General features: G+C 41.6%; 4 protein-coding genes and 1 non-coding gene across 11 annotated transcripts; 2 read left to right on the top strand and 3 right to left on the bottom strand.

Moving 5' to 3' along the window:
• Window positions 1–4816: 4816 nt before the first annotated feature.
• RNF168 (ring finger protein 168) lies at window positions 4817–39975 on the bottom strand. Its single transcript, XM_041769375.1, has 7 exons — window positions 39835–39975; window positions 39216–39552; window positions 24039–24115; window positions 20475–20654; window positions 17513–17634; window positions 11125–11206; window positions 4817–7699 (listed from the first exon to the last, which is right to left on the bottom strand). The coding sequence occupies exons 2-7, from the start codon at window positions 39514–39516 to the stop codon at window positions 6749–6751; spliced, it is 1713 nt and encodes a 570-aa protein (XP_041625309.1). The 5' UTR covers window positions 39517–39552; window positions 39835–39975; the 3' UTR covers window positions 4817–6748.
• Window positions 9372–9478, top strand: LOC121474954. The gene has a single exon (XR_005983589.1). It is a non-coding gene; the product is annotated as a U6 spliceosomal RNA (small nuclear RNA).
• Window positions 39976–43616: 3641 nt separating the features above from the next.
• SMCO1 (single-pass membrane protein with coiled-coil domains 1) lies at window positions 43617–50168 on the bottom strand. Its single transcript, XM_041760901.1, has 3 exons — window positions 50044–50168; window positions 45153–45302; window positions 43617–44726 (listed from the first exon to the last, which is right to left on the bottom strand). Exons 1-3 carry the CDS (start codon window positions 50091–50093, stop codon window positions 44282–44284), a joined length of 645 nt encoding a protein of 214 aa, XP_041616835.1. The 5' UTR covers window positions 50094–50168; the 3' UTR covers window positions 43617–44281.
• A 25464-nt stretch (window positions 50169–75632) lies between these two features.
• On the bottom strand, window positions 75633–86591 carry WDR53 (WD repeat domain 53). 7 transcript variants are annotated; one of them, XM_041760839.1, is made up of 3 exons: window positions 85925–86026; window positions 79014–79509; window positions 75633–76256 (listed from the first exon to the last, which is right to left on the bottom strand). In XM_041760839.1, exons 2-3 carry the CDS (start codon window positions 79491–79493, stop codon window positions 75660–75662), a joined length of 1077 nt encoding a protein of 358 aa, XP_041616773.1. In that variant the 5' UTR covers window positions 79494–79509; window positions 85925–86026; the 3' UTR covers window positions 75633–75659. The 7 variants fall into 7 exon arrangements, with proteins under 7 accessions (XP_041616773.1, XP_041616763.1, XP_041616791.1 ...); XM_041760829.1 differs by lacking the exon at window positions 85925–86026 and adding an exon at window positions 85663–85791; XM_041760857.1 differs by lacking the exon at window positions 85925–86026 and adding an exon at window positions 85566–85673.
• Window positions 85784–100968, top strand: FBXO45 (F-box protein 45). The gene is made up of 3 exons (XM_041760886.1): window positions 85784–86629; window positions 94412–94768; window positions 97791–100968. The coding sequence occupies exons 1-3, from the start codon at window positions 86333–86335 to the stop codon at window positions 97974–97976; spliced, it is 840 nt and encodes a 279-aa protein (XP_041616820.1). The 5' UTR covers window positions 85784–86332; the 3' UTR covers window positions 97977–100968.
• Window positions 100969–121896: the final 20928 nt, after the last annotated feature.

Here is a 121896-nt window from a genome sequence, read left to right as displayed (position 1 = left end):
ATTCCTCTGTCATCGGACTTTTTTGTAATCTGGGTTTACTCTGGAGAGTTACTTCATGATGATCTACTTCAATTACTGAAATGCCCTCCTTTAAATTTTGTCCACGTGTCCTAACGCTATTATTTCTGAGAGGTACCCAGAAATACATTCCAAGGAGTTCAGGGGATTTAGTGATGATGCCCGAGGTCTTAATTTTCCAGACAGGAAACCTTAGAGCGGGGTTCTCAGCATCCCATAGGCAAGGACCTGGGAGGCCTGCAGGGAGTCAGGACACTGGAGCCTTTAGGTGTGGAACTTTCTGAACTATCAACTCTGATCGAGATGGGGACGAGGTTAGGGGGGCAACAGAGACTCAACAGGTGGGAAGGTCACTTCCGTAGATCCTTGACACAGTTCTGCTTCTGCTTATCTGTATTTCAGCATTTCCCACACTTTATCTTGTCAGGGTAAGAGCTTCCCATGGTTTGGCCTTAGAAACTTCAAGGCATCTTAGTCCCAGAACCCAATGAGGGGCACCGGGTCTGGTGTGGTTCTCCCCGCTTCTCTCAGCCCCAAGCCCACTGTCCCAAACTCTGCAGGTCCGTACAAGACGCCTCCCGGGGCTCTACTCGGCTCCTCCGTCAGCGAGCTTGCCCCTGGGCTCTATCCTAAATACTGGGAAGAAAGGGGATCCCTGTGGTATTACCCCAGCAATGGCACTTGGCTCCAGCTTCCAAATTCCTTCAACTCTTCTAGGACTAGACCCACTGGACCCCTCAGAGCACCAGCAGCATCTAAGAGGTCTCTTCCTCAGAGGTCCGAACACCAACTCCGCATGGCTCACCCTCCTCCACCTCCTAAGTGCCCTATTTTGTGACCCAAACTCTCCTCCTGTTTGCCTCTTTGAGGGCAGTAGCCACTTCCCGCAGTTGCCCTCTTTGGGTTATCTCCGGGGCTCCTTCTCTTTGGCTCCAACACCTGCCTAGCCCATTCCCTACCCTGGATGCCCGCTGTTGAAATGCCGATTGCGGGGTTTTTTATAACTGGGCCTTGATCACTACACATCGGTCCAGTAGAAACTGAGCAGTGGGTGCGGTTCTCCTCCTCGGCCCGGGACTCAGGAAAGTGTGCGGCCAGTCAGCCTAACCTGCAGCAAGAGCAGACACGCAAACTTAGAGGGACTGAAGAGATGGAGAGGAGTGACACAACAAGTGGAGACCCAGTGTATGGTCCCCAGCTGACAGTCTCCTGAATTGAACTAGCTCCAGGGACAGAGCCTAACCGTGGCAGTCTGGGACGACAAAAGCAAAGTTGAAGAGAAAGGTTAAAGTAAGTAAAATGAGGAGTCCCCTCAGCTGGAACTCAAGGTTCATGTTGCTCCAAGTCCTGCCAAGACAAGGCGAGATATTCTGGGGGAAAATGAGTCAGACTCAAAATTTAGTCCTAATTTTTTATTAAGACTTTTATGCAGGAATAATGGGTAAACATACAGTAGTTGCTCAACTCTCAGCTTTTCCGTCTCAAAGTTTTTAGTGTTTCTCACACCCTTATCCACTCCAACTGTGAGCAGGGATTTGCAGAAGCCACTAGGGATTTCTGAGGATTAGTTTCCTCTGGGGCGAAGGGCTCTTGTGACCTGGGGCCCTTACAGGCAGAGGTCTCTTGCGATAGGGCTACAGACACATTGGGCAGAGGTGAGTGGAGTCTTCAGCAGTAGACAGATAATTGCAGCTTATTGGACGGCACATCTGGAGACTCGTGGGAGCGCAAAAATCACCGGATGAAGGGAGACTCTTCCAGAAGTGAGACTGGTAGAGCAGTGGGGCAGACAATAGCCAGGGGGAGGAGCCATCACTTTGGTTCTTTTTAATGAAGGCCTGTGCCAGGTGCTTACCTCTTGATAGCAACAGGGTTGGTGATATTGATTCCCATTTGCAAAGTAAGAAAGGGAGGTGATGGGGCACCCGGGTGGCTCGGCCGTTGAGCGTCTGCCTTCAGCCCAGGGCGTGATCCTGGAGTCCCGGGATTGAGTCCCATGTCTGGCTCCCTGCATGGAGCCTGCTTCTCCCTCTGCCTTTCTCTCTGTCTCTCATGAATAAATAAACAATAAAATCTTAAAAAGGGGGGGAGGGGAGTAATGAAAGGTTAAGTAGTTCACCTAAGATCATGCAAGCAGAGACCAAATTAAGTAGGCAATCTAGAAGTGCATGCGTGGTTCAGTCTGGTAAGTGTCCAGCTCTTGATCTCAGGTCTTGATCTCGGGGTCCTGAGTTCAAGCCCTGTGCTGGGCTCCACACTGGTGTGGAGACTACTTAAAAGACAAAAGACAAAAAACAAAAACAAAACAAAAACAACCCTAACATTCTTAGCCCACAAGCCTTATGAAAACAGGCAGTATGCAGATTTGGCACCTGGGAGGTACTTTACGGAACCCTGTGCTGGAGCTCAGCAGGCTCCCTTCCCCTGGTAGGTCATGAATGCTTTGGTCTCCTCAGCAGTGGGAGCCTGATGACAACTCTCCCTGCTCTTGCAGAGTTTTTCAGCCTTTTAGCCTCTGCCCTGAGCGGTTTCAATACTCTGCCATTATCTTGATGGGAAAATTGGCCTTGTGTGTGATGAACCCGCAAGCGTCCAATATCGTCATTCCAATTCATCAGAAGGCCAAAGCGCACCACTTGCTGCTCACTGGCAGCAACCCTGACTCTTGGCCTGCATTCAGAACAGGCAAAACTACCAGCAAAACCACATTTTGGCCACAAATATCAGTTCATTTTTCATAGACTCCCTTCTCTAGAATCTTAGCCCCGATTTCAGTCTTCATTGTTTCAGGAGCTCTCTGGCGCTGTTCAGTCGGCAATCTTATATTTTTATTAGGCTTTTCTCATTGCTTTTAGCCAGAAATGTAGCTGCGATACTACCTAGAAAGCATAAATCTTGCTTTTTAAATAATTTAAAAATAGTACCTTAGGGATCCCTGGGTGGCGCAGCGGTTTGGCGCCTGCCTTTGGCCCAGGGCGCGATCCTGGAGACCCGGGATCGAATCCCACATCGGGCTCCCGGTGCATGGAGCCTGCTTCTCCCTCTGCCTGTGTCTCTGCCTCTCTCTTTCTCTGTGACTATCATAAATAAATAAAAATTTAAAAAATAATAATAAAAATAGTACCTTAAAGCTAAATACATTCAAATCAACTCACAATGCTGTGTTTTTTCCACACTGAAAAAAACCTTCCTTCCTGAATTATGATTAAAATTTAAAGGCAAAAGATGCCCTTTAGAGTGGTGCAGATTGAGAATAATAAGCTCCTTTTATTTTGCAATATATTTTTTTAGGTTTTTTTTTTTTTTTTTTTTTAAGTAATCTCTAATAATCTAGTGTGGAGCTCAAACTCAATGCCGAGATCAAGTCTCACATTCTTCCACTGAACCAGCTAGGTGTCCCTATCCTGCAACATTAAAAAAAAAAAAAAAAAAGGATTTATTGATTTGAGAGTGTGAGGGTGGAGATAGGGGCAGAGGGAGGGAAAATCCCAAGCCCACTCCCTGTTGAGTGCAGGGCCCGTTGCAGAGCTTGATCCCAAGAACCCAAGATCATAACCAGAGATAAAATCAAAAGTTGGTCGTTCAACCAACTGAGCCATCCAGGCACTCTTATCTTGCAACATTTTAAAAACATTTAAATTTTGGGATGCCCAGGTGGCTCAGTGGTTGGGTGCCTTCCTTTCGGTCCAGGGTGGGATCCTGAAGTCCTGGGATCGAGTCCCACATTGGGCTCCCTGCATGGAGCCTGCTTCTCCCTCTGCCTAGGTCTCTAACGAATAAACAAATTTAAAAAGGATAAGTTTCAGAAACAATGTGTTCTGATAAATTATGTGCTGATTTAAAGACTTAAAAAAATATATATAGGGATGCCTGGGTGGCTCAATGGTTGGGTGCCTGCCCTCGGCTCAGGTCGTGATCCTGGGATCCAGGATCGAGTCCCACATGAGCTCCCTACATGGAGCCTGCTTCTCCCTCTGCCTGTGTCTCTTGTGAATAAATAAACAAAATCTTTAAAAAATTAAATTTTGACTAGATAATATATTCAATATGATTGAAAATTCAAAAAGGATAAAAGAAAATTGAGTAAAAAGTCATTACTCCACCCCTATCTTCTAGCTGTGCAGTTTGTCTCCCTGCTGGCAACATTTACTCCTTCTCTTTCTAGACATTTTATTGCAAATACATGTGTTTATCTTTGCATATCAGTAAAGTGGTTTTGTTTTAACTGTTAAGTGCTATACAGTACCATTCACTGTACCATTTATCTAGTGATGTGACAATAACATTGTTTCTAAGCTTATGATTATAAACAATGCCATACAAAAAATGTCTTGTACCTGTCATTCTACACACATGTAAAGACAGTTTTAGGAAATTCCTAGAGATAGAACTGCCAAATTGGGAATTGGGATTTTAAATTTTCTATTGATACCAAGCAACAGTCCATGTTTCCCCACACTCTTGCCAGGATTAAAACATACCTACATAGACAAAAACAAAACAAAAAAGGGGCTTACTTTAATTTGAAGGAGAGAAAAATTTATAAACATTAGTAAAAGTGACGCATAATTATGCATCTTTTCACATATTTTTCCTTTCCTGGGAACTATGTTTCTTGAGAACATTTCTAATTTTCCTTTTGAATTATTAGTCATTTTCATAATGTATCAGCAGATACTTTAAAGGAAACAAGCTCTTTGTGATTAATTGCATCTACATCTCCACGCCCCACTCTTCATTTGCCATGTGTCATGTCTCCCAATTTTCCATTATGGTAGTAGTTCTTGTTATACAGAACTTTTTATTTTCATGTAGTTAATTTTTATTTTTTAATTGTGGTAAAATACATGTAGTAGGCCATTTTAATTTTTATTATTTTAATTTTCAGATTCTCAACCTCTGCTCAGTTCCAGTGCTCCCTGAGAAGTTAAACATTCTCATCTCTCTCCACAAAAATGAGAGGAAAAAGTAGCAATACACTAACGATTAACACAAAGCATTTATTAGTTTCTAACAATAAAGCATATAAGCTAAGACTATCAGAAAAACTAATAGGGAAATTAAAATTTATCTTGAGGTCAGGAAAATTTCTTCACAGACAAGTTAAGTGGTTAAATGTGTAAATTCTGTAAGTCACACTATCTTTTTCCTCCTTTTTGGTCAAGGACTATTCCAGGAAATTGTAATTATACAATTGTTGAGGAGTTCCAACAGCGTCTACTCTAAAATGTAAAGTGAAATCGCTCTGAGAATAATACTGGTTTGATGAGACGACAGATTTTATTGTATTTTGGACAAATTTGGTTAGTTTCTGACTAGATTTCAATCATTATTCAAAGGGCAATCACCTTTTTTTTGAGAAAGGGCAAATTAAACTTTAAATTAGCATTAGAATTCTACCCATAATTACCAAATCAATATTAAAATAGATGCCATTAAGTACGCAAACACTAACAGAATTTCAGTTACAAAATTTGGAGGGAAAAAAATCTTAATAATGTACAGAAATATTGACAAATTTAAGCTAGAATTAGCTCTAGGACATTTTATTTTTACCTTAAAAGGATGGATAACTAGAGATCAGCAGAAATGCTGTTAAAACCGCTATTTGCCTAAAGTTGTTCATATTAATGAAAAAAAGATTAATAGTCTCTAAGTTACATTTCACTAAATGAAATCACTGCCTTCTGATTTAACTTTCAGGGGTAAGACGGCAAAACCCAAGCATCAGACTTTGTTTTTCTGTACATAAACACATATAAAAGTATCTATACAAATGATAATATAAGGAAATAAACACATGGTTATATTTCAGGTCCTACAACAAAAGATGTATTTAACTCTCCTACAGTAAAGTCACAATTTTTTTTTTCCTGGAATAGCAGATTAACAGAAATGTCAAATCCCCAAATTTCATGCAATTTAGCAATTGATTTTGATTTTGACACCAGTTACTATGGTGTGAAAAGCTATAAAACCCAAACGTTTTCCATGTCATTTAGCAAAGAAAGGAGGATGGAGAACCCTCTACCAAACTTTACCTGCTCCCCTGTCCTGGACCCAGTTTCTTATCATGCAGTCAGTTCCAATGCTTCCAAATTGTCAATTTGGTGCACCTCAACTCCTAACTCCTTTCGCATTAAGAGCCTAGTTTCCTGTCAACTAATTCCTAATTTTCCAGGAAACTCTGAATTTTCTGATTTCACACTGATCATAAACCATTTTATATAAAAGAAAATGCTATAACAACTATAATAATTAAAGTGGAGATGAAAACTAGATTATTTTAGTGTCATGCAGGATGCATTTCAAGTGCTCTGCAAATATATGAGAAAGTAGCAAGAAAAATTACCCTGCCTGGATTCTTAACTACTCGGTACACTATGATCTTGCTTTGATTACTACTAGTTAGGACAAAAGGGAAGCAAAGGTCATAAAACATGCATTTTTTGGAAACAGAATGGCACTTGAAGATTTCTTGGGAGTTCACCAAGGCATTTTTATATCCGTAAGGATTGTCAAACTTAGTACATCACAGTTATTAAAAAAGGAAAGGATTGGGACTCCTGCTTACTACTGAGTTTGGCAGAAATATATTTATATTCCTCCCTTGTAATCACACAGTCCTTTATAGACAATGAGTTTAACAATTATAAAGATTCTATGATAAAGAAGAGAGCTTCATAATCCAGCTTTACTAGATTATAAAATACTCCCTCTTCCCCATGAATTACTTTGTATACCTCTGGAACATCTGAAAAATACTTTTCTGTGACTTACTAGGCTGTAGGGAATGAGCACTTTTAGATACATTACAATTATCTCTAGAAGAATTTGGCATCTTTCTTCCATTAACTGAATGTTTCAACTGGATCTTGAAAGATGCCTGCCAATTTTTATTTTTGGAGCCTCTCTGAGATTTTGAATGCTCTATATCAGTCTGTCTTTTGAAGTTCCTAGTTTTGGAATTCTTCCTCTGTCCATTTAGCAATTTGGCTGGAGGTGAAGATGTAGGACGTAACTGATACTCATCTGGGGATCCTTTTTGCCGGTTTGGCTTCATTTGTTCTTTATCTACTTCTTTCTGAAGCTGTAACGCTAATAACCTGTCCTGTTCTTCTTGTTTATGTCTCTCAAAAAGTAAGCATTCCAAATCGATCAGTTTTTGGGTGAAGTTGATTTCTGTTTCCTCTTGGTCTGAAGAAGCTTTGGGGAACTTTTTTCTTCTTTTTGCAGAAACGCATGGATCCCTTGCTGCTTCAGATAAAGATTCCTGTTTTTTTCTTTTGGAAATATCTTTACTGATAGGTAGGCAAGACTCTTCATTTTCTGTCTCAACTGTATTACTTCCAATTATTTGTGTCATACCTGATATAGTGCACCCACTCTCTGTTTTGCCATAAGGCTTAACTGCAGCTTCTCCAGAGCAAGGAACTCTGGCTTCAGGTCCCTCATGATTTAGGACATGTAACTCTTTATCATGATTGGTTGTACTCATTTGGACTTTTCCTTCAAGGCACCATTCTCTACCATTGGCACGTAACTGAGGCATAGGTGACTCTAAAGACTTTTCACCCTGTTCTTGCATTTCAACGCGTATTTGTGGAGAAAGTGTTGGCATATCTTCCTCAATTTCTGTATCTTGCTGTGTAGGGCTCTTTACAACACTACTATCAGTTTCCTATAGAAAACAAAGAAACTGCATGAACCATGGGAAAAACAGCAAGTCATAATACAGAGGTCAAATTACAGTGATACTCTAGCTGACTTTTCACTATAGTCAGCATCACTACTAATAACTAATACTAATTCTTAATAGTATTTTTATTCTGTGTGCCAACTTAGATTAAGGAATTCCTTCCTTTTCACTCCCACGGAAACCTATAGGTTAAAGCCCACAAACTGGATTCTATGTATGGCAACGAAGCTGGCACCAGGACCTGACCTCTCTCTTTCACCTTATAAACTTCCCCTAGCCCAGAGTTTTTTTTTTTTTTAAAGATTTTATTATTTATTCATGAGACACACACACACACACACACACAGAGAGAGAGAGAGAGAGAGAGAGAGAGAGAGGCACAGAGACACGGGCAGAGGGAGAAGCAGGCTCCACACAGGGAGCCCCATGTGGGACTCGATCCCGGGATGCGGGGCATTACACCCTGGGCTAAAGGCAGGCACTACACCTCTGAGCCACCCAGGGATTTCCCAGCCCAGAGGTTTTTAAACTCCTTTTTGTGCCATGCACCCTCCACTTTTCAGCATTTTGGTGAAACTTACAGACCTCTTCTGAATATTTTAAGATATAAAAATAAATATGTAGGATTACAAAGGGAATAATTTTTTATTTTTTTTAAAGATTTTATTCATGAGACAGATACATACACGCAAGCGCGTGCGCGTACACGCACACAAGCAGGCTCCATGCAGGGAGCCTGATGTGGGATTCCATCCTGGGACTCCAGGTCATGCCCTGGCCCTGAAGGCAGGTGCTAAACCACTGAGCCACTCAGGGATCCCCGGGAATAATTTATTAATATGTTATTTCTGGGGATGCCTGGGTGGCTCAGTGGTTTAGCGCCTGCCTTTGGCCCAGGGTGTGATCCTGGAGTCCCAGGATCGGGTCGCACACTGGGCTTCCTGCATGGAGCCTGCTTCTCCCTCTACCTGAGTCTCTCATGAATAAATAAATAAATAAAATCTTTAAAAAATAAAATGTTGGGATCCCTGGGTGGCGCAGCGGTTTGGCGCCTGCCTTTGGCCCAGAGCGCGATCTTGGAGACCCGGGATCGAATCCCACATCGGGCTCCCGGTGCATGGAGCCTGCTTCTCCCTCCGCCTGTGTCTCTGCCTCTCTCTCTCTCTCTCTCTGTGACTATCATAAATAAATAAAAATTAAAAAAAAAAAAAAAAAAAAAAAACCCAAATAAGATCTAAAAAAAAAAAAAATGTTATTTATGTTGTAATATGCATCTATTAATACATTGAATAATAAGATATAGTGGGACAAGTCTAATAACTTGTAATACTGAAGTAGGGAGGAGTACCAACGATATTTGAAGAGACCTGCCACAAACTAATGTGATAAAAATCTGTGATTCCCAATGCCTGGGTGGCTCAGCGGTTAAGTGTCTGCCTTTGGCTCAGGTTGTGATCCCGGAGTCCTAGGATCAAGTCCTGTACCAGGCTTCCCACAGGGAGTCTGCTTCTCCCTCTCCCTGTGTCTCGGCCTCTCTCTGTGTGCCTCTCATTAATAAATAAAAATTTTTAAAAACAAAACAAAACAACTGCTTTCCACTGATGATCAAAGGCACAGCTTTATTTAACAGTATTATGATTTGATACCTACATTCGTGCTTGCTTTGGCAGCACATACACTAAAACTAGAGCGATACAGAGAAGATAAGCATGGCCCCTGTACAAGAATGATACATACATTCATAATTAAAGGAGAGGTTAGGTGAAAGTAAAAATAAACCTCTTCCTCCATTTAAGTTCATATGTACTCTCTGGATTCTAACCACAGATCTAGACCTTAGGTTAAGAATCCTTGCTTTAAAAAAATTAAAAAAAAAAAAAAAAAAAAGCTAAGAAAAAAAAAAAACCCTGGCTCTGGCCTGTGTATTTTTCTTTTCACTTAATAGGTCTTAGGTTAAGTAAAGACCTATTATTAGTTTTCATCCTAGAAAAGCCTTAAGAAAGTTAAGAAAGGCTTTGGTGAAAATTTGCCTCAGAACAAAAATTACTCCTTGTTGTTAGAGACCTTAAATATGTTATTTTACCTATTTCCTTGCATTTATCATTCCTTCCTTATAGCATTTCTTTTTTTTTTTTTTTCTTTCCTTATAGCATTTCTTGTGAGTCAGTCCAGTTTGGACTGGATAAATTCCAGTTTGCCCACCTAGCTTTGCTGTGAATATGAACACCACAGTAGGACAAATACCCCACCCTACAATGCCTTGTTCATTCTCAGTTCTAGTATGAGCCAGACCATCTGGATTTGAATCTTCCATCATCTCTTTTTAAGGGACTGTGTGCAAGTCTCTTATCTGCATGTGCCTTAGTTAATTCTTAACTGTAAAATGGGCATAAGAATGAATACCTACCTTATAGAATTGGTGCTTGTGAGATTGAAGGAAATAATACATACATTATCTGGCATATGGTAAATGTCAATTAAATGATAGGTTTTAAACTACCTAGCAGAGTTTTTAAAAATCTAGGAACCTCTTAGTAAAGGGTTAATAAAACTTCTCTGTAAGAAATCAACCTTGGTGTCAGCTCACATTTCCTAGTTCTATTTTCCTGGAAACTTGATAAAGATGAAATGTCACCTGTGTTACTAGGCCACATAGCTTATGGTAAAAATGACCTTAAAAAATGAATTACATTTATACTAGCAGAACCATAAATGAGTGATCTATAAGCACCCAATGGGAAACCAAATCTAGGGACTTCTGTGACTTATAACTCTTTTGACTTGATGTGTTCCTTACCAGGACCCCTGGAAGGTACACCCATGGCTTGTTACAATAACTCTTATGCGGCATAGGGCCTCTAAGCCAGAATGGTTACCACACTCCACATTGTTTCATTTCTAGGCGGTGACTGACTCAGGAGCTCTACTGTGAAGACTCTTGCTGCACTGATATGCCTGATGCTACCCTACTAGCATGCTTTGTTTCTCATCCTGTAATTTTCACATAAAGTGAAGCTGGTACCAGGGGTAGCCTATTTGATTTTGCGAGTTTGAACGCCTAGGGCAGGGATCCACAAAACCATGACCCATGAACCAAATTCAGCCTGCTTCCTTTCATAGTTTTACTTGATCAAAGAGAAGCCAATTTGTCTACGAATCCTTTCACAGGAAAACAGCGTAACAGTTGTGACAGAGACCATATGGCCACAAAGAGAAGAAGTTTGTTGATTCCTAGTCTAGGTGAGCCAAATATGACTCAGAAAGGGTATTCCATATATTACTAAAAAAAACAAAAACAAAAACAAAAAAAACCCCAAAAGTTACGAAATGACAAGTATTCAATCTCTAGCATTAGTAAATCTAGTAAAAATTAGTAAAAACTAAGAACATATTTAGCACCCACATACCTTAGACACGGAGTTTTCCCTGCTTTCTTGTACAACTTCAGACTGTGATGCTGACCCAAACTGAGGTTTAGGTGACAAATACCTTACAAAAAAAAAAAAAAGTTTACCAAAGTTTGAATGCTTTGACAGACAAGTAGCATGTAACCAATATATTAAACCAGATTAGCTATTTACATGAAGGTTGCCTGGTCTGCTGCTTGGATGATTGATCAGAAAGAGTGTATTTCAACTCTCGGTCTCAGGAAATTTGGCCTAATTCCAGAGCAAAACTTAAAAGGTTGAATTTTGAAATTTTATGGAAAACAAAAGAAAAGGAAAAGTCAAATCTAAACATTTAATTCTAAAAAAAAAAAAAAAAGTTTAATTCTAAAAAAAAAAATTCAAAAGGTAGATAAGCATCAAAACAAGATTATAAAGTCTTTCCAAAAGTCATGGAAATGACATTTTAAATCAAGAGAAGATGTTAGTTTCTTTTTAATTTGTTGTTGTTGTTAGTTTCTTTTTAATGTCAGATCTGGCTGTTTACTATATTTTTAATATCTACCATTGGGAAAGAGTTCACGATTAGATTCTTTACCACTATGGTATAGAGATTTTGTTAGATACACATTTTGTACCAACTGTCTGCCTGGAGAAATAGAGATATATCAAGACATCAGCATAAGAGCCTATCTCTAAACTTCTAAGCACCATTAATAAGCTATATGCCACTGAAAACATGAAACTTGTAATATGGTGAAAAATGCTATAAGAAAATGGGAGGGATGCCTGGGTAGCTCAGTAGTTGAGCAGCTGCTTTAGGCTCAGGTCGTGACTCCGGGGTCCTGGGATCGAGTCCCACATCAGGCTCCCTGTGGAGAGCCTGCTTCCCCCTCTGCCTGTGTGTCTCTGCTTCTCTGTGTGAAATATAAATAAATAAATAAATAAATAAATAAATAAATAAATAAATAAATAAATAAATGAATGGAATGGAATGGAATGGAATGGAATGGAATGAAAGGACTGGTAATGAGAGAATATATTTAACAAACTGTAAAAAATCCAAATACACATAGAGAGAACATATGCACACATCCGTGTAGGTGAGAAGGGCAGAGGGAGAGACAGAACGCAAGCAAGTTCCATGCCCAGCACAGAGCCCAAAGTGTTGGACATGTGGCTTGATCCCACAACCCTGAGATCATGATCTGAGTCAAATTAAGACTTGGATGCTCAGGGATGCCTGGGTGGCTCAGCGGCTGGGCACCTGCCTTCGGCCCAGGGCGTGATCCTGGAGACCTAGGATCGAGTCCCACATCGGGCCCCGTGCATGGAGTCTGCTCTCCCTCTGCCTCTCTCTCTGTGTCTCTCAAGTATAAATAAAAAAAATCTTTAAAAATATAAAAATAAAAAACAACCACCCACGTATACTTACCACCTGGTTTAAAGGTGGGGGAAGGATCATTGATTTTAAAATCCCTTATGGGGCTTCCTCTTTTTTTGCGGGGGGGGGGGGGCTTCCTCTTTGTCACCCAGCTCAGACAATCACTATCCTGAGTTTTCTATTTCTTACTTTAAAAAGTTTTACCATACATTTGTATACCTAAACATGTGTTGCTTCAACTGCATGATTTTGACTTTTACATATACAGAATCATACTACATGTATTCTACAACACTTTTTCTTCACCCATTTTCATGATTCATGCATGCTGTCCTCAGCTAGATTCATTTGGACGGCTGGGATAGTATTTGGTTCTACTTTTGGACAGCTGGTCGCTTCCACTCTTTACTATTATGAATAGCACTGTTGGGAACATGCCTGTACATATCTTCTGGGGTTTCTCTGCCATCTACAGCTAAAGTAGGTGTAGAGTCCTAGAATATCAACCTTTTACATTCCCGCCGAACACGTAAATGCTCCTTTATCATCTACAACATTGAATACTTCTAGATAGCTTAATTTTTCCAACAGGGTGAGTATGGAAGTCTACCTCACTGTGATTTGGTGTTTCCTTAACCACTAATAAGGTTCAATATCCTTTCAAAAATATATTAACTTTCAGGTTTCATTTTATATAGAGTCAAAATTTTTTACCTATTTTTCTACTAGTCATTTTCTTACTCAGCAGTGGGTATTTCTTTAATATTACATTACCTTTCTTCAGTTAAACAAGTTATACTATCAGCTTCTTTTTTTAAGTAGGGTCCACACCCAGCATAGAACCCAGCTTGGGCCTGAACTCAGTCATGAGATCAAAACCTGAGCTGAGGTGAGGGGCAGCAGGGGTGGCTCAGTGGTTTAATGCTGCCGTCAGCCCAGGGCCTGATTCTGGAGACCCGGGATCGAGTCCCGGCACTGGGCTCCCTGCATGGAGCCTGTTTCTCCCTCTGCCTGTTTCTCTGCCTTTGTCTCTATGTCTATCATGAATGAATAAATAAGTAAAATCTTAAAAAAAAAAAAAAAAAAATTTTTTTAAAGTTAATAGGTTTAACATTAAATCATCTTCTAATAGTAAGCTAGCAATCTATTCCGGGAATTGTCATTTTAAATAATATTCGTAGGGCACCTACGTGGCTCAATCGGTTAAGTGCCAGACTCTTGCTTTTGGCTCAAGTCATGATCTCAGTGCCCTGAGATAGGGCCAGGCATGGGGCTTTGTGCTGAGTGAGGAATCTGCTTGGGATTCTTTACTGTCCCTCTCCCTCTCTCTAAAATAAGTAATAAAACCTTTTTTAAAAAAGACATGTAAACCATTAATTAATTCATTAATTTTCAGACTTTCTCCCTTTTTTCTGATTTGGCATTTTCTTTCTTTTTTTTTAAGATTTTATTTATTTATTCATGAGAGGCCCCGGGGTGGGGATGGGGGTGGGGAGACATAGCAGGGGGAGAAGCAGGCTCCATGCAGGAAGCCCGACGTGGGACTCAATCCCAGGTCTCCAGGATCACTCCCTGGGCTGAAGGTGGCGCTAAACCACTGAGCCACCAGGGTTGCCCAGATTTGGCATTTTCTGATATGGCACTTTAGCCACCTCCCAAAGTTTTAATGTGTAATACTTTTAGTTCTATTATTTCCATCAAGATTTATTCCTTAACCAATACGTTACTTAAGAGTTTTTCTTAATTTTCAAGCACTTGAGTAGTCTTTTTGTTAATCATTTTAAATTTGAGATGAAAACCATATACATAAAATTAATCATTCTAAAATGGACAATTCAGGGGGCACTTTAGTATGTTCTTAAAGTTGTACAATCATCACCTCTATTTAGTTCCAAAACATTTTCATCATCCTTGAAGGAAACCAGGCATATGTTAAGGAGTAACTCCCCCATTCCCACCTTTCCACAGCCAGGAGCAACTACTAATCTGCTTCCTGTCTTTATAGATTTAACTACTTTAGCTATTTCATAATAAATTTAATTCACAAATAAATCGTATACTTGACAACTCTTTTTGTCTGGCTTCTTTCAGTTGGCATGTTTCTGAGGTTCATTTACGTTACAGCATTTATCAGTATGTCACTCCTTTTTAGGGCTAATATTCTGTTGTATGGATCACACCACATTTTGTTTATCCATTCATCCTTCAACGAACATTTGTGCTTATCCATCCTTTGGCTGTCTGAAGTGCTGACACAAACATCTGTGTACAAGTATTTTTTTCTGAATTCCTGTTCTCAAATTTTCTGAGTAGATGGGTAGGAGTGGAATTGCTGGGTCATATGGAATTCTGTTTAACATTCTGAGGAACTACCAAATTGCACTATTTTATATTCCCACTAGTAATCAATGCAAGATTCTAGTTTCTCCAATATTTGCCAACACTCGTTATTTTCCTTTTTTTGGATTAAAGATATCCTAGATGTAGGGATCCCTGGGTGGCGCAGCGGTTTGGCGCCTGCCTTTGGCCCGGGGCGCGATCCTGGAGACCCAGGATCGAATCCCACGTCAGGCTCCCGGTGCATGGAGCCTGCTTCTCCCTCTGCCTATGTCTCTGCTTCTCTCTCTCTCACTGTGTGCCTATCATAAATAAATAAAATTAAAAAAAAAAAAAAAAAAAAAAAAAAAAAAAAAAAAAGATATCCTAGATGTAAAATGGTATCTCCTTGTGGTTTTGATTTGCATTTCCTTAATGACTAATGAAATTGGGCATCTTTTCATATGTACATCAGTGGAGAAATGTCTGTTCATGTCCTTTGCTCATTTTGAAATTGGATTGTTCACCTTTTAAGTTATATAAGAATTCTTCATATATTCCAGAGATTAGACGTTCACTGTTTTTAACTTTCCTTTCACTTTAATCTACTAGTTTCTCAATTTCTATTTTTAAATTCATCTGTCCATTTTTATATATATATTTTTAAGTTTTATTTATTTATGATAGTCACACAGAGAGAAAGAGAGAGAGAGGCAGAGACACAGGCAGAGGGAGAAGCAGGCTCCATGCACCGGGAGCCCGACGTGGGATTCGATCCTGGGTCTCCAGGATTGCGCCCTGGGCCAAAGGCAGGCGCCAAACCACTGCGCCACCCAGGGATCCCCATTTTTATATTTCTAATAAATTTTTATCTTCATACATTTCAAAATATATATTTAGATACATGAAGATTCATGACAGTTACATCTTTTATGTGGAAGAGTAATAGATCAATGTGAAATATCTCTGCTTGTCTTTTAATGGTTTTTCTCTTGATTTCTACTTGGCATAATATCAGCATTAACAATATTGATACTGAGCCATCTATTTCTGTTAATAACAATCTCATTTAACTGTCCCCCAAATTTCCATTCCCCTGCCCCCAAACAAAAATTTCTATGAGTTTTGAAAGGTGGTAAATTACCTGCATGTATTTACTCAATTGAAACCAAAAGCCCTGGGATCCCTGGGTGGCGCAGCGGTTTAGCGCCTGCCTTTGGCCCAGGGCGCGATCCTGGAGACCCGGGATCGAATCCCACATCGGGCTCCCGGTGCATGGAGCCTGCTTCTCCCTCTGCCTGTGTCTCTGCCTCTCTCTCTCTCTGTGTGTGACTATCATAAATAAATAAAAATTAAAAAAAAAAAGAAAAGAAACCAAAAGCCCTTACATATTTTCATTAATTTATTTTTGAAATAGGCTACATGCCCAACATGGGACTTGAACTCATGATCCTGAGATTAAGAGTTGCATGCTCTACCAACTAAGCCAGCCAGGTGCCCCTATTTTTAAACTCTAGGTGGTTCTTAAACTTTCCCATCTGTTAATGCTATGAGAAAGCTTATATCCTCATAAAATCATCAACTCTATCTGCTGTTGGAGGGACATTGCAAGGAATCTAAATCACTCCACTACTGACTACCTGACATGTGCTTTTTGTATAGCAGAGAAGAAATATAAACTGAGAAAAAAAAGGTGAGGGAATGACCTAGATGCCAAGTTATAAGCTCCTTTATAGGATGACTCTCAACGGGACTAGTTTTTCTCATTTGAATCTAAACCAAGAAAAAAGGAATCCAATTGGCTAATTCTGAGAAAACGGGAACATGAAAATCCTGAGGCATCAAGATAAAAAGACTTCAGGGACACCTAGGTGACTCAATTGGTTAAGCATCTGACTCTTGATTTTGGCTTAGGTTACAACCTCAAGGTTGTGAGATTGAGCCCTGTACCCTACTTAGCATGGAGCCTGCTTGGGATTCTCTTCTCCCCTTTCCCTTTGCCCACCCCTTCCCCACTTTCTCTCTCCATCTCTCTTTTTTTTTTTTTTTTTATTTTATTTATTTATGATAGTCACAGAGAGAGAGAGGGAGAGGGAGAGGCAGAGACACAGGCAGAGGGAGAAGCAGGCTCCATGCACCGGAAGCCCGATGTGGGATTCGATCCTGGTCTCCAGGATCGCGCCCTGGGCCAAAGGCAGGCGCCAAACCGCTGCGCCACCCAGGGATCCATCTCTCCATCTCTCTTAAAACTAAACAAGACTTTGGAATCTCTCTTCATGATAACCAGACAACTAAGCCATGTGAGTAGCATCCTTATTTTCACTTTACACCCAGCTCAGACCATCTCAGACCATCTGGAGACTTTTCATGCAAAGTCCTTGGACCAAATTTTGACAATCAGTGGACCATATGAGCAAAAACACCAGCATCCAGTAAGTAATCAATAAATAATTGATAGAGGCGCCTGGGTGGTTCAGTTGGTTAAGCATCTGACTCTTGATTTTGGATCAGGTCATGATCTCAGGGTTGTGAGACTGAGCCTTCCATCAGGCTCTGTTCTGGGCATGGAGCCTGCTTAAGATTCTCTCTCTTTCTCTTCCTCTCTGGCCCTCCCCAAAGCCACCGCTATCCCAACCTGGTCTGTGTACACACATTCTGTCTCTTCCTCTCAATCAATCAACCAATCAATCAATAAACATGTCCACTTACTTATGAATATCTCCAGTGTTTGTTTGTTTGTTCTTACTTTTCTTTTGTGACTTGGTTGTGACTGTATCAGATTTTCTGGAATTCAAGGGAGAAGCCAAGACATTTCCATCACAGGAATTGTTCTTCAATAACAGAAAAAGCATAACAGACATTATTAAAAACAATTATAATAAAATAAGCTATTATTTTGACTAATTCAGAATCCACAACAGAATTTTTCAGGTCTTATACTCACATATAAATTCTATACATCCTTTGAATAATACTGACTCTGCAAAAATTATTATAAGTAGGATTAAGTCCATCCAAGTTGGTCTACGTTATTATTTTTTTTTAATTTTTATTTATTTATAATAGTCACATAGAGAGAGAGAGAGGCAGAGACACAGGCAGAGGGAGAAGCAGGCTCCATGCACCGGGAGCCCGATGTGGGATTCGATCCCGGGTCTCCAGGATCGCGCCCTGGGCCAAAGGCAGGCGCCAAACTGCTGCGCCACCCAGGGATCCCCAAGTTGGTCTACATTAATGACATTTTTAGTCTATGTTATAAATCAAAGGGCACAATGATACTAACAATCATTTTGTTAATGAATGGCTTCATGTAATTTTAACTACCTTAATCTACAAGGAAAAATTCAAAAGAGTTGTGGATATATCTGGAATAAAAGGTAATTTTGGAAAAAAAAAAAAGGGTATTTTGGGTAGAAATAATTTAACCTACAGATTAAAGAGAATACCAGTATCATAAATATTTACTTGCTGTACCAGTCTCATAAGTTTCTCACTATACTACCAGAAGAATTAATATACTTGGTGGTGGCAGACATTTGGCCTTGGACTGCCTAACTTTCTCAAGTAAACCAAGTATTCTAAAATATCAACAGATCTACTCTTTTAATCCCTATTAAAAACAAGAAGGATTAGAACAAGACTCTTTACACGTAGAGATGACCCCAGATTCTCCTCTCAGGTGTATTTTTTTACCTATGTCATTTGTTATTCTATTGATCAATGTCTTAAATTTCCTGATTGTGTACCTTTTCAAAACTATTCCCCTAAAATTTTAAAAAGAAGAAATATATTAAAAAGGGCAGGGGTGGGGCACAACTGGTTAAACATCTGCCCTCGGCTGAGGGGTCCTAGGATTGAGGCCCATGTTGGGCTCCCTGCTCAGAGGGGAGTCTGCTTCTCCTTCTGCCTCTCCCTCTGACTTGTGCTCTCTCAAATAAATAAACAAAAAAAATATTTTTTTTAAAAAAGGGCAGGGGTGCCTGGATGGATCACTTGGTTAAGTTTCTGACTCTTTACTTCACAAAGGTCATGATCTCTGAGTTGTGTGCTGGGTGTGAAGCTTAAGATTCTCTCTCCCCTCTCTGACCCACTTTCCCTTCTTGAAAAAAAAAAAGGGAGGGAAATATAATCTAAAATTTGGGTACATTATGAATAGTAGGACTCTCCAAAAAAAAAAAAAAATCCCAATTCTGGATATATTTTGTTTTGTTAAGTATATTTTAAGATATTTATTGTTTATAAACAGGAATTGTTTTTAGATGCTCTCAAACTTGAATGCACACCAGGCTTCCCTAGATGCCTCTGGGAAAGGTATTCCGAGAATCCCACCCCCAGAGAATCTGATACAATAGACTTAGAACAGGTATGGGGGGCACCTAGGTGGTCAGGTGCTCAGGGTGTGACCCCGGGATCCAGTCCACATCAGCTCCCTGCAGGGAGCCTGCTTCTCCCTCTGCCTGCGTCTCAGCCTCTGTCTCTTGGGATTACATAAATAAAATTAAATTTAAAAAAAAAATAGAAAAAGTATGGGAATTTGTATTTTAAAAGAACCTTTGGGGAAAAAAAAAAAAAAAAAGAACCTTTGGTGATTCTGTCAGGATCCCACTGTACTCTCAGGACTCAAAAGTATGGTTTTATCATCCTTCTATTCATCTTTCCCAAGGCAGTAATTTAACCACACAGCAAAATAATAAAATCCAGGTCTAGCATATTACTTAAAAATTTACTGTGCTTTACTTCCATTTCTTTTTAAGATTTTATTTAATGTGCTTCACTTTCAAAAAGTGATTTGCATCCATATAATTTAATGTTTTTGCCACGCTTAAGAAGATTTAGATAAGACTGTGTAGCTACAGGAACAATCTCTAAGATATACCAAGTGAAAACAAGCAAGAAAAAAACAGAGTGTGACTGATACATTCTTTTTAGGTGAATAAGAAAAATTAAGGAACTGTTTAGTGCTAAACTGTGGGGAGACTGAGGTAATAGAAAAGGAATAAGAATATGGAGGTGGGAGGGGACAGAGGAAGCTTTCACTGTGAATAACTTTCCTACAGACTCTGAATTTACTAAAATATTTAGAAGGATTTTTTCACATGTACATAACATGTGAATATGTACATAACAAATACATAACATGCAAAAAATGTAATACGCAAAAAAAATTGTTTTAATTAGAACATATATGTCAAAAATCACTTCTAGTAGGGGATTCCTGGGTGGCTCAGTGGTTTGGCCGCCTGCCTTTGGCCCAGGGCGTAATCCTGGGGTCCCAGGATCGAGTCCCATGTCGGGCTCCCGGCGTGAATCCTGCTTCTCCCTCCTCCTGTGTCTCTGCCTCTTCTCTCTCTCTCTCCGTCTATCATAAATAAATAAATCTTTAAAAATCACTTCTACTCATGGTGAACTTCCTCAGATCTTTGAAACCCACGTAGTTTCACAGTTGTGAGATCGAGCCCCAGGTTGGGCTCCACCCTCAGTGTGGAGTCTGCTGGAGTCTCTCTCCCTCTGCCCCTCCTGCTTGTGCTCTCTTTCTATCTAAAATAAATAAGTAAATCCTTAAAAAAAAAGAAAGAAAGAAAGAAAGAAAGAAAGAAAGAAAGAAAGCAAAAAACCATGCAGTCAAAGCAATAGGAACATCAATACTTCACGGTTCTCTCCTAAAACTTACGATATTAACGCTTAGCTTTCTTGCTAGTTCCTCATCACTTTTCAGTTGCTCTTCCATCTCTCTTCGCCTTTTTTCTGCCTGTCGTTTTTCCTCCTCTTCCTCCTCTGCTAATAATCTCTGTATGTATTCTTCACTGGCTTTGTTTTCTTCTTCTTCACTTGCTCGTCGCTCTGCCTCCACCTTAAAAATGATCAATAAAGAACAATTCTCTGAACTTTTAAATATTTAATATATTTAACTTTTTTTTAAGTAGGCTCCACATCTAGTATAGGAGCCCAACACAGGGCTTGAACTCATGACCCTGAGATCAAGACCTGAGCAGAGATCAAGAGTCGGATGCTTAACCAAATAAGCCACTCAGGCGCTCCTATACTTGCAACATTTCTTGAGAAGAACAGCAAAAGTAATAAAAAAGGAAAAAATTGGCAGGAATTACAATGTTTCAAATGATGTACAAATATGAAAGCAAATTCCTACAAAACAGGAAGCCTTCCCCAGTCAGCCCAAAGAAATCTTCATCAAACCCCCACTCCTCTTCACCTACCACACCTTCAACTACACTGTTATCCTGAAGTTAGGAGGAAGCCCCCAGGCACAGTGGGTGGGACTGGAGAGGTTGCTGAAGAAGCAACCACAAGGGTGATTATGTGATTTACAGATGAGCAGACAGAAAAGCAAGTAACTTTTTTTTTTAAAGGTTCTTTTAAAAAAGATTTTTATTTATTCATGACAGACACAGAGAGAGGCAGAGACACAGGCAGAAGAAGCAGGCTCCATGCAGGGAGCCCAATGTGGGACTCGATCCCTGATCTCCAGGATTACACCCTGGGCTGAAGGCTAAACCGCTGGGCCACCAGGGCTGCCTGCAAATAACTTTCTGAGCTCATGGCAGAGTAGAGACTCCACCCCAAATTCTAAGACTCGAGGCCATGTTTGTGGTAATTTTTTTTTTTTTATGTTTGTGGTAATTTAAACTGTACTTCCTGGGGCACCTGGGTGGCTCTGTGGTTGAGCATCTGCCTTCGGCTCAGGGTGTTCAGGATGTGATCCCGGAGTCCTGGGATCCAGTCCTGCCTCCGGCTCCCTGCAGGGAGCCTGCTTCTCCCTCTGCCTGTGTCTCTGGCTCTGTTTCTCATGAATAACTAAAATCTTTTTTTAAAAAAAGAAGAAATAAAAAAATAAATAAATAAAAATTAAAAAAATAAAAATAAAAAAATAAAAAAAGAAGAAATATGAGGGAAATAATCTCTTCCTCTGCCATGCGAGGACACAAGGAATAGGCAGTTGTCAAGCCAGGATACCAAGTCCTCATCCAACAGATCTGCCTGTGTCTCAGTCTTTGACTTCCCAGACCCAGAATTATGAGAAATAAATGCTTTTTGTTTACCCACCCAGTTTACAGTATTTTTGTTATGGCAGCCCCAATGGAAGAAGACATCCATAATCTACGACCCTTTGTCCATGCTTTAAACTCAAAGCTTCAGGGAAATGAAAAAAGAAACCTTTCACAATAAAATGCTTAATAATTGCTATCACAAAAACTAATTCAACGAACAATTCACAAGCTCGCAAGATATAAAATTAATATGCAAAACTCAATTGCATCCATATACAGAAATAATAACCAGTTAGAAGTTTTAACAGATGAGAAGACAAAAATGATAGAAAAATGGGCAGAAGACACAGAAAGTTCATCGCCCCCCAAATTATAAAAATGTCCCTTAGTTATATGAAATACAATCTTTCTCATAATAAGAGAAATGCCAAGTAAAACTACACAGAGATAGGACTTCCAGCCACTAATAATGATAGAGTAAAACACTGGTGGAAGACATCTTCCAACAGAAAACAAGTTTAAAACCTGGACATTATACAATAAGCAACTACCAAAGGAGTTAGAGTGAACATTATCAGACCAACTGCTCCTCCTGGCTTTAAGCCTGGAGCTAACATAACCTAACACCTGTGGAAGCTAACACACACTTCCGGTCCCTTGATATTCTAAGGTTCGCAGGCAGGGATGCCTGGGTGGCTCAGCGGTTGATCCTCTGCCTTCAGCTCAGGAAGTGATCCTGGGGCCCTGGGATCCAATACCATATCGGGCTCCCTGTGAAGAGCTTGAGTCTCCCTCTGCCTCTCTCATGAATAAATTAAATCCTTAATAAATGAATGAATGATGAATGAATGAATGAATAAAAGGTTTACAGACAATTTACTGGGGAAAAGGCTCTCATTACAATACATGGGGATAAAATAAGGGAATATTTGTATGAAATTAAAAAAAAAAAAATCAACCTCAACCCCTACCTCATGTCATAGTCAAAAACTAACTGAATGGATTATCAATCTAAACATAACTAAAACAAATTCTAGACTTTTTGTGACTTTTGGGTTAAGCAAAGTTATCAAAATTTATAGCTAAGATCAGTGAATTTTCCTATATTGAACCTTACCATAGATAAATTCCACCTCAACAAAGCTTTCTCTTTTTTTAAAGAAAAACTATGCCAATACCATTTTTCAACCATCAGATTAGCAATAATGCAAAAGTCTGCGAGTACTCTGTTGGCAAGGGTGTTTTGAAATAGGCATTCTCAACAGAAATGCAAAATGGTATCCCTAGGAAGGAGAATTTGGCAGTTCTAACAAATCTACAATATCATTTACACTTCAACCTGGCAATATCACGTCTAGCAATTTACTCAGAAGGTATACTTCTAATAATATTAAAATATATATGCACAGTATTATTTGTAGTTAGAAAACAGTGGAAACTATTTTTCTTTCTCTTGAGAGATATGGAGTGATTTCCAGGAAATACTACCAAGGAAAAAAAGGAAGGTTCAAAAGAGTATACAATATGTAATATTTAATATACAAGAATAGTTATGTATCTGTTTATCTTTACAAAAAAAAAACAAAAGGAAGGATAAACTACACAGAGATAAAACTGGTTATCTACAATGTGGTGGGCACAGGGTAGATAAGATACCGGAGGGAGTATCCTCTCTGATAATAACTTTTTATATAATTTTTACTTTTGGATGCATATTAAAATCCTACACATTCAAAAATATACAAAGAAATCCATAAAGATGGGATGGGAAAATGAAAAAAAAAAATCACTATTACATAAGGGCACCAATCATATATAAATAAATTAAAGCTAGTTTGTAACTATTGTGAACACATAAAAAAAATAGAGCCTTTGTAAAGTACACTTTTAATTTATATTTCAATATATATTATTTATACAAGCATAAATATGGCATCTTGGTGGCTCAGGCAGATAAACCTGCGACCTCTTAATCTTGGCTCAGATCCCACAACCCCTTAATTTTGGGGTTGTGGGATCAAGCCCCTCGTGAAGCACCATGCTGAATGCTGAGTATGGAGCCTGCTTAAGAGTCTCTCTCCCTCTGCATCTCACCCCACCCCCCTGGCACATGCATACTATCTCTAAAAATAAATAAATATTTTTAAAAACCCCACAAAACTGTAAGCAAAATCTGAAATTGAAAACAGAAGAATGTTCCCAAAAAAGAATAACTATTTAATACCTACCTTGCTTATCTCCTCTTCATATTCTCTTCTCAATTCCCCAGGTTTACTTAATAAGCGAACTGGCTGATAGTCATCAACTGTTTCAGATCAAGAAAGAAAATATTACAGATAATACAGAATTTTATGGCTGGCTTTGGTCTTTCATTAAACCTATATATTGGGGCAGCCCCAGTGGCGCAGCGGTTTAGTGTAGCCTGCAGCCCAGGACGTGATCCTGGAGACCCTGGATCAAGTCCCTGGATCAAGTCCCAGGTGAGGCTCTCTGCATGGTGCCTGCTTCTCCCTCTGCCTGTGTCTCTGCCTCCCTCTCTCTGTATCTCTATGAATAAATAAATAAAGTCTTTTAAAAAAATAAGGTATAAAAAAATAAATAAATAAGCCTACATTGGCCTGACCCAGATTGACAGGATCGAGTCCCACATTGGGCTTCCTGCATGGAGTCTGCTTCGCCCTCTGCCCCTGTCTCTGCCTTTCTCTCTTTCTGTGTCTCTCATGAATAAATAAAATCTTAAAAAAAAAATAAGTAATCTCTACATTCAACATAGGGCTTGAACTTTCAACCCAAAAATCAACAGTCACACTTTCTACTATGGCCAGCCATGCGCCTGCCTATGGAATTCCATTTTATTTTTTAAAGATTTATTTTTAACTTGAGAGAGAAAGCATGAGCAGGGGGAGGGGCAGAGGCAGTGGGAGAAGACTAGACTCCACTCAACTCAGGGCTCAATCCCAGAACCCCAGGCCAAGATCATGACCTGAACCCAAGCAATGACTGAGCCACCCAGGTGCCCTGGAATTCCATTCATTTATTTATTTAGATTTTATTTGAGAAAGAGAGAGAGAGAGCACAAACTAGGGGGAAAGGGAGAAGCAGGCCTCCCACTGAGCAGGGAGCCCAATGTGGGGCTTGATCCCAGGCCACGGATCATGACCTGAGCCAAAGGCAGCTGCTTAATCAAATGAGGCCCCAGGTATCCTGGAATTCCATTTTATTTTTTTTAAATTTTTTTTAATTTTTATTTATTTATGATAGTCACACAGAGAGAGAGAGAGAGAGAGAGGCAGACACACAGGCAGAGGGAGAAGCAGGCTCCATGCACCGGGAGCCCGACGTGGGATTCGATCCCGGATCTCCAGGCAGGCGCCAAACTGCTGTGCCACCCAGGGATCCCCTGGAATTCCATTTTAAAAGAAAGTTCAGGGGTGCTTGCCTTGCTCGGTCAGTAAAGCATGTGACTCTTGGATGTTGGGGTCATGAGTTTGAGCCCCATGTTGGGTTAAGTTTAATAAAAAAACTTAAAAAAAGAATGAAAGAAAAATAGAAAGTCCAGAGGTTTTCTGGTTCAAAATGGTACATGAATACATATACTTAACTCATGTTCTACAATCTATTAAAATAACAGTAAAGGAAATTTTAAACAGTCATCTTACAACAGCAAAGAGATTAGGGGAAGGGTCAATCGGTAAACAAGAAACAAATTTGGGGAGACCTGAGTGACTCAGCGGTTGAGTATCTGCCTTTGGCCCAGGGTGTGACCCTGGGGTCTTGGGATCAAGTGCCACATCAGGCTCCCCGCAGGGAGCCTGCTTCTCCCTCAGCCTGTGTCTCTGCCTCTCTTTCTGTGTCTCTCATGAATAAACAAATAAAATCTTAAATAAATACTTGCAAATAATTTATCTGATAAGGCATTAATATCAAGAACATATAAAGAACTCCAACAACTCAAGAACAAAAAACAAACCCAATTTAAAAAAATGGGTAAAGGGGCAGCCTGGGTGGCTCAGCAGTTTAGTGCCCGCTTTCAGCCCAGGGCCTGATCCTGGAGACCCGGGATCAAGTCCCACGTCGGGCTCCATGCATGGAGCCTGCTTCTCTTTCTGTCCCTCATGAGTAAATAAATAAAATCTTAAAAAAATAAAAATAAAAATTGGGGATCCCTGGGTGGCTCAGTGGTTTGGTGCCTGCCTTTGGCCCGGGGTGTGACCCTGGAGTCCAGGGATAGAGTCCCACATCAGGCTCCTGGCATAGAGCCTGCTTCTCCCTCTGCCTGTGTCTCTGCCTCTCTCTCTCTCTTTCTGTGTCTTTCATGAATAAATAAATTTTAAAAATCTTAAAAAAAAAAAGGTAAAAAAAAATAATAATAAAAAATAAAAAATGGGTAAAGGATTCAAACATACTTTTCAAAAAGAGACATAAGTGGCCAACAAGCACATAAAAAGATGCTAATATCACTAGTCATTAGGGAAATGCAAATCAAAACAACAAAGAGATACCACTTCATAACCATTAAGATGGTTATTATAAAACAAAACTTAAGTGTTGACAAGGAGATGGAGAAACTGAAATCCTTATGCACTGTTGATAAAAGTGTAAAATGGTGCAGCAGCTATGGAAAACAATATAGTGGTTGGACAAATAATTAAAATTACCATATGAATCAGCAATTCCCTTCTGGGTACATATTCAAAAGAGTTGAAAGCAGGGACTCAGATACTTATACACCAATGTTTATAGGGAGCATTATTCACAACAGCCAAAAGGTGGAAGTAATCCAAGTGTTTATCAGCAGATAAATGAATAAAATGTGGTAAATACAGCGGAATATTATTCAGTTATAAAACGGGATGAAAATAAATAGATAAATAAAATTGAATGAAATTCTTGCTTTTTTTTCTAAAAGATTTTTAAAAATTAATTTATTTGAGAGAGTGAAAACATGTTGGGAAGGGTAGAGGGCAAAGCACCCCAATGAAGGGCTCAATCTCAGGACCCCAGGATCATGACCTGAGTCAAAGGCAGACGCTTAACCAACTGAGCCAACTAGGTACCCCATGAAATTCTGACATACTATATAACAAGAATGACCCTTGAAGATATTATGCTAAGGGAAAGAAGTCAGACACAAAAGAACTAATACCTATTATGATTCTACTTATATGAAGGTACCTATAGCAGTCAAATTTGACAGAAAGTAGAATGGTGGTTGCCAGGGGTTACGGGAAGGAGGAATTGGGGAGTTATTGTGTAATGGCTATAGTTTTAATTGTGGAGAATGAAAAGTTCTGGAGATGGATGGTGGTGATGGCTGCACATCAATGTGACTGCACTCCATGCCACTGAACTGTATACTTAGAAACAATTAAAATGGGGACAGCTGGGTGGCTCAGTTGGTTAAGCGTCCAACTCCGATTTCAGCTCAGGTCATGATCTCAGTGTTGCAAGATGGAGCCCTGCTTGAAGCTCCACACTCAGAGGACAATCGGCTTGAGATCTCTCTCTTTCTCTCTCCCTCTGGCTCCTATCCCAAGTCATTCTCTCTAAAATAAATAAACAAAATCTTAAAAAATATTAGAATGGCAAATTTTCTGTTAAGTGTATTTTGCCACCATAAAAAACAACAAAAATCAAAACTTCTGTTAAAAAGAAAACTACAGGAGGATGGCTTGTTTCCTTCCCCTTAGAGAGTAGCATACTCTTTGTGGTCTTTTTTTTTTTTTTTTTAAGATTTTACTTATTTAGGGGATCCCTGGGTGGCGCAGTGGTTTGGCGCTTGCCTTTGGCCCGGGGCGCGATCCTGGAGACCCGGGATCGAATCCCACGTCGGGCTCCCGGTGCATGGAGCCTGCTTCTCCCTCTGCCTGTGTCTCTGCCTCTCTCTCTCTCTCTCTCTGTGACTATCATAAATAAATAAAAATTAAAAAAAAAAATTTAAAAAAAAAAAAAAAAAAAGATTTTACTTATTTATTCACAGACACAGAGAGAAAGAGGCAGAGACAGAGGCAAAGAGAGAAGCAGGCTCCATGCAGGGAGCCTGATGTGGGACTCGATCCTGGATCCCCAGGATCACACCCCAGGCTGCAGGCGGCGCCAAACCGCTGCGCCACCGCTGCGTCACCCGGGCTGCCCTCTTTGTGGTCATTTTGTAGAAAAAAAGCCACCGTGGATCATCACCCATGGTTAATGCCTTGGGTGGCAACACTGGATTTTCATTTGACAATTTAAAATGGCTTTGGAGGGATCCCTGGGTGGCTCAGCGGTTTGGCGCCTGCCTTTGGCCCAGGGCGCAATCCTGAAGTCCCGGGATTGAGTCCCACGTCGGGCTCCTGGCACTGAGCCTGCTTCTCCCTCTGCCTGTGTCTATGTCTCTGCCTCTCTCTCTCTCTCTCTCATGAATAAATAAAATCTTTAAATAAAAAAAATAAAATGGCTTTGGAATAAACATTAAAAGAAAAGGAAAAAGAAAACCAAAGGGCTAAAATGGAGACACTTAAGGCTCCCCATTAGTAAACCAAGATTTAATATCTAAACTACCTTTAGGGGCATCTGGGTGGCTCAGTTGGTTAAGTGCCATCTGCCTTTGGCTCAGGTCATGATCTCAGGGTCCCATGATCGAGGTCTACATAGAGGGGTCCCTGCTCATCAAGGAGTCAGCTTCTCCTTTTCCTTCCAAGTTAATCAAAGAATTGAATGTCCAATACTGGACCAAAATAAAAGATCACAATAAACCTAACTTGAGCAATTAAGTCATTCATAAAATTACATTACTTTCATCACTCAATTTGATTCTGCTTGTATCATGCCAGAAATAGTTTTCTTCTTCCCATTAAATTTGCTCATCCAATAATGAAAAAAAAAAAATTTGCTCATCCAATCTTCCTCTGAAGCCTGAAAAAGGTTCCTTGATTCTTCCAGTTTCTGGTGGTTTACCAGCAATCTTTGGTGTTCACTGGTTTGTAGGTGCATTACTCTAACCCTCTTGTCTTCACATAGTGTTCCCACTACGGGTTTTCATATCATTCTCCTTCTGCATGTCTGTCTCTGTTCAAATTTTCCATTTATGAGGACACCAGTCATAATGGATAAGGACCCACAACACTAACGACCTAAACTTGCATACCTCTGTAAAGATCTTATTTCCAAAAAAAAAATCTTATTTCCAAATAAAGTATGAAGTATTAGAGGTTAGGAGTTAAACATTTCTTTTCGAAGGAGACACAATTCAACATATAACAACGTGTAATTGGTCTTCACTGAAAAACTATAAAACATTACTGAGGGAAATTGAAGATTTAAATCAATGGAGAGAAAGACTGTTTTCACAGGTACAAGGGCTCTATGGTGTTAACATATCAATTCTCCCCAAATTGATCCAAAGATCCAACACAACCCAAATCAACTCCTACTACAATTTTGGTAGAAAGTGACAGGTTGATTTAAAAATCTACATGAGGGGGACGCTTGGGTGGCTCAGCGGTTGAGCGTCTGCCTTTGGCTCAGGGCATGATCCCAGGTTCTCGGGATCCAGTCCCACATCAGGTTTCCTGCATGGAGCCTGCTTCTCCCTCTGCCTGTGTCTATCTCTCTCTGTGTGTCTCTCATGAATAAAATAAAATAATAAATAAAATTAAATAAAATTAAATAAAATTAAATAATATAAAAATATAAAAAATAAAATAAATAAATAAAATAAAATAAAATAAAATAAAATAAAATAAATAAAATAATCTACATAAGGGAAGCCTTGGTGGCTCAGTGGTATAGCATTGCCTCCAGCCCAGGGCATGTTCCTGGAGACCAGGATCGAGTCCCACATCGGGCTCCCTGCATGGAGCCTGCTTCTCCCTCTGCCTGTGTCTCTGCCTGTGTGTATGTGTCTCTCATGAATAAATAAAATCTAAAAAAAAAAAAAAAAAAATCTACATGAAAATAGAAAGGACCTAGAATACCCAGAGCAAACATGAATAATAATAAAATCGGAGATCTATTACTATGTGACTTCAAGGTTTTCTGTAAAGCCACAGGAATCAACAGTATGATTTTAACATTAAAATCAACAAATCGGGCAGCCCCGGTGGCTCAGCAGTTTAGCGGTTTAGCGCCGCCTACAGCTCAGGGAGTGATCCTGGAGACCTGGGATCGAGTCCCGCAATTAGGCTCCCTGCATGGAGCCTGCTTCTCCCTCTGCCTGTGTCTCTGCCTCTCTCTCTCTTCCTCTCTGTGTATTCTCACGAATAAATAAATAAAATATTAAAAAATAAAATAAAATAAACAAATCAATGGAATAGACCTCCAACATTTAAGAAAAGTCTTTTCAACAAATGTAGAGGAATGAGTGATATCCATACAGGAAAAAATTAACCTTAACCCTTATCTCACACAATATTCACAAAATTTGAAATGGACCAGACTTAAACATAAAAGCCTAAACCATAAAGCTTTTAGAAAAAACAAAGAAATACTTTTTTCAAAGATTTATTTATTTGAGAAAGTGTGTGCTGGCACACGGAGAGGGATGGAAGGAGAGAAAGAATCCCAAACAGACTCTCCATTGAGCACAGAGCCCAATGTGGGGCCCAATCCCACAACCCATGAGATCATGACCCGAGCCAAAACCAAGAGTTTGGTACTTAACTGACTGAGCAGGTGCCCCATAAATATTTTTATATTACTACAGAGGATAAAGAGTTTTTCAGGACACACAAGGTAATAACCATAAAAGGAAAAGTTTATTAGTTAGACTTTATGAAAATTAAACACTTCAGCTCAACAGATTGCCTGGTTGGCATAGGCAGTGGAGAATGTGACTCTTGATCTTGAGGCTATGAGTTCAAGTCCCAGGCTGGTGCAGAGATTAGTTAAAATAAAATCTTGAAAAACTTTTGCAGCTAGTCAAGATACCATTAAGAAAATGAATATGCAAGCCACGGACTGTAAAAAATAATCATAAAACATATCTTGCAAAGTAAGGGCATCCAAGAACTCCTACAACTCGGGCAGCCCTGTGGGGCAGTGGTTTAGCGCCGCCTGCAGCCCAGGGTGTGATCCTGGAGACCCAGGATCCAGTCCCACGTCAGGCTCCCTGCATGGAGCCTGCTTCTCCCTCTGCCTGTGCCTCTGCCCCCCCCCTCTCTCTGTCTTTATGAATAAATAAATGAAATCTTTAAAAATAAATAAATAACTCCTACAACTCAATAATACAAAGATGGGGTGCCTGAGTGGCTTAGTCAATTAAGTGACCAACTCTTGATTTTAGCTAGGGTCATGATCTTAGGGTGGTGAGACTGAGACTCCATTGGGCTCCATGCTCCATATGGAGTCTGCTTGAGTTCTTTCTCCCTCTCCTCCTACCCTTCTCTCTGCTTGCATGTGCTCTAAATCAATCAATCAATCAAATCTTTTTTTTTTATGATAGTCACACGGGGGGGGCGGGGGGGGGGGGAGGGAGAGAGAGAGAGAGAGAGAGAGAGAGAGAGAGGCAGAGACATAGGCAGAGGGAGAAGCAGGCTCCGTGCACTGGGAGCCCGATGTGGGACTCAATACCGGGTCTCCAGGATCGTGCCCTGGGCCAAAGGCAGGCGCCAAACCGCTGCGCCACCCAGGGATCCCAATCAATCAAATATTTTTAAAAAATAATACAAAGAAAAACAACTCAAGAAGCAAAAGATTCAGACTCACAACGTAAAGTACATAAATGGTCAATAAATGATAAGAGATTCAACACCATAAGTCACCAGGAAAATGTAAATTAAAACTACAATGAGATATGACTACCAATCTATCAGAATAGTTAAAATTAAATAGATAGGTAACACCAAATAACACCCAATATTAGTGAACATGTTTTAAGTGAATTGAACGTGCCTTCCCCACTCTCAATTCTATACTGAAACCCAAACCCAACCCAACAGTATTTGGAGGTGGAGCTTTTGGGAGGTAATTAGGTCAGAAGGGTAGGGCACTCCTGACTCCTGTTTGGGATTAGCTTTCAACCAGGTAAAGACTTTTCCAGGAAGAGGGCTCCCACAAAGAATTAAGTCAGATAGCACCTTGATCTTAGACTTCCCAGCCTCCAGAACTATATAAAAAAATAAATTTTTATGTATAAGTCACCAAGTCTATATATTTTGTTACAGCAGCCCAAACTAAGACAAATGTGCAGAAACCAGAATCTGCAAACATTTGTCGCTGGGATTAGAAAATACAACCATTTTGGAAAATGATAGTACACAGTTTTTTATACAACCAAGCATACCTACTCTGAACAGTTCCACTCCTAAGCATTTATGCAAGAAAAAATGAATACATATGACTACAAAACAAAATAAACGGGGATCCCTGGGTGGCGCAGCGGTTTGGCGCCTGCCTTTGGCCCAGGGCACGATCCTGGAGACCCAGGATCGAATCCCACATCAGGCTCCCGGTGCATGGAGCCTGCTTCTCCCTCTGCCTATGTCTCTCTCTCTCTCTCTCTCTCTCTGTGACTATCATAAATAAATAAAAATTAAAAAAAAAAAAAAAAACAAAGAACCCTATTACAAGAATCTTTACAGTAACTTTATTCCTAATCTCCCAAACCTGGAACAGCTGACACCATGAACTGGAGAACTGCCATCAAAATATAACATAGTCAAACAGTAAGATGATACAGAAAAATAAAAAGAAACTACTAATATCCAAAACATACGTCTCCAACATTATACTAAGAATCTTATGCTAAAGAATATACACTGCACGATTACTATTGTATTTTGAATTGTGTCTCCCAAAAAGGTATGTTGAAGTCCTAATACCTGTACTAAGAATGAGACCTTACTGGGAAATGACTGTTGTGGACATGATTGAGTTCAAACTGGAGTAGGGTGGGCACTTAATACAGTATCACTGCTGTCCTCATAAAACAGGAGACAAAGAGTGGATGGAAACAGTTATGTAAAGATAGACACAGAGGGAGAATGCCATGTGATTATGGAGGCAAACTGGAGCTATGTGGCTGCAAGTCAAGGAATACCATGGGGTATTAGCAACACCCAGAAGCTAAGAAAGGCATGAAAAAAGAAGAAGAAGAAGAAGAAGAAGAAAGAAGAAGAAAGAAGAAGAAAGAAGAAGAAAGAAGAAGAAGAAGAAGAAGAAGAAGAAGAAGAAGAAGAAGAAGAAGAAGAAAAAGAAAAAGAAAGAAAAAGAAAAAGAAAAAGAAAAAGAAAAAGAAAAAGAAAAATTAAAAGAAAAAGAAAAAGAAAAAGAAAAAGAAAAAGAAAAAGAAAAAGAAAAAGAAAAAGAAAAAGAAAAAGAAAAAGAAAAGAAAAAGAAAAAGAGGGATCCCTGGGTGGCGCAGCGGTTTGGCGCCTGCCTTTGGCCCAGGGCGCGATCCTGGAGACCCGGGATCGAATCCCACATCAGGCTCCCGGTGCATGGAGCCTGCTTCTTCCTCTGCCTGTGTCTCTGCCTCTCTCTCTCTCTCTGTGACTATCATAAAAAAAACAACAAAAAAAAAGGCATGGAACAGATTCTCCTCTGGAACTTTTAAGAGAACACATCCCTGCTGACAGCATTATCTGGAGCTTCCAGAATCCAGAATTGTGGGAAAATAAATTTCTGTTAAGCCACCTAGTTTGTGGTACTCTGTTATGCCAACCCTAGTAAACTTGTAGAATTTCATGTATATGGGGCGCCTGGGTGACTCGGTGGATAAGCATCTGCCTTAGGCTCAGGTCGTGATCCCGGGGTCGAGGATCGAGTCCCACATCAGGCTCCCTTCAAGGAGCCTACTTCTCCTGCCTGTGTCTCTGCCTCTCCCTGTGCGTCGCTGGTGAATAAAGAAATAAAATCTTAAAAAGAAAAAAAAAAGAATTTCATGTATATGAAGTTCTGGAAAAGGCAAAATTCATCTATGGTGGGAAAAAATAAAAACACTGGTTGACTCATGGAGGGTATGGGTAGAGATTAACTGGAAAGCAAGGGTGATGGTAATATTCTGTATCTTTATAAGGGTTCATGTTACAAAGGGCTATATGTATGTGAACACTCAATGAAGATATAATTTAGATTTGTGCATTTCACTATATGTAAATTTACATTAAAAGAAGAGTTATAAGCTAACATTGATCCCTCGTAAATATGTACACTTACATATTTAAGGGAAAGTGAAATAAAAAAATAAGACTGACAGACGGATAGATGAAAGATCTATGACACAGCCAGTATAAAATACGTTACATCCGATTATGGGTATATAAGAGTTCTCTATAAAGTTCTTTCAACTTTTCTCTATGTTTAACATTTTTCAAAGACGCCTGGGTGGCTTAGCAGTTGAGCATCTGTCTTCAGCTCAGGTGGTGATCCTGGGGTCCTCGGATCAAGTCCTGCATCAGGCTCCCTGCATGGAGCCTGCTTCTCCCTCTGCCTATGTCTCTGCCTCTCTGTGTCTCTCATGAATAAATAAATAAAATCTTTAAAAGTAAATAAGTATACCAAAAATTCTTTTAAAAAAAAGGAAAAAAAACAAGTGTTGGCAAGAATGTGGTTCAACCTACAACTCTTATACGCTACTGGCATGAGTATAAATTGGTAAAACCACTTTGGAAAACTGGTAATATCTCCTAAGACCTACCCAACCTGTAACACCCACCATGGGGTGGTCTTAGGGTATACTGAATATTTAAACTCAGAAAATGACCACAGGACCACATTTGGCATCAATTTAACAGCATGAGAGCAAGGAAGCCAGATAATCCTTGCTCCACAGAAACCAACATTTCTTACATCAACAACATAGGCACAGCTTCCCACAAGGAATATGCTCAGTTACAATGGTCACTATGCTCAGAGGAGCAGAGAGCACAATATCCCAATCAGTATATATAATTCCTTCCAACAGAGAGGCAATTTGTCCAGTTGAGGATCACTTTTCCCATAAGCAACGTTGCCTCGTTACATCATTAACATTCTTACCCTCAGGTTTTGGGGGAAATAAAACTAGAGATTTAATCAAATGATTAAATGATTCTCATCTAGCACAGGAAAGGATTTAACTTTTTTATCCACACTGTGACTCCCAAATTCCACTCTTAGATATATGAATATATCCAACAGAAATGCAGATATGTTTACCAAAATACAAGTATAAAAATATTACAGCACTATTTATAATAGCCCAAAATGCCCAATATCAATGGACATAAAATTTTTCATTGCTTTCACTATTTAATATTCACATAATACAGTACTATACAGTAATGAAGATAAACTGCAATCGTGCATATCACGGATCGATATCTCAATATAATGGTGAGCTAAATAAGCCAGATACAAGATACAAGATTCCATTTAAATGGGTCAGAACAGGGACACGTGGGTGGCTTAGCGGTTGAGAGCCTGCCTTCATGCCCCAGGGCATGATCCTGGGGTCCCAGGATCGAGTCCCACATTGAGCTCCCTGCATGGAGCCTGCTTTTCCCTCTGCCTGTGTCTCTGCCTGTGTCTCTCATAAGTAAATAAAATCTTAAAAAAAAAAAAAAAAAAAAAAGGTTCAGAACAGGTAATAGCAATCTATGGTGTTACATGTCAGAACTGTAGTAACAGGGATGGCAAGTGACTACAGACTGGGCCGCAAGAAATCAGGAGTTCTGGTGAAGTTCTGGATCTTGACCTGAATCCTGGTTATACAGACATTTTCACTTCAAAAATTCACTGACCTGCAGATTTATGATTTGTACACTTTTTAAGCGCAAGCGAGTGCATGCATGAACACTTGGGCAGGAGAAGGCGGGAGAGAGGAGCGGGAGAGAGGATCCAAAGCAGGCTCTACACCCCACGCTGCATCTCACGACCCTGAGGTTGTGCTGAGTCGAATGAAATCACAAGTCAGATGCTTAACTGACCGAGCCACCCAAGAGCCACTGATTTGTACACTTTTGCATGTATGTTATATTTCAATAGAATTTACATGGAAAACAAAGCAAGGTGAATCAACTTCCAGAACAGAAAGTGAGGAGATCTGTAGACCAGTTCTTCAACAAAACCACCACAACTGAAGAAAGGTATAAATAACTGGTCATATAAAAATCCCTTGGGCAGCCCAGATGGCTCAGCGGTTTAGCGCCTGCCTTCGGCCCAGGGCCTGATCCTGGAGACCTGGGATCGAGTCCCACGTCGTGCTCCCTGCGTGGAGCTTGCTTCTCCCTCTGCCTGTGTGTGTCTCTGCCTCTCTCCCTCTCTCTCTCTGTGTCTCTCATGAATAAATAAAAAAAAATCTTCAATAAATAAATAAATAAATAAACAAATATCCCTGTAAATTGTCCTAGGAACATACAGCAAATGAAGAAATATTTCCCAAAAAATTTACTAAATCTCAGTAAGAAAAATGAGCATCTGTAGCATTTGAACCACAACCTTCTCCCCCCCCCTCCCCCAAGCTAAATAAGAAGTTGGTTCTATTTCAAGTGGGGTGGCCAACTAATGATGTTGGCTATGATAGTTTGTACTTGTTTTTTGATGTTCTATGGAGGGTTGACAGCTTGGAGCTGCCTGCCATTTTTCTGACAGCACTCTATCAGCTTTCTTTTAAGTACTTACCACTAAAATTAGCATTATGGGATCCCTGGGTGGCGCAGTGGTTTGGCGCTTGCCTTTGGCCCAGGGCGCGATCCTGGAAACCCGGGATCGAATCCCACATCAGGCTCCCGGTGCATGGAGCCTGCTTCTCCCTCTGCCTATGTCTCTGCCTCTCTCTCTCTCTGTGACTATCATAAATAAATAAAAATTTAAATAAAAAAATTTAAAATAAATAAAATTAGCATTATTTTCAAGAATGCCCTTATGCTTGGACTTCTCTACGGTCTATTGTAAATAAAGCCATTTTCTTTGCAGGAGATCTTTGGAGCTCTCAGTTCTTATGGTCTGCCTCTTTCCCTGGGCAAAATCTGAGTTACTGCTCTAGAGCTGGAAGGCAAAGACTATGGCTTACTTCTTTCCTTATGAACAGGGCATTAGGCAGGCATAGTAGCCTCCACAGTCTTCTTGGCTTTCCTTCCCTAGAACCTTTGCCCTATGATTGAGCTGTGATGAAGGCAAGGGGACCCTAATATTCTCTACCTGCTTTGCCTGAGGTAACGAATGCTTCCTTTCTCTGAGTATGAAATGGATGGAGGAAGGGAGCCCATAGTCTCTCAGATCCACTCATCTGGAATTCAGCCTCTGCAACAGTGAGCTGGCAGGGATAAGACATGCTGGCAGTTTGTTCTTCCCAGAGGGATGCTACAGTCCTTTACCAGGAGCTGGACAGGGAGTCCTGGCTTGGCCACCTCACTTGAAATGGAGGCTCCTTATTATTTAGCTGGGTAGTGGGACGTTAGAACTCTAGAAATGATCAAAGGTTTACAACAACCAAGAAAATGGTGAATCAGGAAAAAAAGCAACTTAAAAATAGTAGGAAAGTTTTGTGGCACTTTTGCTCTTGCCTCGCGTCCTCCTCCGTGTAGTGGTAGTCTTGAACAAGGATATCCACATTCTCAGAATGGAACACTGGTTCCTGGTTCTGGAGGGGGTAGAACATACCCAGGGCAAGACACATGCTCCAAAAACACACAAGACCCCAACCTTTCACTGATCCCTAGGCTCAGTGCAAGCCAGCCTGACTAAGTGCTGAAGAACTGCCTCCACAGTGAGCCAATGTTTTAAGACAAAAAGGTGCTTTCTTGTTTTGTTTCTTTAGCTCCTGACATTAAAGGACATCTGTCAAAATGCTAACTGAACACAAGCAAAGGCACAGAGACTCAGGTGACCACACACAACAAGGCATACAGTCTTTGCAAAAATAGTTTGGTAAAGTTAGTAAACAAACGGACTATTATTCAACAATCGAAGAAAATGGTAAACTCTGGGGAAAGGAAGAAATCTGACTTCCAGTGTCACCACACTGTAACATTCAAATGTCCAATTTTCCAAAAAAAAAAAAAGTCACAAGGCATACAAAGAAACAAGGAAGCATGGACAATTCAAAGGAATAAAATAAATTAACAAACTATTTTTGAGGAAGTCCAGACATCAGACTTACTACTAAAAACTTTAAAACAGCCATCTTATCATCAACAAAGGGCACTGACAAAACTGAATATTCACATGTAAAAAAAAAAAAAAGAAAGAAAAGAAATTGGACCCTTACCCCACACCATACTAAACAAATTAGGTCAAAATGGATGAAAGACTCAAGAATAAGACCTAAAACTATAGAATTCCTAGAAGAAAACAGGAAAAAGCTTCATGACATTGAAGTTTAGCAATAATTTCTTGGATATGACACCAAAACCACAAGTACAAAAAGCAAAAATAGATAAAACAGGACTATATCAAACTTAATAACTTTTGTGCATCAAAGGACATAATCAGTAGAATGAAATAGCAACCCACGGAATGGGAGAAAATATTTGCAAATCTTATCTGATAAGGAGTTAACATCTAGAATATATAAACACCAACAACTCAACAACAAAAAAATCTGATTTTAAAACGAGCAAAAGGGGATCCCTCCCTGGGTGGCGCAGAGATTTGGTGCCTCCCTTTGGCCCAGGGCGCAATCCTGGAGACCTGGATCAAATCCCACCTCAGGCTCCTGGTGCATGGAGCCTGCTTCTCCCTCTGCCTGTGTTTCTCCACACACACACACACACACACACACACACACACACACACACACACACACCGGTGTCTCTAATGAATAACTAAATAAAATCTGCAAAAAAAAAAAATCACTGAACTAGATGGAACCAGTCACTGAAAGCTTTTTTTAGGTTCACTGCATGCTTAAGAATTAAATGAATGGAGATGTACAGCCAGGTAAGTTTCTGTATTTCCGGTGCTGCTGCTGCTCCGCGGACTACTGCTCATCTGTGAATATTTATGTCACCTTCACATGACGGAAGGCTCTAAGTGGGCCATTCTTGGGGCGTTGGTTGTTTCTTAACTTTTCATTTTTAACCCAACTGAACGTAGCCTGGGCATTATAACAACGGACAAAATCTTAACCGTCGACCTCGACATTTTGGGATCCATAAAACCCAAATCCTCGAGGAAAAAAAAATCTAGACACGTATCAACAGGTTTCTAGTGTATGGAACACAAATGGATTGGCGGTGGTTCAGTTTTTGTTTTGTTTTGAATATTTCTGTAAGTTATTCATTCATGACAGACACACAGAGAGAGAGAGAGAGAGGCCCAGACACAGGCAGAGGGGGAAGCAGGCTCCACGCAGGGAGCCCGACGCGGGACTCGATCCGGAGACCTCCGGGGTCACGCCCCGGGCCGCAGGCGGCGCTAACCGCTGCACCACCCGGGGGGGGGGGTCCCCAGGGATTCACTTTTTAAAGGATTTTTCTTTTTTCCTCTCTTCCCCGCAGACTCACCGACGTCCTCCGCCTCCTGCCCCGAGGCCCTGCGCTTGCACTCCCGGGCGTAGTGTTTCTGGATGACGGCCCACAGCTCGGCGTTGACCAGGGAATTCCTCCGGGTGTGGTACCGGGTCCACGAAGAGAGCCGGCGGCGGCAGAACGGGCAGCACAGACTCGCCTTCTCCACAGTCGCCTGGAAGCACGGACTGCACAGCGTGTGGCCGCACGGCAGCGTGATGGGCTCCACCAGGATGTCCACGCAGATGCGGCACTGGCACTCCGACAGGGAGGGGACGGCGCGGCGCGCGGCCGCCATTTCCGGAAGCTAGCGGGGCACCCCCGCCATCGACCCCTGCAAGACAAAGGTGCTCGTGGCGGGCCCCACCGCGCCGGACGCCGCCCTGCAGCCGGCGCCGCGGGATTCACACCCGCGCCCGAGGCCGACCGCGCGCGCGCAGCCGCACGGAGCCGCCCGGGAGCCAGGCTGCGGGGTCACCACAGCCGCGGCGGCGAGGCGGGCGGGACGCGCCGACGGCCCCGCCTCCCCCTCACCCGCCGGGCGCCCCGTTGGCTCGCGGCGGCCGCGCCCCAGGCCGCGCAGGCGGGAAGCGCGGCGGCAGCACTTCCGTCTTACCGTGGTCGCAGGCGCGCCCCGCGGACCCCCGTTCGGGCTTCCGCGCGCCTCCAGCGGCTCCCAGACCGCGCTCCCCTTTCTCTCGTCAGCCGCAAACGCTCGTCGGCGCGATGCTGCCGCAGCGACGCGGCAGGGGCTGTGACGTCACAGCCGCAGGCCCGCCCCCGGGCAGCGCGGCGGCGGGGCGGGACTTCCGGGTCCTGGGGACTTCCGGAGCTTCGCCCGCCGAGGCTCGGTCCTGCGGCACCGCCGCTGTCGCTCGGCTCGGGCTGCTGCTCGCGGGTCCTGCGGAAGCCCGGGAGGGTCGCGAGCGTGGGCTGCGGCACGGAAAGGGAAACTTCGACACAAGTTAGAGACCCAACAGGGGGCAGCCGGGGTGGCTCGGCCGTTTAGCGCCGCCTGCAGCCCAGGGCGTGACCCCGGGTCGCGGGATCGAGCCCCACCTTGGGCTCCCTGCGTGGAGCCTGCTTCTCCCTCGGCCTCTCTCTCTCTCTCTGTGTCTCTCATGAATAAATAAGTAAAATCTTTTAAAAAATAAAATAAAAATAAAGACCCAACAGGAGGCAGCCCAGGTGGCTCAGCGGTTTAGCGCCGCCTGCAGCCCAGGGCGTGATCCCGGGTCGCAGGATCCACTCCCACCTTGAGCTCCCTGCACGGAGCCTGCTTCTCCCTCTGCCCGTGTCTCTGCCTCTCTCTCTCTCTCTCTCTCTCTCTGTGTGTCTCTCATGAATAAATAAATAAAATCTTAAAAGAAAAAAAAAAAAGACTCAACAGTCATTTTAAAAATGCTTCCCGGGGCCCCTGGGTGGCTCAGCAGTTGAGCATCTGCCTTGGCTCAGGTCGTGATCCCGGGTCCTGGGGTCGAGTTCTGCATCCAGCTCCCTGCAGGGGGGTGGGGGTCTTCATAGGGAATTACAGGATCAGGGCGGTTTCCCCGGGAATCCGGTGTGAGCTGCCCTGCAAGGCCCTGGGTCTCCAGCCTCCAGCCTCAGGACCAGCGCTGCCACCGGCCATCCAGGACTTTTTTTTTTTTTTTTTTCTGCATCCAAGTCTTGTTACTGAGTATCAATGTCCGTACCCAATTTTTGGAAAAGAGATTCTTGGAAAAGGGAAAGGGAGGGAGAGGCCTCAAGAATGAGGAAGAGAAAAATTTGTTCAGTTCAAAGTCAAGATTTGATGAACCATTACTGTGTCCGTCTTCAGTTCCATCCATTTCTATGGCGGTTTCATAGGACTTGGGAAGACAAACTACAGGATTGCCTCGATTCTGGGGCTTAGCTGTCATATGCATGATTTGTAATGTACTCCTGTACTATTCCAATCTAGAGCAACCAAAACTACGAAAGAAGTAAAAAAATATTTTAGTATTTTGCGCACTCTGAAATGAGTTTTCCACTTTGATACTAAATTCTTGCGCTGACAACTGATCCTACTGTTTTGAATTCTATGAAAAAAGTAGGTTTTGGGGATGCCTGGCTGGCTTAGTTGGTAAAGCATGCAACTCTTAATCCCATTTGAGCTTGAGCCCCACATTGGATGTAGAAATTACTTTAAAAAATTTTTTTTTTATTTTAAAAAAAGTAGGTTTGGGCTAGAGAAAATACAGGGATTAAATAGACTCATCCCTAGCACTTAGGAATTAAAGCCCAGAGACAGAGTTACTGTTTAATGGTTACAGAGTTTATTTTCAGACTGACTGTAGTGATGGTTGCACAGTGTTATGAATGTATCTAATATGCTGAACTGTCCACTTAAAATGATTAAGATGGTAAATTTTATGCATATTTTACCGCAATAAGAAAAATTTTTGAAAAACAACAAAAACTAAATGAAAAGCAATAAAAGTCAGGCTTGAGTTCTTGAGGAAATGTTGCATAGATGTGGAGGTAGAGAAAAATATCACTGTGCATGAATACAATCTTTGAGGTGTTTTGGGTTTGCTAAGCCATTCAGGTTGGCTGCATGGTTTCCAGAGGAAGCCAAAGCAAGGAGGCGTGGGCCCTTGATAGAGAGCTTTGGGAACTTTTGTTTTGTTTTAATGTGAATTCAGAAATCTTTGGTTGTCATCCACTTGTCCATGATATCAACACCTCAGCCTAAAATTGCAGGCTCCTTAATATGGTCCCAACCTGCTTTTCCCTGTGGAATCTCCCATTATCCTTTTTTTTTTAAGATTTTTTTTTTAATTTATTTATTTATTCGAGAGAGGCGGGAGAGAGAGAGGTGCATGTGCCTGTGTGCACGGTGGGGGAGGGGCACAGAGAGTGCGATAAACTCCAGCCAACTGTGCTCAGTGTGGAACCCGTTTCAAAGCTGGATCCCATGACCCTGAGATCATGACCTGAGCCAAAACCAAGAGATGGACACCCAACCAACTGAGCCACCCAGGTGCCCCTCTCCCATTATTCTTTTAAAGACTGAACTATGATCTAGTTGCTGGCATCCAAATCTTGTGCTTTCAGACCATTGTCTGAAATCTTAATTCATTTTAATAAATTACTTTGTTGTTTTGCCTACTTGAAGGATCAACTCAATGTACTTCCTCCAGGAAATATTTCTTAACCACACAGTGATAGCCCTCCTCTGAACTCACCCAATCATATATTGCCTAGTGATAGTGGTTTTTATTATAGTCTTATCTTCTAAGACTTGCATTTTGATTTCTGTGTTCAGGTATTTATGTGTTTTTATGTCTGTGTAGTAGATCCACATTATGTGTTTCCTCAGGTTTCCTTGGCGTTGTTTACTTTCTGAACCCACAGTCCCTGTTCTGCCTGGGGCTGACCTGTTGCATTTCTAGAATCTCTGGCTCTTCCTATCACTTCTGGACTCCAATGAAACACTGCGCTGAGCAATGCAGGCACTGGATTTCCACTGACTGGGAAGGCTTAGATGATGCATCTTGGAAGTATGGTGGGAGGGTCACTCCCCATAGAACAAACTTTGGCCCACTGGAAACCATAGATGAAGCAAGCATGACAGAGAAATTCCCTTTCCATCTATCTTTCAAGGCATGTTTTCTCTAAACAGTATGCCTGGAGACGACAAGACAGTGAGTGCATTTTTTTTTTAAGATTTTATTTTATTTTATTTATTTTTTAATTTTTTTTAATTTATGATAGTCACAGAGAGAGAGAGAGAGGCAGAGACATAGGCAGAGGGAGAAGCAGGCTCCATGCACTGGGAGCCCGACGTGGGATTCGATCCCGGGTCTCCAGGATCGTGCCCTGGGCCAAAGGCAGGCGCTAAACCGCTTCGCCACCCAGGGATCCCAGATTTTATTTTTAAGTAATCTCTATACCCAACATGGGGGTCGAACCTACAACCTACAAGTTAAGGGTCAAATACTCTACCAAGTGAGCCAGCCAGGTGCTCCAACACTGGGTACACTTATCTGCCAAACAAGCTGCTGTATCTCATGTTACCTCGTTTTGGTTGATCTGAATTGGTACCTCCCAAATAAAACACTCACGCACTTAACCTTTACCTAGAAGACGGTCCACATTTTTAAATGTTTCTGTTATTCTCAGCACCTAGCACCTGGCATTGGTGTTCAATAAATATATCTTCTTAATTTTTTAAGATTTTATTTTTAAGTAATCTCTGTACCCAACGTGGGGCTCAAACCTACAGCCCTGAGATCAAGAATCACATGCTCTATCAACTGAGCCAGCCAGGGGCCCCAATAAATATTTTCATATATAGTCAGTGTCTAAGAGTTCCCTTTCCAGTGTAAAATAACTGTGGTAGTGTACCAGAGTGAAAATGCACAACATACAATATATATTAGGTGTCTTTATTGGGTTTTTTTTTTTTTGCCTTTTAATTTATAGTACATTTACATTGTTCAAAATTCAAAATGTACGAAAGGGATTGAGAGTGAGAATTTCTCCTACCTTTGACCTCTAGCCTCTTCATTTTTCTCCCTGAGACAACCAATGTTCTTACTTTGTAACATATCTCTCCAGAAGCAGCTTATGAAATTTATGGATATATTAGCTGTGTGTGTGTGTGTGTGTGTGTGTATGTATTTATTTTTGCCCTTTTTTTCCACTTAACAATAAATCGGAAATATTTTAAAATAACGCATCTTGGTGATAGCTCCACATCATCCTCTTCATTCTCTTATATTGCTACACAGCAAGTATCCACTATATCAATTTATCATATTTTGTTTGGGCTCCCCTCACTTTTGCTATAAAAATGAACCTGTAATACATTGTACATACATCGTCTTCCCCTGTTAACAAGATAAACTACTAGAAAAAGAATCTCTAAAGGGCCCTTGTCCACCCGAGGTGGGGGGCAGGGGCCCTCGCTCTCCGGCCCTTGTGTGGGGAAGAGAGTCGTGGGTGGGGATCGGGAGTTGGGAGCGGTGGTCTGAGATTAAAAGAGTTTTACCTCTGGAAAAAAAAAAAAAAAAAGAAGAATCTTTTGGTCATCAAAGTTAATTTTTGACAGATGGTATCAACTCTTTCAGGGAGGACTTCGGCTCTTCGGGAGCACTCACTGCTTTCCCCTTCTCAACGACCTGAACAGCCCTCAGCAAACCGGCCTGCAGAGACTGGTTCTTTACCATGTTAGTGATCAGGACGCTGACATCTCTGATATACATGTGCCTCACCTTAGCAACATAGTATTCCGTCTTGTTACCATGTGCAATAAAGAAGGTGCAAAGCGCCCTGATATCTCCTTCCTGCAGCCCGCACTCCTCCAGGACAGACTCCCACACAGCTCTAATGCGCCCGTTCTTGACTTTTCGTCTTAGGACAGAGGCCAAGGTGGGAAGACCTCTCACCAGGTCTGGCAGCTTCTCAACCACGTGGGTGTGCAAGCAGACGAGTACATCGATAACGTAGCTGTGTAAAATATTCAGTTCCATTGAAGTGAATCTACAAAAAATGTGGAGAGCTGCTCAATCAGTAGGACTCTTTATGTACAAACATACAGTGAATTCCATCAGGATACAAACCCTCTACAAGAACCAGTTGTTGTATTTTAGGAAATACTTACTTTAGAAAGGGCCTACACTACGCTGGATAGCTTAGTTCTCAGGCCACTCACACTACACATTTCTCAGCGGCAGAGGAGTTACGTCAACCATCTCTGTGTTAGTAAGCTATTGGCAAACAGGAGACACTGACGAAATGCATACGGCAGTGCTGGGGTAGCTACAGGTGCTCAAATTAATCTTTTTTGAATGGATTAACATAAGGAAATAGGATTTCTTCACAATCCATTGAAATTCAAGTTTAGCATGACCACTGCAAGCTCTCATGAAGCCACAAAATTCCACTGATTTCTCATTGGATACTCACTTGGGTGCCAGAACTGCTGTCCACAGCTCATCTTGGGCTGCCTGGCTTGCCAAAGCCTTGCTATGATGTTCAAATTTCTGTGTCAAACTATCCTTGATGAAGTCCAGTTCTTTAAACTGTGCTTCTAAAGCTTGGAGTTTGTGGTCTACTCTATAGATAAAAGAATCAAGGGGTACTTTAGGACAAGGGACAAAGCTAAGGTTTTGCCTAAGATAAGACTCTAATACATTGTTTATAACCACTATTAATTTGGGTAGTGAGGGCCCCTGGGTGGCTCAGCGGTTGAGCGACTGCCTTGGGCTCAACTCGTGATCCCGGAGTCCGGGAATCAAGTCCCACGTCGGGCTCCCTGCAGGGAGCCTGCTTCTCCCTCTGCCTGTGTCTCTGCCTCTCTCTGTGTGTCTCTCATGGATAAATAAATAAAATCTTAAAAAAAAAATTGGGTAGCTATTTAAATTTAAGATTATGAGCAGATGTTCCTATTTGCCATTCTCTGCAGGCATCATCCTAGTTCTTATATTCCTTATATCGCCAATTCCCTTATATTGAATTGTCTAATTACTTGAATTATCTGCCACGACTTGATTTTGTGTTGTACTTTATACTTTACATAGTATTTTAGGGGCACCTGGCTGGCTGAGTCAGTGGAACATGCAACTCTCAATCTCAGGGTCTTGAGTTCAAGCCCCACATTGGGCTTGGAGCCTACATTAAAAAAAAAAAAGTACTTTAAATACAAGCATTACTTTGATTCTCACAACAACCAGAAGTGAACCAGTCATTTTTATCATGTTGCAGGTAAAGGAATTGAGGGGCACCTGGTTGGCTCAGTCGGAAGAGCATGGGATTTTTGATCTCGAGGTAATAGTTCAAGCCCTACATTGGGTGTAGAGATTATTTTTTAAAAAATTTTTATTAAATTTATTTATTCATGAGAGACACAGAGAGGGGGGGAGAGAGAAAGAGAGAGAGAGAGAGGCACAGGCAGAGGGAGAAGCAGGCTCCATGCAGGGAGCCCGATGTGGGGCTCGATCCCAGGACTCAGGATCATGCCCTGGGCTGAAGATGGTGCTAAACCACTGAGCCACCTGGGCTGCCCCCGAGATTATTTTTAAAAATAGACTTCATAGATAAAAAAAATTGAGTCTCCAGAAGATTGAGACCTAATGTCATGCTAGCTAGGTGCTGGGACCAGTATTTAATAAGGTGCACTTCTCTGGTCTGACTTCTGGAATCCTCTCCCACCTTCAAGGATAAGCTCATTTTCCACTATTCTCTTGAATCTACTAGACTTTATGCCTGGAGATCACCCTGCCTACTTAAGTTTCAGAGGGACCTCCTCCACTACCTGTCACTCCCTACCTCCTGCTTTATTTTTATTTAATTATTTTAGAGATTTTATTTATTTGCTTGACAGAGAGAAAGCAAAAGCAGAGGGAGTGGCAGGAAACAACAAATGTTGGAGAGGATGCGGAGAAAAGGGAACCCTCTTACACTGTTGGTGGGAATGTGAACTGGTGCAGCCACTCTGGAAAACTGTGTGGAGGTTCCTCAAAGAGTTAAAAATAGAACTGCCCTACGACCCAGCAATTGCACTGTTGGGGATTTACCCCAAAGATTCAGATGCAATGAAACGTCGGGACACCTGCACCCCGATGTTTCTATCAGCAATGGCCACAAGAGCCAAACTGTGGAAGGAGCCTCGGTGTCCATCGAAAGATGAATGGATAAAGAAGATGTGGTTTATGTATACAATGGAATATTACTCAGCAATTAGAAACGACAAATACCCACCATTTGCTTCAACGTGGATGGAACTGGAGGGTATTATGCTGAGTGAAATAAGTCAATCGGAGAAGGACAAACAGTGTATGTTCTCATTCATTTGGGGAATATGAATAATAGTGAAAGGGAATATAAAGGAAGGGAAAAGAAATGTTGGGAAATATCAGGAAGGGAGACAGAACATAAAGACTCCTAACTCGGGGAAACGAACTAGGGGTGGTGGAAGGGGAGGAGGGCGGGTGTTGGAGGGGAATGGGTGACGGGCACTGAGGTGGACACTTGATGGGATGAGCACTGGGTGTTGTTCTGTATGTTGGTAAATTGAACACCAATAAAAATTAATTAAAAATATATATATATATATTTTGAAAGACCAAAAAAAAAAAAAAAAAAGCAGAGGGAGCAGCAAGCAATGGGGAGAGGGAGAAGCAGGCTTTCCTGCTGAGAGAGCCCTACATGGAACTCGATCCCAGGACCCTGGGATTATAACCTGAGCCAAAGGCAGATGCTTAACCAGTGAGCCACTCAGGCCCCCTCTGCTTTATTTTTAGGGTTACCGTTTCATGAATGAATTGTGAACTGTTGGAGGGAATCAGAGACTATTTCTTGGCCATCCTTATACCTGTCTCCCAATACCTAGCAAAGGTCTTAGAAGTAATAAAATATGTCTCATATGATCAACATCTATGATGTGAATGAGATGCCAAGCTGTGTAACCCAACATGGGCATTTGGATAGCTCTGAACAGAGTTAATCATCAGACGGTGCTGTGACGGCAGAATTATGTCAAACTGAATCACAAAGAACTGAAACAACACAACTCACTTGCCTGAATTGTTTTTCGTGAAAGTGGTATACAAATACACATACCACTTCCTTGAGCTTCTATGTCCTCAGGGACCTGAATGCTGTTGTGGCTGCCCAGGTTCTGTCTCTGGCCATCTTCTCTTCTTGCTCCTCACTTTTTCTCAAGGCTAATTTAGCTTCAGATACCAGCTCTCTCCTAAGCACTAGACCTGTATCTTTATGTTTTGCGCATCTCCACCTGGATGAAGGTGTCAAACTCTCCTGTCTTAAACTGAACCTACTATCTCTTCCCCTCTCTCATCTTCAGAAATTACTCTGGTGGTATTTACTCACTGTTTTGGGTATTTTGTTTACTTATAGATAAGGCCCACTACGAAATGTGTGGTGTTTCATAGGAGTGTAAGCCTGCATGACCTAACATGCCAGCAATCTCTGTTTACATGTCAAAACAATGTCATCTGGCATACTGCTTGTGTTAACTTTGACATCTTTAAGACTATATTATAGGTCTTATAGGTCATCTCTAGCTTGAACTCTAGAGAGGAGCTCTAGTTTCTCAGTCAGTATATGAGTTCACAATTGTTAACAGTTCTTTGGAAGGTTCTGACCAAAAGACATTCCCACACCATTCCAAATAAATCCTAAACAACATGTCTGCAAATCCAAGTCTGTTTTCTACTATAATTCCCCAGGTTTGTTAGTGGACATCACCATCAATTGCTTTAAACTAGAGATCTCAGAATAATTTTGACCTTTGTTTTCTTCGTCTCCATTAATGCTTCTAAACTATCCCTTCCTCTCCATCACCACTAAACCAGGTAATAACTATCTTTCATTTTGACCTAGGATTACAAATCCTTGCTTTCAATTTCTCCTACCTCTAATTCATCCTCTAGAAATATGCTTCTAAAACACAATTCTGGGACGCCCGGGTGGCTCAGCGGTTGAGCGTCTGCCTTCAGCTCAAGGCATGATCCCAGGATCTGGGATCGAGTCCCACATCAGGCTCCTTGCAGGGAGCCTTCTTCTCCCTCTGCCTGTGTCTCTGCCTCTCTCTGTGTGTCTCTCATGGATAAATAAAATCTTTTTATTTTTCTATTTTTTATTTTTTTAATAAAATATTTTTAAAAAATAAAATAAAACACAATTCTGATCATGTAACTCAACTGATTATCTATGTTATCCACTGATGGTTAGAGCCAAACTAGATATCCTCAGGAAGATAAACATAAAGCCCTTAGCCCTTTGCTCCCATCTTTTGCCACTCATCTCGTATCCTTTTTTTAAAATTTTATTTATTTATTCATGAAAGAGAGAGAGAGAAGCTGAGACACAGGCAGAGGGAGAAGCAGGCTCCATGCAGGGAGCCCAATGTGGGTCTTGATCCTAGAACTCCAGGATCACATCCTGGGCCAAAGGCAGACGCCAAACCGCTGAGCCACCCAGGGATCCCTCATCTCGTATCTTTTTTTTTTCATCTCGTATCCTAATCACAAATCACAAGAGACATCTAGCAGCGCACTGAACACAGCATACGATTCCAGGCTTCTGTGGCTTCCATATAGTATGTACAGTTCCTCAGCCTAGAATTCCTTCCCATATTTCTCTTTCTCATAACCTGTTATTCACACTTTAAGATCCAGCTTAGGGATCCCTGGGTGGCGCAGCGGGTTTAGCGCCTGCCTTTGGCCCAGGGCGCGATCCTGGAGACCCGGGATCGAATCCCACATCGGGCTCCCGGTGCATGGAGCCTGCTTCTCCCTCTGCCTGTGTCTCTGCCTCTCTCTCTCTCTCTCTCTCACTGTGTGCCTATCATAAATAAATAAATAAAAATTAAAAAAAATTAAAAAAAAAAAAAAGATCCAGCTTAATTGTCTCTCTGGGAAGGGTTCCTTTTCCTAGTGTACAGGCAAATTTAATTGATCCTCTCTTCATGTTCTCATGGCCCTTTAGGAATATCACCATCATGTCAATCACATTAAATTCTAACTATTTTTGAATACTTCTGTTATCCCTAAAGGCTTTGAGCTCCTCGAGGACAGAAACCATATTTTACTTATTTTGTATACCTAGAATATAGCACATGCATTAATTGAATGGAATTCACCTGGGAGTAATTTTTTTAGATTATTACTTTATATATATTTTTAACCTGGAAGACTTAAACCACTTTAAATAGAGACAGAATTCTGATAAGCATGCTGTGGTTCTTTGCCTAGTTTTATTCTTTATTTTTCTCTTACCCATCTTCCCAAAAAAGCAGACCTATGCTTGTTCCCGCCCTGTAGCCCTTAGGAACCTTTTCATTGCCTTCTTCAAGGATATCAGGGTTGTGGTTTCATTGTTCATCTTCTTAAAGCAAAATGAAAGAAAACAAAACAAGGAAAACAAAAACCTAAGGGAGGCTTGAATCCAGGGTTTTCTGCTGTCTTCCACTCAGCAACAGGCAGCAGTAGTATGAGTATTTGATCTAAATTCTGCCTGAAAGGTCACTCAGTGCAAGAAGCTTTTAATAGCTTGTACATCCAAATATAGTTTCAAAGAACTGATCATGCGAACACAGGTGTCCTAGAACGCACTATAATATTTGCTTTTGTAAAGTGAACTGTAAGTACATCAACATAGCAAAACAATCAGATATAATCATGGCTCTATGTGTATTCTGATAAATGTATATATGGATATACAAATATATACATATACTAGGATTAAATTTGATGAAAAAATTACTCAACCTAGTCATCCTTAGAAACTAGTAAATATTTATTGAGAGCTTCTGCTATTAGATTAAGTATTGAAAGTAATAGATGGGGGGCACCTGGGTGGCTCAGGCTATTAGGTATCCTACTCTTGATTTTGGCTCAGGTCATGATCAGTTGTGAGATCGAGCCTAGAGCTGGGTGTGGGGCCTCCTTAAGATTCTGTCTCTCAGGATCCCTGGGTGGCGCAGCGGTTTGGCACCTGCCTTTGGCCCAGGGCGCGATCCTGGAGACCCTGGGATCGAATCCCACGTCGGGCTCCCGGTGCATGGAGCCTGCTTCTCCCTCTGCCTGTGTCTTTGCCTCTCTCTCTCTCTCTCTCTCTCTTTGACTATCATAAATAAAAATTAAAAAAAAAAAAAGATTCTGTATCTCTCTCTAAAAATAAATACATACATAAATAAATAAGAAAATAAAAACAGACATAAAACAAGTCTCCTGGGCCAGCCCAGGTGGCTCAGTGGTTTAGCACCGCCTTCAGCCCAGGGTGTGATCCTGGAGACCCCCAATCAAGTCCCATATGGGGCTCCCTGCAGGGAGCCGGCTTCTCCCTCTGCCTGTGTCTCTGTCTCTCTGTGTGTCTCTCATGAATAAATAAATAAAACCTTTAAAAACAAATAAAAATATGGGAAGAGGATGTGGAAGTGGTATCTGCACTCCTTACAGCATTACTCACCATAGGCAAGATATGGAAATGGCCTGTCCAGAGAGAAGGAAATTCTGCTGTTGTATCAATATGGATGGACTTTGAGGGCGTTATGCTAAATGAAATGAACCCAACAGAGAAAAACAAATACTGCAGCTTATCACTTATTGTATGTGGAATCTAAATAAAAAGTCAAACCCAGAAACAGAAAAGTAGAAAAGTGGTTGCCAGGGGTTGTGAGTGGGGGAAATAGGGAGAGTCTGGCAAAAGGGTAAGGAAAAAAAAATTCAAAACAAAACAAAAACTTGTCACCAAAGTAACCTCCCCTAGAATCATTCCATTGCTGGTGTACTTATTGTAAGGAGTAACTTTGCCTTATTGATTAAGCCTTTTGCAGTTGGACTTCTCTCTCTCTCTCTCTTTTTTTTTTTTTTTTAAGATTTTATTTATTTATTCATGACCGACAAAGAGAGAGAGAAGCAGAGACACAGGCAGAGGGAGAAGCAGGCTCCACGCAGGGAGCCCGACGCAGGACTCGATCCCAGGTCTCCAGGATCACACCTCGGGCCGAAGGCAGTGCTAAACTGCTGGGCCACCGGGCTGCCCAAGTTGGGCTTCTCTTAAGGAGTTAACAGTTCAGTGAAGGATACGTTATATATCAGGTTCCTCGTTGCTGAGATTTCTCCTGAAACCCTTCATTAGTTTTCTTATGGGTAGATCAGTGGCCAGAACCTTGACAAGAAAACAAAACAGAGAAGGAAGGAGAGAATGCTGAACACTCATTTAACCTGGTATCTCAGAATAAGGCATTGGGGACCCTGCCCCCAGAAAAATGTTGCGAGCAGGGAAAAGCGTAAAAAGTTCTGCTTGGGGTAAGAGCCTACCAACTGGGACCCCCGGGTGGCTCAGTGGTTGAACGTCTGTCCACCTTTGGCTCAGGGCGTGATCCCGGGTTCCTGGGTTGGAGTCCCACATGGGGCTCCTTGCATGGACAAGGAGCCCGCTTCTCCTTCTTCCTATGTCTCTGCCTCTGTGTGTGTGTGTGTCTCATGAATAAATAAATAAAAATAAAATCTTAAAAAAAAAAAGAGCCTACCAATTCCACCCGCCAGTGTTGTTTCCTCTAGGTGCTGCCTGCCTGTGGAGATCCAGTTTTGTTCCCTTCTCCCCGCTTGCACTTGTCTACGCAGACCTAAACAATACCTGTTGATCACTCCATCTTTGATTGCCTGATTTCCTTTTCTCTGTCCAAACTCGTAATTTCCTGATCTCATCTGCCAGGCTCATCTTTCAGACCCTCCCCTGTCATACTGCCTTCCAAACTTTTTTTTTTTTAAATAGTGAACTTTATTTATTAGAGCAGTTTTAGGTAAAAGTACAGAAGGTATATCCCTGCCCTCATAGAGGCCCCACCTCCCCAGCTACAGACATTCTGCACCATAGTGGTTACATTAGATATTTCTGATAAACTACACTGTCTTGTCATTATCACCCAAAGTGCACAGTTTACATTAGGGTTCACTCTTGGCTTTGTCCATGCTACGGGCTTTGACAAATGTATAATAACGTGTATCCACCATTGTAGTATCACACAGAAGAGTTTCACTGTCCTAAAAATCCTCTATGCTCTGTGGATTCATCTCCCCTGTCTTCCTCCCCCCACCCCCAACCTCTGGTAACCACTGATCATTTCACGGCCTCCATAGTCTTGCCTTCTCCAGAATGTCATATAGCTGGAACCATACAGTATGTAGGTTTCTCTGATTGCCTTCTTTCACTCATACTATGCATTTCAGCTTCCTCCATGTCTTTTCATGGTTTGATAGCTCAGTTCTTTTTAAGGCTGAATAATATTTCATTGTTTAGATGTACCAGTTTCTTTACTCACTCACCTACTGAAGGAATCTTGAATATTTCCAAGTTTTGGCAGTTATTAATGAACCTGCTATAAACATTCGAGTGCACATTTTTGTGGGGGCATAAATTTTTGGTCTATTTGAGCAAATAACAAGAAGCATGATTGCTGGATTGCATGGTAAGAGTATGTTTGTAAGAAACTGTCCAACTGTCTTCCAAAGTGGCTGGAACACTTCGCATTTCCACCAGCAGGTAATGATAGTTTTTGTTGCTCTGCATCCTTGCCAGCATGTTGGTGTTGTCACTGTTTTGGATTTTGGCCATTCAAATAGGTGTATATTGTATCTTATTGTTTTATTTTTTAAAAAATATTTTATTTATTTATTCATGAAAGAGAGAGACTCAGAGACACAGGCAGAGGGAGAAGCAGGCTCCACGCAGGGAGCCTGATGTGGAACTTGATCCCAGGTCTCCAGGATCGCACCTGGGCCAAAGGCAGGCGCCAAACCACTGCGCCACCCAGGGATCCCGCTATCTTATTGTTTTATTTTATTTTTTTTAAAGGTTTTTATTTATTTATTTATTTATGATAGTCACAGAGAGAGAGAGAGAGGCAGAGACACAAGCAGAGGGAGAAGCAGGCTCCATGCACCGGGAGCCTGATGTGGGATTCGATCCCGGGCCTCCAGGATCGCGCCCTGGGCCAAAGGCAGGCACCAAACCGCTGCGCCACCCAGGGATCCCTATCTTATTGTTTTAATTTGCATTTCCCCAATGACAAATTCATGGCTTACTTGCCATTGTATATCTTCTTTGGTGAAGTATCCGTCCAGCTGTTTTGCCCTTTTTATTTTATTTATTTATTCTTGTTGTTTTGCCCTTTTTAAAATCAGCTTGTTTTTTATTGTTGAGTTTCAAGGGTTCTCTACATATTTATCTATTGTCGCTTTTTCAGGGTTTTTTTTTTTTAAGATTTTATTTATTTATTAATGAGAGACAGAGAGAGAGAGAGAGAGAGAGAGAGAGAGAGGGGCAGAGACACAGGCAGAGGGAGAAGCAGGCTCCCTGCAGGGAGCCTATTGCGGGACTCCACCCGGACTGCAGGATCAGGCCCTGGGCTGAAGGCAGGCGCTAAACTGCTGAGCCACCTGGGCTGCCCGCTTTTTCAGGTTTTTAAAAAAGATTTTATTTATTTATTTGACAGAGAATAAGAGAGAGAGAGAGAGAACACAAGTAGGCCAAAGTGGCAGGCAGAGGGAGAGGAAGATACAGACTCCCCACTGAGCAGAAAGCCCAACATGGGGCTCTATTCCAAGACCCTGGGATCATGACTTGAGCTGAAGGCAGACACTGAACTGACTGAGCCATCCAGGCACCCCTGTTACTGATTTTTCAAATATTTTCTCCCATAAACCTTTCATAACAAAGCTGCAGCCTGGATTCCTGCCTGCTTTCTGTTGCAGGGTATTGATCTTTAAAAGAATGCTGTGCTCAAAAGCGGAACAGCGGTGCCAAGAAATAAATGGTACTCTGCTCTGCTGGAACAAACATCTAAAGCAGCAGATATTTGTATTTATTACAGAGCTGAATCAAGTACTAACAATGGAATACTTTGAGCACCATACTTTGAGTGCTGAATTCAAAATACAGGTACTAATAGAGTCATATTATTTCCAGAGGCTTCTAACTCAGAGAAAAGATCCAGGAGTTTGTGCCAGAGATTACGTTATACACAGAGGGAACTTACTGCTTAATGGTACTCTGGCAGGTTCCTTCCTTTCTCTGTCTCATTTTTCTATTTCTGTACTATATGTACTTCCTGGAATGACTTCAATTCTCATTTGCACAATTTTGGAAATTTGTGCAATTCTCATCTTAGGTCCTGCTCTAGGGTAAGCTAAATTAAGACTACACCCTTACTGTCTGTGTCACATTTCTTGTTCAAGTATTAATCTCAGAGAACCTTAGCAGACCCTACCGGATAGGTCAGCTATTAATCCCAAAATTTGTGTTAGTTTCAATTTTATTTTACACATATAGGTAGAATCATAGGTAGTGGGAGTTCTTTTTTATTTATTTATTTATTTATTTATTTATGATAGTCACAGAGAGAGAGAGAGAGACAGAGGCAGAGACACAGGCAGAGGGAGAAGCAGGCTCCATGCACCGGGAGCCCGACGTGGGATTCGATCCCAGGTCTCCAGGATCGCGCCCTGGGCCAAAGGCAGGCGCTAAACCGCTGCGCCACCCAGGGATCCCAAAACTTTCTTTTTTTTTTTTTTAAATTTAGCATAGTTTAGCTAATAATTTTCTTTCTTTTTAAATTTTTATTTATTTATGATAGTCACAGAGAGAGAGAGAGGCAGAGACACAGGCAGAGGGAGAAGCAGGCTCCATGCACCGGGAGCCCGATGTGGGATTCGATCCCGGGTCTCCAGGATCACGCCCTGGGCCAAAGGCAGGCACCAAACCGCTGCGCCACCCAGGGATCCCGGTAGTGGGAGTTCTTATGGAAGCTTCCATTAAGGAAATGTTAAAAACAAAAACAAAAACATACAAATGGCTTACCTACTTCAAATCCACTGAATTTTTAAAAATTAATAGGACATTTTGTTCTTATTTTTTAAAGATTTATTTATTTATTCTAGAAAGAGAGAAGGGAGGTGCAGACACAGAGAGAAAATCCTGAAGCCGACTCCCCACTGAGTGTGGAGTCTGTGGACTCTATACCATGACCCTGAGATCATGACCAGAGCTGAAATCAAGAGACGGTTGCGGGATCCCTGGGTGGCGCAGCGGTTTGGCGCCTGCCTTTGGCCCAGGGCGCAATCCTGGAGACCCGGGATCGAATCCCACGTCAGGCTTCCGGTGCATGGAGCCTGCTTCTCCCTCTGCCTATGTCTCTGCCTCTCTCTCTCTCTCTCTCTCTCTCTCTCTCTCTGTATGACTACATAAAAAAAAAAAAAAAAAAAGAGACGATTGCTACTGAGCCACCCAAGCACTCAATTAATAAGACACTTTAAAAATTGAAGTATAACATATACACAGAAAGCTGCATATCATAAGCTTAATGACTATGATGTGATATAATAAGAGATTTCTATTTGATCTTTGTCCCAGTTCTGCTCACAGAGCTAATAAAAACTCATGTCACTTCCTAAGTGATAAGAACCATAAGAGCATCTATTACGATTTTATTTTTTGTCCCCAGCTCCTAAAACAGGCGAAAGAAGTAGATTCATTAAAATATTTGGGTTTTATCTCTAGTTACTGAAATAGCTCCAGAGTGATAAAAGTGAAAGGAGTGCCTTATTGATAACAAGCCCCTTTCAACCACGTCTAAGTTTAGTAATGAGGTAATTTTTAGAAAGCCCCTAAAGATAAGGGCTGCTTGCAAGGGGAACCACTACGTGATTAAGAGAGTTGGAACCTTAACTCCTGGAGAGGGAAGAGGGCTGGAGTTTAAGTTAATCACTAATGGCCAACAATTTAATCAGTTAACCTACTATAATGAAACCTCCAAAGAAATCCTGACCAAAAGGATTTGGAGAGCTTCTGGGTTGGTTAATAAGAAGACATTCATAAGTCAAGAAAGTGGTGTACCCCAAACTCCACAGGGACAGAAGCTCCTATGCTCAGGACCCTTCTGGACCTCACCTATGTATTTCTCATCTGGCTATTCATTTATATTCTTTAATATGTCTTTTGTAATAAATCAATGATAATAACTAAACTGTTTCTTGGGTTCTATGAACCATTCTAACAAATTATCAAGTTTGAGGAAGAGGTAATTAATAGTAACCTCAGATTTATAGTCAGTCAGAAGTACATGCGACAACTTGGGAATTTTTATTGGTTTCTGAAATGGGGACAGTCTTATGGGACTAAGTCCTTAGTTTGTAGGGTCTGTGCTAACTCTAGGGAATTAGTTTTAGAATTGTATTAAATTGTAGGACACTTAGCCAGAGTCTTCCAAGAATTGGTGAATTGCTTGGTGTGGAAAATCCCACACACATGGTGTCACAAGTATTGAGTATAGAGAGGAAATGGTGTTTTTCCTTTCAATGATTTATCACAAAGTGAATACCCTCATGTAACTTAAACCTAAATCAAGGTCCCAGAACTGGCATGGACCTCATGGCCCTCCCAATAATTGCGCTCCCTCTCTTCCCAAAAGATAATTATTATGTCTCATTATATATTAGTTTTGTCTATCTTTGACCTTTTTATAAATGGAATCATCAGTATGTTCGTAATAGCTTTATTGAGATATAATTCGTATATCATACAATAGGCTCATTTTAAATGTGCAATTCAAGAGTTTTAGCATACTCATGGAGTTGTGCAACCCTCATATAACTCATGTTGAACATTTACATCACCACAAAAAGAAACCCTATACCCTTCAGTAGTCACTCTTAATTCCTTCCTAATCCCTCCACCCCCTGTGCCAATACTAGCAACCATTTATTTACTTTTTGTCGCTATAGATTTGCTTGTTCTGGACATTTCATATAAATGGAATCATACAACATATAGTTTTTTGTGACTACTTCTCTTACTTAGCATAACGTGTCCAAGATTCATCCATATTATAGCATGTACCTGTATTTCATTCCTTTTTATTGCTGAATAATATCCCATTATGTGGTGCCATGGACTGAATTGTATCCCCCCAAATCCATATGCTAAAACTTTTACCCCCAGTGTGACTGTACTTGGAAATAAGGTAATGAGGTAATTACGGTTATATGAGGTCATAGAGTGGGGGCCTAGTCCAATATGACTAGTATCCTTATAAGAAAAGGAGGCACCAGGGATGTACATGCATAAGAGAAAAGGCCATATGAGGACACAATGAGAAGGCGGCCACTAGCAAGCCAAGGACTGAGATCTTGGGAGAAACGAAACCTACATAAACTTTGATATTGGACTTCCAGCCTCCAGAAACGTGACAAATGTATTTTTGGTTTTTAAGCCATCCACTCTCTGGTATTCTGTTATGGCAGGCCTAACAAACTATTAAGAACAAATGGAAATTCTAGAGCTGAAATTTAAGGAACATCTGAAATTAAAAATGCACTGGATAAATCAGGAGCTAGAGATGAAAAAAATAATGAAGGATCGCTGGAAGAATGGCAGGCAGGGATAAGGAGCCCCCTGCCCTAAGAGGAAACCACCCTTAAAAGGATTTTATACTGCTCTGGAAGGAGCCCTCCACACTTTCCCATGTGATAAGTAGAGGAGAAAAACCTGATTGGATGACAGGCTTATGGAGGGCTAAGCAGATTGAAACAGCCTGCCAATGAGCCCATAAAAGCCCCTATACTTAGAAACGCTGATGGCAACCCTCTTGGGTCTCTTCCCTCTTCCAGATCTTTGTACGATTACTAAACCTTGCTTGGTTGCCCGCCACTCTATCTGGTCTATATCTTCATTCTTCAAAGCAGTGTGGTCAAGAACCAGATGACCACAACCTATAGGCACTAAAGGAAAAGAAATTCTATAACAAAAAGATCAATGAATCTGAACACAGGGCAACAAAAACTCTTTAAACTGAAGCACAGCGAAGTAAGGCTGAAAAATAATTAACAGAACCTCAGCAAACTGTGAGACAATATCAAGAGTTCTTACATACATACATATATATTAGAGTTCTAGAAAGAAAGAGAAGGAGGTAGAAAAAAATATTTGATGAAGAAATGTTTCCAAACTTGATGACACATATAATTCCAAGAAGTTCAAAGAAGCCCAAGCAGCATGCACCTAAGAAAAAGCAATGGCAAAGATGGCGGTAGTTGGTAACGCTGTATTGTGTAGTTGAAATTTGCTAAGAGAGTAGAAATTAAATGTTTTCACTGGAAAAAAAAAAGGATAAATATGATAAATATGTAAGGTGATGGATGTGATAATTAACTTGATGGGTGGAATCCTTTTACAATGCATGTGTATATCAAATCATCACATTGTGCACTTTAAATATCTTATAATTTTATTTGTCAATAAAGCTAAAAGAAAAAGAGAGAAGCATACCAAAACATATTAAAATCAAATGGTTGAAAGATAATGATGAAGAGAACATCATAAAAGCATCAAAGAAAAAAAAGATGTATTAAATACAGGGAAACAAAAATAAACGTTCCTTATCAGAAACAATACAAGCCAGAGGAAATTGTATTGTCATTTGAAAACAAGTAAACAAAACAAAAGCAAAAGGAAAAAATTACCAACCTGCCAATGTCTATTGAGCAAAAATATCCTTCAAAACTGAAGGTGAAATAAAGAGATTTGCAAATAAGAAAGATAAGATTGGAGTAGGGTGGATCCTTAATCCAATATGACTAGTATTATCTTAGTCCTTTGAGGCAGCTATAAAAAAATACCACAGACCTGACAGCTTATAACCACAGGAATTTATTTCTCACAGTTTTTTTTTTTTCTTTTTAAAGATTTTTATTTATTTATTCATGAAAGACACAGAGAGAAAGGCAGAGACACAGGCAGAGGGAGAAGCAGGCTCCACGCAGGGAGCTGGAGCCGGATGCGGGACTTGATCCCAGGGCCCCAGGATCACAACCTGAGCCAAAGGAAGGTGCTCAACCACTGAGCCACCCACGTGTTCCTATCTTTTACAGTTCTTCACAGGGTGGAAGAGGCTAGGGATCTCTCTAGAGTATCTTTAGTAAGGCACTAATCCCGTTCACAAGGTCTCCACCCTCCTGACCTCAGCACATTACAAAGGATCCACCTCTTAATACTTTGTTTGTTTGTTTGTTTTTTTCTAAGATTTATTTACTCATGAGAGACACACAGAAAGAGAGAGGCAGAGAAGAGGCAGAGGGAGAAGCAGGCTCCATGCAGAGAGCCTGATTCGGGACTCCATCGGGATTGGGGATCATGCCCTGAGCCAAAGGCAGATGCTCAACCCCTGAGCCACCCAGGCGTCCCCTTTGGGGTTATATTTCAGCATTTAAATTTAGGAGGATACATTCAGACTAAAAGTGTCTTTATGAGAAGAGATGAGACTCAGACATATACAAGGGCAGACTGTCATATGATGTCAAAGGCAAATTGTAATCCTAAAAGCTGTAAACTATGGAATGCCAAGGATTGCAAACTAGGAAGATATAAGGAAGGATCTTCCTCTACAGGCTTCAGATCTTGATGATACCTTGTTTGCAGACTTGTAGTCTCCAGAAAATCCTTAAGACATATTCTTTTCTGCCTTAAGCCACTCAGTTTATGGGACTTTGTTATGGCAGTCCTAAGAAAGTAATAGGCCATTGGTCCCTCGAGAAATGAAAATGTATATCCACAAGTATATTTGTATATGAATATTTGTAGCAGCTTTATTTATAATTGCTTGATCTGGAAGCAAGCTAGGTTTTCATCAATAAGTGGATCGATTGACAAAATGTGGTATATTCATACAATAGAATATTACTTCAGCATTAAAATTGAATATACCATGGATAAATACAACAAAATTTACAAATTTCAAAAATACTTTGCTAAGGATTCTATTTTCTTGAAGCTTGAGAATAGGCTTAACTAATCTATCATGAGAGAATAGTTCTATGATAGTTACGCAGGTAAATGTTTGCAAACATTTGTTAAACTCATTGAGCTATGTACTTAAATTTTTAATTATGTAAATTATACTCAAGATGGTTGATCAAAAATACATACTATAAAAGTTTGTAATAAATGTTCATAGCAGCATTATACATAATAACCAAAACGTGGGAACAACCCAAATGTTGCCAATCAATTGATGAATAGGTAAATAAAATGTGGTTTAGCCAGATATGTTCGTCTTCTGTGGCTACTGATGTGAATTTTTAGAGTAGTGTTGGGGTCTGGAGGCAAAGCCAAGAAATAATTATTGAGACATCTTGGGTGCAAAAAGGGGGTTTTATTAAATCATGGGGGCTGGACCTGTGGGCAGAAAGAGCTGTGGCCACCCCAGGGATTGTGAGGGGTAACTGAATTATATACTTTGGGGTTGGGAAAAGCAAAGATAAGGAAGTTCCAAAAGGACTTTCATATGCTAACGAAGACTCCCAGGATCCTGGAGGCCTTGCTTTGTCAAGCTAAGGTTATTTTTTCCCTACAGCAAAGAGGGAGTTTCCTGGAGGAAGGTTGCACTTTGCCTATCTCAAGTATTTGTCAATAGGATGCAGATTATATGGACATTTAATTAAATCTACATTTCCTTCTGCCTTTGTTTCCCACATCAGCTACCTGGAGAAAATACACTTAGGCTGGGTGGTATTTCGTTTTCTCATAGTTTTGGTGGCTGGAAGGCCAAGATCAAGGTGTCCCAGATTTGATTTCTTCTGAAATCTTTCTCTCTATGGCTTGCGGATGTCTATCTGCCTTCTCACTCTGTCCTCCCATAGCTTTTTCTCTTGTATAGCACCTCCCTGGTGTCTCTTCTTATAAGAACAGAAGTCATGGGACACCTGGGTGGCAATTGAGCATCTGCCTTCGGCCCAGGGCATGATCCTGGAGTCCCAGGATTGAGTCCCACATTGGGCTCCTGCAGGGAGCCTGCTTCTCCCTTTGCCTGTGTCTCTGCCTCTCTCTCTCTGTCTCTCATGAATAAATAAATAAATCTTAAAAAAAAAAAAAAAAGAACAGTAGTCCTATTGGATTAGGGCCCCGCCCTTATGATTTCACTCAATTTTTATTACGTCTTTAAAGTCTACTTCCACATACAGTCACATTGCAAGTTAAGGCTTCACCATATGAATTTGTGAATGTTGGGAGAACAATTCAATTCATTACAAGTTTTTTTTAAATAGTTTTCATTTCTGTACTTACTTGTTCATGTTTTCCTTAAATCCTTGACAACATTTATTTCTATTTTTTAAAAAGATTTATTTATTTATGAGAGAGACAGAGAGAAGCAGAGACATAGGCAGAAGGAGAAGCAGGTTCCCCATGGGGAGCTGGATGTGAGACTTGACCCAGGGTCCCCAGGATCAAACCCCGGGGGCAGGTGGCGTAAACCACCCGTGCCACCGGGGCTGCCCTAAATTTTTTTTTTAAAGATTTTTATTTGAGAGAGAGAGAAAAGAGAGGGGGGGAGGGGGGAGAAAGGGGGGGGCAGAGACCCAGGGGGGAAAAAAGCAAAAGGGTCCACACCCCCGGGGGAAAAAATTTTTCCCCAAAGTGGGACTTGAATTCCCCCCGGGTTTCCTTTTCCCCGGAAAGGCCGCCCGGGCCCCCAAAAAGGGAAAATTTTTCCAAAAACCCGCTTTTTTTTTTTCCGGGCCAAAAAACCCCGGGAAACCTTTGACTTTTTCCTTTTTTAAAAAAATTTTTTTTAAAAAATTTAATTTTAAAAAAATATGTGATAGGATAGTAGAGCTGAATGACATTTCAGAAATACAAACAAGGATTCTGTAACCCTGGAAAATAATATTTTGTGCGAATAATTTTTTTAAACTTTTGGGATCCCTGGGTGGCTCAGCGGTTTGGCGCCTGCCTTTGGCCCAAGGTGCGATCCTGCAGTCACAGGATTGAGTCCTGTTTAGGGCTCCCAGCATGGAGCCTGCTTCCCTCCCTCCTCCTGTGTCTCTGCCTCTCTCTCTCTCTCAGTGTCTATCATAAATAAATAAATCTTAAAAAAAAAAAAAAACTTTTGAAAACTTAAAAGACTAATTTTATTTATTTTAATTTCTCTCCATCTCCAAAATGGATTAAAGAGGTCTACTTAGCCCAAAAAATAATTTTAAATATTGGAATCTAAATAATAGTTACTTAGAGCCACAAAGAATTCCTTAATAATAAAGAAAAAAAGAAAATTAGTTGATAAGATGTATAAGTGTCCAACTCACTTAGAAAAGAAAAAAAATAGAAAAAAATTTCAGGTAGGGACTAATCGTTATTTGACTAATTTGAGGCCATCAAAATCTGTGAAAGGGATGCCTGGGTGGCTGAGTGGTTGAGTATCTGCCTTGGGCCCAGGGCGTGATCCTGGAGCCCCAGGATCAAGTCCCACGTTGGGCTCCCTGCATGGAGCCCCCTTCTCCCTCTGCCTGTGCCTCTGCCTCTCTGTGTGAGTGTGTCTCATGAAAAAAAAGCATAAAAATCTTAAAAAAAAAAAAAAAATCTGTGAAAACCAGGAAAGCTGTGAATTATGTATGTCTCTAGGGGGCGCTGAACCTCTACAGAGCAATGCAGGAAAACACTGAAAATTCGAAGAACAAAAAAAAGTAATGCCTCATGAATAGCATCAGTTAGCAAATTAGAGTATATTATTAAGAAAGGAGCAAGTCTAAGAGTAAGAGGTTTAAGGGAAATAAAGAGAAAGAGAAATGACTGCCTCGTCCCCAGTCTGGCTTAGTCCAGTAAGACTCCAAATCTCCCCTGTCTCTCCGGTGCAGCCAGACTCCTGACTAATAACAGCTCTGTCCCATTTGGAGAGCTGATGGTAATGACACCAGAACGGTGAGGACCAGTCAGGGCACATACGGTAGGTCTAAGTAGTCAAACCTGCCTGGCCTCTTATGCTTCCTGTCTGGATCTATGGCCCTAGGATCCACCCCATCACTTGAAATAAAAATCTTGGGCTTCATCTTCAAAAAAATTTTATTTATTTATTTATTTATTTATTTATTTATTTATTTATTTATGAGAGAGAGAGAGAGAGAGAGAGAGAGAGAAAGAGGGGGGCAGAGACACAGAGAGGAGAAGCAGGCTCCATGCAAGGACTCCAGGATTATGCCCTGAGCCAAAGGCAGGTGCCAAACCACTGAGCCACCCAGGGATCCCCGGGGCTTCATTCTTGACTCTAATACTTCCTACTGATAAATGTGACTAGTTTTTCTATCTGGCTATTTTAGAATTTATTCTGAACAATCTGTTTCTCCAAAATAGCCTCTTCCACAGCAAACTGTTGGTTCCAGCCTTGCTATTTCCCCGCATTTCCCAGGAGCATCACTTTGTCCTAGTCTCACAGGGAGATACTAATAATAAAATATTTAATAAATAAGTAAATAAACCGGACATGTGTTCAACAGAAACATTTTGATTCACTATTGAGAAACCAGAGCCAATAGAGTCACTATATAAGTGTCAATAAACCTCTTCTCCAATGTTGCATTATCAGCTCTCCACTAACAGCAGTAGCAGAAGTTAACAGGAAGAATTTACCATGTCATAGAGAATCTTTGGCTTGAAAAACTAATAAAATGTAAAAATGTTTTAGGGGTACCTGGCTAGCTCAGTCAGAAGAGCATGCAACTCTTGACCTTAGGGTTGTGAGTTCGAGCCCCATGTGGGGTATAGAGATTGCTTATATATATATATATTTTTTTTGAGATTGCTTATAAATAAACAAATAAATAAAATGTTTTAAATTAAAAGCTGGTATCAATATTTAAGTTTTTTGTTTTTTTGTTTTTTTTTTACAAAATTCTCTAAATCTAAAATTTATAAACAGAATGCATGAACCAAGTGGTGCAAGTAATTCAATTAGAGAAATGTCTTTTTTTTTTTTTTGAAGATTTTATTTATTTACTCATGAGAGACACAGAGAGAGAGAGAGGCAGAGACACGGGCAGAGGGAGAAGCAGGCTCCCTGCAGGGAGCCCGACGTGGGACTCGAACCCGGGTCTCCAGGATCAGGCCCTGGGCCAAACTTGGTGCTAAACCACCAAGCCACCCGGGCTGCCCGAGAAATGTCTTATAATTGAGTCATTGCTCTGCCCAAGGTAGTACCAACTTGCCAAATGCTAAAGAACCTCCACTAAAGCAGTTAGTGCCAAATTCATGTGAGAGGTAATTTAGTTTCAGCAAAACAGCATCAACCATCAGAACAAATTAATGTTGACAATCTAATTTTATTAATTGTAATTTTTAAAAAATGTTATTTATTTATTCATGAGAGACAGAGAGAGAAAGGCAGAGACACAGGCAGAAGGAGAAGCAGGCTCCATGCTCCCTACGTGGGATTTGATTCCGGGACTCCAGGATCACACCCTGGGCAGAAGGCAGGTGCTAAACCACTGAGCCACCCAGGAATTCCCACACATGCCCAGTTTAAACTCTTGTTGGTATTAATTTCTAACATCGTAACTTTCAATTAGAAAAACGATGGAAAAAACATTAAATTGTGAAACCTAAGGAAAAAAATTCTAATTTTTAGTGAAAAATTAGAGGCGATAAAGCAAGACACACATTAACGGTGTGAGAGCTCTAAACTTTCTATACACAAGGGCATTGGGTGGTAATAGATTTGGAAAGAGCCCTAGACACTTGTCTTGAAAATGCACTTTTATAACATGTAGCCTTTTTAAAAAAAAATCCATTTTGAGATTTGATTTACATACAATAAAATTCAGTAATTATAGAAGTATAGCTTGTTGAGTTTTCACAAATATTTAGTCATGTGACCACCCCACAATCATGATAAAGATCTCAGAACATCACCCCTATCACTGCCAAAAGTTCTCTTTTTTGGAATCAATCCTATACCCTACCTCTGACCTCTGGGTAACCTCTGATCTTTCTCCTTTGCCTTTTCTATAAGATCTCATAAATAGTAGCATACAATATTTTATGTCCAGCTTCCCTCATGTATCATGTTTTTGAAATTCATCTATGTTGTTGTATATATATATCAGTTTGTTCCTCTTACTGCTCTGTAGTATTCTATTGTATGCATATACCACAATGTGTTCAGAGTCACCAGTTGATAGATATTTATTTTATTTATTTATTTTTTTTAGATCTTTTTTTTTTTAATTTTTATTTATTTATGATAGTCAAAGAGAGAGAGAGAGGCAGAGACACAGGCAGAGGGAGAAGCAGGCTCCATGCACCGGGAGCCCGATGTGGGATTCGATCCCGGGTCTCCAGGATCGCGCCCTGGGCCAAAGGCAGGCGCCAAACCGCTGCGCCACCCAGGGATCCCTTGATAGATATTTAATTTGTCTTCAACTTGCTATTTGTAGCTATAAACCTGAGTAAAGATCTTTGTGTGGACATAAGTTTTTGTTTCTTTTGGGTAAATATCCAGGAGTGGAATTGCTGGGTCATAGAGTAAGTATATGTTTGACTTTGTAAAAACTGCCAAACTTTTTTTCTAAATGGCTGTTCCATTTTTCACTCTTAACAATATACGAGAGTTCCAATTGCTCTGCATCTTCACCAACATTGTCAGTCTTTTAAATTTTTGCCATTCTAATAGATGTGTCTAGATATAACATTGTGATATATTTTTTAAAGATTTTATTTATTTGAGAGAGCATGAACAGGGAGGGAGGGCAAGAAGGAGAGGGAGAAGTAGTCTTCCTGCTGAGCAGGGAGCCTGATGCAGGGCTGGATCCCAGGACCTGAAGATCATGACCCAAGCCAAAGGCAGATACTTAACTGACTGAGTCACCCAGGTAGCCCTCTTTCTTTCTTTTAAAGAACAGAACTTAACCACTTTACCACTTTGATGAGATCCAACTTGTCAATGTTTTCCTTTTATGATTCATGCTTTTTATGTCTTTTTTTTTTTTTTTCTTTTTATGTCCTAAGCAATCTTTGTCACTCAAGGTCACAAAGATTTTTTTCTATGTTTCCTACATTTTATATTACTTTTTATTTTTAGTTCTATGATGTTATTTATGGTGTGAGATAAACGATGTTATTTATGGTGTGAGATAAACGATGTTATTTATGGTGTGAGATAAATGTTGAGGTTCATTTTTTGGCATATGATAGATATCCAATTGTTCCTGCAACATTTGTTGGAAAAGCCATAATTTCTCCCTTTGAATTACCTTGGCACTTTTGCTGAAATTTTGCCATAAATGTTCAAGCCAATAAGCACACGATAGGATGCTCAAGATCATTAGTCATTAGGGAAATGCAAATCCAAATTATAATGAGATACTCTACACCCACTCAGACGGCTATAATAAAAAGGAAAGAAAATAACACATGTTGGTGAGAATGTGGAAAAATAGTCATCCTCATATTTTGCTGCTGGGAATATAAAACGGTGTACTCACTCTGAAAAACAAACTAGCAGTTCCTCAAAATATTAAATACATAGAGTTACCATGTAATCCAGCAATTCCACTCCTAGGTATACACTTGTTCATAGCAGCATTATATATAATTGTTCCAAAATGTAAACTACCTAAATATCCACTAGCTGATAAGTAAACAAAAGATGATTTATATGTACAATGGAATATTAAAGGAATATGTCATGAAAGGAATGAAGTACTTATACATAGTATAACATGGATAAATCTTTTTTCAAAAAATTTATTATTTATTTATTTATTTATTTATCTATCTGAGAGAAAAAGCACAAACATGGTGGGGGAGGGGCAGAGGGAGAAGCAGACCCCTTGCTGGGCAGGGAGCCCGATGCAGGGCTTGATCCTATAATCCTAGGATCATGACCTGAGCCAATGGCAGATGCTCAACCAACTGACCCACCCAGGCATCCCTAACATGGTTAAATCTTGAAAACATGCTAAGTGAAAGAAGCCCGTCACAAAGACCACTTATTATGTGATTCCATTTAAATGAAATGTTCAGAATTGGGAAATCTACAGAGCTGCAAAGCAGATTAAGGGTTGCCTAAAATGGGTGAGGTGTAGTGGTATAAAGGGAAATGTGGAGTAACTGCCAATGGGTATGGGGTTTCCTTTTGTGGGGAGAGAAATTCTCTAAAATTAGGTTGTGGTGATGGTGATACAACACTATCAATTTCTTAAAACCATTATATACTTTAAGTGAGTGAATTGTATGATACATGAATTATACTTTAATAAAGTTTTTTTAAAAATCTAAAAAAAAGGTAATTATTGATTTAACATTTTTTTCCCTAAAGCTATACTCTTGTTTCTACCAGCACCATAAAACAACTGTTATTTCCAGTTTAAAACACCAGCTCTCTTCTCTGACATTATCAAAGTAAAACCTTTTCTAAAGCCACAAAACACACACAAACACACAAAGATTTTAAAAGTTTAGTAAAGGTTTTTTTTTTGTTTGTTTGGTTTGTTTAGTACATTTTACTGATACTTCAATTGCATAAGAAATAGTAAGCTAAAGTAAAAAAGTATAATGGAGAATTTGCAGACTTACCAGTGAGAATGTGGAGGACTGCTGTTTTGCAAAATCCTTCATGATAAGAACTTCAATGGCATGACCTTACAAATTTTTCTTGCATATCACTCGGTATTTTTATATTAGAAATAAAATTTTTTTCCGGGGTACCTGGGTTAGTTAAGCATCTGATCAAGTCATGATCTCTGGGGTCCTGGGATCAAGCCCTGCTTTGGGCTTCCTGCTCAGCGGGGAGTCTGCCTCTCTCTCTCTCTTTCTCTGCCCACTGCTTGTTCTTTCTCTCAAATAAATGAGTAAAATCTTAAAAAATAAAATTTTTCTATAGGTTTAATTCCTTCTTCCAGATAGGAGCTATATAAAAGAATAAAGATATAATCAAGAAGGGAGGAAATTGCCATCTGTGTCTTTGTAATTCACAATATCAGCATATGCTCATACTTTTTGCAGCAGTGTCTTTAGCTCCTGAATCTGAGATGTATATTTGAGATGCCTGTGAACACCCAGGGCAGCCCCAGTGCTTGGGCTGATAAAGGATTATGAGCTAAAAAGATCCTGGGATGTGGGGGTGTACCTATTACTTTGTTTTCAGATGGAGAGACAGAAGTGCAGAGAGGCCCCACAAAATGGCAAAATGAAGGTCCTAGGATCTTGTGCAATGGCTCTGCTTACATACTACTTCAAATATAATCTCAGTTCAAATATCCACTTATTCAACTTTGCTTCCTTCATGAATACACACTAACCAACAGGAAAATGCTCTACTCATCAGTCCACAGTTATATAAGCCCCTGTGTCTGGCATAATATATTCTACTACATCTTAATTTTTTAATTGAAATATATTTGATATACAACACTGTATAAGTTTAAGGTATATAAAATATGGATACACTTATACGGCAATATGATTGCCATTGCAGCATTAGTGAACATTTCTTTTCTTTTTTTTTTTATTTATTTACGAGAGTCACAGAGAGAGAGAGAGAGAGAGAGAGAGAGGCAGAGACACAGGCAGAGGGAGAAGCAGGCTCCATGCACCGGGAGCCCGATGTGGGATTTGATCCCGGGTCTCCAGGATCGTGCCCGAGCCAAAGGCAGGCGCCAAACCGCTGCGCCACCCAGGGATCCCGAACATTTCTATCATATCACATAATTACCATTTCTTCTAGTGCTGAGAACAGTTAAGATCCAGTCTCTCAACAACTTTGTTTATAATACAGTTTTGTGGTATATAACCACTGTACTGTGTATTAGGTCTCCAGGTCTTATCTACTCATTGCAGGTATGTACCCTTAAACAACATCTGTACCATTCCCCTACTCAACCAACCCCTCATAAACATTTCACTTCTAAAAAAAATTTTTTTTAGATTCCACATAAAAGAGATAGCACACAGTATTTTGTCCTCCTCTGACCAATCTCATCTACTGTGTTTTCAAGGTTCACCCATGTTAGTACAAATGTCGAATTTCTTTCCTCATGGCTGAATAGTATTCCATCATTCATTTACATATATATATAAATTCATATATATGTCACATCTCCTTTACCCATTCATCCTTTGACAGACACCTAGGTTGTTTCCACACCTGGACTATTGTGAATAGTGCTGCAATAAACATAGGAGTGCACATGACTCTTCAATAATATATTTTCATTTCCCTTGGATATATACCCAGAAGTAAGATAACAAGATTGTATGGTAGTTCTACTTTTATTATTTTTTAAGATTTTATTTATTCATCCACAAGAGACAGCGAGAGAGAGAGGGAGAGAGGCAGAGACACAGGCAGAGGGAGAAGCAGGCTCCACGCAGGGAGCCCGACGTGGGACTCGATCCTGAAACCCTGGGATCATGCCTTGAGCTGAAGGTAGACGTTAAACCGCTGAGCCACCCAGGCGCCCAGGTAGTTCTACTTTTAATTTGGGAGGAATCTCCATGCTGTTCTTCATAGTGGCTGAATCAGTTTACTTATTATAATATCCTAAAAATTTTTTTTAAATTTATTCATGAAAGACACACACAGAGAGAGGCAGAGACACAGGCAGAGGGAGAAGTAGGCTCCATGCAGAGAGCCCGACGTGGGACTCGATTCCAGGTCCCCAGGATCACACCTTGGACTGAAGGCAGTGCTAAACCACTGAGCTACCGGGGCTGCCCATATCCTAAAAATTTTTAACAAAAGTATTAACATTTGCAGTTATCTGGCTGCACCTTGGCTTATAACACAATTAACAATGTTGTTCATCCCACTTAATAAATCTAATAACTGACAGTACAACATACATTTATGAGTAAGTTCAGGTTTCAGAAGTAGATGTAGATTTTGTTAGTCTATGAACTCAGAAGGCATACAATCTAACAAACTCACTGTATTTTAAAAATGAATCACATATTTGGTGGGGTATTTGTAGAGATTCTAAGATTAAACAAATCAGCTAAATAAATTTTCAAAGATGCACTCAATTTTCAGGCGCACCTGTGACCTGCTGCAGCAACATTTATAAGTCATTAAGACTTGTTTTCACTTGACCACTCCACACTTTGGATGCTTCTTCATTCATTGCCTAGGATTACAGAAAAATCATGCCCAAGATGGGGGTGGCCACTCCCCCAAATGTATTTTATGGCCATAGAGGAAGACCTGACAGGGGCTCTATTAAACATCAGCCCAGCCCTTTCCCCCACTGAGAGTACCAGGGTATGACAGGGGCTCTCCTGGCGTAGGTTAAATCCTGCTCCTCTGGCTGGAGTATGGTCCAAATGATGGAGGTCATAGCACTTTGTCCACCCTGAGACTCCTATCCTCACTCTCTCAGTGTCCCTCTGGCCTGATAGCTTAGTCTCTAAACTTTAGCCCAATGGAAGGGGCAATCTTCCTTACTGGGGACACATCACAGGAAGAGGGTAGTATACAAAGGAGACCCACTTCTGCTCAGACCCCAGACTGTACCACAAGGCCCCTCTTGTTCTCAGCCTTTCACCTCTGTATTACCCAGGGATGAGGGGCCCATCTTTTGCAGCCCTGACTGCCACCTGCCACCACCAGACTTTAGTACAGTAAAGATGGTATCAGTCACAACTGACTAGCCAAGACCAAGAATGTAATTATTGCTAAATTTCCTAGATGTGATATTAGGATTATGGTTCTTTTGGAAAGTGTCTTTTCTAGGAAATGAGTGCTGCTGTATTTTTAGATGAAGCGTTGTGATATCTCACTTTCAAATAGTTGGGAAAACCAAATGCATACACACACAGCACACGTACAGTGTATTACTCTGTCTTCCACTAATTTTCTAGTTGTAAAACAGAAAAACTGGGGCCCAGGGGGATTTGTTCACAGGTTAAGGCACCGGGATTATACGTAACTCTACCAGAGGGTAATTGATTCATCCTAAAGGTTTTTTTTTTTTTCCTAAAGGTATTTTTGCTCCTGGCAGGGAGAAGCAATGGCATGCCACTGCATCAGTCTCTGCATTGTCCATCCTGGACCACAAACTGATTATAATATGGAGAGGGAACATCAAATATGAAATGAGCATGTCTGGGTGTCTGTAAATAGGGCACTGATTGGAGAGCTATGTGTAGCCCTGATACTGGTCATAAAAAATAACCAGGGGAGCCTGGGTGGCTCAGTTAGTTGGGCATCCAACTCTTGACTTCAACTCAGGTCATGATCTTGGGGTCATAGGATCAAGCCCTGTGTTTGGCTCTGCACCCAGTAAGGAGTCTACTTGAGATTCTCTCTTCTTCTGCCCCTCCCCCGACTTGCAGGTGCTTTCTTTCTCCCAAAAATAAATTTTAAAAATATTTTTATGCCCCTTTGGGGCTGCGTGAAAAAAAATAATAAAAAGTAAATTTAAAAAATCTTTAAAAAAAATTATAACCTGACACACAAAAAAGTTTCAGTCTGGTTACCAAGGAACCCCGCCACACACAGCTCCCTTCAGGTTGATCTTTATCTATCTACACCTTTTAATAGTTCTACCCCCTTTGATTCATTTAATATTTAATGAGTACTATTTGTATGAGTTGGGGGGGATCCAGGATAGACTAGACCATAAGCTCTGAAATTAAAAAGTCAGAATCCTTGCCCTCAAACATCTTACCCTCTAATAGAAGAGCAGGTACACAATTACCATGACTTTAACATAATCCTTTACTACCTGCAACATAATTACATCTGCAAAGATCCTTTTACCAAGGTAACATTTACAGGTTCCAGGGGTTAGAACCTGGTATCTTTGGGGGACATTTTCAGTCTACTACAGATAAGGGACTTCAGAAAGCCCACTTTTACGGGGTGATCACCAAAGTTATTTGCTGTCTAAGCAGCTGGCTGGCTCCTAGAACTAAGCTATATTCAGAATGGTATGATCCTCTGTAAGCCATGGTGAGGTGCCTTCTTTTGCTTATTTTACCATTATGTTTCCTCAAACTCTCATTAACTAGAGTAACCTGGGAACGTCTCCGTTGCTTGCCAATTGAAAGGGTCAAACTGTAACACAATAGCTGACCTAAGAAGAGTTCATTTTACCCAAATATCAGTAGTTGTAGATCTTTTGGGATCATGGGTGTAGGCCCTTTTTGAAATGTTGATAGTAAATGACAATAGCCTCCTAAACCAGAGATGACTGGATCAAAGATAGGCACTATCTATCTATCTAAATTGGACCACTCATATTCTCTTCAGAGGCTTGGGACACTGGTCATTTGGTTTCTGGAGTTGAAATTGGTTACTGATATAGCCCGAAAAGCCCGTCTTTTGCCGAGTAAAAGCCATGATGTAGAGGGAAGCTGAGACAAAGTGACCACAGGAACTCAAGAGACAGAAAGTGCAGCTGCCTTGATTTTTTAAAAAGATTTTATTTATTTGAGAGAGAAAGAGCCAGCATGTACTAGCGCAAGCAAGGAGAGGGGTAGGAGGGGGAGAAGCAGACTCCCCACTGAGCAGGGAGTCCAACAAACCATGGTGGGATCATGACCTGAGCCAAAGGCAGATGCTTACCCAACTGAGCCACCCAGTTATCCCAGCTGCCTCGATTCTTTTTTTTTTTTTTAAGATTTTATTTAGTTATTCATGAGTCACACAGAGAGAGGCAGAGACACGGGCAGAGGGAGAAGCAGGCTCCCCATGGGGAGCCTGATGTGGGACTTGATCCTGGGACTTCAGGATCACACCCTGAGCCAAAGGCAGACACTCAACCGCTGAGCCACCCAGGAGTCCCTGCCTGGATTCTTAATGACTTACCTCATTAGAAACTCAAGTGAAGCCAAGTTACATTTCTGCTCTAGTAATCTAGAGAATTCTGCTTCCCATGCCCTGAGAGTACATTTCCTTTTTGCTTAGCCAGTCTGAGTGGGTTCATCAGCCACAAAAGCAGCTTAGGACTGATGTTTTAACCCTGGTTTAAGTAGTTCTTACCTTATTCCCATAAATTTATTCAGGCTCAATAGTTAAAATGATGCTGTATCTGGTTAATTTTTCAAAAATTTTTCGAATTATTTTCAGATAATTTTTATCTGAAACCTACCGAGACTAGCCATGACAATTAGTCCTTCCTGACATTTTAATATTAGAATCATTCGATAAGAATAATTTTATGATGATGGCATTTTCATTTCATTAAGCAATGGCAGGGCAGGAATTTTCAAGGAAACTAAAGCCCAAATTGGACAAGAGCCTTGCCCAGTGGTGGAATTAGAACCTTGTTTCTGTCAATACTCAAGCCAAGGCTCTTTGTCAATGAATTTTTTTTAAGTAATCACTATGCCCATCGTGGGGATCAAACTTATGACCCCAAGATCAAGAGTTGCATGCTCCATGGATTGAGCCAGCTATGTGCCTCTGCCAATGAATTTTTTAGGGCCAAGACGGTAATTTCCTTTCCTTAAATTTCAAGTGAGATCATTCAACAATAACTATTGACTGCCCATCAGGTCAGGACTCTTAGTTGCAAATTAAAAAAAATAATAAAAGGCTCTAGGAATATATTTGTTTCAGGTATGGTTGTTTCCAGGCTCAAAATCACTGAGTATTCTCTCTCTATCCCTAGGAAAGACTTTCCACAAGGGGAGCACCTGTAGACTCACATAATATCTGCTAAGCTACCTCAGCAGTACATTTTGGATTATCCTTGGATTTTCGTTATGTGAACCAAAAAATCATCTTTTCTATTCCCTTAAGCCAATTTGAATGTAGTTTCTTCACTTGCAACAAGTGTTTGGACTAAAATTGTACTGATCAAATGATTCTCCACAAACAAGGATAATGGTAACAATTAGAGTCTCTTCAAAACTTGGAATTTAAGAGCAGTTAGTATAGGGGCACCTGGGTGGCTCAGTTGGCTAAGTGTTTGACTCTTGATTTCAGCTCAGATCATGATCTCAGGGTTGTGAGACTGAGTGTTCCTGATGAAAAGGAACTTACTCGTGATATATCTATGCTATGTTGGTTTCTATTATCTACCTTTTTTTTTAGATTTTATTTATTTGAGGGATGCCCAGGTGGCTCAGTGGTTGAGCATCTACCTTCAGCTCAGGTCGTGATCCCAACAGTCCTAGGGTCGAGTCCTGCATCAGGCTCACTGCAGGAAGCCTGCTTCTCCCTCTGCCTACATCTCTGCACCTCTCTCTGTGATTCTTATGAATAAATAAAATCTTAAAAAAAAAAAAAAGATTTGAGAGAAAGGGAGAAAGATCGCACACAAGCAGGGGGAAGGACAGAGGGAGAGGGAGAACCTCCCAAGCAGACTGCACTAAGACCAGAGCCCAACACCATGCTTAATCCCATAACCTAAGCCAACACCAAAAATCAGATGCTCAACTCACTAAGCCACCTGAGTGCCCCATATTTTTTACCCCTTCTCTTTTCTACTTCATACTTCTTAGTCAGAATTTCTTATTTGTAACCTCAAACTTATTCTAGGTTCTATTAGCACTACAGATTGGATTATCCTAAATTGATTTGACCCTGAAGCCCTTTTCTTAGAAACAACAAAAAGTAATTGCTTCTGGGTTTTACACAGAAAACCTTCTGGGTTTTACACAGAACAAGCAAGAACAGGTTTCCTCTTTCAACTTGGAAAGGCTCCTTATGACATCCCCGGATCTGAAATAACTAGTTATAACTAATGTGACTACATTTGGACTAGATCACACGTGGGCTTCCCTGAGGCAGAAGGCTTGACAAGACAACCAAGATCCTTTCCAGGTTAAGTAATCATGCCTGCGATTTTCCTGGTTCCTTGTTACTTAATTGCTTGGAGTTTCAATTACTGTTGCAATAAAATGAAGGAAATCACCCGTATCATGGATTTGGAAGAAATGAAACATGTAAAATGGCTGGCATATGGTCATTACTCAGTGAATCTTAGTAACAAATTTTAAGAAGTCATTTACTATATAAAGTATTACCCAATTATCTTTCACTCAAATGCCTTATGATTTATACAGTGGAACAGTACTGTTCTATATATGACAAACATTAAGAATGACAAAAATGAAGCAGCAGGATTTTTTTTCAACCTAAAAAAGTTGTTGCAGTTTCAAATGTTTTTATTGGATTTAAAATTCTTTTAAGGGATACACAGATATACAACTAGTTTGATCAGCTACTAATATATATTGGTACCCCTTTATTTTTGTACTCAAGAGCCAGTTCACCTTTTCTCCATGTTCAATACTTAGCTTTGGTATAATCTTGCCATGTTCTTCTTCACCTGCTACTGGAACATGAGTGTTTCCACTCTGCTTGGTATAAGCTGCTCTTTTAGTTTTCTTCCTGTGGGTAGGTTTTGTAGGACTCTTCTGTTTTTTTTCAACTTCACTGCTTACATCCCATAACATTATCTTCCCATCATTCCCTCCAGTAAGCAGCAAATAGGATTCTGGCAGAAAGCAGACTTGGGATACTCCCAGAGTGTGGCCCTTAAACCCCAGTTCTTGTTCACACTTAACTCCCATTACCCTAAAGATTCGAACCTTACCGTCTTCTGCACCACAGCTAAAAATATTGCCACATGATGCCACAGACACGGAGTGGGCTAAAGCAGGGTTTAAAAGCTGACCAGGTGATTGAGGGCTTTCCATTTCCTCTGCTTCATCTTCCTGCAAATTTGTAATCCAGACTGGCCGCGCTTTCTGAAGGTTCCACAGCATCACCTTTAAATAAGAGTGAGTTATGTAGTCAGAGAGATCTAGCTATTTTGCTCAACTATTATGGTTATTCCACGTCTAACACAGTCATCAAAGTAATCTGACAGGGTCTGACAGGGGCGCCTGGGTGGCTCAGCACTTGAGAGTCTGCCTTCAGCTCAGCTGTGATCCCAGGGTCCAGAATCAAGTCCTGCATCAGGCTCCTCCTGCAGGGTGCCTGCTTCTCCCTCTGCCTGTGTCTCTGCCTCTCTTTCTGTGTGTCTCATAAGTAAACAAATAAAATACTTAAACAAAAACAAAGTAATCTGACAATAATTAGTACACCAGTCCCAGAAATATTAAATTAAAAAAAATATTTTATTTATTTACTCATGATAGAGAGAAAGAGAGGCAGAGACACAGGCAGAGGGAGAAGCAGGCTCCATGCAGGGAGCCCGATGTGGGACTTGATCCCGGAACTCCGGGATCCCGTCCTGAGCCGAAGGTAGACGCTCAACTGCTGAGCCACCCAAGTGTCCCAAGGAAAATAATTTTCTAAAAGCAAAGTTGTACTCTCTTATTGCTGTTGTCATAGCAGTTGCCATAGCACAACCCAATGCAGAAATTAATCTACGGTGAATTTTTAGCACGTCTAATCAAACAAGCAATTACCTAAACCTCCCTTTCACAAAATATTTATATCCTTTTTTTTTTTATATTTATATCCTATACTATTCTCTAGCAGTTGCCTGCCACTGTGACTTCTCTCCTAGAACTGGAGGCAAAATGATAAATTCTGGATGCCCATTTCTTAGCTAATCTGAAAAGTATATAGGTCTTTTTTTGCATCTAATTGCTTACTGCCATGCCTAATAAATTAATGAACCAGTGATTGACAACTGGTATAGCTTAAGGATGAAAGAATGATGAGTCAAAGAGATACTGTACAATCTATCTACTTAAAATATTGAGCCACCTGGAGGTGTAGGTCTTTCTGCACAAGCCAGCAGGCAGATTATCACCCATGAGGGTAGAAAATGCAGGTCTGTAAGGTCTTAGTCAAGACATAGGGAGTGGAAAAGGAGTTTATAAGTCGTAGGGTCACCGTGCACCTCCAGTGTAGAATGATTCTTTTTTTTTTTTTTAATTTTTTTATTTATTTATGATAGTCACAGAGAGAGAGAGAGAGGCAGAGACATAGGCAGAGGGAGAAGCAGGCTCCATGCACCGGGAGCCCGACGTGGGATTCGATCCCGGGTCTCCAGGATTGCACCCTGGGCCAAAGGCAGGCGCCAAACCACTGCGCCACCCAGGGATCCCCAGAATGATTCTCAATAGAGGGACTACAGACATTTTTGGTTAGACAATTCTCTACTGTTTAGGGACTGTCCCAGCACTGTAAGACATCCGCCTGATCTGCCTACTAAATACCAGTCATTATGAAAACAACAACCAGCCGTGTTTATTTCTAACTTATGAGGGGGTGCAGAGGGTAGAGAACGGAGTGGTAAAGACTCCTGGCCAAAAAGGTAGAAAGACAAAATCTTTGATGCTATTAATGGAATCAGAGTCTTGAAAGATACTGTACATGGTTAAGAATGTAAATTAAATGCCTAGAACAGTACAGGGCACATAAGTCATTAATAAACAATGGCTCTTTTTCTAGAAGTCGCCTGTTCCCAGACCAAGAACCTTTTCTACCATATTACTATTGATATATACTGCTCAATATCTCTGGTGTCACAGAAAAAATAGGCTTTGGAACCAGAGACTGAAGTTTGGAATCTTAATTCAGACAGCTATGTGGACACTTAATTTAAACCTCAGTTTCATTTCTAAAAAGAAAATAGTAACTATCGGGTGTGATTAGAGTGGAAACTACTATATAGTGAAGCACTGGCAAGTACTAAGTGCTCACCAAAGAGAAGCCATGATCAGTCTCACTCTAGTGATACAAGATTTACTTTTAAGAAGTACATCTGCTATGGGAAAGTTCAAGCTATCTGAAAGCTTGCTTTCTATTAAACCAAAATCTGCTTCCCTAGGACTTCTATTTAGACTAGCACATTTCACTTTTTCCTCTTACAGAATCCAAGAATTAAACACTTTCATTTCCCCCCAAAAAATGGAGTTTCTAGGTATATCTACTCTCCTGGTGGTTTTCCTCTGAGTTTGGCCTAATTTGTGATGTTACTTTCAAAATTCATTAATGCAATGCTCTGATCTTGGTCACCAGTACACAATACTTCAATTAATTTAACAGAATTTTAAAGTAAAAACAAAAAATTCAGTCCCTCTTTTTAAAACAACAAAACACAATACACAGTTTGTAGAGCGCAGGTGATAAAGTCTGCCTTCAGCATGCTCCTTTGTGTAAAAAGATGTTTCTTTTATTTTTTAAAGATTTTACTTATTCATGAGAGACAGAGAGAGGCAGAGACACAGACAGAGGAAGAAGCAGGCTTCCTGGGGAGATCCTGATGTGGGACTTGATCCCAGAACCCTGGGATAATGACCTAAGCCAAAGGCAGACACTTAACCAATGAGCCACCCAGACACCCCTAAAAAGATGTTTAGAATCAAATATTTGAATTCCCAGATTTTATGACTCTTTAAGCATAAATAAAGGAGAGCTAACAGAGAAATGGTCACTTTGTGAATGAAACCTACCAGGCTTTGTCAAGTTAGCATTAAACATGCAGAAGTAAGGCTTATGATGCAAACGTAGAAAAGACATGTTAGTAGGGAACAGAAATTACCCAAGTACTTTCTGCAAAGCATTACCTGCATATCCAGTCCACATGATACCAGGCTCTGAGGCCTTTGAGGCCGAAAAGCTACAGAGGAACAGATATTGGAATGTCTCTTCAGTGATCTGCTAACTTTCTTATTTTCCAAGTCTAGGATTTTGATTGCCCCAGAGTCATCAGCAGAAGCCAATAGGTTTTCAGTTTCATTCAATGAAAGACAATTGATTTCTTCTTCATTCACATGAAAATGGTCCAAGGAACCTTTGAGGGACCTGACATCCAGTAAGCTAATGGTTTCTCCATGTGAGGCATAGAGCTTGGTGGGACAGGAGGGAGAGAATAAGATACTGGTAACATCATCAGCCCCTTGGAAGCGTGTATGTCCTAAAGGAGTCCCATCTTCACCCCAAGCCATGAGATCACCACCCTCTGCTCCAGAAGCCACTAGCCCTTCTTGACTTGCATTCAGGCAGAGAATAGGAGAAGAATGTCCACCAGTCCACTTGACTGCCATTATGGCCCAGGAGACTCTGTGAAGAGGGGGAAAAAACTATCATCTCTTATTTAAGAACTAGATGGTAGCAAACAAGTGCAATATGCAGTATTTCACTTAAATATTTTTAAAAGATATCTAAAAAAAAGACATGTGAAAATCAAGTCTGCAAAAGCCTAATTGGACACAGGATTGTGGGGCACCTGGCTGGCATATGTATAAACAAGCTTTCTTTATAATCAGAGCCCCAGGCAAACCTGGTCTACCAGCATTTGATGTGAGACCCACATAAGAATAAACATTATTGGGGCACCTGAGTGGCTCAGTTGGTTAAGTGTCTGCCTTTGGCTCAGGTCATGATCCTGGGGTACTGGGATTGAGCCCCATGTTTGGCTCTCTGCTCAGTGGGGAGCCTGCTTTTTCCCCTCTCCTTCTGCCCCTCTCTACCTCCCTTGCTCATTCTCTACCCCTGAAAAAATAAATAAATAAATAAATAAATAAATAAATAAATAAATAAATAAAATCTTAAAAAAAATCATCAGGCTATATCTCTTATTTGAATAATGTTTTAGAAAATGAGCTCTGGAGCTAGATTCTCTGGGTCTGAATAACTCTACTACCTGTTATTAGCTGGGTGACTTGTATAAAATGAGGGTGGTAATAATAGTACCATTTTACAGGATAGAAAATTAAATAATATATGTAAAGCACATATAATTGTGCCTGGTACATAATGAGTGCTCAGCATATATTACCAGTGTTACTTTTCCTATTATTTTAAAAGACTGTATTTTTAAATAATCTCTACATCCAACATGGGGCTCGAACCCACAACCCTGAGATAAAGAGTTGCATGCTCCACCAATTGAGCCAGTCAGGGGCCCCTCACTTTTCCTATTTTTATTAGGGTGGTCAAAGTGGCATCACAGATCTACCCCAATGGTGCTCAAAGTATGGCTTTCAGGCCAGCAGCACCACCTAAGAACTAATAAGAACTATAAATTGCCTAATACCCTCTTAGACCAACTGAATCAGAAATGCTGGGGTTGGGGCCCAGCCACATGTTTTAACAAGCCTTCCAGGTGATGCTGATGTATGCTAAAATGTGAGAATGCTTTACCAATAATCATCCAGGGAAATGGTTAAAAATGTAGACCTTTGGTTTACCCCCCAGAGACTAATTCAGTACATTATTTTATTCTCAAGACAACCATTCTGTTTAGTATTATTCCATTTTAAAGATAATAAAACTTAAGTTTCATCGATGTTAAATAATTTGACCAAAGTCATCTGGCCTTTGTACATGGGATCCAATATAAAGGGATCCCAAACTTTTAAATAATAAAGACTGTTTTCTAACAATTCCACTTGACAATACTTTCTAACTAGTTAGTATTCCCTGAAAGTACAGAAAAAACCCCCAAAACCATGAATAATTCATTATTGCTTTTAAATGTACTCACGCATTTTTATTATTATTATTTTTAAAATAAATTTTATTTATGAGAGACACACACAGAGAGAGGCAGAGACACAGGCAGAGGGAGTAACAGGCTCCATGTGGGGAGCCTGACATGGGACTTGATCCCAGGTCTCCAGGATCATGCCCTGGGTTGAAGGTGGCGCTAAACCGCTGAGCCACCAGGGCTGCCCTATTATTATTATTTTTTTATAGTTTATTTATCTCTACACCCAACATGGGGCTCGAACTCACAACCCTGAGATCGAGAGTATGCTCTAATGACTAAACTGGCCAGGGACTCCATACTCACATCTTTCTAATTACCTTATCACCAACTAACACTTAACAGTAGTACTTAGGTGCACAATTTTGATTCCTGATACGCTAGGCATCCCAGATTTATACAATGAAATTGCCACCTAATACTACCCTGCCTCAACCGTCTGTTGGGTAAAGCATGAAAAAGGAAATAAGGGCAATTTTCATAACTCCAAATGTTCAGACAAAAGGAAGCAAACAAATCTATATCTGAATAAACATAATGTTTCATTTCATAAGCCAGGGGAGAATTTCCCTAGTGAGAAACTGCCATAGTTGCCTTTATAGTTTCAGATATGATACCTGTATTTAGTCCAATATTTCCTAATACTGTTTTGAAAGATAATTTAAAATACTGGCAATCTGCCTAAAGTTTCTATTCCCAACACAAAAGCTTATTTCCTCCCATTTTTAGGCATTCACACACATACAAAATCACTAAGTAGACTGCTAAAAAATCTGTAATCTTTCAGTAATCAAAATAACACAAGGGTTGAGGGGAGGAGGGGAGTAACAGAAACATGGTCACAAAATCATATATAACAATCTTCAGAAAGATGACAAAATGGGAAAGACAAAAGATACTTTATTTCAGTAGAAGCACTGAATTAGTTTATAGAGGAAACTAATTAGAGACCAAAGCAAGTAAGTTTTAAAGGAGAGGTTTGGAGAGGAAATGACTCAGAGAGAGGTAAAGACAGGGAACTCTGGTGGTTTGATTTTTGCTGACAAGTAATGAAATAGTAGTTAAATAATTTTCTACCACAAAAGACTTTTGCCAAATGTTCATAATAAGCCGTGAAAAAAGGACAGCACAATTTAAAATGAAAAGTATTAACGATATTTTGGCTTAGAGACTTCCACCTGTGGTGACTACGGACGTCACATAATATAGATAATACACTACTTTAAAATAAGAAGTTTGTAGTAACCATTCAAAGGCTACTTAAGTTACAAATAATTTTAACTCTTTTGAGATTGATCACTTTTTTCCTACATTAGTTTAGTTTTTCTACAGTGAATCAACTTTAAAGTCCAGAAGTCTGCCCTCTACAGCTTTAGGATTTTGTGTGCAGAGAGGTTTTGGATCCCTACTGGGATTTTAGGTTTTATCTGGGACAAGAATGAGACAGAGTTTCTAGTATTTCCATTTCTCCATCACATATCAACCCACAGGGGACCTACGTAAATGCTGACTGGCAGACCAAGTTTTAGCAGGTTTTCTTCCTAATATAGTATTTTTTAACGGGAAAGATGAACTCAACTTTAAAGACGCATTTGGTTAAGCTTACCCCAAAGTGCGAGAAATTAGGCAATCTTGTACTTAAAGGAATTATTATAGGCAAAAGCACTGTTCCTATAAATTTTTCCATAGTGGAACCAGTAGTATCTATTAATATCACAAGGCCAAGGTCAGCTCTACCTTAACCTCTATGGACCAGTGTAAAATATAAATTAAACTTCTAATCTCTACATCACATGAATAATATATACTGATCACCAACCTAGTCAGAAAAATAAAGAGATCTATAATCTTATCATGTAGACTACTGATCACCAAGCAACCAGAGCCCCTCAAATCACTTGTTTACTTAGTCTACAAAATTATTTATTATTTAAAACATACCCAAAGACCATCATCAAAACATATTAAAAGACTACTGTAGTAGAAGACAGTGGGGGAAAAAAATGTAGTTAAACCTGGGTTAAATCAAAACAATCTTTCAGAAATGAGTTGTCCAGCCACTATTTCTTGTTTTTCTCTTACTGGGAGTGGAAAGCCAGAAAATACGTGTAAGTGACATTATCTCCATATTCAGGTATCAGGTCAACAAGCTTCTCATAGGTAATGTCTAAAAGGTCAAGCACAGCAATTAATCATATCCTATTGTGAATTACTCTAATTAGATAATAGATTCCTTCAACACCTAGTGAGATCATGGAGTGGGCAGGGAAAGGTGGGGTGTCTTGAGAGCATTTTTAGAAAGGGTGGAGGGAAACATGGAAACTCTGGTCAGAGGGCAAGAGGGTATTAAATATGGGGGAAGGGCAAGGTCAGGAGGGTGATTTGTAGAAACAAAAGGATCCAGTAGTAAGGAAAATCTTTTCCAGGGCTTTTAGGTGGCTCAGTCAGTGAAGCATCTGACTCTTGATCTCAGGTCAGGAGTTTGAGTCCCGAGTTGGGCTCCACCCTGGGCATGGATCCTACTTAAAATCTTTTCCTATTTTGAAATTTTGCCTGGGCCACTTGGCGGAGGGGCGGGGGGGTACTCTGCCACAGAGAGAGGCACCTCAAATGACTGGACTAGATTAGTATCTCATCAGATCTCATCAGATCCTTCCAAGGCTCTACCTCACCTATACCGTGACTGGCAGGATAAATGCCAAAGTTGTTAATAACTGATGATCTCCAAATACTGCTTTAGTTATACTTCCATGTGCCCACATGTCCTTTTCAAGTGTTATACCTCTAAGTCTATTGATTTTGCCTGGTTCTTTGTCCCCTTCGCAGATGGACCAATTCTACTTATCCTTTTAGATTTTATTTTTATTTTTTTATTTTTTAAGATTTTATTTATTTATTCATGAGAGACACACACAGAGAGAGAGAGAGAGAGAGAGGCAGAGACACAGGCAGAGGGACAAGCAGGCTCCATGGGGGGGAGCCCGATGTGGGACTCCATCCCAGGACCCCAGGATCTTGCCCTGGACTAAAGGCAGGTGCTAAACTGCTGAGCCACTCAGCAGTGGCTTCTAGAAGAAGGATCCCCTTCTTCTAGATTTTAAAGAGGGGCACCTGGGCGGCTCAGTCAGTTAAGTAAGACTCTTGATCTCAGCTCAGGTTTTCATCTCAAGGTCATCAGTCTGAGTCTTGCACTCAGTGTGGAGCCTACTTAAAAAAAAAAAAAAAAAAAAAAAAAGACAAAAAAATTTAAGTGCCTTCCCAGACAAAATTAGGACATCCTCCTTTGAACGTCCTATAGTTAAAAGTTGAAAAATAAATAATGAGGGGCGCCTGGGTGGCTTAGTTGGGTAATAAGCAGCTTCCTTCAGCTGGGGTCATGATCTCAGGGTCCCAGGATGGAGCCCCCACCTTGTGCTCCATGCTCAGAGGGTAGTGTGCTTCTCCCTCTTCCCTTCTGCTCATGCATGCTCACTGTCTCTCAAATAGCTAAAAAATCTTAAAAAAACAACAACAAAGAGAAAATAATGAATAAAACTCCCAAACCTGAGATTATACTAACATTCAAATAATATAAGGTAGTTACTATCACTATAGCAAGTCTAAGTCAACTTTTCTTGGTTCAGATGTGGAAAAGCTGGATAGCAACCAAAACGATTGAAGGGGAGTCAGCCCGGGTGGCTCAGGGGTTGAGCATCTGCCTTAGGCCCAGGGCATGATCCTGGAGACCTGGAATCGAGTCCCACATCGGGCTCCCTGCATGGAGCCTGCTTCTCCCTCTGCCTGTGTCTCTGTCTCTCATGAATAAAAAAAATAAAATCTTTAAAAAAATAAAAAATAAAATCTTAAAAAAAAAAAGATTGAAGGGCTGTGGTATTAGCACTGGTTAAGTAAAGAATCTGGATTACTAAACTGGGAGAAAAAAAAAAACACCTGGGGGGAAAAAACATCTGGGAAGAAGGGACTGGCAAATAATCATCAAACACCATTTACCAGGGAGTAGAAAAGGTAGTAGCTGTTCTTTTAAGCGAAGGACTATAAATGTATTACACACGGCAGGGGAACTATTGGAAATATTTCTTACTACATACAGGCAACGCAGTGGAGTTCACTACCAAGGGAGTCTGTGGACCCAATACTCATCACTGCAGAGTTGTCTGAGAATTATATAGAGGGGCAGCCCCGGGGGCTCAGCGGTTTAGCGCAGCCTGCGGCCGGGGGTGGGATCCTGGAGACCCGGGGTCGAGTTCCACGTCGGGCTCCCTGCGTGGAGCCTGCTTCTCCCTTTGCCTGAGTCTCTCATGAATAAAGAAATAAAATCTTAAAAAAACATCATACATAAAACCCAGGTGAAGGAGCCTAACGCAGTGCCGGTCCACAGGATGCTCACTGTTTCCCTAAGCATCCCTTACAGGGCGTCAGACAGCTCTCGGCCGCCGGGGAGAACGCAGTGCGACCAAATGATGCTTCAACTCCTCCGCTTCCAGGGCCATCTAGCATCACAGCCCCCACACCATCCTCCCTCTCGGGATGTCTCATTATATCAAGACACGCTTCCTTCCTCGGCCCACGAGTCGGGTTAGCAGAGGAGGCCGGGGAAGGCCACACTTCGTGCAAAAGAATGAAGCACCTGCGGGCTCGCGAGCCCTGGGGGCGGGGGGGAGCAGGGCTCCTAACGACGACCCGACTTGCCGAACACGCGCTGGGACACGTGTCGTGAGAAGTACCGGTGCGAGCCGAGCGCGAAGGGGCCGGACCAGGAGGCGGCTTCAGCGGCTGCGGGTCACGGAGGCGCTCGGACTGCGGCCGACGGCGGCGGTGCCGGGGGCCGGAGGGCGAGGAGAGGGCAGTTCCGCGCGGGAGGGTGATCTGAGGCAGCGGCCCTCACGGGGACACCTCACGGGGACATCTCACGGGGAAAGGGGCCCAGCAAGGCGACTCCAGACCAAAGCGGAGGACAGTCCCGCAGCCACAGCGCGAGCCTCCTACCTGCGCCTCCCACCTCCGTCCTCGGCGCCCAGAGATGACCTCACTCGCCCGCGCGACAGTCACATCCGGGGCCGACAGGCGCCGCGGGAGAGCTGCGCATGCGCGCTCGCTGCGTGCCCTCAACCAGTATGGCGGAGCCCCGGGCGCGCCGCGGGCAGGCCGTGCGAGTCGGGCGGTGGTGCCGCCCGCGCTGAGCCGGGGAGGAGGGGCGGGGGACGCCGGTGCGGCCGGTGCGTCCGCCCTCAGGGAGGCGGGGCGCGCGGCGGACGCCCCCGGGCAGGGGCGGGAGCGGCGGAGGGCCGGCGGCCGGCTGAGAAAGGGGCGGCGAGCGAGGCGCGGCGTCCGCAGCCGCGACGACGGGGGGGAGCGGCGGCGGCGGCGGCGGCCCCCGGGCCGGCTGGTGAGGCGATGGCGGCGCCGGCCCCGGGCCCTGGGGCAGCCTCCGGCGGCGCGGTGGGCGGCGCGGGCGCGGGCGCGGGCGGCGGGGGCCCGGGGGGCCGGCTGCCCAGCCGGGTGCTGGAGCTGGTGTTCTCCTACCTGGAGCTGTCGGAGCTGCGGAGCTGCGCGCTGGTGTGCAAGCACTGGTACCGCTGCCTGCACGGCGACGAGAACAGCGAGGTGTGGCGGAGCCTCTGCGCGCGCAGCCTGGCCGAGGAGGCTCTGCGCACGGACATCCTCTGCAACCTGCCCAGCTACAAGGCCAAGGTGAGGGCCCGGCCGCCGGCCGCCGGCCGCCCGCCGCCCGGGGCGGCGCCTCTCCCGCGAGCCCGGAATCGCTGCGCTCCCCGTCCGCAGAGAGCCTCTTCCCTCCGAACTCGTGCTCTTAGCCCGCCCCACTTCCGCGCTGCACACTTTTTAAAGGGTCGGACAGTTGGCAGTCCCCGGTCCCCATCCATCACTGCTTGCAGCGTCCAGTCTTCTCCCGCGGAGACGGGCAGGCCCTCCCGGCCACCACCGTCCCCCTCAGTGCTCTTACCCCGTTTCTTGTTGGATCATCTCAGCTCCCTGGACACCGGCTTAGTTGCTAAGATCTTTGCTAACACCTCACCTCTTCCAGCCTCTGATTTGTGACTGTTCCCCCTCTCCTCCCTCCCTCCCTCCCTCCCTCCTGTTTTCGCCCAAGTTTTCTTTAATTCCCTCCATTACGTTTCAGGCTTATAGGTGAGTGTGGTCCTAGACGTTCTGCTAACTTTGAAGATACAGGCTTTTTTTTTTTTTTTTTTTTAAGATTTTATTTAGTTATTCTTGAGACGCAGAGGGAGAAGCAGGCCCCATGCGGGGAAGCCCCGACGTGGGACTCGATCCTGGGACCCCGGGGTCATGCCCTGGGCTGAAGCGAAGGCGGCGCTAAACCACTGAGCCACCCAGGGATCCCAAGACACAGGCTTTATTTTTATTTTACTTTTAAAGATTTCATTCATTCATTCATTCATTTATTTATTTATTTATTTATTTATTCATGAGAGACACGAGGGGAGGGGGAGTTCGGGCAGAGATACAGGCAGAGGGAGAAGCAGGCTCCACGCAGGGAGCCCGACGTGGGACTCTATTCCAGGACCCTGGGGTCAAGCCCTGGGCAGAAGGCGGCTCTAAACCGCTGAGCCACCCAGGGATCCCAAGACACAGGCTTTATTTTTATTTATTTTTTTAAAGATTTTATTTATTTATTTATTAATGAGAGACAGAGAGAGAGAGAGAGGCAGAGACACAGGCAGAGGGAGAAGCAGGCCCCATGCAGGGAGCGCTATGCGGGTCTCTATCCCGGGACCTCGGGGTCACGCCCAGGGCTGAAGGCAGCGCTAAACCGCTGAGCCACCGGGGGCTGACCGACACAGGCTTTAATAAAACGTCCCCCACCGCCCCACGCGCACCAGTGAACCGTCCTAATGCTGCCTTGTCCCCATGTTACTGGCTACTTCCCTGCCAACTTTCTCATAGTTTCACCTCTTGCTGCTGTGCCTCTTCTGTTCCATCTGTCTTCTAATGTGCTCATTCTGGTTTTGCTGCCTTTTTTCCTCCTAGATTCTTGGGCATATTCCTGCCTCCTTCATATACAAATAAAAATCTCAAGTAACAGGTTACAGTAGGGCTGAGAAGATTCTTCAGGCAATGTCCTATAAACAAAGGCCTTGAAGTTGAATTCAGTCGGATGGATAACAGCTCTTCAGTGTAGCAGTCACCCAGAGCATATAGGAGAGAGGATGAAGTCTGCCCTAGGATGTATAAACATAAGAAATAACATTAGTAACTAAAAAAGGGTAGATACCCTTTTTGAAACTAGACTGCCAAGCAGGGGGGAGTCCGTGTAAGAAGTAATTTTTTTTTCCATATGAAATGGGTCTAAAATGTATTCTGTAATAAAGCAGGTTTATTTAATACAATAAGGAATGTTGCCATTATATATGTCAACTACCAAATTGTCTAGTAAATGAAATAATCTGTTAATTTCCTAGGACAGTATTTGTACATGGTGGATGCTTAGTGGATACTAGTTTTATGTAGTAGGATTCAGAACATTGCAGTTTTGTCCTATTTTGCCTAAAAACAGGTAGGCTTCATATGATTTACTTACTTACTTACTTACTTATTTATTTATTTATTTATTTTTAAAGGATTTTATTTATTCATAAGAGACCAGAGAGATAGAGAGGCAGAGACACAGACCAAGGGAGAAGCAGGCTCCATGCAGGGAGCCCGATGCGGGACTCGATCCTGAGTCTCCAGGGTCACGCCCTGGGCGCTAAACCGCTCAGCCACCCGGGCTGCCCCATTTTATTTAGTTTTTATTTTTTCATAAAGCTTACTGTTTTTACTTATTTTGAATTAAGACCTTTCTGTAACTGGTCTGTAATAGATATATTTACATGAGTCAAGATTCATTAAACAGTGTGTTAGGTAATGTGTTCATGTGAGTCAACAAGTAAAAGAAGCAAAATATTATCAGCAAAATATCTTCTTTTTGCCCTTTCTGTCAGCTACCCAGTTTAGTTTCCTTTCTTGGAGGCAACCTGTGTTACCTGTTTCTTTTGTATCCTTCCAGAGAGATATTTTGAGTTTCTTAGGTTTTTAACACTGTATATGTCTTTCTACCACACCTGTGATATGTACTAATCATGTGTTTGTTCAGATGTTGGGGAACTTTTCTTGAATGTCTTGAGAATAAAAAGGTTAATTCAAAAGAAGTTAGATAGCCTATTAAGGAAGTGCTCAGTCAAGTAAAGGAGAAGAAAAATGTATAGTAATAATTAACACATGATACAAATTGCTTCTGTTAGAGATGTATATAAGTACAGTATCTACTAGAAGTATATATACACACACACTAGAATTTCAGTGAAAGGAGAGATGTACAAGTTGAATGAATCTTGGAGAAGTTTTGAGGTTAGGATTATATTTGAGCTGAATTTTAGGATAGGGAAGGTTTGAACATTTTACTAAGAACTACTACCCAGAACAAGAGCAAGACAAGAAGAAAGCAAAGGCTCTATACAGCATCTATTTTTATTTAAAAAAAAAAAATAGTCCGAGGCACTGTGCTCAGTTCTGCAGATGCAATGGTGAATGAAAACAGACATAAAACTCATGGATGCCTTGTTTGTGGAGCTTAGTTTAATGGAGGGGGAATGGATAGATATTAATCAAATAATCAGTTATAAAATTGCATCTGTGACAGGTACTATGAAGGAGAGGTGCGCAATACTCTGAATGTTAGTAATGGAGGATTTGACCTAGGTATGCAGGTCAAGAAAGGCTTTCTCTGAGGAAATATGCATGATCAGAGACTTGAACAATAAGGCCAGGGGTGAGAAGAGAGCCTTCCAGGAGGGAGATTGATGAGAATGAGGGACAGAAAATACATCAGTGTGGCTAGATCATAGAGAGCCAAGGTGAGACAAGTTTGAGAGAAGATGGGAGAGGTGGACTGAGGCCAAACTATAAGGAAGCCATTTTAAATTGTAAGCAAGAGTGGGTTTGGTGATGTGATTTTTTTGTTGTTGTTGTTGCATTTTTAAGAGGTTATTTCTGACTTCGATATAGAGAACAGATTGGAGGAGGACCTTAGAAATACAGGTAGAGGGATCCCTGAGTGGCGCAGCGGTTTGGCGCCTGCCTTTGGCCCAGGGCGCGATCCTAGAGACCTGGGATCGAATCCCACGTCAGGCTCCCGGTGCATGGAGCCTGCTTCTCCCTCTGCCTGTGTCTCTGCCTCTCTCTCTCTCTCTCTCTCTGTGACTATCATAAATAAATAAAAATTAAAAAAAAAAAAAAAGAAATACAGGTAGATCATTTAGGAAGTGGGTAGTAGAGGAGATGGGGAGAAATTTAGGAAAGATTTAGGAAGTAAAATCTACAGGATTTGGCAATAGATTAGAAATAGGGGTGAGGGATGGAGAGGTGCTAAGAATGACTTCTAGATATCTAGATTATATAATTACGGGAATCACCTGGGCTAGATTTAGGAGGAATAGCAAAGAGTTCAATTTTGGTAGAGTAGAATTTAGTGTTTTTGAGACATCTGGGGGATTTCAGATAGGCAGCTATTCGGTTTAGAGCTTAGAGGAAGGGCTAAAGATACAAAAGGGTCTAGTGAGATTGAATTGAAGAAGTGGGAAATATGATTATAAAGGTAAGTTGAAACTAGATATATCTTGGTTGTTCTTGGCATATAGCCTTCAGTGTATAGTTTGGGCTTTGTTCTACTGTTGTAAACCATAGAAGTTTGAACAGAGGAGTGATAAATAAGAGCTGTGCTTTAGAAAAACTAGGCCATAAGATGAATTGGACAGAGCAGGGGTTAGTACCTATACCAGAGATACTTAAGACCTGAACAAGCATGTAGAGGAGAGAAGAGGATGGCTAGGAAAGCTATCACAGAGAACAAATCTACATAGGTGGACAGCTGACTGGGGGTGAATGAGACGAGGAAGGAGGAAGAGTCAGATAGGATTTCCAGGGAGCTTATGTAACTAAGAGGAAGATGGAAACATGTGGGATAGCATAAAACTGGAAAGTATTTGGAGTTGCCAGTCTATTTAGGATTTGTCTTCTTTTTAAAAGTTCATATTTTACATGTCACCAAGGAACATCAATTATTCCAGTCATATTTAGTATCTAACTATAGATAATATGGTCTCTAATTTTCAGACCTAGATTCTGAAGTAGGTCTTTTTTTTTCCTAATTTTTTTTTTTATTTTTTAAGATTCTGTTTATTTGTTTGTGAGATACCCAAAGAGAGAGAGAGAGAGAGGCAGAGGGAGAAGCAGGCTCCATGCAGGGAGCCCGATGTGGGACTTGATCCCAGGACTCTAGGATCACGCCTTGGGATGAAGGCAGGTGCTAAACCGCTGAGCCACCCAGGGATCCCCCTGAAGTAGGTCTTAAAGTTGTTTGTTATAAAGTTTAGGTTGTGTATGAGACTATGAGACAGGAGCTATGGATTGTTTTTATTTGCTAATTTGTGTTTTATTTATTTTTCCATTTCATCTGAAATTTTCAGATGAATGTCTGAAAGATAAAGGATATAAGTAAAAAGAAAGATCAGAAAGTTAAGGACACTTAACATAATCACAATGTCAGTATCAATAAAATATAAAAAAATTAACAATTCCTTAATATAGACAATACAGTGTTCAAATTTCCAATTGTTTCATAAATGTCAAATGTTATATTTTTAATTTTCAGTTTATTTAACCAAGATGTGTATAATAAGGTTCTCATGGCAAGCAATTGATACATCTCTTAAGGCTATTTTAGCCAACAAATTCAACCTCCATCTCCCCTAACTCCCATTCCCGCAACATCTCTCTTGAAGAAACCAGGTTGTTTACCCTCTAGAGTTTTCAAACTTTGTAGATTTTATTCCCATAGTGTTTCTTAACATGCCCTTCTGTCCTAGACTGAGAGAGGTTTGATCAGTTTAGGTAAGATTAGTGTTGGTGTTCTTGTTTTTCAGTATATTTTATACTAGAATCAAGTGGTAGGGTTAGATACAGACTTAAATGTTGTGTGGTGGGGATCCCTGGGTGGCTCAGCGGTTTAGTGCCCGCCTTTGGCTCAGGGCGCGATCCTGGAGTCCCGGGATCGAGTCCTGCATCGGGCTCCTGGAATGGAGCCTGCTTCTCCCTCTGCCTGTGTCTCTGCCTCTCTTTCTCTATGTCTATCATGAATAAATAAATAAAATATTTTAAATAAATAAATAAATAAATAAATAAATAACTGTGTGGTGCCAACGATAGTGGATAAGAATTTAGGAAAGAGAAATTGTGGTTTAGGTGGTCCTGTTTAGAATACCTTCAGAGAGTTGGCAAGACTAGATCTGGTCTTAGAGGATATAGGATATGTTAGGGGAGGAAAGCAGGTAAGACGTTAGAAAGGGAAGTACAAGGAACAAGACTTGGAGGAGGGTTTTGAAAGCCAGGAAGAATAATTTACAGTTGATATGGTAGTTGTTAGGGAACCATCAAAGGTTGTTGAACTGGGATGAAGTATTATAAAGGTGCTGTTTTAGAAAGATTGGTCTGGAAATAATTTAGGTAGAGAGTTAAGGACTGAGTTCTGGAGCGTTTCAGGGGCAGAAGTAGGATGGTCACCAATAAAGAGGACAGTGAAGAAAGATGAGTCCAGAGTAATAGGAAGAAGTCCTAGCAGTTTGAAGAAGAGGCTGGCAACAGTGCCTTTGTGACAAAGAGAAGAAGGATAGAGAAAAACAATGGGTTATAATAAGAATTGGGGACTAGGCATAAGTAAGTATTACTTAAATATTTTATAATGAGGATTTTATAAAGTATATTTTAGTTAAACCCTTGAGTTTTTTAATACTTAATATTTTGGGGACATTTTACTCTCCCATTTGATGTGCTTAAAAGTGAGTGACATAATTTCCTATCTGTTGAGGTAGGAAAAAATGTAGAAAAACTTCAGTATTATAGTCTTCTAAATCAAGCATGGGTTTTGTGTGTTTTTTAATGTCTCTGCTGTGCAGGGCAACAGTGAAGCAGTGAGGTACTGGCTAGTAGTAACTGAACACTGATGAAGGAATACCTGACTTCTTGCTCTGACTAGCTGTTGACTTCTAGGTCTGTGTCCTCCTCCCTGTGTTGCACTTTCTTTGAGGCCCTTCCTAATGATGAAATTCTATGATTCTGACGTTGGTGGCTCAGGTTAACTAAAGCAGTAGGCCGCAGCCTTTGACTGCTTTGAGGTAGTTTGAATAAAGTAAATAAGAGGTTTTCAGAAAACATACAAATCAGAAACTTAATTTTTTTCCCCTCCCCCAAATAAAAAACTTTAAATTATTAAAGCATGAGAAGTGTTTAGTATTTGTACAGATAGAAATTTTTATACTGTATTTTGGAAGCTTAACTAACTGACTAGTGAAGGTCAACTAACCTGTCCTATTAATGGTGGCTACACTTAATGACTATCTCCTTATAAATTCTGGTATTTGAAACTACATGATATTTATGGGGTTATTTGATTTGGTGAAATGAGGGTGGTGCTGCAGCAACGTATGAGTAATAACTAGGAAGGAGGCTGAGGATCTAACATAGTTTGTGGTTATTAAAATTTTTCATAAACTTTAGAGTTGCTGTGACTAAGTTCTCTATTAAAAGTATTTTTTTGATGACAGCATTGCCAACATAAACTGTACTTCCCTTAACTTTTTGATATAAAGATACTAAATATAAACAAGACTAGAGAAAATAGTTTAATGAACTTCCCAAACTGTCACCAAGCTTTACCAGTGATTAAATTTCATGGACCGTGTAATTATGTGTTTACCCTACCCACTTTCAAAGCAATTCTGAGATATTGTCATCCATAAACATTTCAGTATTATCTCTAAAACATAAGGATTCTTGTGTATATCTTTTGATATTTTAAGAAGTTGATTTGCAGAAGTTATACTGTAGTTCAGAATTTTGATCAATAATGAAACAATGTAGGGCAGCCCAGGTGGCCCAGTAGTTTAGCACCGCCCTTAGCCCAGGGCCTGATCCTGGAGACCTGGGATCAAGTCCCACATGGAGCTTCCTGCATGGAGCCTGCTTCTCCCTCTGCCTGTGTCTCTGCCTCTCTCTTTCTCTCTCTCTCTGTCTCTTATGAATAAATAAATAAATAAAATCTTTAAAATGAAACAATGTAACTTAAAGAATATATATATCATTTTATTGTTCAAACACATGAAGCCAAAGGTCTGGGTACTTTTTTTGTTAAGAGCGAGAAAGAGCATGCATGAGTGGGAGTGGGGATGGGGAAGGAACAGAGAGGTGGGGAGAGAGAAAATCTTAAGCATGCCCTACCCTGGGCTGGTGGAGCCCAACCCAGGGCTCCATTCACAACCCTGAGATCATGACCTGAGCTGAAGTCAAGAGTTGGATGCTTAACTGATTGAGCCACTTGAGGTGCCCCTATAGTTTGGGTACTTTTTAACGTTTAAGAAAAATCAAATTTCTGTTTCTTTGGTGTGTTTTTCGTCTTTTCAGGTACGTGCTTTCCAGCATGCCTTCAGCACTAATGACTGCTCCAGGAATGTCTACATTAAGAAAAATGGCTTTACTTTACATCGAAACCCCATTGCTCAAAGTACTGATGGTGCAAGGACCAAGATTGGTTTCAGTGAGGGCCGCCATGCATGGGAAGTGTGGTGGGAAGGCCCTCTGGGCACTGTGGCAGTGATTGGAATTGCCACAAAACGGGCCCCCATGCAGTGCCAAGGTTATGTGGCATTATTGGGCAGTGATGACCAGAGCTGGGGCTGGAATCTGGTGGACAATAATCTACTACATAATGGAGAAGTCAATGGCAGTTTTCCACAGTGCAACAATGCACCAAAATATCAGGTGAGAAACTGGGTAGTTTCTCAATTGTGGGCCTTTGTCAAATCATACCTTGATTTGTTTTAAATTTACACAATTTTATATAGCAGCTTTGTATGTATTTCTGGTAATTTAAAAATAGTGTAACTCGCCTTTCTTTTCTACTCTAATAATCTTTTGGTATTTCCCTGTTTCCCGATACATATTTGACCTTGAGCAATCTGTCTTTGCTCTAAGTTGGGAGTTGGCAAACCTTTCTGTACAGGGCAGGTAGTAAACATTTCAGGCCTTGTGGTCACCACTATTCAAGTCTGTTGTTAATAGTACAAAAGCAGCCATAAATGATATGTAAATGAGTGAGCATAACTGTGTTATAGTAAAACCTTATTTATGGGCCACAGGCAAGACTTGGCCCAATGACCATAGTTTCCCATCTCATGCTCTAGATTGTCATCTTTTCTATATCGTGGCACATCCAAATCTACTTTCTCTAGACTTCTTACTCCCATAAATGCACCTATGCACATGCATACAAATACCCTCTGCTATTCATTAATCTGTTTATGGATTCAAGGCCTCAGGAGGTATCAGTGATTTCTATAAGACAGGCAAATTCATGCAAACCACTGCATTTTTTAATTCTTTTCATCTTAATGTTATACCATACTCATTTGATTCTGGGGTCAAAATTATAGTTCCTATTTGTAAAAGCCATATGATTACCATAGGGTCAACTGAGTTTAAAACACAGAAATCTGATAAGAAATTGAAATTTTTAAGGAATTATAGACTTAAAGGAGTCATCTCATAATGATAAGAGAATCAGATAGGGAGATATAACAACTGTAAATATATCTGCACCCAATAATAGAGCCCCAAAACACATGAAGCAAAAACTTAACTGAAAGAAGGAATAGATAAATTACCAAGTATAGTTGGAAATTTCATTACTCATTGTTTTTAAGTCTGTTTTGTCTGATGTTAATATAACTTTAGTTTTCTTAAGCTTACTATTGCAAGATATCTCTTTTTCTCCATTCTTTTACTTTAATCTATCTTTGTCTTTAAAATGGGTCTCCTAGACGGCATATAACTGGGTCTTCTCTAACCCAGTCTTATTATCTCTGCCTGTTGATTTGAGTGTTTAACCCATTTACATTCAATGTAGTTGTTGGACTGCTTGATGTGGTCTGTGTCTTTCTATCACTGAAGCTATTTATGTTCTTGTTTAAGACATATTTTTTCTCCTTGTTTTTTAGACCAGATTATTTCTCTTGCTCCATCTTCAAATTTATTGATTCTTTCTTCTTACCATTTCAGTTCTGCTGTTAAGCCAGGCTAGTGAATTTTGGTTATTGTACTCTTCAGCTCTAAAATTTTCATTTGGTTCTTTATTGTAGTTTTCATTTCTCTATTGAGAATCTGTATCTGTCCATCAATATTAGATTTTTCTTTAATTCTTTGCACATATTTATAATAAGTGCTTTGAAGTCTTTGTTTGCCAAATCCAACATGTAGGCCTACTTGGAGTCCGTTTCTGTTGACTCCTTTTTTCCCTCAGAGTATGAATTGCACTTTTCTGTTTCTTTTCATATCCAATCATTTTTAAATTGAAAATTGGAAATTCTAGATAATATGTATTAAATACTGGAATCTTTTATTTCTAGAAATCATTTTATTTTTCTGAAAATTAGATGTTCTAGTTAACTTGCCTACTAGATTTGATTCTTCATCAAACTGTAAACCCTTGTCTGCCTCATGGTGTACAGCAGCTTATGTCTTTGTTCAGATTTTGGGGTTTTAGGGAAAGAGAGGTTGGCTTCTAGCTGCTGTTTTTCCAGCTTGATTCTGTGGAGATTTTCCCTATGTCAGTGTAAGACTGTGATCACACAATGATTTGGGCAATTTATTCTCAGATTTTGGGGCTCATCCTCTTTGTGGTTCTCTTGCTTCTAGAGTTCTTCCTCTGTTTCCAGTTGCTCTGCCATCTCCCAGGTTTTGACCTCTGACACCTAAAGCTAGTACGATTTCTGCTTTTGCTCTCTGTGGCATGTGCATGCTGTACGCTCAATCAAAGGTGAAGCGAACTTGCAAATTTCACCAGGAGTGGTTCTGTCATTTTAGTTTCCATCTTCTGTTAAATAGGGATAAACCTTAGGATAGATGGGAGGATTAAATGAGATAATATACATAAACCGCAAAATGAATACCCAGCAAAATATTAACTTTTCGTTTCTATTTTTTGTTGTTTGTTTTGTTGGTGGCAATAGTGATGATGGTGACGAGGATGTTCTTAGATCCATAAAATGGGGCGCAAATTAATCAATAAATTAGGCAAAGGGAAGAAAGAAGCAGATGTTTGTAGTTGTCTGTGACAGAAAATACAGTGAAGGAAAGTAACAACAACAGCAGGAATTAACATAATTGGGAAGTACTAAATTTGATATTTTTATTGCAAATGTTAGGACTTTCTCCTCCAAGTATATAGATGTACAGCCTTTTGTAGATTCAATTATAAAAATAAAACATCCTTATTTGTCTGCTTAGTTTTCCATGTGGGAAAATATTTGGATATATTGTGCTTCTGCTTTAGTTTAACAATCAGTGCCGCTGTTTTTATAACAAACGGGTGTTTCAAAGCAGTGGCCCATAAAATGACTAATACGCTTATTCTACATCTGTAGAATCTATAGTCAGGTTTGACTCTTCATGATTATGTAAGTTCCAAAGTGTATGTAGAACTGCTTTATAAACTTTATGTGTTTTTATTATAGTAATTTTTTATTGTGATAAAATATATACGTTATTTATTGTTTTAACTGTAAGTGTACGATGCAGTGACATTAGTATACTCACAATGTGTGTATCCGTCACCACTATCTATACCTAAGACTTTTTCATCTTCCCCAACACAAACTCTGTGCCCATTAAACAGTAACTTCCCATTTCTCTATTCTTAATGTTTTCAGCTTGTTGATTTGTATCTTATTTCTTCTAGCTATGTACTTGGTGAGTTTCCTTCTGACCTTTTGGTGTCTCTTTGCAGATAGGAGAAAGAATTCGAGTCATCTTGGACATGGAAGATAAGACTTTAGCTTTTGAACGTGGATATGAGTTCCTGGGGGTTGCCTTTAGAGGACTTCCAAAGGTCTGCTTATATCCAGCAGTTTCTGCTGTATATGGCAACACAGAAGTGACTTTGGTTTACCTTGGAAAACCTTTGGATGGATGACAGTGGCTTTTCTGGAATGAAAGACAGAATGGAAGAGATATCTGCTTATGGAAAGTAGAATCATGAAGTGACAGTGTCATACATGCATGCCCAAGAAACATCCTGAAAAACACATGAAATTGTTAACTGGAGAAGCAACTCTACAGCAGAGATTATCTTAGTGTATCCTCTTTCTACTGGGCCAGAAAAATCCTCAGGGTTGCAGTTGGTTGAGTGGGCAGTTGACATATGCATGTTGCAACAGATTTGGTCTCTAAGTTAGCAATGTGTTAATTTCCAACTTTTAAGGTGAGATTTTAGAGATGCTATAAAAGGGATAAGATAAGGAAATAGCAAGATTTTTAAGTAGTGTGTTTGTGAAGAAAGACTGATCCTGTTTTACAACTGCCTGTTTTTTCTCCAGACCCTTTTTCCCAGCCAGCTTGACTAATAGAAAAGTATGAAACTGGTTGGGTTTTATTTAATATTTTTAATATATTGAGAAGCATGGTCTGCCTGGACTGCACTTCTCTAACAGTGAGATGTAAAATTGTGCAGCTATTTTAAAAGTTGTATATATAATAAGTGTGTAAAAAAAAACTGTAAAAAAAAATAGGACAAAGGGGTTGCTTTGTTCTAGTTCAATTTCTTAAAAACCACTACATGGTACAAAATTAGAATAACATTTAGGGAAAATTAGGTAACTACAAAGAAGAGGATTTTAAGAGGAGATGTGTTATATTGGCTCATTTTTAAATTAGTTTTGTTTACAGTTTCCATAGCTATTACAGTCTGGTTATTTTTCTTTTAATGATCAAAATTATTGTAAAGATCCCTCAGTCTCCTGGTTTAAGATTGAGGCAAGGCAAATCTATTTCTAATTATACATATGTCAGTAGTAGTAATGATAATGTACGTCCTCTAGTATCTGGTTTTATTTTTTGGCCTTTCGAGAAAGTGTCTCATAACAGTACAGAACATTGCCATTTGCTCTTACAGGCCTCAAATATGAAAGCTGTTAGTCACAGACCTAAGGAAAAGGATTAATGGTTCTTTTATTTTGTAACTTTATAATGCTGTAGATATTATAATTTTTTTTTAAATTTTATATTGTTTACATCATGGCAACAAAATCTAAGCCTCAAACTCTTCATTGGGGTTATCAAGAAAATGTTTACTCACCCACCTGAAACAGTGCCAGCCTGAACCCAGGTTAAGAATGTTCTTAATCTCATTATAGATAATTGCCCCCATGGGACTTGAAATAAAATACCTTGTGCTGTAAACTTCAGGTTGGCAATATTTTGAAGGTTTCCTTATAGAAGAGCTTGACATTAATTCCTATTCTGAGTTTTTGACTAATAAATCTGATTTCACTAATACTCTTGAATTAATAATATATATGAGCTGAGATTTTCTTTTATAAGAGAAACAACCATCATCTTTCTGTATGAAAGTATATAAATACATGGTTTCAGATACATCTTTGTGATAAGAATTGACTAAGGCAGGTGGAATCTTTGCCTTTGAGCTTATCGCTGTGTGTAATTTTGTTTTAAATCTAATCAAATTAGGGACAGCAAGCAGCTGGTTGGGGCTTTTGGGTTGCTCCTTGAGAGTTAAGATTATCAATATTCTTATGAAGCAGGGAATTTCAGTCATGAACAAAGATCTATTTTTGCCACCTGACAGGTTTACAAATATTTATTGTGTATTTGGTATGTTGCTTAAAAGCGAAATCTGTTAAAGATCCTTTTTAATATCTATGTCAAAAAGAACCCTCCTGGAAACAATATTTAGTAGTACAGAGCGAAATTATATGTTAAATGTATTAGAGAATATAGCTGCTACAGAAATTGATTTTTCTTGGTGTAGAACAACTCAATTTGGCAAAGTTTAAAATTTGAAGAAAAGAACTGATTCAGGATGCAGATTGATAAATGATGAAACAATGAAGTCTCTTATGTGCTTGGTGTTTTTTCAGGGTGTGATATAGCCAATTCCAAGAGCTTTTGCTGAGTTTTGTTTATAACTTCTGTTTTGTCCTATTAGTATAACATTCATTTGTAACAGAGTTTGGAAGGTGCTGAATGGAAAACAGAAACACATAGTTATTGCACATTGAACCTAGAATCAAATAATTGCCTAAGTATTTAACAACAAGCCATTCTTATCTCAAAGACTTAAATTCTCTAATATGCTATTTGCAGATTTTATAAAATGGAGGTTCATATTTAGAACGAACATCAGGGGAATCAAGAGCCTTCATTTATAACCTGATAAATTATTTTATTACTGGAGACCAATAGTAGTTGTATAGAGAATATTAAACTGTTACAATGTTCAAGGAAAAGGAATCTCTTGTTGATACTGAGAGAGCTTTCAAGTAGAATACAGTTGTACCTGAAGGTTAAGTATAAATCTTCTAAACCAGTGATTCTCACACTTAGCTTTGGAGTCATGTGCATTTTGAAAAATATTGATGTATCCTAAAATTCTGATGTTAGTCTGGGGTATGATATGATCATAAGGATTTTTTTAAACTTCCTGGGTGATTTCCGTATGCTGCTAAGGTTGAGTTTTAAATTCACCTTAAGTTTTCTCATCTGCAAAATTAAAAAAAAAAAAAAATCCTTGCTCCCTCCCTTCACTACCTCACAAGCATATTGAGGGCAAAGGAGAAAATAATGGGAAAAATACTTGTATGCTGGATAAAATGTGCTATTGAAAGGCAAAACAGTTATTAGTTGTATTTCAACTAAAACTATGATCAGGAAAGAAAAATGTGTAATTGAATTTACTTTGTTGACTTGGGAAACTGGGAGCATTTTCTTCGGTTCTTTAGCGAAGCATGCAGATGTGTAAACAGACTATTACTATTCATACTATGGTTTTCTGTTAAATTTGAGATAGCCTGTTTTAATTATTTGGTTCTACATAGGGAAGAAATATTGAGGCTTAAAGTCTGTAATGGCCAATGGCTCATAATTCATTAAAACTTTTCGTACAAGGAGTTCTGTGGTTAATATCATTTCACAGTTGCCATTATTTTTTTCATTATCTGACTTGAATGTTAAGCCATTTATTTCATCTTCATTCTTATGTAGGTTTAGGTATAGATTTTGTAAAGCACCTAAAGCAAGTCGGTATTGCCTGGTTGAATACTTAAATTCACGGCTCAGTGATTAGGCATCTTCTGTCTTTTAGATATGATTTGACCTGGGAAAGAGAGTTGAGAAAATAACAGCCCTAAATCATATAAAAGGTATTACAATTACTTTTAAGTTCCCAAACTGCTGTTTATATAGACTATAATGCTAATATTTTTTGATCTTTTTAAAAAGATAAAAAGTTTTGAAGAACTAGAAATGTAAAGAGTTTTAAGAATTACTTTCTGGAAACCAAGACTGTCACCATCAGGACCACTCTGAAGCCCTCCTGGAAGGAACAGTCCATAACCAATCCAAATACTACCCTCTTAAAGCATTCCTGATTTATCTAGCTGAATGTAATCTTTGCTTCCTTGAAATTTCCCTATTTTTATATTTAACTTAACTCATGCTATATTACTTTATACCTTGTATATATTTATTTATATTTATTATTTGTTGGTGTCTTACCTCCTCTCAACATCTTAGGACAGGATCTCTGATGGACTCATCTTTATGCCCATATCATCTAAGCCCAGTAGGCAGGTGCTCACAAAGATGCTGAAGGAAATTATGTAGGGAGACTAAAGCTGCTCTGAAATTACCATAACAAAAGATAGGTGGGAAAGAAATTCTGTATCGAGTTGAAATGAAGCACGAAGGAACGGAATAGAAATCTAAGGCTAATGAGGAAGAAATAATGACTGTGAATGCATTTTAGCCATTCCCCTTTATTCTTAAATATTGATATACTGATTTAGTTTTTGGTGTAGATTTCATATTTGTTTAGAATTAAAATTAGAATTCTGTATTTTAATTTTTTTGAAATTCTGTCGTTTTGCTTTAGTTTCTTAATAAAAAGTTAAAACATAAACCACCTGTGATTGCTTACATTTAAAACAACTTTTAAATTGATTGGTCGGAAAGGAAAACTGGGGTAGCTAAATGTGGTGATGGAATTTACGTATAAATTGCATGTCTTTAATGGAATCCACATTTCCCATATTTAGAATGGAAGGTGAACAAGGAATAGTAATTCACTGGGATCCTGTTCCCCTGCCACCTCCACCCCAAGTAGTTTGATAATGTTGTTTGCCAAGAGTTACTGGAGGCAGGCATGGCTGAACAAATTGCTCCCGTGATCCAAAAGCTTAAGAGAGAATTAGTTGATCATGTTGCTAAAACATGAAAAAAAGGTTGCTATCAACCTTTTTTAATAGGTTCAAATTTTACAAAGGGTTTTAATTTCCTGAAAAAGAAAAGGAGGTGTAAAATTTCTCTTTTTGTTTAGGGAGAGTTTTACTAGTCTATTGTCCTCTTAATTTCGTTTTTGGATTCTCCCCCTGAATGATTTGCCTTAAAAAAATTATATATATATATTCATGAGAGAGAGAAGCAGAGACACAGGCAGAAGGAGAAGCAGGCTCCATGCAGGGAGTCCAATGCAGGACTGGATTCCCAGACCCAGGATCACGTCCTGAGCCAAAGGCAAACACTCAGACACTTAGCCACCCAGGCATCCCAAAGATTTTCTTTTTATCTAATGTAGTTATTAAAATATTTTTGAGAGCATGTTCTATCCTCTTCAGGTTATGATTCGTTAAAAGAAATAGCTCCTCCGAATTGAAGATTGTCGTTAATTAGCTTGTGTATATAGGATTTCAGGATGAGTGACTTAGGAAGTAAGACTCATTTAGGGAGTTCTTTTTAGGTTGCCCCGTTGACAGTCCTTTAATTTGTTTCTCTTTAGATGAGAAAACATACAAGAAAGTTTAGGGAAATCAAGTCTTGTCTGCATTATGATATTTAGCAAATTGTATTGCATTTCTGTTGGCTTTTTTTCCTCTATAAACAAATAAGGGATAAAATTGAGTAATGGGATGGGTTTTGAGGTCCTATCTCCCTTGAGAAAGGCTCCTTGAAGTAATATATTAAAATACTAATATCCAAAGTCAGACTAATTAGAGGCATATTATAACAGAAATAGGCCAGAGATCTTTGTTTATTTTAGTGTAGCTAACCTGTTCACATTTTCCAACCAGTGTTTAAAAGGTCTTTCATCTGTGCCCCTTTGTTGGTCCCTTTTACCTTTGAGGGAAAGGCTGCTTTAAAAGTTGGAATGAGAGTGGTCAGTGATTTCTCTCCTCCAACAACAGGCCAGTGATACAGTAAATGACCAACCTGCCTAGAGCAGTAAAGGGCGTGGACAGATGGCTGCTTGCTTGATTACACGGATATTTGGGGAGCAGCCAGAGGCATCCATCCTTTTGATTTAAATCAAAAAATTGAAAAAAAAAATAAAAAATAAATAAAAAAATTGGGACGCCTGGGTGGCTCAGTGGTTGAGCGTCTGCCTTCGACTCAGGGCATGATCACAGAGTCCTGGGATCGAGTCCCACGTCGAGCTCCCCGCATGGAGCCTGCTTCTCCCTCTGCCTGTGTCTCTGCCTCTCTCTCTGTCTCTCATGAATAAATAAAATCTTTAAAAAAAATTATTTAAAAAAATCTAAAATAAAAGTTGTTCACAGTCTAGTGGGAAAGCGTGTAGAGGTAGACTACCGTGAAAAGAGTGGAGTAATTGTTTTCATGGAGTTAGTATGAGGACAGTGTGGCATGGGGGAGAGGGAATATTTGACTTAACCTGGTGTGATACTTAGACTGAGCCTTAGAAGACGAATGCAAGTTAGTGGGGCTAGATCCAGTGTTGCAGGCCCGTGGGATAGCATGTACGTGATACAGAGGCGTCCGTGGATCCAGAAGGTACGAAAACTGCATACTAGAGGAGTGGTGGGGAGGATATGGAACGGGGCGCTTGGGGCCGGATCATAACTGCCACCCTAAGGAGCTTGGGTTTCATCCTGTTTATCATGGGGAAGCTGTTTAAAGGTTTTTAAGGGGGCGCACGGCATGACCCGTGTTCTTGGATGATCACTCCAGCCGCAAACGGCAGTGATAGGAAAGTGGGAGATAAGTCAGGAGGCCTCGGCAGGAAATGAGGAGGACCTAAGACCAAAGATAAAGATGTAAATAAAGGAGGGTGTGTTTCAGAGACCTTCAGGACGTTAGACACCTGCTTGGCTGTAGAGGATGAGACTCTTTGGTGTGGATATTTGGGAGACTCGTGGAACTCTACTAGGAAATTGAAAACGAGGAGTGGATTGGAGCAGGAGGGGATGAGTTCAGTTTCGAACACACTGACCCTGAGGTAGAAATACTCAGAAAGCTGTTGGAACTGCCAAGTCTGGACTTAAGGAAAGAGGCGGCCAACCAGCCACTGAGCGGCCCGTGGGAGCTGCTGACACGTTGCTTTCCTTGCAGGTTCTATCGGCCCCGCGGGGCCCCGCCACCCCGTGGGCAGAGCGAGGCGTGGGGCCCCGGAGTACACGCCCTGCGCCTCCAGGAACAATCCTAGCACTTCAAATTCTTTAGTGCCTCATTTTAAATTTGTAAAATTCCTATCATTTTGGTTTTCAGGCAAGAACACTGGTGCAATAGACACCAGTGCAATGACATAGGTGCGATGACACCTATGACAGGAGTCCTAGGTTCTAAGTCCCGGCAGTGCTGCTCCCCATGACATGAGGCCTAAGCAGATTTCTTCCGCCTACGACCATTTCTTTATCTGCTTAACTTAGGAGGTTGTCCCAGCTCAATGGTTTTCATTTTGAGATGCCCACTAGAATCACCTGGAAGGCTTTTAATTTTTTGCACAGCTTTACTGAAATATAATTGACATATAATAGGCTATACATATTAGAGTGTACAATCTTTTCTTTTACGATCTTTTTTTAAAAAATATTTATTCATGAAGACACAGAGAGAGGCAGAGACACAGGCAGAGGGAGAAGCAGGCTCCTCACAGGGAGCCTGATGTGGGACTCGATCCCGGGACTCGGGGATCCCACTCTGAGCCAAAGTTAGATGCTCAACCGCTGAGCCACCCCCCTAAAGCATACAATCTGATTAAGTTTTGACATCTGTATACATTCATCACAATCAAGAGACTGTATACCTGGGAAGCTTTTATTTTTATTTATTTGTAAAAAGATTTGTTTATTTGATGCAGAGAGAGAGCACCAGCAGGGGGAGCAGCAGGCAGAGGGAGGAGAAGCCGACCTCTGGCTGAGCATGGAGCCCAATATGGGGCTTGAACCCAGGACCCCAGGATCATAACCTGACCCAAAGCAGACGTTTAACCAACTGAACCACCCAGGTGCCCCCTGGGGAGCTTTTAAAAAGTAGGCTACCCAGGCAAATGAAATTAGATGGCATGGGGGATGCACTTGGGCATCAGTAATTCGTTTCATTTTAAGTTCCCAGGAAATCTTCCCTTGAACTAGGAGATCGTCAGGCAGGACTGACTTTTGAGGAGCCTGAGAGTAGAGGCAAAATCTGTTTTATGACCAGGAAAATATGTACAGAAAAGCAAAAATAAAAACAAAAAAACAACTAACCACGTGCTGAGAGCAAGTCCCTGGCAGGGCCAGAGCTAGTACTGACGGCATCTAATCTCTTCTGTTGGTCCTTCTATGGCCCTTAATGAGCTACATTTATGAGTCATTTAAAAGAGGTCAGTGTCCTTGGGGTGCCTGGTTGGCACAGTCAGTTGGGCATCCAACTCTCGGTTTTGGCTTGGGTCATAGTCTTGGGGTCATGGGATGGAGCCTGGTGTTGGGCTCTGCACTCTGTGTGGAATCTGCTTGAGAGTCTCTCTCTCTCTCCCTCTGGCCCTCCTGCTCATGCTTTCTCTCTGTCTCTCAAATAAATAAATAAATAAATAAATAAATAAATAAATAAATAAATGGATATTTGAACCTAGACGAACACACGGGGAGAGCACCTCGTGGAGAGGAAGGCAGAGAGTGGTGTGCTGCAGTAGGCGCCAAAGAATGCCAGAGATCGCCAGCCAGGCCCCAGCCGCTAGGAAAGAGGCACAGGACAGATTCCTCCCTCACGGCTCCCGGAAGGAACCATTCTCCCCACGCCTAGGTTCAGACTTTTAGCCTCCAGAGAGTGAGCTGATATATTTGTGTTGTCACAGGCCCCGGTGTGGGGCATTTTGCTCTAGCAGCCCGAGGAGACTAATAATACACCTGCTGAGTTTTCCCTCTACCGATTCTGCTGTTTCTCTCTGGAGACAACTTGGATGCTGAGCTTGGTGGTTTGTTGTAACAACAGGCCGGGAGCCGTGTTGGGGGTGAGGCAAGGGCGTGGTGTAGTGAGTAGGGGCATCCTGGATACCACTGCTTGGATGTCCCGGGTTTCTCTTAAGGATCCAAGAACAAGGGAAGACGAAGGAGGCTGAAAGGCGGGGAGAGGGCCCGCTTCTTGCTGCCAGACTCCTCTGGGCCTGGACGGCGGGGCTGCATCTCAGCAGGAGCTGGTCCGCTGCGTCAAGGGCAAGAGCAAGAAGCTCAGGTCTTCTGGATCTTGAAAAAAAGCCAGCGTGCCTCTTGCTGAAGCTCCTGTTCCCTTGAGAGAGACAGAGAGAGAGAGAGAGAGAAAAGGAGGATGAGTTGGAAATTCAGAGGAAAGGCAGTTCAGTGATTTGCTCTCTGAGTGGCCGATCTTGGTCATCCAGCCCCTCACCAGCTGCTCATTAGGAGCATTAAAAATGAGGGTAATTGCATTGTTAATAGTTGCTCCCCCTCTGGTGGACATTATGCTTACCTACTTCACTGGATTCCTTTCCGAAGACCCCATAGTTTAATTTTCACCCATACTGCAGTGAATTGAAGGTCACAGTCTGGAGGGGAGTTTGGTGATGGGGTACACTGAGGAAAGATTTTAGGGAAAGGACAGCATCTTAGTCAGATGGGGCGATGATGACAAAATACCAGGACAGGGCAACTTAGGAACGACAGTGATGTATTTCTCACAGTTCTGGAGGCTGGAAGTCTGAGACCAGGGCGCCAGCACGGCTGTTTTCTGGGAAGGCCCGTCTTTGGGTTGCAGATTTCGGACTTCCTGTTGTAGGGCAGCCAGGCCAGAGCAGAGAGAGGGAGCGAGTGCTCCCCTGACTCTGAAGGGCACCAATCCCATCCCCAGGGCCTCACCCTCGAGACTCCTCTAATCCTAATCACCTCCCAAAGGCCCCCACCTCCTGGTACACTTGAGGAGGGGGTTAAGGTTACAACACAGGAGTTTTGGTAGAACACATTCAGTCCTCGTTGAGCATCTGCCTTCCGCCCAGGGCATTACCGCGGGGTCCTGGGATCGAGCCCCACATCAGGCTCCCTACACGGAGCCCCTTCTCCCTGGGCCTGTGTCTATATGCCTGTCTGTGTCTCTCATGAATACATTAAAAAAAATCTTTTTAAAAAATTCAAAATAAATTTAAAAAAAAAAAGAAAGAAAGGAAAGAAAGCATTCAGTCCATAACAGACAGCAAGGGAACCTCGTTGGGATCCTTTGCTGCTTCAACCAGACAGAAGCTCCTGAGGCTTCTCAGCTGGTGGGACCTAGAGCTGCAGGTGTTGAGGGAGGAAAGGAGCCACGGCAGGAGGAGCAGGAGGACGGAGGAGGACGGAGGAGGGCCGAGGGCCGGCAGCTGCCCTGGGGGGCTCAGGAGGACCTGCTGTGCTCTCAGGACCCCCCTGCCCAGACCAACTGTGGGCCCTGGTTCGCACGATCTGGGGTGGCTGCTGTCCCCAGGGGCCCCAAGGGGATCCAGGCCCTTCCCAGGGCCCCGCCGGCGGCCAGGATGTACCGGGCCCCTCCGTGCCAGGGCTGTACAGGCAGCCCTGTCTCCCCCGCCCTTAGCAGCCGCTGCTGTGGACAGTGGTGCCCGGGCCGCCGCAGCTCCTTGTCCACCAGGTCATGACCCGCGGTCGAGCCCGAGGGCCAGGCCTGCGCTGCGGTGCGAGCCCGAGGGCCAGGCCCCCGCCTCAGCCTCAGTCCCTCCTCCAGGTCCGCGCTTCTGTCCCTGTGTCGGGCGCCCCGCTGGGGACAAAGGGCAGGGTTGGAAGGAGGCCCCGCGCTCAGGGCCTAGGGCATGTTAGGCCTCGGGCCTCTGGGCACCTGCCATGTGCTTTACCTACAAGAGCTTCTTGCCTTATGCGCTTTGATGCTCTTCATTTTACTTTTTATAAGATTTCATTTATCCATTCATGAGACAGAGAGAGAGAGAGAGACCCAGGCAGAGGGAGAAGCAGGCTCCGTGCAGGGAGCCCGACATGGGACTCGATCCCGGGTCTCCAGGATCACGCCCTGGGCTGAAGGTGGCGCTAAACCGCTGAGCCACCCGGGCTGCCCAAATGTCTTTCAATTTGTTAAAAATCAGATTGTTGAACACTAACTCATAAATAGCAGTTTAGCCATTCCTCAAATGATCAACTCACTAAAACCTTGTTTCTTTTAACTATTTGTAGAATCTATAACAATTTGTTTTTTTTTATATTTTTTATTTTTATTTTATTTTATTTTATTTTATTTTATTTTATTTTATTTTTTTAGAATCTATAACAATTTGGATTTTTTTCTTCACCAAAGCTTCCAAATAATGAGTTTCTTCTTCTTTTTTCCTTTTTGAAATCTCTGGTGATGGGCAGCCTGGGTGGCTCAGGGGTTTAGCACCGCCTTCGGCCCAGGGCCTGATCCTGGAGACTCGGGATTGAGTCCCACATTGGGCTCCCTGCATGGAGCCTGCTTCTCCCTCTGCTTGTGTCTCTGCCTCTCTCTCTCCCTCTGTCTTTCATGAATAAATAAGTAAAATCTTAAAAAAAAGATAGCTTTGGGAAGAACTGTTATCTTTATAGTAAAGTATTCTTATCCATGATCATGGTACATCTCACCATCTTTTATATCTTTCAATATTATCTTTGAGGATACAATAATTGAATAGGGTTCCCTGCTTAGATTTGGAACAAATTGAGAAAAAAAAAAAAAAGGAGTAAGGAGTAGTACCTGGGAGGCCAGAATATTATCTTTACTGCTGATAGAGACCAGGTTGGAGGATATGGCTTTAGGTTAGATAGTCAAGTGCTTGGTAGATCAAGCCAACAAATATTAGTAGGCATTCTAAAGATGTATGCAAACAGTCTAAATTGGGTTAACTATATATAGGGCAGTTTTCTCCCCAAGAAGAAGAAAAGCAGAACTGAACCTGACATGCCCAGATGATTCTTTCTAAATGTGTGTCAACCTGTCCTCCAAGTTGCAGAATGAGTAAAGGAACAGAGAGAGAGTGTCCCACCAGTAGAGTTCCTTTCAAATGGATGAAAATCTTACAGGTAGGAAAGAAGTGTTCTTTCTTGCAGGTAATCTAAGGGGTCTGCTTTCTTTAAATTAAGAATAGAATTCTTTTGCCATTACATTTTCTCATTGGTTATTAACAGTATATAGGAATTCTACTGGTTTATCTATGATGGCCTCATTTTCAGCAATTTTAGAACAATCCTATGGGCTATGCACTGTAATTATTTCTCTTCTAAATGGGGAAACTGAGGCAATGAAGAGTTTAAGTAGCTTGCTCAAGGTCACAAACCTAGAAAGTAGTAGAGATTTGCTCTGGTCTAGGCAGTGTGATTCCAGAGTCATCACACTAAATCCCCACACAAAGTTCTTTCACACTAATGCATGGTATCCATCGGATGGATGACCCATCACTTATTTACCCAGTTCCTATTGATGGGCATTTAGCTTATTCCTTGTCTTTCCTTATTATAGGTATGCTGTAATAAATAACCTTGTACATGTGTGGTTTTAAATACACATGGGATAAATTTTTGGCATAACAAGATGTCCTAGGTTCATCTTGCACATTTCCTGCCCCAAACTGGAGTCAATTGTTTTAACAAGGAGCCCTGCTTTATTTTAGTAGGGAATGGTATTTAGAAAACAAAATCTGGGGATGCCTGAGTGGCTCAATGGTTGAGCATCTACCTTTGGCTCAGGGTATGATCCCAAGGTCCTGGGATCCAGTCCCACATCAAGCTCCCCACAGGGAGCCTGCTTCTCCCTCTGCCTGTGTCTCTGCCTCTCTCTGTGTCTCTCATGAATAAACAAATAAAATCTTTAAAATAAAACAAAAAAAGGTAAATAAAATAAATTACTGTGTTTTATTTCCTACTCCTTGAAGTATTTTAAATGCCCCTAATGTGGAAAGGGGCCACTCTCCCAAGGCACCTCCCTTCCCCAAGTCCAGCAGGGTTCTCCCAGCAGGGGGCAGCAGTGGCACACTTCAGGTGGTCTGGGGAGGGTGAGGTGTTTGTAAGGGGCCCTGTGGGGAGGAGCTTGTAGGAGGAAACCCATAGAGTGGAAAAAGTTAACTAGTTCCCCACTCCCACCTCAGAGCCAAACACACACCCTTGTGGTGGGTTAAGCTACAAACACCATGTTTTCTGTAAAGCTGACAGTTTCTTCTACAGGGAGGAGGATGCTCAATAGTTGTGAAAACCTTTTTGTTCTTTGCTTTTCCCAATTCTTTACCTTCTGCTTTTGCCCATGAAAGTTCTAGTTCCTCAAGCTTTCTTTCCCTGGTTCTTTCATTTCCCCTGCCATGATTATTAACCAAGCTACATAATCACCTTATTGACACCCAGTCCCTCGGGGAGTAGAGATGCAATGAGAGGAAGGGCTAAGCCGGCTGTTTCTCTAGCTTTTCCCCTCCCCCCAGAAGTATCAAATTTCTCTTCAAGACTTTAATCTCCTCTAATCAAAGACCTTCGACAATCTCTTACACATCTTCACTCACTTGCTGGATCCTCTGCTGAAACAGGATGAGAATGTGGGTACCCGACTGTCCTTTGGCCTGTAGTTTGGTCTATTCCAACATCCCCAGGGATCCCGGGGAACGGAACATGTGGATTTGGTGAGGGATAGTTTTGCAGAGATTCCAAAAGAATATGACCCTAGTGCCTTCTCACTGCTTTCCCCCCAAAGCACTGTCGCAATGCCCTTCTGCAGTATCTCTACCCTGGCATATCACAGTAGAGGCGTGTGGGGGGAAAGCACATGGGAGTTTATCACCTCGGGCCTGGTGGGACTTGGCCACAAATCATATGTTGATTTTCCCACTGTGGTTTTGGGCAAATCACTTACCTTCAAACTTTGGTTTTCTCATCTGCACATGGCAGCTAATAATGCCCTCCACAACTACCTCACAGAATTGAGATAGTGACGTAAGATAATGATATGCTATGGTTTTATAAACAGTAGGAATCTTTCAAAACATCATTTATCATGACTCTTTCTTTTAATTTTTTTTTAAATTTTATTTATTTATAATAGTCACACAGAAAGAGAGAGAGACACAGACACAGGCAGAGGGAGAAGCAGGCTCCATGCACCAGGAGCCCAACGTGGGACTCAATCCCGGGTCTCCAGGATCATGCCCTGGGCCAAAGGCAGGTGCTAAACTGCTGCACCACCCAAGGATCCCTATCATGACTCTCAAGAGTTCTTTGGCTCCTGTTTCACAGGCACAGAATTAGATATTGGGACAAATTGGATTCTTGAAGGTTCCAGGGCTATGGAGAGGCAAGGCAGGTCACAGAGCAGAGTGGAACTATTTCTAGGGACTTGGCTTCCAGTCTTTTCTGAGAGGAGGGGTTTCTTTTTTTTGCCCCCTGTGGCCAAGAAAGACTAATAGGGAGACATACCTCTAGAATTCTGGTCTGGACAAGACCACCACAGAGTCATTAGTCTTAGGCCATTTCCCTGCTCCTTACCTTAGCCTGCACCTCAACTACCCAGATGGCTAAGAAAGAATATGGCAGATAGATAGTCGGTTTGTTAGGTGTTTCTGGGGAAATTCCATATCCTCTCCTGGTAACTCAGAACTAAGTATGATTTATAGTGAGTCTGTATATTTTATTTTTGCCCTTTGGCTGCAGTGGAAGGTTTTGAATGCTCTGAGGGAAGGAAAGCCTCTATTCATCTTCATATCCCATCTAAGCCCAGCACAAAATGGATGGCCCTGGGGCCCAGTTTGTTGGCCTGGTATGTATTGTTCTGTCCTCACCAGAGCTGGAAAATAAGCTGGTCCCTATTCTTTTTTCTTTTTTTAAGATTTTATATTATTTTACTTTTTAAAAGATTTATTTATTCATGAGAGACAGAGAGAGGCAAAGACAAGGCAGTAGGAGAAGCAGGCTCCCTGCGGGGAGCCCCATGCAGGACTCAATGCTTAACCCCAGGATCATGCCCTGAGCTGAAGGTAGACGCTCAACTGCTGAGCCATCCAGGTGTCCCTAAGATTTTGTCTTTTTAGAGAGAGAGCACGCGCGTCTGAGAGAGCATGCAGGTGCACACAGGTTGGGGGGGCGGTGCAGAGAAAGAGGGAGAAGCAGCCTCCCTGCTGAGCAGGGAGCCCGAGGTGGGGCTCGATCCCAGGGTCCTGGAGTCATGATCTGAGTGAAAGGCAGACACTTAACTGACCGAGCCACCCAAGTCCCATGCCGGTCCCCATTCTTGAAATACAGTTTTTGCAAAGCTCAAAGCAAACCTTGCAGTAATTTGGCTTGCAACTTCTCTCCTAACTCTCCCTCCTTTGGGGACCTAGTGGGATGGAAGTAGAAACTGGAAAGGCTGATCTTCCGTGTCTGCCAAAGGACAGCCCCCATGATGCCTTAGCGTGGACTCCCCTCCCTTTCCTTATCAAATGAAATCCGCCGCTGAAGGAAATTGGACAGGAAGCAGCTCTAGGAGAGGCAGGGTCCAGGAGGGACACCAGAGAATGAGCTCGAGGCCCAGCTGGGTGGGCCTGGCCCCGCCGCTCCTTCCCTACAGTAGGCTCGGCCTTGTTCCCACCACCTCAGCCCTCACATCCCGTCCCTGGGCCCTGGCGAGGGACAGTAGAAGTCAAGGCCCATACTCTCAGGCCTTCCAGCCTGTGCTTGATACGTCCAGAGATGGGAGTTCTGCTGCTTCCCCAAAAATCCACTTCATTTTGCCTTTTATCCAGCTGAAATCTGCTTCTTGCTCTCCTTCCTGCCCTCTCTCCATGGGACAGCCCTTGAGGATGCCTCAGTCTCCAGGCCCACCACCCCCAGCCCCGGGAAGATCCTTTTAAGAGCATGAGTTTCTCAGAAACTCGCACACCCAAAGGAGTCGGGACAGGAACCTAAATGGGAAGGAAATGCTGAGAACAATGCCCCTTCTGAGCTCTTTCCTTGCCAAGGAGATCTGGGGTTTACCCTGATGTTTGCTACGACCTTGACACGCTGCCTTTTCCTTCTGCTGTGTGCCCAGCACTGCTGGGAAGAATATTTTCCGTATTCAGCTCACTTTATTCATTTTTTCTAACACTTAAAAATATATTTAAAGGCATCATGGCAGGCTCCCTGGGTGGCTCAGCGGTTTGGTACCTGCCTTTGGCCCAGGGCGTGGTCCTGGAGTCCTGGGATCAAGTCCCACATCGGGCTCCCTGCATGGAGCCTGCTTCTCCCTCTGCCTGTGTTTCTGCACACCCCGCCCCTCTCTGTGTCTCTCATGAATAAATAAATAAAATCTTAAAAAAAAAAATAAAGGCATCATGACATTTTGCTCCTACATACTTCACTATATGCCTTTAAAACATAAGAATAGGATGTCCGGGTGGCTGAAGGGCAAAGTGTCTGCCTTAGGGTCAGGGCATGATCCCAAGGTCCTGGGATCCAGTCCTGCATCGGGCTCCCTGTTCAGCAGGGAGTCTGCTTCTCCCTCTCCCTCAGCCCCTCCCCATGTCTTTCATGAATAAATAAATAATATCCTCAAAGAATAAAACATAAGAATATTTTCTGGCAGAGCTGAAATCAAAATATAATACCTAGCAAAACGAATTCCAATGATCTAATACTTAATCTATACTTAAAATCAGACCAATGCTTGGGCCTCTTCATCCTTGCCCTATTCTTGGGAGGCTATAACAGCCTTGAGCCGGGCTACTTGGCCAGTCATTGCTTCTTTCATCATATTATCCCTTCAACCCCCAGACTGATGTCCCTGAGGCTTTGGGTCCCTCAGCTGGGTGCTCCCAGTCACTTGGCCCAGGGGCCAAAGCCTCTGCCAAGCCGAGACTCATACCATATAGTTATGCTGGGTTCTTGCAAAGAGCACTGAGAAGAGCAGGGGGGTGAAGGCTAAAATCTACCCTCTGTTTTCCTGGGGAGGGGGCGCTGTGTCTGGCTGGAGGGGCATTCCTTCCAGCTCAAAGACATTGTTTAGCTGAAGCCCTGGACTGGTGCTGCGGGTGGTATTACCTCCCGGTAGTTAATCCCTCCCCCAATATGTCATTGTGCAATTTGACCTTCATAGAATCATGTTCTTAGGGCTGGGGGTTCTGAAGTTCTGAATACTTAGTCTATCCCCAGCACCAATAACATGTCCAAATCCCTTACGAATAAAGAGTTCTCCAACCTCACTCTCCCTACATGCGTTGAGACTTAAAAACAATTTTTTAAAATTCAATTTAATTAACATATAGTGTATTATTAGTTTCAGGTGTAGAATTTAGTGATTCATCAGTTGCATATAACACCCAGTGCTCATTACATCACGTGCCCTCCTCAATGCCCGTCACCCAGTTACCCCATCCTCCCACCATCTCCCCTCCAGTGACCCTCAGTTTGTTTCTTAGAGTTAAGAGTCTCTTATGGTTTGTCTCCCTCTCTGATTTCATCTTGTTTTACTTTTCCCTCCCTTCCCCATGCTTCTCTGTTTTGTTTCTTAAATTCCACGTATAGGTGAGATCATATGATAATTGTCTTACTCTGATTGACTTACTTTGCTTAGCATAATACCCTCTAGTTCCACCCACATCATTGCAAAAAGCAAAATTTCATTTTTTTTTATGACTGAGCAGTAGTATCCTAGTGTGTATCCTATCCTAGTGTGTATCCTAGTAGTATCCTAGTGTGGTAAATATATATATATATATTTGTCCATTCATCTGTCGATGGACATCTGGGCTCTTTCCACAGTTTGGCTATTGTGAACATTGCTGCTATAAACATTGGGGTTCAGGGGCCCCTTCAGATCACTACATTTCTATCCTTTGGATAAATACCCAGTAGTTCAATTGCTGGGTCGTAAGGTAGCTCTATTTTTAACTGTTTGAGGAAACTCTATACTGTTTTCCAGAGTGGTTGCACCAGTTTGCATCCTGACTACTGATGTAAGAGGGTTCCCCTTTCTCTGCGTCCTTGCCAATATCTGTTGTTTGTCTCCCATGCTATTAATTTTAGCCATTCTGGCTGGTGTGCGGTGGTATCTCATTGTGGTTGTTTTTTTTTTTTTAATGAAGATTTTATTTATTTATTCATGACAGACACAGAAAGAGAGGCAGAGACATAGGCAGAGGGATAAGCAAGTTCCCTGTGGAATCTGATGTGGGACTTGATCCCAGAGTCCCAGGATCACCACCTGAGCCAAAGGCAGATGCTCAAACACTGAGTCCCCCCATGCCCCCCATTGTGGTTTTGATTTGTATTTCCCTGATGCCAAGTGATATTGAGCATTTTTGCACATCTGTTGGCCATTTGTATGTCTTCTTTGGAGAAATGTCTGTTCATGTCGCTTGCCCATTTCTTGACAAGATTATTGTTTCTTGGGTGTTGAGTTTGATAAGTTCTTTCTAGATCTTGGATACTAATCCTTTATCTGATGTGTCATTTGCAAATATCTTCTCCCATTCTGTAGGTGGCCTTTTAGTTTTGTTGACTGTTTCCTTTGCCACATGCATTTAGATTCTTTATTTTTCTTTTAAGATTTATTTATTAGAGAGAGAGAGTGCAGGTCAGGAGAGGGCAGGGAGAGAGAAAGAGAGAGTCTTAACCACAGTCCACTCTGGGTGCAAAGCCCGATGTAGAGCTTTTTCTCATCACGCTGAGACCAAGACCTGAGCTGAAACCAAGAGTTGGACACTTAACTGCCTGCGTCACCCAGACACCCTGCATTTAGATTCTCACCGTATGCCTGCAGCACTTACCTCTACCTGTTTCTCTCCCTCTTTCTTTCTGACTCATTGCTTGCAATATCCTCATGAATTCACCAAAAAAAATATAAATTACCTTTAATCTCTTATCCAATTCATATAGACTATCACTGATAAAACTGATAATTCCTTATAATGAAACATTTTAAAAAATTCAACTATACATTGAAAATAAAAATTTTAACAAAATATAGGCCTACAAAATTTGAGTCAGAACATTTGGACTTGGGATGCCTGGGTGGCTTAGGAGTTTAGTGCCGCCTTCAGCCCAGGGCATGATCCTGGAGACCCGGATCGAGTCCCGTGTCGGGCTTCCTGCATGGGGCCTGCTTCTCCTTCTGCCTGTGTCCCTGCCTCTCTCTGTGTGTCTCTCATGAATAAATAAACAAAATCTTAAAAAAAAAAAAAAAAAAAAAAGAACATTTGGACTTCATAGGAGCACCTGGCTGGCTTAGTCAGAAGAGTATGCAACTCTTGGTCTTGGGGGTGTGAGTTCAAGCCCCTCATTGGGTGTAGAGATTACTAAGAAAAATAAACCTTAAGAAAATGTGGACTTCACATACACAATGGCTGTTTAAACAACTCACAATAGTTGTTAGGGCAGTTTCAGTTGCAAGGAATAGAAAGCTCAACTAAACTGGCTCAAGAAGGGGGAACAGAGAGGGAAGGTAATGCCTCTTACAACAGTAAAGCCCATAAATAACTCCTTCAGATTTAGTTTGGTCAGAGTTTCCATGCAGGCCTCCATGTCCTAGTCTCCTCTGTGTGTGATGGCTTAGTCCTCAGCCGGGATTCCTCAGGGCAACACAATGGCTGCAGTGTTTCTAGGCTTTGCATCTCCCTACTACATCAGGCAGGGACAAGTAGGGAACTGCTTTCCTAGAAGCCTTCACAAAAAGCTTTATCAAATCTCATTGGCCTGAATTAAGTCATGTCCTACCTCCTGCCATAATCATATTCCACTGCTTTGGCCAGGAGTGAAGCTAGCTTCCCTCAAAGTTCCCAGATTGCTTGGAGGAGATATGGTTCCTGGAAAGAAGTTGGGGTAGTCACTAGGAATAAGGAAATAGGTGTGGCGGGGGTGGTGGGGTGGTGGTGGTAAGGGAAGACACAATTGCAATGTCATCTAAAATGACATAAACTTTAGTAAAAGTTGATACAGATCTGACACCAAGAAGCCAAGCAATGAAACAAAACTGAATTTAAAAATTTAAATGAAGGGGATCCCCGGGTGGCTCGGGGGTTTGGCTCCTGCCTTCCGCTCAGGGTGGGATCCTGGAAACCCCGGGATCGAGTCCTGCATCGGGCTCCCTGCGTGGAGCCTGCTTCTCCCTCTGCTTGTGTCTCTGCTTCTCTCTCTCTCTCTGTGTCTCTCATGAATAAATAAATAAAATCTTAAAAAAAAAATTAAATGAGGAAGAATTGATCCTGGTGAAAAATGTTTCAGTTGACTAAAAATAAAAAAATAAAAACAGATAAAAGGGAAATGTTTCAGTGTCATAGAGAGAAGACCGAAGCATTAAAGTGACTTAGTGTTTGTTCCAGAAAACACTTTCCTGATGAAAATTAATCAATGTTGATATAATTCATTTGAAGTGTTTGCATGGCACAACATCCTTGGGGACAAGATGGCAAGGATCAAAATGTTCTCTAGTCCCCTGCACTGACTCCTAGCGACCACTGCCCCCTTTCAGGTGCCTACGAACATCTAACTAATAATTCATTTGGGTTCTAGGAATCAAAATGAAAACAATGGCTTGGGGTGTGTGGAATTGGATTTTCTCAGTATTTTGTCTGTCCCTTAGATGACGCTTCAAGGGTAGCTGACTCTCAAACCTTCCACGTGCTGGAAGATAATTTGTCCGATCGGGTTCCTGGAATTCATAGGGAGACACTGGTTGACTCTTGCAACCTTTTCTCCCACCTTGGGTTAACTTTTCCTCTGGGTGTTTCTATTCTAAGAACATTCCCTTTGACAGAAAAAAACAGAAGCAAAACATAAATTGAGGAGTTCTGCTTTCTCTTTGTCACCCACCAACATGACAACATTGACCACAAACAGCGTATCCCTTTTTTGCTTTGAATATGACTTTACGGAGCCCGTAAGGGGCCTCCTTCATGTGAGGCTTTCACTTTCTCAGAAGGCCGCTCGGCATCTCTTCCAGGGTCTCGTGTTCACCAACGGTCATGCGCCTCCCTGTTCACCTTGGGCTGCTCACACGCTCGACATATCATACCAACGTGCTTTCTTTAGGCTCCTTTCCCTTTGTCATTGACTTGGGGTCTTATGGGTGTGTCTTAAGTGACTGTTCTTAAGAAGTTACTAAATTCTTTTTTTTAAAGATTTTATTTATTTATTCATGACAGACACAGAGAAAGTGAGAGGCAGAGACACAGGCAGAGGGAGAAGCAGGCCCCACGCAGGGAGCCTGACGTGGGACTCGATCTCGGGTCTCCAGGATCACACCCTGGGCTGAACGCGGTGCTAAGCCGCTGGGCCGCCAGGGCCGCCCAAAGTTACTAAATTCTTGAGCATCTTTCTAAAATCTCAAGCCATAGATTTTCTTTCAATCATCAAAATCAAAGGAGTGCATTCTCCCTTGCTCTGTCACTTTTCTCACCATCACAAACTTCAAGAAGCCACCGTTGCTTCCTGGCAAGGTTCCTGTCACTTCCACTCTGCCAACCAATTCCTCCTTTTGGCCAAATTTAGGCTCAGAGTGGCAGTTCCCCTTCCTACTTCCCCTGCTCTCTGGAAGATGAAAATTGCCCGCAAGCAGCAACAAGGGCTAAGGGCAAGGGCGAGCGCCTGCTGTGCAAGGGGCGCCCTGGCTGCGGGGAGGCCGGAGGCCCGCAATGCGCAGCTGCTCCCCCACAGGTGCCGGGGCATGAGCGGCTGACCCAGGCCCAGGCCCAGAGCCTGACTGCGGTGCCCAAGTTCCGTCTCTGGTTCAAACAGCTCATGGCCCAGCCCGGGTCAGCTGGATGCAGGGCAGCGGCCTCAAGGCTGAAGCTCGCCCCAAGGCCTCGGCCGCGTCTACAGGTTTCTGAGATGGGGCAAGGCTGGCGGCTGCTTCTGGATCTCTCCTCGCCTTCCACACTCAGCCTCCGATCTGACGCCCTTTGCACTCCTGGCCTCCCAGGACGCCTTCCTCCCCTCCCGGACAAGTCATGCTGAGAGGCTTTTTTAATTTTTATTTATTCATTTATTTATTTATTTATTTATTTATTTATTTATTTTTTATTGAGAGGCTCTTCTCAAACGCTTTTGCCTCCCTTGCTGATGGAGCATCCTGCCATCACGGGGCTGCTGGGGGGACACAGGGCCGCCCCCGGCCTCTCAGGTCGAGGATGACCGCCCAGGAGAATGCTTATTCATGCGGCTCCTCCTCTACACAGCTCCGCTTTTTTTTTTTTTTTTTTTTCCCTTCTAAAGTTAGGTCAGGGGGTGCCTGGGGGGCTCAGCAGTTGAGTGTCAGCCTTCGGCTCAGGGCGTGACCCCGGGGCCCTGGGATCCAATCCTGCGTCCGGCTCCCTGCATGGAGCCTGCTTCTCCCTTTGCCTGTCTCTCTGCCTCTCTCCCTGTGACTCTCATGAATGAATAAATAAAATCTTTTTAAAAAACAAATAAATATGTCAGTTTTTCTGTACTATTATCAAGTTTTGGCTAACATTTAACTCTTATTCTTTGATGTGTTTCCAGGCCTAACTTACCCGAAAGTTTACCCACCAAAAACACCATTTCAGAACCTCAGACACAACTGTCTCTGAGAAGAGTCCTATCCCTCACACAACTCATTTCCTTCTAGGGTGCTGGACTCAGATTTTTCACTTGTGCCAACTGAATTGCAGCCCTGGTTTCCTTGGGAGTCCAGCAGCTCTGTTTAGCTGTATGTAATGTGCTCTTAGTCCTTTTTTTTTTTTTTTTCTTGAGAGAGCGATAAAGAAGGGCAGGAGGGGCAGAGGGAGAGGAAAAGAGAGAAGTTCTTTTTTTTTCCTCTCCAGATTTATGTGTTTCTTTTAGAGAGAGAGCAGGGGTGGGTGGGGAGAGGAAGAGGGGTTGCGGGGAGGTCTGCTTCTCCCTCTCCCTCCAGCCCTGCTCTCACTCTCTCACTTACTTGCACTCATCACATGCACTCTCTTTCTCAAATAAATAAAATGTTTTAAAACAAAACAAGACCTTAACCTACTGCGCCACCCAGGTGCCCCAGGAGAGAGAATCTGAAGCAGATTCCACACCCAGTACAGAGCCCGACACGGGGCTAGATCTCAACAACCCTGAGATCATGACCTGAGCCATTATGACCTGAGTTGAAATCAAGAGAAAGATCCCAACTGATTAAGCGCCCCAGGAGCCCCCCCCAATGTGCTCTTATTCTAACAAGGGTTGCTGCTGTCATTGTTTTCTGCTAATTCCAGGAAAAACCTTATTTTTACCTTTCTAAATAGCAATACCTCCTTCCTTCCCCTGCCCATCCTCTCTCCCCCATCGACTTTTCCAACCTTAAGGGTTTTATTATATATTTTTTTCTTCCCATTTGGAGGGGAGAGTGTTAATACTGACAGTGTAAAAAGAACATGTCCAAATCCCTGGCTGGGGGGACGGTAACTTGACTACAAGTTCTTCTTGTAGGGGTTCTTGACTACAAAGATTCTTGATTGCACCCAAAGAAACGGAATCTGGCTCCTTTGAGCAGGAAAGGGCTTCTTGGAAGGATAGTAGGTAGGCGTCAATGTGAAGGCCGGAGATCCTGATGAGCAAGTAAGCAGCACCAAGGGGAAGTGGGCAGCCGTAACCACAGCCATGGTCATGCCATGGGGACAGCCTGGTTGGAAAGTTGTGTCACCGTGGCTGCTGAGCACTGTTCCTGGCACTACTGCCGTCGTTGCCTCAGACACCGGAGGCTGCTCCTCTCACCTTGAGCAGTCAGCTTCTTCATGTCACTTACTACAGACCCATGGTTCTTAGCACAGGTTCAGATGGTTGAGCGCGGATCATGCAATCATACCCTAATTTCCAAGGGATGGGGCTCTGTTCCCTACCAAGACCAGGCAAAGAAAGACTCTCTTACATAGTAAGGGGGTTTGGATGCTGACCACTGCTCAAACAACCCAGCAAATACTATTATGGATCTAAGCCTAAGGTACATAGTCTTCTTTTCTCCAAACAGAAGAAGGGAATAATGGGCACTTGGGTGGCTCAGTGGGTGAGCGTCTCCCTTCGGCTCAGGTCGTGATCCCAGGGTCCTGGGATTGAGTCCTTCATCGGGCTACCAGCGGGGAGCCTGCTTCTCCCTCTGCTTATATCTCTGTCTCTCTCTGTAGATCTCTCATCAATGGATAAATAGAGTCTTGAAAGAAAAAAGGAAGAAAGGAGTCATTTCTGCTCTCAGAGGGATGAGTGCCCCTTTCCCTTTAACAAGGAATACCAGCTGCCTGGAGTTTTCTTTCTTTTTAATTTTTATTTTATTATTTTTTAAAGACTTTATTTATTCACGAGAGACACACACAGAGAGGCAGAGAGACATAGGCAGAGGGAGAAGCAGGTTCCCCGCGAAGAGCCCGATGTGGGACTGGATGCTGGGAGTCCGGGATCACATCCTGAGCTGGAGGCAGATGCTCAACCACTAAGCCACCCAGGCGTCCCTGGAGTTTTCTTTTTCTTTAAGATTGTATTTATTTATGCATGAGAGACAGAGAGAGAGAGGCAGAGATACAGGCAGAGGGAGAAGCAGGCTCCACGCAGGGAGCCTGATATGGGACTCGATCCCAGGTCTCCAGGATCACACCCGGGGCTGAAGGCGGCTCTAAACCGCTGAGCCACCCGGGCTCCCCTCCCTGGAGTTTTCTGATATATAATGATATATAATTAATTTTT

This window comes from Vulpes lagopus, chromosome 1 (genome assembly GCF_018345385.1).
Source record: "Vulpes lagopus strain Blue_001 chromosome 1, ASM1834538v1, whole genome shotgun sequence".
NCBI lineage: Eukaryota > Metazoa > Chordata > Mammalia > Carnivora > Canidae > Vulpes > Vulpes lagopus.
The sequence above is the reverse complement of the archived record's forward strand: the minus strand, read 5'-3'. Positions and strand labels throughout refer to the sequence as shown.

Excerpts from the sequence above, each read along its gene's own strand:
- RNF168 (XM_041769375.1), bottom strand. The coding sequence starts at position 39,516 with ATGGCGGCCGCGCGCCGCGCCGTCCCCTCCCTGTCGGAGTGCCAGTGC. Across the intron at positions 24,116-39,215 it reads GCAGGAGGCGGAGGACGTCG|TTGATGACTATCAGCCAGTT; the intron begins GTGAGTCTGCGG and ends GATCTGAAACAG. Across the intron at positions 20,655-24,038 it reads ATGAAGAGGAGATAAGCAAG|GTGGAGGCAGAGCGACGAGC; the intron begins GTAGGTATTAAA and ends ATCATTTTTAAG.
- FBXO45 (XM_041760886.1), top strand. The coding sequence starts at position 86,333 with ATGGCGGCGCCGGCCCCGGGCCCTGGGGCAGCCTCCGGCGGCGCGGTG. Across the intron at positions 86,630-94,411 it reads TGCCCAGCTACAAGGCCAAG|GTACGTGCTTTCCAGCATGC; the intron begins GTGAGGGCCCGG and ends TCGTCTTTTCAG. Across the intron at positions 94,769-97,790 it reads ACAATGCACCAAAATATCAG|ATAGGAGAAAGAATTCGAGT; the intron begins GTGAGAAACTGG and ends GTCTCTTTGCAG.
- SMCO1 (XM_041760901.1), bottom strand. The coding sequence starts at position 50,093 with ATGAACAATGAAACCACAACCCTGATATCCTTGAAGAAGGCAATGAAA. Across the intron at positions 45,303-50,043 it reads TTGAAGAAGGCAATGAAAAG|AGTAGACCACAAACTCCAAG; the intron begins GTTCCTAAGGGC and ends TTTTATCTATAG. Across the intron at positions 44,727-45,152 it reads ACAGCAGTTCTGGCACCCAA|ATTCACTTCAATGGAACTGA; the intron begins GTGAGTATCCAA and ends CATTTTTTGTAG.
- WDR53 (XM_041760839.1), bottom strand. The coding sequence starts at position 79,493 with ATGGCAGTCAAGTGGACTGGTGGACATTCTTCTCCTATTCTCTGCCTG. Across the intron at positions 76,257-79,013 it reads CATGTGGACTGGATATGCAG|GTGATGCTGTGGAACCTTCA; the intron begins GTAATGCTTTGC and ends TCTTATTTAAAG.